The 144,179-nt window shown below is 41.9% G+C and overlaps 3 protein-coding genes and 1 non-coding gene across 8 annotated transcripts in view; 2 read left to right on the forward strand and 2 right to left on the reverse strand.

The window, feature by feature from the left end:
* Positions 1-2,231: 2,231 nt before the first annotated feature.
* On the reverse strand, positions 2,232-104,919 carry LOC110524243 (protein strawberry notch homolog 2). Of its 5 annotated transcripts, none has more exons than XM_021603710.2 (30): positions 104,516-104,919; positions 79,381-79,585; positions 76,895-76,983; positions 64,298-64,412; positions 22,183-22,344; positions 21,459-21,542; positions 20,723-20,822; positions 20,318-20,478; positions 19,688-19,821; positions 19,275-19,365; positions 19,012-19,155; positions 18,542-18,659; positions 18,180-18,285; positions 17,847-18,000; positions 15,806-15,982; positions 15,510-15,607; positions 14,799-14,881; positions 12,474-12,650; positions 12,225-12,346; positions 11,911-12,042; positions 11,514-11,649; positions 10,533-10,645; positions 9,668-9,739; positions 9,401-9,509; positions 9,104-9,319; positions 8,407-8,501; positions 7,797-7,889; positions 7,058-7,189; positions 6,478-6,745; positions 2,232-6,292 (listed from the first exon to the last, which is right to left on the reverse strand). In XM_021603710.2, the coding sequence occupies exons 2-30, from the start codon at positions 79,489-79,491 to the stop codon at positions 5,313-5,315; spliced, it is 4,572 nt and encodes a 1,523-aa protein (XP_021459385.2). In that variant the 5' UTR covers positions 79,492-79,585; positions 104,516-104,919; the 3' UTR covers positions 2,232-5,312. The 5 variants fall into 5 exon arrangements, with proteins under 5 accessions (XP_021459385.2, XP_021459388.1, XP_021459386.2 ...); XM_021603713.2 differs by lacking the exon at positions 104,516-104,919 and adding an exon at positions 77,272-77,320 and having other exon boundaries at positions 79,381-79,514; XM_021603711.2 differs by lacking the exon at positions 21,459-21,542.
* A 6,565-nt stretch (positions 104,920-111,484) lies between these two features.
* On the forward strand, positions 111,485-128,119 carry tm6sf2 (transmembrane 6 superfamily member 2). The gene is made up of 11 exons (XM_021603715.2): positions 111,485-111,850; positions 112,045-112,182; positions 114,278-114,381; positions 122,826-122,923; positions 123,396-123,499; positions 123,834-123,916; positions 124,409-124,533; positions 124,757-124,858; positions 125,551-125,643; positions 126,928-127,047; positions 127,831-128,119. The coding sequence occupies exons 2-11, from the start codon at positions 112,103-112,105 to the stop codon at positions 128,071-128,073; spliced, it is 1,152 nt and encodes a 383-aa protein (XP_021459390.2). The 5' UTR covers positions 111,485-111,850; positions 112,045-112,102; the 3' UTR covers positions 128,074-128,119.
* Positions 128,120-129,609: 1,490 nt separating this feature from the next.
* Positions 129,610-129,682, reverse strand: trnaa-agc. Its single transcript has one exon. It is a non-coding gene; the product is annotated as a tRNA-Ala (tRNA).
* A 445-nt stretch (positions 129,683-130,127) lies between these two features.
* The window catches only part of hapln4 (hyaluronan and proteoglycan link protein 4), an 18,452-nt gene continuing 4,400 nt past the window's right edge, over positions 130,128-144,179 (forward strand). Inside the window, exons 1-4 of the mRNA XM_036978014.1 lie at positions 130,128-130,353; positions 138,210-138,330; positions 139,602-139,964; positions 143,887-144,179. The exon at positions 143,887-144,179 is cut by the window's right edge and continues 10 nt beyond it. Of these exons, the coding sequence (XP_036833909.1) occupies positions 130,351-130,353; positions 138,210-138,330; positions 139,602-139,964; positions 143,887-144,179 (780 nt within the window). The 5' untranslated portion in view covers positions 130,128-130,350. The remainder of the gene's footprint in view (positions 130,354-138,209; positions 138,331-139,601; positions 139,965-143,886) is intronic.

Raw genomic sequence — 144,179 nt, forward strand, 5'->3', positions numbered from 1 at the left:
GACAAGAACATGTGGTAGCTAACTAGCTAGCTTGTCAATTGTTTACAAATAAGTTATTGAATGTGCTAGAAAGCTAAATAGCAAAGTTACCTAAAGTAGCTATTTGAACTCTGTGGCTCGTCAAAAATGACTCGTTTTGAAGGTTGGATTATGATATTTTCCTTTGAGGCTTTAAAAGTGTTCGTACACTATAATTTTGAACATTCAAAGCAATCGGGAAACGTCCATGGCATGCATTGTTGTCACCTTTGATTGCTACATAACTTTGAAGCACGAGCACCACCACCAGGGTAGACCTTGAAACTAACCCAAACATTTATTTTCGCAGCAAGAGGAGTTGCCATATTTAGCCTATAAACGCCTTCCCCGTTATTGACTGAATTAAGAAGAAATGTCGATTTAACTCCTAATGACCTAAGAAGCGAAATTGTGTTTTCAATCAAAATAATAATTATTGTGAGCTAATGTGACTAATAAAGGAATTTGTATATGTCTCAAGACAAATATACTTCACCCTTATTAAACGAAACAAATCGAATGTTAGGCTATTGTGTGTCAATTGTGGCGTTTTTACACAAACCGTTATAAATGGCCTATTTACGAGATTGACTTGTCATTTCAATAGACCGTGGCTAGGCCTACTGACTAAAATACAAGTAGCATATAGCACTTGATAGGCCTACATCTAATTTCAGATAGCCTACAGTAGCCTGGGCAAAATGAACGATTTAGCAGCTTGCTTAGTTCAAAATGGTAGACTAGTTTGTTTAACATGAAGTGAGGCAATTTCATGGTATAGGCTACTGAGGATGTTTCATCATCATTGAAAATAAGATTTTGTTCTTCACTGACTTGCCTAGTTAAATAAAGGTAAAAATAAAAATGAATTCCTATGGAGGACTGCACCTTCGGAGGAGTACCAAATTGGCACATCTCAGGAGTAGTCATTTATAGCTAATGCTAATAATTGGCCAATTAGAGGCTTTGAAACCACCGGCTGCCATGTGGGAGTGTCATAATACCCAGAAAACCTAGCGGTCAAACAGGGAAATGGTTCCAATCATTTTTCCCACAAGGGATTTTAGAAACACTTAAAATAAGGGCTGTGTTTCGTGTAGGTTTACCCTGGCGTGACGTTTTGGTAACCATGTAAATCTCAGATTCAAAAATGCAAATTAGCATAATGTAAAACTACAAATCCCTGGATGTCATATCTAGCAGATACATTTGCCATCAGGTTGTGTCAATTTAAAGGAATCTAACCTATTTATTCATTACTACATTTAGCGAACAGATAGATTCATACCTTTGCCTCAATTCAGCAGTCTCGTCCAGATTATCATGGCATTTGCAGTTCTTTATGATAGCCACATTAGCAGCTGATTCGTTTTATTTTGGAGGATAAATCCAGATGAATATATTGAAAAGTCACCTTTTCCTAGAGAGATTTACACGGTTATCAGAACCTCACCAGGATAAGCCTACACCAATCACAGCCCTTATTTGAAGTGTTTCTAAAATCCCCTATGGGAAAAAATGAATGGTGGAAAAATGATTGGAACCATTTCCCTGTTTGACCTCTAGGTTTTATGGGTATTATAAGTCATACTGTGGTATTCTATAGCAGGGTTTCACAAAGTCATCCTGGGGCCCTCCCTGGGTGGACATTGTTTTTTGCTTGAGCACTACACAGCTGATTAAAATAACCAACTCATCAAGCTTTGGGTATCTGAATCAGCTGTGTAGTGCTAGGGCAAAAAAACGACTTTGGGAAACCCAGCTCTATAGAATGTGGCTTCAAAGCCTCTAATTGGCCAATACACAGCATCAAATATCCAGGGTTTATATACACATAATTGGTACTGCCTCTATTTTGGGAAGAATTGGGAGTTAACCCAAGTTGTTCTAAAATCAGTCACATCACTCCAGTGATGTGAGGACTTGCAAGGACTCTGCATAGCAAAGTCTGTCACATGAAATAAAGGCCTTGGGCTGTATTTACACAGGCAGCCGATTCAGAACTTTTCCCACATATTGGTCTTTTGACAATAATTGGACAAAAGATCCGAATTGGGCCGTGTAAACGGAAAATATCAGAATTGTGTAAACGGAGCCGTAGTCAGAAGTATTAATCACCATCTGTTTAAGAAGTGTATGTGTTCATTTATGCACGTATAGGCCACAGCCGCTCCAGAAGGTCTTTATTCACAATAAAAAAAAGGTAAACACCATTTTTGCAATCTTCAGTTTTATTTGTTGTTGGTTTACAAAGTTAAGATTGCACTATGATATATTCCTTCCTTTTGTTATGAGTAGAAAACCTTTAAAGAATTAGTCGAAAGGCTTTTAATATATTTTTTTTACAATATATACATTTCGATCTAAATTATAAATATATAGAAAAACAAAAGCACAACCCAGAATAAAAGTGCTGAACACAGTTTACAGAAAAAATAACCTTTGTTTAAAAATACATACAATCAGTAGCATGTTTTTAGTTGTTTTTGTTAGCAATAAATTATTTTAATGTGATACTTCAAAAAAAACGTGTACTATTTTTTTTTTAAAGCTGAAGAAACAAGGATGGTTACAGTTATACAAAAATGCAATCCATCAAAAGGTCAGGAATACAACAAGCTTGCAACTCTCAATGTTAACAGACAACAGTAACTTGATTATGCCATTCTTAGTGCAAATTTCGGAAAATGAAAAAGACCTAGCTAAAAGATAAATTGCTGTTAATTTTTTCAAACCGTGTTTGTCCGTTTCCCCAGGTTTATAATGCATATTACTTCATGTGAGCGTTATACCACACAGTCCATTGGCCATAGGTGAAGCATGGGACACAAACTGTTAGATTGAGAAAATGTTTGGATTTATTGGAATGTGCCTGATGAGGAATTATATTTAGGACAATCTGAAGCACAAGAGAGAGAGAGAGAGAGAGGGCTATGAGATGGGTAACTACGAGAACACGGGCCTGAGCTATTGGATGTCTGGGTTATGTTTGAATCTGTCAGAAAGTGGGTAAAGAATCTGCACATACAAGTATATCCAAGTGCAAATCTGCTCAAAATCTTTGTCAGCATTAAAATGTATTAAAAAAAAGACGACAACAGATAATGTTCCATAAAAGAAACAGAATTTGATCTTTGCCCTAAGATAGCATAAACACTTAAAATCACCAACAATTCACAACACTTACCGACAAACAAACCCATCACAAGTCTCAAACATAAAAAAATACAGCAAGAGTCGCAGCACAGAATGAAGAAATAAAATAGTACTAAAATGTGTATTGGTTAGTTTCACCACTGTTGTTAGGGAAAACAATAACATTTCTCTTAACTCCCCGCCAATCAATACATGTCTAAGATTTCTTCCTGAGATTGCTATAATAGGTCAGATCTAGCCAGTAACTACAGGGGGGTGGAATACTTTGGTATCTCTTTGCATTCTAAAGTTCTGGCAGAAGCTGTAAAAGTTGGAACGATTCTACTTAAGTCACAAGCAGAATCAGATAAAAGAACTGAAAAGAAACAAACCAACCACCCTGTACAGCACAGTGCAATATTATTTGGTGGCAGGCTATAAACTTATTTTTTTGTTTTTATAATCTTGAAAACTAGAAACATCCCTGACCAAAAGTATCATCAGGAAAACAATCTAAAAACAACATGTCCCTTAAATATAAATAACAATTATAATTATCATAATAACAAGGATGACAAAAACATCAAGAGCACATTGCTTTTATCCCCATCACAATGTTTATACAAAGTTCATAAGTATTTCAGATGTCTTTAACTACAGACTACGAGTAGAACAGAAAGAAAGAGGAATACAATTCTTACCATGCACAGGTGAATCTATAACCTTCGGCTGTGGAGCATAAACAGTACTTAGACTTCTAAATGTCTTGTTTATTGCTTTTGATTGGTTGAACTTACCCAGGCTTCTCATGAACAAAATACAGTGCATCCATTTCACAAAGACAGACATATCTCACAGATTCTGAAATGTATAATATACGATATACATATAATATGGACTAAAACAAATTCATATTAATATTGGTCAGAAAGTTGAACAAAACAAAATAACAAATGCACTCGACACTTTCCTGAGAACTTCAAATGAAAAGCAAACCATGGGTCACATCGTTGGATGAATGTTGTGTAGACTTAAAAAGTTGGATATTTGACACCATTTTAAAACCATCCACCCAATTGCATTAAACCAGCAGTATCTATCCCATCTAACCCCTGTTCTCGGTTTATCACAAGGCCTGGGAAAGCAGGGTTCCAACACAGTCTGCCGATGGGCTGAAGAGACCGCTATAGTGTAGGGTCCACAGACAGGCATACACATACTGAGTTGTGGTGTGGGGGCTATCCCTGGCTCACCACCATCATAGATTCAACAGTGGGGTAAGTTAAATACAAATATAATAAATTAAGATGCCAATGCTTCGAGTATAAATCTATACATTAGGCCTATATGGGTTTCAAAGACTACATTTAAGTAGGTTTCCAAAGGCACTGTTACAATGGCAGACTTTTCTTTTCCCCCTCCCTTCTTTTTTTAAAAGCGAGACACAGGCGTGAGTGATGATAGAAACTGCAGGGAGAGGGGGACACAAGGGAGAGGAAGGGGCTAAAACTAAAACATTTCACCCCTATGAACCAATCTGCCCTGTGTTGATTTTTCCAGTTTGAAGTTTTTGAGTGGAGCCCTTGGTTTAATCAAACCAAGCGTTGCAAGATAGCCCAATTCAAGTCGATGCAATGGTGATGAGGCAACACAGAAAAGCAAACACACAACAGATGTGCATGAAAGGCAGTTGGAAGCCAGCAACGTTACCAATGATACCCAACATAACCAGAAGGGGAAGCTGTGGTTCTAGAAAAATATGTTTATACATTGTGATTTCCTCAACAAAGCAACACAATTCCAACTGTGATGGATCATTTAAAAAGCACATGCGCTTTTGATATTCTTAAAAACAAAATCAAACCCAGGTGGAATTGTGTTTCTTCAAATGAGTCAAGTCTCGGTGTAGAAACTGTGGTTTTGAGCCCCCCTACTCTCTCAATGAAGGGACCCGGCCAATTCCACCCGGGTCATTCGTTCACCATCTCCGAATGAGACCAAACCATTTGGTCTCGTGAACGTGCCCCTGGCCTGTGGATCCAGAGCCTGGAGAGGGATGGGGAAGAGAAGAGCACAGGACAGGCAGTGGTGTGACTAGGCCCTGAGGGGAGCGTTCCCGCTCAGCAGCTAGAGGACAGACAGCCACACTGAAGAGGTTGTTACGCAGAGTCCCATTCGTTCGGCTGGTACTGGATAACCGACTGGCGGTCCACACTGGTCCGCATCATGTTGTCCAGGACCTCGCGCGCGTTGATGAGTGTGTCCGTGCTGCAGTGGCTGTTGGCTAGAGGGAGGGGCTGCTGTTCTGAGGGGGCAAGGGCCGAGGAGGAGAAGTGAGAGGGGGTGGAGGGGGACGAGACATGAGCCACTGTGTTGGAGGAAGAGGAGGAGGTAGAAGAGGTCGAGGGGTTAGTAGCTGTCTGGCTGGACAGAGAGTAAGGCAGAGAGTCTGGATGGTCAAGGATATAGTAGTCCTGGTGGGCGCTGTTGATTAAAGGCTGATCTGACCACTGCTGTAGCTGTGGTTGTATCTGCTGTGGCGACTGTAGCTGCCGCTGTTTGATCAGCGGTGGCTGTAGAGGTTGCTGCAGAATGTGTGCTGTGTTCTGGGCGGCGAGTGCGTGCCGCGATATCAGTCTCTCCAGGTCAAAGTCGGAGCCCCCTGTCAGGCTGATCAGGCCCAGGACTCCCTCCGTGCTGTCTGGGGAGGGAGAGGAGCTCACCGTCAGGTCCAGGACCTCCTCCCCAACCCGGAAGGGCTTGGTGGTGGAGGTTGGAGCGGGCTGCATTGGGGGCAGGGAGGGGAAGTGGTGGGGGAAGTGGGAGAAGATGCTGGCCATGCTGGGGAGCTGGTTGATCGGGCTGGGCTGGGGTTTGGGCTGTAGTAGAGGCTTGACCTGTAAAGGCTTGGCCTGGATCAGGCTCTGGTAGAAGTTCTGAGTCCTGTGGCTCTGAGACTGGCTGTGGGGCTGGCTGTAGGGCTTGGCAAGCAGGTGTATGTCCTGAAGCTGCCGCTGCTCGGCTAGCCTCTGCTCCTGGGCATGCTGCTCCCTCTCCTTGCGCCTCCTCTTTACCTCCTCATCCATTTTGAGAAGCTCCACTCGCACACGGGCCACGCAGTTTTCTGGGATCTTGATACCTAGGAGAGAAAGAGAGGGTATTATGTTTACATTTGTTTATACAAGTCGATAATTTGGCTCAGTTGATAGCAGCATAGCCTGTTGTGCCGTTTGATTTTGGCCACTGAAAAAACACATTTGCCAAGACATTCAGTGATGGTGTGTGTGTGTGTGTGTGAATTGCATGAAGTTGTTGAGTACTCACCGACTTGCTTGTTACTATTTTTGGTTTTGAGGCGTACAATTTGCAGGATGCTGGAGCTGGTGATGTCAGAGACCACGTCAGCCACGCGCTTCCAGACACGCAGCAGCGCCCCGCACAGCATGTGGTACTGGCGCAGACGCATACCCTGCAGACACTCCTGTCCCTCCTCGATCTTCTTACACTTCCCGTTCCAGTTAGCATGGCTACATTTCCCAAAGGAGAAATTGAACTGGCTCTCCCAGCTGTCCTTGGCTTGGTCTGGGGTCACCTACGAGGGGAACCCCATGTTAAACACCTGTTTGTATGTATATTGGACCTTACATTACAGGATAGAAACAGGACTGTATTTCCTGTTTCACTACTTTGTTTATTCCACTAGAGGGAAGCATTCACTACAGAAAACCACAACAGAGACATTTCCTGCAAAACAACAGACAAATCTCTTTGCCGTGTTCTGAGTGGAAACCTGTGTGCATGTCAGTAAACCCGATAGCTGTTCCATCAGCCGACCAACAGACTTCTATCCGTGTGGGTGTGTCCCTGTGTGTGCACGGTGTGTGTGTGTCAGACTGAGCCCTACCTTGCGGTAGCGTTGCTGCAGGTTGTCCAGGCTCTCAGGGTGGGCCTGCTTGCCGATGTTGGGCTTGTAGACGATGAAGTTCCTCCCTCGGCCCTGCTCCGCCAGCAGCACACAAGGGTGGTTCCCCCGCAACTGAGGAACACATAGGAGACGGAAATTATTTGAAAGTTCTGTAAAATACTTTCATGTGTTTTCCTCTGGGCACTATTGAACTCCGTCTGTACAATTGTTTTAAACCACCAATAAATCAAATCAAGAAAGAAGCGGAAGATTTATAGTGCGTTTAACTGGGTGTGTGTGTGTTTGCATGGAGGGTAATTGTAGACTGAATAGTAATTTCTTTGTTGAATTGTAGTATGAACCAAGTGAATGTAACTACAGTATAATAAAAAAAACAGCATCAGGAAGGACGAGACAGTGTATATTGTTCACTCTTGCCACTACAATTAATACTGAATAAAATGATCCTTCTTTAGGTTCACAATTCCATTCTACTCCCTTGATGTGGGATGAAAGAGACCCACTCCAAAGAACAGAGAATTGAACAGAGGAAACTGGACCCATCTGAACTGTCATTCACCTCTGGGAAACAGCCAGTCTGGAAGCTGTTCCAGCGCTGATTGAGCCCTGAGGAGGTACAGGGACTCACAGTATCACAGGCTTCCTGGTACTGCATCAGTATGCGTGCTGGGACATGCAGAGCATCGCTCTCTGCTCTATGGTAGCCAGCTAGACTCACCTTGTAGGAGAGGTAGAAGCCTTCGTCAGGACTGTTGAGGTTCTGGGCCTTCTCGTAGGCCTCCTCCCAGGGCATCCCTCTATCCACGCTGATCTATAGGGGTGACAGGGCAGAGGGCAAAGGTTAGAGTAGCTGCCCTATGGGAAAGCAATACACAGAAAGTACCCACTATAGGCATGAGTCAATATTCTAACACACACAAAAATCAGTGCCCAAACCCACCCACCCCCCCCTCCCGCGCCTGCACGCACAGCTCCTGGTCCTGGTTGTGTTGGTTTGAAATGTCAACTCTAGGTTAGCCTGCAGCGAAGGCAAGGCAGGAAGCCGGAGACACTAGTAATTATCTCTTTGCCTCTTTGGTTGTGTATGTGGGAAACACTACTCTTTTGTTGTGTCGCGTCAATGATAGGAAGTGTTTTGTTTTTATTTCTAGGTTTAGTCTCAGATGTAATGTCTACTTTTCAGGCCAGAGAAGAGGCAACAGCACTGATTTAGTTACAAAACACAGATCAGCATGCAAATTTGGTATGAGGCATCACTGTAAAAATATAGATTGATAATCATATTGTACATGAATAATGTAGCAATGTACCATGGGAGTGATGCCTACCTTGTAGAGCACAACCTGTCCGTCCTGGGGGTTACCCACTGTCATGAAGGTTTCCTGTTTCTCCTCATAGATTTCATCGTTACCTGGGGCCAGATCTGAAAGACAGGACACAGTGTTCCAGTCAGGAGACATATCTATCATCTCTATACAGAGCCTCAGTACCATCACAAGCTATCAGCCTCATGCTTCTGTTCATGGAAGAATATTCTAGGAAGGCCAAATGCAGCACGGCGGATTTGTTTGAATGGTATGTGGAATGCTATTCATATGCAGCATATGGTTCTAAATGTGTATAGTTGGCCTTTACTATACAACCTAAGGGGCTCCAGAGTGGCACAGGGGTTTAAGGCACTGCATCTTAATGCTAGAGGCGTCACTACAGACCCTGGTTCGATTCCAGGCTGTATCACAACCGGCTGTGATTGAGAGTCCCATAGGGCGGCGCACAATTGGCCCAGCGTCGTCCGGGTTAGGGTTTGGCAAGGGGGAGGCCGTCACTGTAAATAAGAATGTGTTCCTAACCGATTTGCCTAGTTAAATAAATACAAATTAAATAAATATGGGAAAGTGCACCCTTTTATTGACTCGGGTTTTATGTGTAGACATAAAATATCCAAGCACCACTACCACCTCATGTTAAGAGTCTCCATACTGTAATGTAGAAATGCTGCCTAGTGTGAGTGTTGGAACTCTATACCTAAGATGCCCATGTCGTATTTGCCCTCCTTCTTGTCCTTTTCGATCAGGTAGTCAAAGTTGTCAGTGAAGTACTGGAACAGAGAGTTCTGCTTGTGGACCTCCAGGCCCAGGATCCTGTTGAGGAACTTGGTGATGCTGCAGTCTTTCTCAGTACTGAGACCAAAGCGAGGCTCCTTGCAGAAGATGCCCACGTCCATCATGCCATGCTTCATGTCTGAAACAGGGAATAAAGTCATTATTTCAATGTAGCTTTGGACAGGACTTGCATAATGTTTGGGACACGCACTCAACATACCTCTGAAGAACAGGGAATCGCCCCCGGGGTAGCCTTTGGGAGGGGACACCTTGCTCTCAATGTGACCCAGGATGGCTTTGGTGATCTTATCTAGAGCCTTGGTACCATACTACAGAGAATACAAATAGGGAAACAAGTCATTTAAGAGGTCAGGACACTGTCCATCCCCCCAGAATCTCCAACACAACGAATCACAGGTAATGCCAATTTGACTTCTATACAAGCGGAAGCATGATCACTGTTGGCGTAATTCAAGCCAGTGCATACCTTGTTTTCAAAGTTGTATTTGCTCAGGTCTCTGGACTCTGTGGCTCTCCTGTCACCGTGGGTCAATGCACCCTGGACATAGGAACACACTGTTAATACTAATAGTCTATATATATATATATATATATATATATCACATACTGAAACACCAGCTACAAACACATTTTTCTCAACTTCAGACACCTAAAGCATAGAGGCACTGAATTGACACCACTGCCAAAACATGTCAAATGCACAGATTGTGACTTAAGGTCCACTTGAAGCCAGCTGCTGAGTTAGCTGGTGCCCACAAAGGAATGTTCTGGGATGAAAACAAAGGGGTGTTTCTGCCAGATATGAGGTCACTGCTCATCTGGAGGCAGCCAAACATGTATTCAGCGGCTAGGAGAGAGGGGAAGAAGAGGCGCTGGGTCCTGGCATGGCATAACCCATTCTGAGGCGGGCAGAGACACCCCCCCCCCCCCTTCAGAGAGAGAAGGCAAATTAATGACTGGAGTAAAGACATTACAATATGGAAAACTGTCTCATAGGAATCTCATAATTACCCAGACCTGGGTGTGTTCCAAAGTCTGAAAATAACCTTATTATTCAGACCAAAGGAGGACCGGAGGCATTTCCTGGGTTTGAAATGTTGCGTGAAAGGTGTTTATGTGAACTCAGGTGACTATACAGAGCAGCTGGTCAATAGGACAGAGCAGTGCCCAGACTATGGTGTGATAGTGGGGGGGTGGGGGGAGAGATATACTGACTACGGGAAAAAAGGGTGGCCCCTGCTCCTAAGTTATTAGCTCAGCATACCAATCTTCACTCCAGTAAAACACAGACTTATGGGATGAGTAGTAGTTGAGGTAAGAGCCACACGTACCAGGCTCTCCAGTCTCTTGGCCACGATGGAGGCAAAGCGTCTCTCCCCGGCCAGCTCAGAGATGAGGAAGATGTACTCTGGAGCCGTCACCTGGTTGGAGCGATGGGTACGACCTGGTGAATCACACACACAGAGGAGGAAGACCAGTCAGAACAGACAGACTCAGATGGAACAAGTTGGTTAGGTTGATTTCAATGATGTATGAACAGAGGCTGATTTCCTGGTAAATCTGTCTCTGAATAGAGAAGTGTCTTACCAAGAGCCACCCAGCACATCTTTTCTATGGAACATATTTTTCCTGGAACACCTAGGCCACCTGACTGTTTGTGTGTGTGTGTGTATTGTTGTTAGTGTAAACAGTGTCTGTCAATCAGGCCCACACATGTCAACCCACGCAGTAAGTTGCTCCCCAAGGGAGCACGGCTGACGGGAAGTCAGTTAATTACTGCAAACAATTCATTCACAGACCGCAATGTGTGTGTGCGCACAGGCCTGCTTTTCCACTGTTGTTGGGTGCAAAATTGCTGTATATCTAGCAGACAGCACCGGATATTAAGGCTAATTATATTATTCTGATTTAGTTGAACACCTCTCTCCCTGCAGCCAGACAAAACTGCACCACCTCCAAATTAAGATTCTCAGCATTAATAAATGTGACTCATTCTAATCATTAGAATGTCTCGCCTCCTTAGGTCCAAAAAGACAAAACATTTTAATTTGATATACATCAAATGATGGAATCTGTCTTTAGGGGAGGCCATTTGAAGAGGCAGCAGATACTAATGAAATGACATTTTATCAGGCTAGGGTGAAACACATCTAGCAGTGGATTGTGTGAAGAGAGATTACAGGTTACACACACTGAGTGACAGTGTGTGTGTAACCTGCATTGAGGAGAGTCTAACCCTGACCCTAACCATGAACACGACCTAACCTAACCTATCTATCTGACCTTTAACCCCTGGTCCTCTCCAGACTCACCAAACTGCTGAATGGCTCTGTCTGCACTCCAGGGCAGCTCCAGCGTCATGTGGACCCTCCGACACTGGTTCTTCACCCGCTTGTCTGCCTGCAGGGAGATGCCCGAGCTGGCCGCCTCTGAGATGATGGCCACCAGCTGGGGAGAGGAGGAGAGAGGGGTGGAGGAGAGCGGGAAGGAGGTTAGCGGATAGAAAAAAACACTAACACTGCAAGACAGACCACAGAATAATGCTGTGGTATGCTGTCATAAGATATCACAGGATCGTGATTTTCTAAGCAAGAACAAACACATTCTGTGAGCGAGGCCCTTCGACTTGCAGAGCCACTTGTGATACATGTTGAATGTTTCTAGAGAGGTTGCCTGGTGCTCAAATAGCGGTCCAGTCCAGTGTCTCACCTTCTCTCCGCACATGAAGCGGTCCTTCTCCTTAAGGTTGATGTGGTCGATGGTATGGCTCTGCTCCGCACGCGACTCGTAGCGCACGCTCCCGTCAGGCCGTCGCACCACACGCCCCTTACGACCAGTCATCTACAAAAGAGGTTAGAAGGCATCAACAGAGAACTACAGCCCAGTTCGTATCCAATATTCATCTCACCCTTTTTCTGATGGAGCCCTCACATTACACTTACTTCATTCGAATGTCTCTCTTTCAGAGTACTCTTTTTCTATCAGGTGGAATGGACACGTCTCTGCAACATAGGGGTACGTACCTCCGAGACTTTCTCTGGACCTCCCAACTTGTCGATGAGTTCATCCAGAGTGTTCAGAGGTAGCTCCTTCCCCAGGTCAGCGATCTTGTTCAGGAGGTCCTGCTTCATCTCCTCTATCCTGGCTGTAGAGAACCCAACCAAACCCAGACAGAGAGGCATGTTAACAACTGTAACCAGAGTCACAGTCATAAAACCACCAAGGAGAGACCACAGGAAGATGCCCCCCAAATGTCTGCCAAGTGTTTTTACTGTCGACGAAGATGACGTCGTCGTCGTTGTTGTTGTCCAGCAGGGAGTCGGGTGAGGAGTTGGAGTCGGTGTCCATGCCGTCCGTGTCCGTGCTGCTGTCGTCACTGATGTTGATTACACCCCCCGGATCCACCATGGTGTGCTTTGGGAACTTGGGCTGCCGGCCCCTGGGCTTACCTAGTGGACAGAACGCACATGACTGAATTCAGACTGTGGCTCAGTGGCTTCACCTGAATAGTCCATGATGAGATTTTAACCGGATGTGATGAGGCAACACTTTGCAACATATAAAAATAAAATTGCTATTATCATTATATAATAGGTGTGTAACGGTTCACCACGTATTGTGGTTTTGGGGTCACACGGTTTGGTTTTGGTAAGACAGGAAAATTAAATGCCACCCATAATGTTCAGCATTTGCAATGGTCCTGGCATGGTCTGTTGTGACCGGATTGTTATGTTGGGCCTTTCAAGTTTCCACTCGGACGCTGTGAGGTGGGACCATGTAGAATGTGGAAATTTAACCGTTATGACGTTGTAAATAACAGTTGGATGCATTCATGTGATTTGAACTCGTTGAGAACTGCCGATTGGCTAAATGCTTCTAAACAAATTCTAGAGTTCAAAAACCACATTAATAGATGGCTTTTGATAAATAATTTTTTGTTGTTGCATTTAACTGCCCGGAAATACTGTTATAGAGGCCATTTCCTTAGTAGTTGACGTCAGAGGTCAGCATGTGGGAGAAGCGTGTGCTCAGGATGGATGAGTTTCCCACTAGTAATTACCAGTTTGAAGGGCCGTTCATGTGGTAAATTCCCACTTGGTTACAAACGCACCACAACACTGCCTCCATCAGATGCGGACACTCATAAAGGGGGTGTGTCTGTAGCACAGTACATCTCTCGCTTTGGGGTAATCTCCCGCTTTGGGGTAATCTCCCGCTTTGGGGTAATCTCCCGCTTTGGGGTAATCTCCCGCTTTGGGGTAATCTCCCGCTTTGGGGTAATCTCCCGCAAGAGGGAAGTTCATAACATGTCTCTAGCACTTTCACAAGGTGCTAAAACCCCCTATTCTCAACCACCGAGAATGGGCGCAGATCTGCGGTGTAAAAAATAAACATAGCCTACCTATTGCTCTTGTCATTTGTTTGGCCCAGGCAGAATCAGCTGCCAAGGGCTGATTGGATGTGGAGGGGAGACTGTCGTTGTTGTTGTTTCTGACACGCTGATCAGACCACCCGCCTTGCATGCGCATACATTCAATCATTTCATCCAAACTGCTCGCGAACGTCAACGGGCGTCTACATAGCCAGGCGCTATAATAGGACTTGGTTCTATTGTAAACGCTTGACGCAATGCAAGTCCCGCCTCTCCCATCTACTCATTGGGTGATTGAACGATGAACGAGGTCCATACTCTAGTCCAGTTGGTGGCGGTAATGCACCTTAAAGTTGCCAACCACCATATAAAATCCACAGAAGAAGAATGAACGAGACAAGATTAATCAAAGAAAAACGAACTAAAACGAACTAGGTTTCCCCTTTTATCTTTGGATAAAATGTCGGTGTAGAGAACACACAATGTTGTGTGACCATACTGTACGTATTTCAGGTAAAACAACAACCCAATGTTAATCTCACAGGACAAATCAGCTAGCAACAGTAAGCTAGCTATGTTTTGTGTATGTTTCGGCCTTAATATAGTTGGTTTTGGTATTTTAACCTGTGTGTCATGAACACGTCTGGTAGGGATAGACAAAATCAACATGCACCCGCGGAACTGGTTTGGTCATCATGTTAGCGTTTCCGTCTTGCTCTGGTATACAGGGATGACGTAAATGTGTCAACATATTTGAGGTGTTGGCAGCTGCATATTCTCATTGAGCGTGGCATCATACCGTTAATGTGTTATCCACAACTCTCTGTCCATCGTCGTTGGAATCTACCGGGAAGCCAAGATTTCGCAAACCACTCAACCTCGTACAGAACTAGTTCCCGTCTGCGCCTCACAAAAGGACAGTTTGAAATGTGCCAATTAAGATTTAAACTTTGATTACAATGTAGTTGTTTTAATAGAATTATCTTAGATTTACTCATGAGGCAGAGGCCTACAACGCAGCATACGCATATCCCATAGGCCTTGTGTTTTTTTAATGTATTAGTTTGAGTTGTGGACAAAAGCGAGGACCCCGTACCGTACGGTCTGTACTAATACCGTTACACCCGTTATATACGCAAACTCTTGACCTGACAACACAAATGCTAATTTAGACGAAGCACCTCACAGGGGGAGCGCAGAGCTTTTAGTATTTTAGTTGACGTACGTTTTCTCTTGTTTCCAGGCGCTTTCTCTCTCCTCGGCTTCTCAGAGGGAAAGTGTTTCTGTACCAGAGCTTTGAACACCCCCCTGAGGAGAAAAGACCAGACAGACAGACGGTTATCATCTGAATCTACCACTGTGGAAGGCTGACAGGATGTCAGGATAGTTCTGACAGGTTATAGAGATGTGAGTGACAAGCTCTGATTGACCTTATCATATACATTTCATGTTTCCCAGGGTCAGACGGTCCAGACAGACAGAGGAGGGTAATTTCCAGCCTGACACCAAGCTATGCTCCCAGGTAGAACATGACTGCAGGTAGAGATCTAGGATCAGCTTACCCTCCCCAAATCCTAGCCCTTAACCATTAGCTGGGAAAACAGATGAATTGAATTTGGATCAGTGTCTAGGGGAAGATTCATCCTACACCCTCAGGTAGTGGTGTTTGAGAAAAGTGACGGGTTCTGACTAAACCTTTGACTGAAGCTGGAGAGTGACAAATGGAATGTCTTTTAACTAGGAACCGGTAATGTACCCGCAACAGACAACTGATTCATGTGAAAACCACAGGCGTGTCAGACAGAAAAGTTCCGGTTACACTAGATGAAAGCTGTGGTGTTGTGTGTGAGGTTTGAGTCAGGGCTGAGACAAAGATCAATTTGCTCCAATATTGTACTTAACCAAGGCTTCAGAGAGCCAAGGACACAGGACTTACTCTGCTGCGGATACGAATCTGTCCAGGTGTCCATCATTCTCATCCAGGACCTCTCTGGTTCGGGCCTCTCCTGTAGACTGTAGACCAATCACAATGCACTGGGGAGGGGAGAAACAAGACACGAGCATGTGTCACACTTAAACATATCAACAAGAAAAAACATGGCTCTATTTTCCTTGCCCATTCAAATGCAGGGATAATTGTGATAACGCCTCTTGGCCAGAGAATCCCATCTAAATGACAATCATGGTTAAATAAAGGATTAATAAATTAATACATGTGCTGGTCAGCCTCACCTTGCCAGCCTCCAGCTCCTTATTGGCCAGCTCCACCAGGCAGCGGACCTTGGCGGCGATGCAGAGGTATTTGAAGAAGCGCTGGTGAGAAGACCAGAACTGACCCCACAGGGACTTCCTGCTGACCAAGCACAGCTCATCCGCTGCACGCATGAACACGGCCAGAGTCTCCGCCCACTGAGGACACACACATACAAGTCACATCTTTAGACATACTGTAACAGGGCAGTTACACACAGTTCACACATCACTACACACACACACACACACACCGGTAAATTTACTAGCAGTCACACAGTCTACACACAAACAAATGCAGTCACCGGTCACATTTCTCCACATAAAAACAAATCACACATTCTACCTACCTGCATGCACACTAGTGATGGGGGGGCGAAAAAAAATCTGAAGTTAAATATATTATTTTTGCGCTAGTTGGTGATACCCGAACCAAAACATCAGTATTGGTCCTTCATATCTTACTTCCAGCCATGAGCCCTGCGCGTGATTGGGAGCGCCATTTCTTGTTTCTCTTTTTCTATTGATGAAGCTTTTGTCCGGTTGAAATATGATTGATTATTTATGACAAAAACAACCTGAGGATTGATTTTAAACATCGTTTGACATGTTTCTACGAACTTTTATTGTACTTTGACTTTTCCTCTTGATGTTGAGAGTGTACATTGTGCCTTTGGATTTCTGAACTAAACGCACCAACAAAACGGAGGTTTTTGGACATAAAGGAGGGATATTATCGAACAAAACGAACATGTCTAACAAGGAGACCTGGGAGTGCCACCAGATGAAGATCATCAAAGGTAAGTGATTAATTTTAATGCTATTTCTAACTTTTGTGAGCCTTCTCCTTGGCTGTATGGTTTTAGTGGCTAGGCACTGACCTAACATAATCGCGTTGTGTGCTTTCGCCGTAAAGCCTTTTTGAAATCTGACACAGAGGTTGCATTAAGGAGAAGTTTATCTTTAAACGTATGTTAAACACTTGTATCTTTAATCAATGTTTATTTCTGTAATTTGATGTGGCTCTCTGCATTTTCACCGGATGTTTGTTTGAGACAATGATTACTGTACATAACGTGCCAATTTCAACTGAGGTTTTTGGACATAAAGATTAACTTTATCGAACAAAACACACATTTATTGTGTAACATGAAGTCCTTTGAGTGCCATCTGATGAAGATCAAAGGTTAGTGATTAATTGCTATTTCTGACTTTTGTGAGCCCTCTCCTTGGCTGGAAAATGGCTGTATAGTTTTCTGTGACTAGGCACTGACCTAACATAATCACATGGTGTGCTTTCTCCGTAAAGCCTTTTTGAACTTGGACACGGTGGTTGGATTTACAAGAAGTTATCTTTAAAATTGTGTATAATACTTGTATGTTGGAGGAATTTTAATTATGGCTTTTGTTGTATTGAATTTAGCGCCCTGCAATTTCACTGGTTGTTGTCGAGGTGGGACGCTAGCGTCCGGAATTCAATCCCATTGAGCATGTCTGGGACCTGTTGGATCGGAGGGTGAGGGCAAGGGCCATTCCCCCAGAAATATCAGGGAACTTGCAGGTGCCTTGGAAGAGTGGGGCAAGAACTGGCAAATCTGGTGCAGTCCATGAGGAGGAGATGCACCGCAGTACTTAATGCAGCTGGTGGACACACCAGATACTGACTGTTCATTTTGACCACCCCCCTTTGTTCAGGGACACATTATCCCATGTCTGCGGAACTTGTTCAGTTTGTCTCAGTTGTTGAATCTTATGATCATACAAATATTTACACGTTAAGTTTGCTTTAAATAAACGCAGTTGACAGTAAGAGGACTTTTTTGTTGTTGCCGAGTTTACATGCATACATATAGTGATCAATATGTTTGGAACATAAAATCACAGTATTGAATCGCAATACATATAGAATCGTAAGAATCTCATTACATATTGTATCGGCACCTAAGTATTGTGATATCGTACCGCGAGGTCCTCGGCAATTCCTGGACCTAACGCACGCATGCACACGTCTTCAGTCGCTCACCAGTTTGGCAGATTTGTTGTAGACCAGTTTGAAGTCATCGTCCAGGCTGATTTCTTCGATGCGGAAGGACACCCCTGAGAAGCTCAGCTGCCGGGCGATGTACATCCCACTCACCTTCATGTCCATTGCAACAATCTCCATGGCGCCCACACCCCTGTCAACCAAAAAGCCAAACCACACAGCCTGTCAGCTATGCTGTATTCTAAATACCAGGACTAGTCTGGTAGCCAAACCATTACAATATGTTATTCTCACAACATAGATAATCATATACATTTTAATTATAAGATGGTGATATAAATCAGGAAAAGGGCGTGTGGAATGAGGCCAGACCTCTTCTCGATGGCGTGCAGGAAATCATCAAAGGTCTTGAAAGGCGTGCCGTCGCCCCAGATCCCCAGGCGGCTCATATAAATCATGTTCTTTGGCTCAGAGGCACCTGAAGGGCGACAGAGAAGCAGGGGTGAGATATTGATACAGAGAGAGCGAGAGACAGAGAACAAGTATAACTAAGAGACCCAGAGGAATTGAAAGAAAGACCGGGAGGGAGAGGAAGACAAAAACAGGCTGAATGAGATAAAGCAGGAAATCAGACAGGAACAAGTAGACAAACAGTCCTAAAGTACAGGCATTGTGAGAAAGAGCGATTGTGAAAGAGAAGACAGAGGTCCAGGTACAGTGTGAGAACGGCCCACCTGTGGCACTGGCATAAACCACCCTGGCCAGGGGCAGCTTGTGCTGCAGGTCCAGCACGGCCTTGCCCATCTTGGTGGACGTGGCATTCTTGGCCTTGTGGCATTCGTCAAACACAATCTAGGAACATGGTCAAGGGGAAAACGCTGCTACAATGTGAACCTGCCCAGCGTAAACATGCTGATTGAGCTAAACTTATGTTCAAGGATAATTGGTAGTCACTGTACGAGATGGCCATGCTAGACGGGCAATTTCATCAGGACGTATTTGTTCTTATTTTAGGGCTCGCTTCAGTAATAGCGGTTAGAACATGCAGTAGTTCTAGGATGGCCAGTGCATTGACTGGATTGTCAATTTACAACAATTCTATACGTAGACAGAAATCCTGATAGAGCCACGGACCCGGACCATCTACAATCAGATATTATCAGGTTAATAGTGACCAAGGTGGTAGTGTAGTGTATAAGGATACGACGCCGTCAAAGCCGGGCTTGCACCAGTCCAGGATCTGCTTGAGTCTGGTGCGGCGCTGCCCTCCTGCTTGACTCTCACCAATCAGAGCAGAGTATGTCGCAAACAGGACTCCTTCTGAGGTAGCTGTGTCGCCATACTTTATCTACAGAAAGCGACACAAGCAGAGGTTAAACAAGACAGCATTTGTGCTTACAGACCCTCAGAAGACAACATACAGTAATTGTAATGGTTGTTTGACATATTCATTTCTCATTGTCTCACCTTGTTTAAGGCATGCACAGGAATAGTGGGAGCATTTATGTCTTTGAGATCTCTCTCTGCGTCGTATTTCAGGTCATTGGACACACTGAACCTGAGGGGTGGAAGAGGAGAATGAGTGCATCTTTACAAAACAAGCATGACGCACAAGTGAAACAGGTTTATTTCAGAGTTGGTAGTAATCAATGGCACTGACTTTCATTGATGGTTTCTAATGCAGGTCACAAAGGCCCCAGTCTGACGCAATATCCATTACAACTAACGTTTTACAATCGAAACCACTCAAACTTAAATCTATTAGGCAGGGAGACACCCACCTACGTAATGGTAGGATATAACTATAAGGTAGGGAGAAACAGAGCTAGGCTGGGTAATGTATTGAGTGTAGTAATAGTAGAAGGAATATAGTGTCTTACCATAGTGCTTTCTTCCTTCCTTTAAGGTAATTCTCCAGGATGATGCCGGCCACCGTACGGCCCTTCCCCACTCCGGCCCCGTCTCCTATCAGGAAGCCTGCTCTCTGGTTGTTCTGCAGGATCACCTCATGTTGCTGGGAACACACATGGCGCACAGTGTTCACATGTGTATACAGACATACACTATGACTAACGTATACATGTCATATTGAAGTCATTTAATAGACAACGTGACTTACAATACAAGCATTCAATTAAACAGCAGGATAATATATTGAACAAATACTGAACATAGAAACTCCACAGCTAAAGTAGGCAATACAGTAGAACGCGTTTAAAGACATTGTATAATATACCCTTTATTTATGAACCACACACTTTTCCAAGCACTTGAACTTGTTCCTGTACACACATTATCGGTAACTAACACTTCACATTGTAGTCATTTAGTCGACACTCTTATAAAAGACAGGCATTTAATAAAACCACCGCATACTATTGAACAACTTACACAGAGAGGTATCAAATGCACAGCTGAAGATAACACCAAATACAGTTTCTAAAACATACTTGAACTTGTTCCTGCCAGACCAGACGGGTGAGGTCAGAGGTGATAAAGGTGAGTGTTACCTGGCAGGCGTAGATGATGGCCTCGAGTTGCAGGGCAGAGAGCAGGCCACAGTTGATGGTGAGGTTAGGAATGGATAGAGTGTAGGTGATGTCAGGAGGAGGGACGCTGGACAGCGTGTTGGTCTCCACCACTATGTCTGGGTGGGAGATCCCTATGGTAGCTGAGGAAGGACAAAAGAGGGAGATCATTTAAATGTTGAACAGACAGGCAACATTTTACTAAATCCCTCACAGACTAACTATCCATATCAGATTATATTATTATTCCCTGTATGAGTAGTTGTGTACTAATGTCACTGAAAAATATGACTAATTGCAAAATTCAAATTCCTTCCACAAAGAAAAACACAAAAACAGCAACCAGGACAACATATTGTGTCTTGAGAGTAGTGTCAGGAAGCATACATTTGGATGGTTTGTAGTCGGCGTAAGTGTCTACGTGTCCCAGCTCCTCTGTCTCCTCCTCCTCCTCCTCCTCTTCTGCCGGAGTCTGGGTTCTCTGAACCTGCATAAGCAAAGGGATATGGGTAATGTAGTTCATATCATGTCTATTATTTGCCTCCTGTCCATCTACACTGATATGATAAAACTGGACAAGTGAAAGCAAAGGGCCCCTCTTTCCAGATCAGTGCAGGTGAGGAAGATAAGTAAAAATAACCTCAACAAACTGGACAAGACAGAAACAAGATAGATATGAGGTGAAATTAAAAAAAAGTTCTAAATCATAGTGAATGGTTACAGGTCAACGGGTTGACAGAGCTAATTAACTGATCATTAGCTGACCTGCAATTACTTGTCCTGATGCTCATTAATAAGGTCATTAAGAGCCTGAGTGGATAGGTTAGAGAAATAGACTATTGTTTGGAGGAGGGGCTCACTAAGAGTAACAGAGAAGTTAACTGTTTTACTCAATATATTTACACAAGATTTCAAAACCTGTTTTTGTAACGTCCGCAAAAAAGGCAGCAATAATTCATGTGGGTTTCAAGTTATGCTAAACTTATTTTTAAGTTAGTGTGGCATATTTAAAATGATGCAGTCTGTTTTGACTCCATCTCCACATTCTTGTGCTTTTCAAAATGGGCCTCAGTCAGTCACTTGACTAATTTAGGTCCGATTAAATTTGGAGGGTTGAGGCTACCTGGTATCCTCCCAAAGGTGGGGTGCTGATAATGGCAGAGATATCCTCCAAACTGCTCAAACCCTGAAACCTGTTGGCATTTAGCTGCAGGGAGAACAAACAAAAAACAAGCATTCAAACCAAATGAAAAGATGCAAGTCACACCCAAGTCGTGTGAGTCACGAATGTCAGAACTTCTGGAACAACAACATAAGTGACATGTCTGCTTGTTAGTGAAAGCCAGCGGCAACAAAGGGCACAGAAAGTGTGTAGAATACATAGATAAATAATGGAGAAAATAACAATAGAATCAATAGGAAAAACACAAAGACTCAAACAAATAACATTTTTCCCACTTCTGAGTCATATTCCCTAACATTCTCTCTTTCTGGAGATGGGTTGTAAACATATCTGACCCCGGATCAGTGGTTAGAGGCAACATTTACCTTCTGTACATGACGTGTATTTGAGAATTGCTGTCGAGTGTTAAGCACACAGACACTTGGTCTTGTTTTTAGAGTGAGCATGTATGTGTGAGTATGAACATAGTGGTGTTAGTTGGCAGAGAAATGTTTATCTAGGTAGTAGTGTGTGGTGATGCATGTATGTGCTGATGAATGTCTCATTGTTTTGTGTGAGAAAAAGAAAACAATGTGAGAGTGGGTGTGCTATATGAATAAAATAAATAAATAGTCAACATAAAAAGTAAGAGGGAGTCAGTCTGTGTGTAGTCGGGTCCCCTCACCTCCAGCTGGCTTTGTGCTGGTGTGTTTATGTCCCATAGTGTAGGCACGTGGGCCAGGTTGTCTGCGTGTATGAAGTCCTGGGCATCGGCGTACTCTGACAGAGAGTCGGCCGGAGAGGAGAACAGAGAGTTGTTGGAGAGGTCATCGATGCAGGACAGGTCCTGGAGACACAGAGATGGTGACAGACAAAACATGTTAGTAAGATCTCTTCTTTCTGGATCAACTAAGTGATGGACCCTTCTCATGTTGCAGCAAATTTAGTGGGGTATAATAAAAGGATACTTAAAATCTTTGTACTGTGAAATTATGACTTGGTTTATACAGTAGTACCCTTTAAAGCAATGTTATGATTAGAAAAAGAGATACAATGCCGAAAGAAAACCGTGTACAAAAACTAGTAAAACATGTGTTTGTGCGTGTGCCTGATACGTGATGTAAGACGTGCGCTTGTAAATGTATTTGTTTATGCATGTGTAAGTTCATGTACTGTACGTGAGTACATAAATACATGTGTCGGTAAGTATGTGTATAGTTTTCCCACAGTATGATTGGACGGTCGGTCATTGGGAGAGGCTCCCACACCCCCACACTTCTTTTAAGTGGAACCACCCAGAGGCCCAAGAATCAACTAGGCCCAGTTCTGCAGAACAAGAGCAGCAGCTCCAACCAAAGATGACCCAGCAGCCCAAGACTGATACAAACCATGGAATAAAAAAATAAAAAAAGACTGACCAGGGAGAGCATGTAGGATACACTGTCCAGCACAGTAGAAGGGTTGTTCCACCAAGTCGGTGACCAATTCGGTGATATTTTTTATTTTAACATTCTGCCATAAAGAGCACATGATTGACTTCATAAAAAATAAAAATAAAAAATATAAAAAGTTTTTCCCCATCCCAAGAGGTTAAATAAAATCATGACTATAGTAAGTGTCTAAGTACCAAATAAAGTAACAGCGTTGACCGTAACAGGGTAAAGATTTACATGTCAAATCAGAAATAAATCTTTGTGTTAGGGAGAATGTAAGCTGTGTGCAACAGGGTGGGGCAATTGAATGAAAGCTTTGCATTTCATTTTTTAAATGTATTGTTAAAACATTTCTACAATGTCTATCTACGCTTCCATCACGTGGACTGGGATATGTTCCGCACTGCGTCCAACAACAACATTGACGAATACGCTGATTCGGTGAGCAAGTTCATTAGAACGTGCATTGAAGATGTCGTTCCCATAGCAACGATTAAAACATTCCCAAACCAGAAACCGTGGATTGATGGCAGCATTCGCGTGAAACTGAAAGCGCGAACCACTGCTTTTAACCAGGGCAAGGTGACCGGGAAACATGACCGAATACAAACAGTGTAGCTATTCCCTCCGCAAGGCAATCAAACAAGCTAAGCGTCAGTATAGAGACAAAGTAGAGTCGCAATTCAACGGCTCAGACACAAGAGGTATGTGGCAGGGTGTACAGTCAATCACGGATTACAAAAAGAAAACCAGCCCAGTCACGGACCAGGATGTCTTGCTCCCAGGCAGACTAAATAACGTTTTTGCCCGCTTTGAGAACAATACAGTGCCACTGACACGGCCCGCAACCAAAACCTGCGGACTCTCAATCACTGCAGCCGACGTGAGTAAAACATTTAAACGTGTCAACCCTCACAAGGCTGCAGGCCCAAACGGCATCCCCAGCCACGCACTCAGAGCATGCGGAGACCAGCTGGCTGGTGTGTTTACGGACATATTCAATCAATCCTTAACGCAGCAGCGCCTCTTCAACCTCAGGAGGCTGAAGAAATTCAGCTTGTCACCAAAAGCACTCACAAACTTCTACAGATGCACAATCGAGAGCATCCTGTCGGGCTGTATCACCGCCTGGTACGGCAACTGCTCCGCCCAAACGTAAGGCTCTCCAGAGGGTAGTAAGGTCTGCACAACGCATCACCGGGGGCAAACTACCTGCCCTCCAGGACACCTACACCACCCGATGTCACAGGAAGGCCATAAAGATCATCAAGGACAACAACCACCCGAGCCAATGCCTGTTCACCCCGCTATCATCCAGAAGGCGAGGTCAGTATAGGTGCATCAAAGCAGGGACAGAGAGACTGAAAAACAGCTTCTATCTCAAGGCCATCAGACTGTTAAACAGCCACCACTAACATTGAGTGGCTGCTGCCAACACACTGACTCATCTCCAGCCACTTTAATAATGGGAATTGATGTAAATATATCACTAGCCACTTTAAACTATGCTACTTAATATACTATAATAATCTACTGCATTTTTATGTAATACATGTATCACTAGCCACTTTAAACTATGCCACTTTGTTTACATACTCATCTCATATGTATATACTGTACTCGATACCATCTACTGCATCTTGCCTATGCCGTTCTGTACCATCACTCATTCATATCTTTATGTACATATTCTTTATCCCTTTACACTTGTGTGTATAAGGTAGTAGTTTTGGAATTGATAGGTTAGTTTACTCGTTGGTTATTACTGCATTGTCGGAACTAGAAGCACAAGCATTTCGCTACACTCACATTAACATCTGCTAACCATGTGTATGTGACAAATACATTTGATTTGATTTTATGGGTAACAGGATTGACTTATTATGCTTGGCTGGCTCAGTTCTTCACCACAAAACATCAGGAAAACGGCAAAGAGTAGAACCAGATCACCTACTTTTACACTAGGATTTGACTATTAGATGTTCAATGTTTCTTTCTAAAAAATATATTTGAAAAGGAATAGTTTCAACATTAAAATGAGAGTTCAGTTCACGTAACAGGGTTGATCTTAAAATGAGGGACAGACGTAAATTAGTAACTAATGACGTGAAATCAATAATAATCTTCAGAAACTAACTCGGGCTTTAACAATGATCTTGAATCTTAGGAGACATTTTTGGATTAAGTGGGAAATCTTCCTAGAAGTGACACAGTTGCCATGTCAATTGGCTGAATTGTGCCACTTCGGCAAGCCTTTATTCATATTGAAAATCTGTTTGATTAAATTGTCCATGTGGTCTATATTAAAAGGGCACTTCATTTAATGTAACAGGCTTTTAAAATTCAATAATGAGGCCAAATGTATATTTAAAATCAAAGGGATGCAAAAGGCACCCATTTCGTGGAGCGACCCAGGAACATCCAGGACACATTCAAGAAAGTACAGTATTATATAGAGCCATTATTGCATGGAACTTCCATCTCATATTGCTCAAATGAACAGAAAAACAGCAAAAGCAACACCTCTCCCCTATTTTACCTAGATAATGTGTGTATGTACTGACATGTAGGCTGTGTGCCCTTTTCCACATTTTATTACGTTACAGCCTTATTCTAAAATTGATTTTCTCCTCAATCTACACACAATACCCCATAATTACAAAGCAAGAAAAGAGTTAAACAATTTTGCAAATTTATTACAAAACTTAAATATCACATTTATTTAAGCATTCAGACCCTTTACTAAGTACTTTGTTGAAGCACCTTTGGCAGCGATAACAGCATTGAGTCTTCTTGGGTATCTGTCAGGTTGGATTGGGAGAGTCACTGCACAGCTATTTTCAGGTCTCTCCAGAGATGTTCGATCAGGTTTAAGTCTCTGGCTAGGTCACTCAAGGACATCGAGACTCATCCTGAAGCCACTTCTGCGTTGTCTTGGCTGTGTGCTTTGGGTCTTTGTCCTGTTGAAAGGTGAGCCTTCAACCCCAGTCTGAGGTCCTGAATGCTCTGGAGCAGGTTTTCATCAAGGAGCTCTGTACTTTGCTCAGTTAATTTTTCCTCAATCCTGACTTGTCTCCCAGTCCTTGGGACATCCCCCACAGCATGATGCTGCCACCACCACCATGCTTCACCATAGAGATGGTGCCATGTTTCCTCCAGACGTGACGCTTGGCATTCAGGCCAGAGAGTTCAATCTTGGTTTCATTAGACCAGAGAATCTCGTTTCTCATGGTCAGAGTCCTTTAGGTGCCTTTTGACAAACTCTGTTACAGTTGAAGTCGGAAGTTTACATACGCTTAGGTTTTTCAAGCACTCCACAACTGTCATGGTAACAAACTACAGGTTTTGGCAAGTCGGTTAGGACATCGACTTTGTGCATGACACAAGTAATTTTTCCAACAATTGTTTACAGGCAGATTATTTCACTTAATCACGATTCCAGTGGGTCAGAAGTTTACATTCACTGAGTTGACTGTGCCTTTAAACAGGTTGGAAGATTCCAGAAAATTATGTCATGGCTTTAGAAACTTCTGAAATGCTAATTGACATAATTTGAGTCAATTGGAGGTGTACCTGCAGATGTATTTCAAGGCTTACCTTCAAACTCAGTGCCTCTTTGCTTGGGAAAATCAAAATAAATCAGCCCCTAAAATTAGACCACAAGTCTGGTTCATCCTTGGGAGCAATTTCCAAACACCTGATGGTACCATGTTCATCTGTACAAACAATAGTACACAAGTATAAACACTATGGGACCACATAGCCGTCATACCGCTCAGGAAGTTCTTTGGTGCAAAAAGTGAAAATCAATCCCAGAACAACAGCAAAGGACCATGTGAAGATGCTGGGGGAAACGGGTACAAAGCTATCTATATCCACAGTAAAACGAGTCCGACATCGACATAACCTGAAAGGCCGCTCAGCAAGGAAGAAGCCACTGCTCCAAAACCGCCATAAAAAAAAGCCAGACTATGGTTTGCAACTGCACATGGGGACAAAGATCATATATATATATATTTTTTTCAAGATATCAGTCGGGAAGTTAAAGCTTGGTCGCAAATTGGTCTTCCAAATGGACAATGACCCCAAGCATTCTTCCGAAGTTGTGGCAAAATGGCTTTAGGACAACAAAGTCAAGGTGTTGGAGTGGCCAGCACAAAGCCTTGACCTCAATCCCATAGAATATTTGTGGGCAGAACTGAAAAAGCGTGTGTGAGCAAGGAGGCCTACAAACCTGACTCAGTTACACCAGCTCTGTCAGGAGGAATGGGTCAAAATTCACCCAACTTATTGTGGGAAACTTGTGGAAGGCTACCCGAAACGTTTGACCCAAGTTCAACAATTTAAAGGCAATGATACCAAATACTAATTGAGTGTATGTAAACTTCTTACCCACTGGGAATGTGATGACGTAAAATACAAGCTGAAGTAAATCACTACTATTATTCTGACATTTCACATTCTTAAAATAAAGTAGTGATCCTAACTGACCTAAAACAGGGCATTTTTACTAGGATTAAATGTCAGAAATGGTGAAAAACTGAGTTGAAATGTATTTGGCTAAGGTGTATGTAAACTTCCGACTTCAACTGTATGTGCCTTTTACCGAGGAGTGCTGCACAGATGGGAGAACCTTACAGAAGGACAACCATCTCCACAGAGGAGCTCTGACAGAGTGACCATCGGGTTCTGGGTCACCTCCCTGAACAAGGCCCTTCTCCACCGATTGCTCAGTTTGGCCAGGCAGCCAGCTCTAGGAAGTGTCGTGCTGGTTACAAACTTCTTCCATTTAAGAATGATGAGGCTGCTGTGTTCTTGGGGACCTTCAATATTGCAGAACTGTTTTTGTCTATTAATTAATTAAATTAATATTAATGGTCTGTATTACGTAATGTTTCATGTTTTGTGTGAACCCCAGGAAGAGTAGCTGCTGCTTTCGTAACAGCTAATGGGATCCTAATAAAATACCAAAACATACAGCAGAGGATAACATACACTCATAACTAATGGAAAACAACTGCCCCTCGCATCTGCCAGTGAGTCTGTGTGTGTTTACACAAACGGGGTCAGAGGAGCAGGATGTGGTGATGCGCTTGTGTGTGTGGGGCCGCTGGGGTGGTAAAGAGTTCCTATAGAGCTTTTTCAAGGGCACAGCACTCAGCTAATCAGTGTTTACTGGTAGCTCTGTGATTACTCTCCTGGTTGTATCATTGTGTGTGTGTGTGTGTGTGTGTGTGTGTGTGTGTGTGTGTGTGTGAGCTCTGCTAGGGCAAGATCAGACTTAAGCTCTGAAATTAGCCTCTTGAAGTTGTGCCCTGTGGACAGCTAAGTGGAACGGCTGCAGTTTGGTGTGTATAGAAGAGAACGGGGGGAGAGAAGGAGAGATGATCCGTGGAAACTCCCCCCTCCATCCCTCCACCAATCACGCTCTCCCCTCACCCCACTATCATTCCAAGAAATGTGGCTGTTCCGGCAGATCGGTGATTAGTAAACAAGGAGGAACAAAACGTAACCAGAGGCCGCTCCGAAGAGACACCCATACTACACCCACCTTCGGCAACTGCTCAGCAGTTCCTACAGTGGGAAAACAAACTTAGTGATAAATTCCTTCCTCACACAAGGAACTCCCACATAGGAGGGCCTCATACTCTCTTACAATAAAAACTAGGCAACAAGACACTATGTAACATAACAACCCATCCTGCATTATTCTCCTAGATTTAGAGAGATTAGTCACATGCAAAGGGTTGCAGGGGTGGGAAGTACAAGAAAGGGATAGAGTTAGAATGTAGCTGACTAGGTGATGGCTATTCAGCAGTCTGATGGTAGAAGCTATTGGTCAGTCTTTCAGTATTTGCTATGATGCTCCTATATTGCCAGCGTCCGAGACATGGAAGCGGGGAGGACAGTCCATGGCTCGTGTGGCTGGGGTCCCTGATGACCTTCTTGGTCTTCCTGCAACACCTGGTGTTGTTGGTGTCCTGGAGGGCAGGCAGTGTGTACCCAATGGTGGGTTGGGCTGAGCATACCGCCCTCTGTAGCACCATGCAGTCAGCTTTGGTGGAGTTGTCGTACCAGACTGATGCAGCCCGAAACTATGTTCTTGATGGTGCTCCTGTATAACACGGAGGGCCATCGGAGACAGGACACATTTCTTCAGCCTCCTGAGATTGAAAAGTTGCTGTCATCCCTTCTTCACCACTGTGTCCGTGTGGTTTGACCATTTCAGCCCCTCTGAGATGTGTATGCCGAGAAACTTGAAGTTCGACTGTCTCACATGTTGGGCTTCATATGAGAATTGCACCATAGAGATGGGCTTCATATGAGAATTGCACCATAGAGATAGCCCTCTCAGAGAGCTGCCTCTTGTTGGACCATTCAAGGAGAGTTCGCTAAATGGATAAAAGGGCAGTAGCAGGAACAGTGGCATCTAGTGGGCAAAACCTGTTACTTGCACTTCATTTATGGGGAAAATGCAAGTCGTTTCAATGGCTAATTTCTCTGACCAAGGGGGAGAGAAACATACCAAATTCACTGAGAATACATTACATAATATGAATACACAATACTCCACATTGCAGCTTCATACAATTTGTCAAACACTGATAGTATATACTGGCCATTGGGGTGGGCTGTGTTTGACAATTTATTTAGATTCTTCACTTCTTTTGTAAATCGGAAGTTACTATATTTAATGAATATTATATTTCATTAAATTTGGGTGCAATCAATTAGCTTTCAAGATCAAAATCACATATTTCAATAAAATTATTTTATAGAAATGCTTATCGTATTGGTTTCCAACTACAGAAAAATGTCGGTCTGACATGGTGGGTGTCAAATTCCTCGTGCTTTTTGAGGTGGAACGACTGACATTTTGTTTATTGATTGACCAATTCATATTGTAATGTTTTCATAAATGGTCAGAGAGCAGAACTAATCATCTCATTCCCCCAACAGCTCCAGTGCTGACAGGATGAACCATTTAATTTCATCCCAGGGAAGATGATACCAACCTTTCCCTGTCAAGCCAGGATAAAAACTTGGATTAAGAAGAACAAATTGGGGTGTCACTTGACTGCCGAAAAAAAGATGGCAGCACTTTAGAGAGCTCCTAATACCCACATGTAAGTATTTAAATTCAACAGCATACAATTATCTTAATATATTGACTTGTAGTACAGTTTAATATAAAGATAATTTACATCTTGAAACAGCTTGCTAAAGTGGCGTTATTGGAATGTTGACACACACGAAAAATGTATTCAAGCTTAATGCAGTATTCACAGGCCAGACTAGCAAACAAACAAGTCATCGCGAATAATCACGTCAATCCAGATCAAATCGGTACATCTTTAGAATCTAATTGAGCAATTGGGAACCCAGCGCAGCTTAACCATGCCTGACAAGAGTGGGCGCTGAGAACGGTTCTCATCCACTTCCTACAATCTACAGCCCAGGACAAGATTTAAAGCCGCAAAATAAAAGGGTGGCAGCGTTCAATGGGAAGGCCACCGGCTGTCTTTTTCCCTGTACCTGTCCAAGGAAATGGCACTGAATAGGAAGAAGTTTGCAACGGCGAAGAAACTACACAAGAAGAACGTCAGGCATACACACTGGACAGGTCATAATGAATTTTGAGTTGAGACTGCAGGTTATCCTCTGCAGCATCGGTTCATTGAAAACTAGCATTCCTAGTTGCTTTGTTTTATTTTGGGATTGGTTTTCTGTGTTTAATTGTACACACAGTACAGTACCAGTCAAAAGTTTGGACACCTACTCATTCAACGTTGTTTCTTTATTTTACCATCTTCTACATTGTAGAATAATAGTGAAGACATCAAAACTATGAAATAACACATATGGAATCATGTAGTAACCAAAAAAAAGTGTTATATCAAAATATATTTTATATTTGAGATTCTTCAAAGTAGCCACCCTTTGCCTTGATGACAGCTTTGCGCACTCTTGGCATTCTCTCAACCAGCTTCACGAGATAGTCACCTGGAATGCAATTCAATTAACAGGTGTGCCTTGTTAGAAGTTAATTTGTGGAATTTCTTTCATTCTTAATGCATTTGAGCCAATCGGTTGTGCTGTGACAAGGTAGGGGTGGTATACAGAAGATAGCCCTATTTGGAAAAAGTCCTTATTATTGCAAGAACAGCTCAAATAAGCAAAGCAAAACGACAGTCCATCATTACTTTAAGACCTAAGTCAGTCAATGCAGAACATTTCAAGGACTTGAAAGTTTATTCGAGTGCAGTTGCAAACAACATCAAGCGCCATGATGAAACTGTCTCTCATGAGGACCGTCACAGGAAGACCCTGAGTTACCTCTGCTGCAGCGGATAAGTTAGAGTTAACTGCACCTCAGATTGCAGCCCAAATAAAAGTAACAGATACATCAACTATTCAGAGGAGGCTGCGTGAATCAGGCCTTCATGGTCAAATTGCTGCAAAGAAACCACTACTAAAAGGATATAATAGCACATGGGTCCAAAAAGGAGAGAGAAGGGGCTGAAGCAGTAAAAAGATTAAACCAATATTTTTTTATTTACCCTTTATTTGATTTTCTGTCACAGTCTTGCAGGGGAGAGGTTTGTTGAAACTTCCAACCCAATTTTGTTACACTCAAAAGATATGTGGAGAACAGTACACAAGATATGTGGAATTTCACATCTAAAAACAAGGCTACTCATTATGTCACAATCCCATGGCTACGGATAGGAAATAAGTGTACTGGAAACAATGGTAATGTAAGGAATTCATTCTACATGTGATCTGTACCATGAAGATGTTTTAAAGTCATACTCAGATTTGGTACAAAAATATGATGTGGGAGACAAGGGACATTTCTGTAAATATTTACAATTGAGGGAATGTTTGTTAACCGGCTACTAACAAAATCCAGGAAAGAACCCAATAGCGGAGTATTTGGAATTACCCAAACATAAAGCAGCCATTTTTTACTCAATATTTAGTCATCTGTAGAGTAGACTGTAAAAACGGCAGAACAATATGGCAAGCTGACGTTAAGTGTGAAATTGAGGATGGCACCTAGTTGAAAATCTTGTCCAAACATAAGGGAAGCCAGGGGGAAACCTACTCAATTTAAGATACTACATAGACCCCAACAAAGCTTCATAAAATGGGTCTGAACAACAATTCTCTGTGTTGGAAATGCCAGAAAGACAGGCATTTTTACAAGCAATATGGGAATGTACATTAGATCTACCTTTCTGGAAGGATGTTTGAAAATATCTGGAGAAATTATTGGGGTTAACAATTCCAGTTTCACCGAGAATGTGTCTCCTGGGCAATAGAACAGAGCTACCTAATGTAACAAAAGGAATTTGCACTGATCACTGTTGGTATGGTTACAGCAGCTAGAGTAATCCTTAGAATTTGGAAGGGTCATGCCACTCTTACTCTGAAACAGTAGATACAATCAATGTTGGAAGTAGCATCTTATGAACAAATGCTTGCTAGGATCCCTAGCAGAAACAACAATTCTAGAATCTGGACATTTTATTTGTCGTGTTTCTAGGACTTGCAGGTGATGACTTCTGCTTGTGAACCCATTTAGTTCTGTACTGTAGCTTGTGAGATACTATTTGACTGTGTATATGTGCTCTGTTGGATGATATGTCTGGATGTCACGCTGTGCAATGTTTTTATGCTGTACAATGTCCATTTTTGGTTTGTTTGTTTGGTTGTGTTTGTTGAAATAAGGAAAAAAATAAATAACTTCAATAACGAACAAAATAAGAACAGAAACGGTCTCTCGAAAATATCATGGCCAAGGCGGTTCTTCTCTAAATCACCAACCAATTGTACCCCCCAGCTCCACTAATCTCCACTCACATAGGGAGAGAGGAGAACCAGAGCAGACTGGAATGTATTTTTCTTAATAAATGTGAGGCATGCGTGACTGGTAAAGCACTATTTGTTCCTCCGGCGGTGCGGCCGGTGCTGCAGCTAAGATTATGTTCTGTTAGGCAGAGATAAAGCCTGAATACCAACTGCACTGATGGTAATCTGGCCTTCAACAGGCACAGCCTGGCTGGCTCCTAATCCTGCTTCCCTCTCTACCTCACAGGACAAAACATGGAAACGGCAGAGTGGGAGAGAGAAAGAGAAAGAAGAGAGAGAGAGAGAGAATGTTTTCAGAGGGAAAACATGGAGAAATCTGTGATTGGGCAAGAAGTTTATCGTGTGCGTGTGTGAGAGAGAGAGAACAGTAGCAGAGTGTGTATGGCCTTTGTGAGATAAAAGGTTTTCAGAGTGAGGACAAGGACAAGTTGCGCAAGTATTTATTTACGAAACTGCAGAGCTGCGCGTGTTGGTCAGAATTTTCCCAGTTTGTCTGTCAATCCTCATGTCTTCACACAAAGCCAGTCCTTCACATGTTCCACTTCTCCCGTTTAAGTGCTGAACCCAGCATTTTCTCCTTCCCATCATCCAAACCCACACGCAGAGGAAAACCACATTCATGCCCATATATAGGCCTCCTTTTCACAATCCTTCAGTGATATGATCTGAAACCTCAGACTACTTTCACACAAACACATTAAATACACACACCAGGGTTTCCATTAGCCAGTAACGGAGGAGTTTTGGCAGATAATTTTAAAAAAATGAAAAGCCCATAAATAAAACAGCAGCCGGATATTGCCCCCCCCCCCCCCCCAAAATGATTAATCATATTGCAAAGGTATGCTTTATAGCCTATTCATTGATGGTATTACATTTGAACGGCCATGCCTGGTCGGTCTATAGGTTTATCTGGATTATTTAGTGAAATTAAATTTGCAGCGTGGTGTATTTGTGTTAGCTGTTATGTTTATCACATGCTCAGAGCATACAGATAGAGACTACGAGCGGAAAATGTCATGCAGCGCGAGAGCTGCTGCTACAGCTTCTCTCAAACATCTAATTCATTACTGTTGAGATTAACGTGATTTCATTCTAAACACAACACACACACACACACCACTTTGCTGTAGGCAGTATGCATTTTGAAAACATACATAATTATCTGAAACCGGATCGTTTCACTTCATATGAGGCATGTCTTACACCTAGCTTCAAAGTCAAATCTGTCCATAGAAACGAAGGCAATTCTTTTATAGCCTATTTCTCTCATGTTCTATTGGTTTACAAATAAACTTTATTTCACTGTCCAGTAGCCAAAGGCACAAGCTGACCAATAGAATAGGTACATTTCTCTACTATAGTAGATTGACAGGCTAGTGATTTTGCGGTTCGTTACTCTGTCTTGTTGCCTGAGGAAAGGTAAATGGGGTAGTTATTCTAAGATTGTCAAAGTGAGCACTGGAATTCAGTAAGAAGGACACACACCTTTGCATCCTCAAGTTGCATGTTCTGTTAAGATGAATAACCATAATCTAAATTTGATTTCTGTCATTCTGAGCACCGTGGGTGGACGCCATAATCAGGTTACCCGCTGCATTTGGGCCCGGTAAATCTCTCAAATGTCTATTAAACTCAAATGCTGCCGGTCAAATGTCCGGTGCCACATTTTCCTAATGGAAACCCTGACGCTCGCACACGCATAAACACCAGTATATCCACAGCTCTGGCAGTAAAGTGTGTTTGAGAGCCTGTGATAATGGCAGTTGTCTGGCTGCATTGAGTAATGAAAACATTGAGGATGAGAAGGGGGGAAAAAAAGAGAAAAAAAATCACTGCAATGAGCACCCCTGTCAGAGAGCAACGCAAGGGGCTCACTCTTAGGGCTGTTACGTTGACCTTATTACAGCCACACACACACACACACGGCAGTCAAATTCCACAAGACAGTTTAGTCACAGTAATTAGGCTTCTGCAAGCTCTGATGCTGCTGATGGTCATTAGTAGCCTACCAAACTGGTACTTGGCACTATTGTCCCTCTAATCACTCTGACATCAATGCAAATGTCATCGACAATCTAATCAAACACCTCATGACAGCCCATGAGCTCATGTGGCGCAACATTTCTGTAGGTTATGCAATTGTGTGAGAAAACAAGAGTGATGGCAGCTTTCTACAGGCTAGGCCTACTATATTTATCAACTTCCCTAATATTAAGCACATTGCTTCTCTTTACAACAGGAGCATAGCCTACCTGGCTGGCATGAAAATGTACCACTGGGGGGGGTCCTCCATTCGCTATTTAAGTACATAGATGACAGGTATATTTTTTCCGGTGCTCCTGTTGAGACAGGTGCATGATAACGGTCCATCCTAAATCAAATCCAAACCAATTTCACACTTATTATTTAGTATATGTAAAGACAATATTAACTCAAGATTAGTGTGATGGTGACAATATTAGCCCATCACTTGTGAATGATGCCCAGCTTAAGCAAGAAACAGCGCATGCTTTTTTTCTCAAATCATAGGCACACACATCATGTAGCCTAGCCTATAGGCCTATATGTTTTGATAAGGTTCGTATCACAACAAAACTGGCCAAATAACTTCTTAAAAAGAAGCACATTAATCTGCTCTACAACAGGTGTAGAGCCTAACTGTCATACATATGCAGTGCGTGAGTTTCAAGGCTGGGGAAGAAAATTCACCATAAAACGCACCTTTAATATAAAAGCATTACATGCATATTCACATTTGTGGTCACTTGAGAATGGTGTTATCCTGCTAACGGAACATTCACGCTTATAGCATTGCTGCACATTGCTGCACTTAGAATTATAAGAAATAGCCTAACCGTTTTTCAACATTTTAAGCTAAAATATTCTCATCCGTTGCGTCAGGCTCATTGCTTAAAACAGGTTTTGTGAAGCTATCCCATCTCACAACTGCCCCACATTATGTTTGGAATATTAATTTCTTACACAGAATAGAAAGTCAACTTTTGTACGATGGGGTATAGTAGACTGACATAGGCTAGTGCTTTTGCTGTTCGTTCGGCCTACTCATCTTGTTGGCTGACTAAAAGTAAAAACGTGGACAGTTCTTCCAATACGCGCCTCGGAATTGGATAAGGACGCGCGCAGTTCTGTCCCCAATGTGTCGGTCTGACATGACGGAGAGCCGTGAGAGTGAGAGGTGCTTCGGCATGCAGCCGGGAGAGAAGGGAAATTCGAGGCAAATTGTGAATGAGAGATTGAAGTGCAAAAAACAAAGCAGAGCTTATGCCCATCATGCAACTTTGTTCAAATCATTAGGCGCATCATGCAGCCTTAGAATGTGTTAAAAACCAAAAACATATAGCCCAACATGCATAACAACTCAAGTTACATAAATAACTCTAAATTAAACATATAGGAGGACCTGTGTCTTTGTTAACTGCTCAACACAGAACAGCCGCATGTGCGCACTCCCTCAAATTATTTAGAGGAAATATTCTTTACATTTTATTCAGCTATGTTCAATTGTATTCTTCAAACTATAAAATAATGCCATGGAATTCTAAGCAAATCTTGCCTGCTAAACAAACTAGTGTAACCCACAGCCATTTGGCATAGCCTGATCAGGACCAAATACAAGGACAACTCAAGAGTATGCTATTCTATTTTTCTGAAAGTCAACATATTCTTCATATCACGCTTCTTTAGACCCGTCTAAAATAAATAATGGATTTATTGTGATGGTGCAGACTATATTACATGGATTTATTAGACATTCTAAAATGTAGATACAAAAGGTCTGTATCAGTGGCTTGTAGGCTATGCGCGGAAGCCAGGAGATACTAACTGTGTTCATGTTATTTAATTGGTCTGTGTGACTGTGCAATATCACTAAAACACCAACTGGGGCATCCAGGGAGAAGAGAAACAGCCTGTCCAAACCTAATTGAAATAACTATTATAGTAGCTTTAGAGACATGGAGGCTAGCCATTGTTCAACAACCATAGAAGGTATGGCTAGCCTCTATTCAGCAAGTTTATTTTTTCAAGAAGTCTAATGCTGAGTACAGGTGTTTCTCTCTGGCTCTAAAATCACATTTCCCATATCAGTGCTGAGCGATTAACCAACATTTGTATTTATTTTTCGGTGTTATTAAACAACTAATTGGCCGACGTCGGTTACTAGAAATCCATTTATTTGTATTTTTTGTGAGAGCCCAACGCGCCGTGTCTGTAGAGCGAAATCAAATCATTCAGAAATCAAGTCAAGAACTATGTGAGACGCCAGGCTGAAGGGAGTTGTAGTTTTCATTAAGCAAATATTCAACCTTAAGCACAGAAACAACAATGACCATAATCCATTGCACCGTTTTTTTAAAGCTCATATCAGAGAGGAGGCAAATCTGTCCAAAATAACACAATGCGTTTCTATGGGCTTATTTTGAACCGACACATCATGCCTGCCTTCCCACCTTTGGGACAATGACTCCCATTGTTAGGGCATAGACATGAGCATTAAATACAGATCTCTGTAGAGATCCACTTTTATGCCTGCTATTTTAGGTTAGGGTTACACACAGACCGCATGAGAGGAATGTACAGAACTACAAGAGAGAGACAGTTGGTTAAAGTATACCTCATCTACTTTGAAGTAGTAGTAAAATGATTGTCAGACAGCTCTGCAGCATACTAAATGTCTAAAAAAGACAGTACAGTATGGCGTGGCTGGCTGACTGCTACTGCCTGAGCAGAAATACAATGATTACTTTAAGGATTTAAAAATGATAAAAACTAAGTGATATACACAATTGAAATATTTGATTATTTCATCGTAATTTCTTATTTTTATATTGGTGTCTACCCAATGTGGAACTGATAGAGACATTGGAATATTTTCAATGTTTTGGCAATTGAATGTTCACTATTTTTGACTTGGAAATCACATTAAAACAGCTATAAAATGATGAAATGAATTATGAAATAACGACGTTAACATGTTAAAAAAAATTAGAGAAAATCGAAACAACCTCAAAACTGCGCTAATCGCTCAGCACTAGCGGAGGTCAGTTTGACATTTTATCCACTAATAGTAAAGGTAAGGCTTGTATTTGGTGGCGGGGGTGAGCTGATCCTAGGTCTGGATATCAGAATAACTTCTACCGCCTCCTCCTATCATTCAGCCAGAGGGAATAAGCAGAGACTTCCTGAAACCCTCACCACCACTCTTCCTCCTCCTCCAGAAAATCTGATGAGGGAGCCAGGGAACCACCCTCTACTCTGCCAGGCCAGCCTAGGTAGTGGAGAGTCAGTCATTCAGTCTATCTCAAGACAACAACCTTAACCCAACTCTTATTCTGGTGTTAGGTTTGTTTTTCTACCCAAAATGTGCCGTGGTAAGCATTTTTAGCAGAATCAGACCAAAAATTAGTATTTCTTTCCTTCGTTTATTTTTCTATACTGCTGTGTGGTTTATTAAAAAGAATAAATTGTACGGCCTTATCGTTTCATGGCCCTTTAAATCCCTTGGCGTTAGGAGCCAAGTGGTTCTATAATGTTCCAATATGCCACCCGGCTGACTCAAAGATAACATCACAGCACCTGATGCCAACACAGCTGGTTGAAACGCTCCCAATAGCAGTTGCTTGTGAAAACAACTTACCCTCCTCCAATCTTATCCTAGATATTGTGTGTTTTGAAGTGTGCCGTTTTAAAAATGTATGTAATTCTGTCCTTGAGCTTTTGTCTATTAATGTTCTGTATCATGTCATTTTCATGTTTTATGTAGACCCCAGGAAGAGTAACTAGTGCTTTCACAACAGCTAATGGGGATCCTAATCAATTACCAAAACACCTAACCTTATTATTCAAGGAAGGGGACGCAAAACTGACCTTCGATCAGTGTCTGGGACAGGGCCAGGAGGGACGGTGGGAGGAGGAAGCCCCACCGGTCTCCAGTGTGGGTCATGTTTATGGACCCTGTATGGAACCCTGTCCCTGCTGCTGTCACCAGAGCCTGACTGATAGCCTGGGAGGCCCAGGAGCCACGGAGCTGTCTGGATTATGTTATCCCAGGCAGTCTACGTTACCCACATCCTTTACATACAGTACAGTGTACTGCTCTGCCCTATAAACACACAGCCCATCCCATCCCAGCACAAGGACAGGGACACCCACAGAGGCCTTCACGTCCTGCCCAGCTACAGGAAAGAAGGGAAGCTGGCCTCTGGAACGTTCCAATGTTTCCTGACTCTTCTATAATAAAAGGATGTCATGTCAGGCTTTTTGGTTAATGATAAAGAAGAATACAGCTGGCGAAGAGGCCTGCTGAGATGGCTTTATCTGATTCGGGTTGGCAGAGAGAGACGGGGAGAATCTTTCAGGTGTTTTCCATTGAAAGTGGAGGGGTAGTAGGTCACACTCATAACAATCCCCTTAAGTCAACAACATCACCAGCATCAAATGCATTCAGTGGGGTACAACGTTAAGATGACATTTCTGTTATGTATAGAGCTAATCTGTTCTACACACCAGAGAATGTCTGGTTTACACAACACATTTCTATCTGAATGTTCTGTAACGCTCAGTTCTTCTCTGCAACAAGTATAAGCTCTCAGTCAACAGTCAGATATAATAAGAAATCGGAAAAAACACCATCGTTCGGGAAATGATAACAGAGCCAGTCATGCAAAAGGGAAGAGGGTTAGCCCAATAGGAGGGCAGCAGTCAGCGGCCCTGGTGATCTCTATGTCAGCATCTGTGGGGATCTGCCAAGAGGAAGTAGAAAAGGGCTTCGTGGAGAGGAGCTGGCACACACTGAGGGCATCTCTTGTTTAATTTAGATTCCTTTCCTTGTCTCGTTCAGTTCATGTGATTCTGCACCGATAAGAAAAAACTGGACTAGTGAAAGCAGATACCTGGCCTATGCTACTAATCTTTCTTTCTTGTGCATTCAGAGGTGTGGCATTGTGTGTGTGTGTGTGTGTGTGTGTGTGTGTGTGTGTGTGTGTGTGTGTGTGTGTGTGTGTATGGGGCAGGTGTGAGCCTGCATCCACAAGGGAAATGGATTCGGTGGGGATCTGACATCAGATAAGTTACTCAGTTCCCATCAGATAACTCAGTTCCAAAGAATTGCCAAGTAATTATTGCACAGGCTAAGATGGAAAATAAGGACAAACTAAATAGGCTAAAAGACATTAAATACTAAAATATTTTTAGTACTAAAAAAATTACAGTGACATGAAACATTCTTAATTCCAGTTCTCTTTACTTTTTTGATTTGGAATGGAATTGGCAGAAGAAAAAAGACCCTCAAATCCCAACCCACACACTCCAAAACCAAAAGCCCATGAACTCAGCTAACCTTTCAGTCTTTGTCAGTAAGTTCCACCTGTGGTCAGTTAGTGGGCTGGGGTTGTCAAGTTTTAACTCAGTGACTCACCCAGGACAGGAGGACACTACTCATAGTGATCCCAGTGCCAATGATTCTCCCTCCTCCATTCTCTCACTCCCTCTGCCACTTCCAGTAAGACACATGCCTTGCCGTCACTCTGGGCTTAAAATAGTGCTGACTCCCTGGCATCTGCCATGGAACTGGCAATCCACACACACACCCTCTGGACCGGAGAGGTCCGTGGAATTATTACTGGGGACAAGGTTTACTCTACACTCACTGGACGGACGTCAATGGAAAAAAAGAGCATGACGCTGACCACTGCATGACGCTCATATTCAGATAAATATGTCCGTAAAAAAATGGGCATTATGGCCAAAACACGGAAATTGTCGATAACATCAACTTGGCACACTCTTGGAGCCATATCATGTGATCAGATGAATGACCATGAATCATATAAACTACAGATGAATTCTGACCAAAAACCTTTTAGAGAATGTATAACTGTTTCCTGTCCTCTATACTTGGAATAGAGAGAGAAGGAGAGCGTAGATACACTTGTGCTGTATGGTGGTCGTGCACAACTACCAGGTTCTAGGACTTACTGGAAGGCTGCTGTACGGACAGCCGTTTGTCACATTAATTGTGACTGGCAGACACCAACAGGGACGAGCAGCCCATGAAGCTCAACGTGACACACAGCATTTCCAGCTCCCACTCTCCAAAACCACCAATATGCTTCATAATAACCATATTTCACATATAATATTTATTTTATAATAGCCTATAGGTAGTTTTCAATAAAACATCACAATATGGTGTAGCATGTTCGATTTGCCTGTTGAGGGTCAAGGAGACCCACAGCTTCGCTAAAACAACTGACAACTGCTTGTTGTTTTCAACGGATTGTTAAATAAAATGTTAACTATTTGGATGTAATAAACAAAGCAAAAAAATAAAACGTCCCTTTTTCAGAACCCTGTCTTTCAAAGATAACTCGTAAAAATCCAAATTTCTTCACAGATCTTCATTGTAAAGGGTTCAAACACTGTTTCCCATGCTTGTTCAATGAACCATTAACAATTAATGAACATGCGCCTGTGGAACGGTCGTTAAGACACTAACAGCTTACAGATGGTAGGCAATTAAGGTCACAGTTATGAAAACTTAGGACAATAAAAAGAGGCCTTTCTACTGACTCTGAAAAACACCAAAAGAAAGATACCCAGGATCCCTGCTCATCTGCGTGATCGTGCCTTAGGCTTGCTGCAAGGAGGCATGAGGACCGCAGATGTGGCCAGGGCAATAAATTGCCATGTCTGTCCTGCGAGATGCCTAAGACAGCGCTACAGGGAGACATGATGGACAGCTGATCGTCCTCGCAGCGGCAGACCACGTGGAACAACACCTTCACAGGATCGGTACATCCAAACATCACACCTGTGGGACAGGCACAGGATGGCAACAACAGTAACTGACTGTTACTTTTGATTTTGACAACCCCTTTGTTCAGGGACACATTATCCCATTTCTGTTAGTCACATGTCTGTGGAAGTTGTTCAGTTTGTCTCAAATTGTTGAATCTTATGTTCATACAAATATCTACACGTTAAGTTTGCTGAAAATAAACGCAGCTGACAGTGAGAGGACGTTTCTTCTTTCGCTGAGTTTACTATTAGGGCTGAAACCATTTAGTCGACCAAGATTTTTTAGTCGAGCAGTGGCAAATATTTAAGAAATGTTAACTGCACACGAGACACCCGTCTGATTCACGCCTGTCTGAGGGGACTAATCCATTGCGGAGGCCGCAGGGATGGCACACCAGGATCATTTACAGTTAATTACCATAACTTCTAATCTACAATGTTTGTTTTGTTACGGTAATTTATGTTAATGCATTCAATATATTATTATTATAGTCTTACTGTTGTCATTGACGGAGTGCACATGTTTTTTGCAGAGCACACAACCTAGGCTACACTTTGTGAGGAAAAAGTTCTGGTTTATTTCATGCCATTTACGAGTTGTCAATTTAAGCTCTCCTGTCAATCTTGAGTAAGGACACGCACATTTTTATATGATTACTCATAGAACTAGGCCTAGGCTACCTGGCCTGGGTGCAAATGTAGGCTTATAAAATGTTCCCATTTGGGGATCTGATACTATTTCTGATCGTCTTAACTCACCATCACTGTGGAGCTTCTCAAAGCAATCTTTTCTTTGCCTCAAAAAGCAAGTAAGCGGTCTGTTTTTACACCCATTTAGAATGACCATTGATCTTCAATGTAGCCTATTTGAAAAATATTTCCAGCTCCAGCTCTTTTGATAACTACTCAGCATGAAAGGGGACAAAATGTCAAGCTCTGATCTGGTGGAAATGTAATTAAAAAGGCCTACCTGATTACTTCATATCCCTTGCGCAAATAGCATACAGCTGTATGTCTGGACAGAGCTCACTGGCTTGGGAAAATGAGTGCCCATAATTTTTATACAATGTTGAATGTTTTCTAGCACCAGCTTCAGACCGGATCCAAGAAGACAGGGCATGCATAGCCAATGTGATTTATAGAATATTTATTTTGAAATCAGGATATTTTCTATCTTCGGGCTGCAATGTTTTTATTTGTTGGTTTTATGTAGGTTATTTTTATATATTGGCAATGGCAATATGTTACTTTTAGATGTGTATCATTTAGCTAGTTTTGATTAACCACATGACATTGATTTTGAAATATGAAGACCTTATTATAAATTAAATTAAACTGTTCCACGAAAATGTGCATATGAAAATCATAACTGGCAAGCAAATCACGCACGCCTCCAACTCCAACTCAATCATCAAGTTTGCGGACGACACAACAGTGGTAGGCTTGATTACCAACAACGACGAGACGGCCTACAGGGAGGAGGTGAGGGCCCTCGGAGTGTGGTGTCAGGAAAATAACCTCACACTCAACGTCAACAAAACTAAGGAGATGATTGTGGACTTCAGGAAACAGCAGAGGGAACACCCCCCTATCCACATCGATGGAACAGTAGTGGAGAGGGTAGCAAGTTTTAAGTTCCTCGGCATACACATCACAGACAAACTGAATTGGTCCACTCACACAGACAGCATTGTGAAGAAGGCGCAGCAGCGCCTCTTCAACCTCAGGAGGCTGAAGAAATTTGGCTTGTCACCAAAAGCACTCACAAACTTCTACAGATGCACAATCGAGAGCATCCTGGCGGGCTGTATCACCGCCTGGTACGGCAACTGCTCCGCCCTCAACCGTAAGGCTCTCCAGAGGGTGGTGAGGTCTGCACAACACATCACCGGGGTCAAACTACCTGCCCTCCAGGACACCTACACCACCCGATGTCACAGGAAGGCCATAAAGATCATCAAGGACATCAACCACCCGAGCCACTGCCTGTTCACCCCGCTATCATCCAGAAGGCGAGGTCAGTACAGGTGCATCAAAGCTGGGACCGAGAGACTGAAAAACAGCTTCTATCTCAAGGCCATCAGACTGTTAAACAGCCACCACTAACATTGAGTGGCTGCTGCCAACACACTGACACTGACTCAACTCCAGCCACTTTAATAATGGGAATTGATGGGAAATGATGTAAATATATCACTAGCCACTTTAAACAATGCTACCTTATATAATGTTACTTACCCTACATTATTCATCTCATATGCATACGTATATACTGTACTCTATATCATCGACTGTATCCTTATGTAATACATGTATCACTAGCCACTTTAAACTATGCCACTTTGTTTACATACTCATCTCATTTGTACATACTGTACTCGATACCATCTACTGTATCTTGCCTATGCTGCTCTGTACCATCACTCATTCATATATCCTTATGTACATATTCTTTATCCCCTTACACTGTGTACAAGACAGTAGTTTTGGAATCGTTAGTTAGATTACTTGTTGGTTATTACTGCATTGTCGGAACTAGAAGCACAAGCATTTCGCTACACTCGCATTAACATCTGCTAACCATGTGTATGTGACAAATAAAAATTTGATTTGATTTGATTTGATTTGAAATGGTACTCCAAATGGAAAAGGTTGCCGACCGCTGGTGTAGCCTATTGCCGGTAACTTCAGGAACATAATGGCAGAATCTGCTAAGGCCAGCAGCAGGAGGCGGTCGGGAACAGGTTTTTTCCCCTTCCGGTTAGGCTATATTGATCTCTGCCTCACTCTTTAGTCATTTTTGTGTCTTCCTTTTTAATTGTAGTGCTTAAAGCATTAGGCAAAGTAGCATACATATAGTTGATTTTACTCAAACATAGGGTGTTTCTAATAAATACGCTTTAAACATTTCCGATCAATCCATTGGTCGAAAGAACAGACGACTGTCGGTTGACAAAGATTTTTTTGGGGGCGGGGACAGCCCTAAATATTATCACCTCTTGAAGAGCATAGTCAGACCTACACATTTCTGATTATTGCATGTAAAACAATTGCACACATTTAGCCCTACCAGAGTTATTTGAGTGATGTAAAATAAAAAGTGAACTACACCTAACAAGGATGAGTGGTTTAGGTTAATTTTCCAACTTTTGTGGGCTCTGCATAAAATGTTTACTTTGCAAGCTACCGGTAGAAACTTTGTACAGTTGGCTAAACAGTGGTAAGTAGACCTAATGTACTTTTTTCTCCAACCAATGTAGGCCTACCTAGCGAAGTTAGCGAACGTGATCCCCTTTCCAACATTGTTTTTAAGAGTGTTTAATTACGATTGCTGCTGACCGACATGATATAGGCTACATTGATTGATGGACCATGTCAAATTAGCTAGCAAGCTAATAACAGATCATGTCAATATGGCTAGTTAACAAGCAAACTTTCAGCAGATAAACTAAGGTCTCAAATAGTTTGATTTATATTTATTATGGATCCCCATTAGCTGGGGATTGGGGCGGCAGGTAACCTAGAGGTTAGTGTTGGGCCAGTAACCTAAAGGTTGCTAGATCGAATCCCCGAGCTGACAGAGTAAAAAAAAAATTGTTCTGCCGCTGAACAAGGCAGTTAACCCAGTGTTCCTAGGCCGTCATTGTAAATAATAATTTGTTCTTAACTGACTTCCCTAGTTAAGTAAAGGTTAAATAATGTTTTTTTGTGTTGTTTTTAAAAGCTGCTGCCACAGGGTCTGGACACATTAAGGCACATCACAAAATAAACAAAAACAAATAAAAAACAGTACATCATGATTTGAGAGCAGTCTACACTGATGACTGAAGTCTAATGGTCAACTTCACCAGGACGAGGTCTTGCCGATGTCAAGCTCTTTCCAATTGCCTAATCCCTGATGAAGTAAGCAAAATTGTTTGTTTAGCTAGCTACATGCCAAATGGATAGGTACCTTCACATATCTCAAATGACATGATCATTGGTGTTTACAGATCCAGAAAAGCATGCAGTTACTAGTTGTATAACTCTGATGATAGAGCCAAATGTGCGCAATTGTTTCGCATGGACTAACCAGAAATGTGTAGTTTTGACTATGCTCAATAGGTGATGATATTAAAAGCAAATAGTTATAACATTTGTTTAACAATCCCTTGAAAACGGCACGTAGATGTCAATGGTTTTAGCGGAGCTAGGGGCCTCCTTGCCCCCCAGCAGCCAAATCGAACGTATGACGTTTTATTGAAAATGACATTGACTATAAAGCCGTCCAATGGTCTAAGAGTAACGTGTGAAGAAGCGAATGAGCACCAGAACATATTTCAGCAATTGCTTATTGATAAGAGCAGTGCCTATACATTTCTGAAATGGCAACACCTGGGCCCTACGGTGCATTTTTTTTATTTAGCAACATGCACGTGTGCGCCTAAGTTGAAAAATGTTGGCGCACAAAGAAATTTAGGAGCACAATTAAATATACTTGAGATATTAAAGACAGAATCATAACTTTTTCTAGGCGCAGTGGTGCTCCTATTTAGGCGCATAAACAGAGTTAAATGTGTGCACTGTTGAGCCCTGAACACCTTTAGCAAATCGTCAGCGTCTGATGAAAACCACATCTCTAAAACAGAAAAGATTTAGGGGAAAAACAAAAAACTGCCACATTCACATTAACAAATACACAATTATTAAACCTCAGAAGCTATTTTGAATATCTCTTCTTGGTCCTAGAGTCATGAAATGTTCAGAGCACATTGAAGGGAGTTACTGTTTTCAATACAGGTAAAAAAATGAAAAATACATTTAAAAAATGAAGATTAGGTTTTTAGACAAAATTCAGATGAGGTCAGATGAGGCCATGATGCAAGCTAGGCAGAAAATAGTTGCGTCATAGGTGTACTGAAGATTTCTATTTTATCAAGGAGGTGTAAGGAGTAAGGAGAATGAAGCATCCTTTTTAATAACCCATTCAATAAAATAAATTACAACCACACTGAAAACAGCATTGGTAAATGCAATAGATAACACCTAATCTACATATTCTCGATCACCTATACACGACAATCAGTGTCTCAAACATTTGATTACGAAAAGAAACAATCAAATTAAAACATATACACATTTGTGTTAACCCCAGACACCAAGCTCTCTGCTTTACACACTTCAACATAAATAACAGCAGTACCTTGGGAAGTGGTCGTCCCAACTGTGAATAGAGTTTAGTCCAAAACGGCAGGATAGAAGACATGAGTCCAAAAGCTCTGGGGTGAAATACCACACTCTCCTAATTCACCTTTCCCTTAAGACAGATCCTTCCATGTGCTGGAGCAGTGGAAACACCTCACATCTGGAATGTTTCCCAAGAGCAGACGGCCCTACCAGTTCCTTCCAGAAGACACAGAAATGGACAACACACACTACAGGTAGGCTCTGGGAAGAAAACAATGCCCTAAAAACATACACTTTCTACTATGGCTGGATTGACAGGTATTTACATAGAGGTTTAAACATATTGATTGTGGTCTATTTCCTCAATGCTCTAAGGTGCTGGGGAGAGAGCAGAGGGGAGGGGGAGGGGAACAGAGGGAGGAGGGGAGGAGCTTTCAGGAAATGATGCTTCTGTTGGTAAGTGACTAGAGTTACTGGCAGTCAAGCCCATTTTACTGTACATGGTGTAACTCAACCGCATTTGTAGTTTAAACAGTCCTGCGCAAATGGGTCCTTGCTAGCGGCTCTCACGCCATTGCATACGGCCATGTTCAATGTCTTGGATCAGTATTTAATGATTATTATATTTAGAGGTTGGCTGGCTAGCAGGTTTATTTTCAGACACTGACTTTTGTCTGCCTGACAGATTAGGCTCTGTTGCAAGGCTGTGCTGCTGCTAGAAGTTAAAATTATCTGGACTTTTAATGATTGAGTTTTGCTGAGATGTCAAACTAATTAAAGAGCTAATGGAATGGGTAGTCACTCATCAGAATTGAGCTACAGTATATGAAATTGTCATTTCAAGCTGTCAAAGCACCAGACACACTGACATCTAGCTACATGATTCATAAATACGGGGAAGGATTTGATGTCTCAATCTTTAACTGTTCTGTCCACAGAGACAATCCAAAGGCTGACAATGAGTGAGTGTATATCTGATAGTTATTACTTCAAAAATCTTAGGTGTATAGCATAGGTGTATATGTAATACAGACAAACAGATAAATGCTAGGTCTACCTAAAAAAAAAAAATACATCAAGAGATTACAATGATTTAGACATATGACGGAAGGCCTCTCAACAGCTGATGTCTTCTCTATCTGCCCATCCAGAGACCTGCACAGACACACTCCATCTCCGCTTACGGGAAACAAGGCTATGATATGATTGTCAAAACATCTGGGGGAAATGCTACTGATATATTTGAATATATATATATATATATATATATATATATATATATATATATATATATATTTTTTTTTTTTCTTTTTTTTTTCTTTTTTGTATTTTATTTTTATTTTAAGGCTAGTACTAAAAAGAGAGCTACAAAATGTATTTATTTTATAGATATAAAAATCATGATTCATGTGAAACAAATCACATCCTCCTTCCTGGTAGAGGGACAGTGCATGGCCACTGCCCCCTGCTAACAGGAACAGATGGGGCATCAGGTCTACTGTGGCAACTTGTTGCCCACCTCCACTGGGCTGGTCTACGGGGGGAGACAGACTGAGTGCACCCTCTGGGTGGTGTCATGAGTGAGATTGTGGGAATCCTCTGGTCTGTAAAGGTCACTCAGAGGCTATTGGGACATTGGCAAGGATGTGTCACTGATGAGCTGCATCTTTCAAGCATTCAGTATCATCTCTCCCCTCTGTCACAGCCCAGACAATACAAACACTGTGGCAGGGTGGGCTGCTGCTGTTGTAGTTTTCAACATGTTCAATCTCTGTTGATGAGACAGAACTAAATCCATAAGAGTGTGAAACATTAAAAGCAACATTTCCCACAAATTGCAAAGTTAGTTGTTTGCCTCAACTGGGAGGACTGCCTGTAGCAAACCTTTGTTTGTTTACTGCCTGGTATAAAAGTAGGCCATCCAACAGGCAATTTGTGACACGTGTTAGAAGAGAAATGAAACTGACTTTGCAAAACAAGCCCGGAATAAGACCTGCATCTCATAATTTAACTATTAACTATTAAATCTCCAAGGCATTCTACTGCAATAAAACAAGCAGGGACAATAAAACAAGTCATTGAGCTTGATTCAGTTACAATGAAACAGAACACATGGCACCTTTCTCTTGGTACAGAACCTGACATTGTTAAGTCAACGGACATTATCCAAAATCTCTTATTGAGCCATTCCTTTGCAGTCCAGTGCTTAAGAGAGATTTACTACGGAGTTGAACATGCCTTTATTAAAGCCTCTCATATGGTCTCTCCTTGGAGGATATGAGCAGGTGGGGAGGCAGAACGGGCCAGCTCAAACACACCAATGTGACATAACAGAAGATAACCTGACATATGCACATATACAGAGGTGTGGGACACGCAGGAAGTAGCAAAGAGTATGTGCAATGTGTGTGTGTGTGTGTGTGTGTTTTAAAGCGTTGAGTGCTGAATGTGTATAGCCGTGGACGTAGAGCTCTGTTCACTCGTCACTCTAGACTGTGGCTTAGAGGAGAGATGTATGGTTCGTAAAAGTGCTCCCCTACTATTCTTCTTCCAGTAAGCACTAAGCAGGGCAGTATTTTTCTTATTTTCCCTGAATCATGACATACAGCAAATCAGATGGTCTGTGCGGAGAGTTCAGACCTCAGAGCTCGTGACCCAGGCCACAAGCCGTCTGACTCTAAAATCAGTGACAACATGCTAGCATCATGCCACAGAAAGTACTCTCTCTAGCAAGAATGCTAGCCATGTGTTTACATGCATTCTGATTTCAGGTAAACACACATGTAGGCGAGCATGAACACAGAGCGCCAAAAACTCTCCACCGCTCCTTACACATCCTCACCTACTAAGTGCAGCACTGTTTTTAAATGATTTTTTTTATTTTTAATGATTTTGTTGGAGGAACAAAAAAAGCCGATACCGATTATTCAGCCGATTTTTAAAATGTATTTGTAATAATGACAATTACAACAATACTGAATAAACACTTATTTTGACTAAATATAATACATCAATAAAATCAATTTAGCCTTAAATAAATAATGAAACATTTTCAATTTGTTTAAATAATGCAAAAACAAAATGTTGGAGAAGAAAGTAAAAGTGCAATATGTGCCATGTAAAAAAGCTAACGTTTAAGTTCCTTGCTCAGTACATGAGAACATAATGAAAGCTGGTGGTTCCTTTTAACATGAGTCTTCAATATTCCCAGGTGTGTTTTACATTGTAAACTGCTCAAAAAAATAAAGGGAACACTAAAATAACACATTCTAGATCTGAATGAAATCTTCTTATTAAATACTTTTTTCTTTACATAGTTGAATGTGCTGACAACAAAATCATATAAAAATTATGGAAATCAAATGTATCAACCCATGGAGGTCTGGATTTGGAGTCACACTCAAAATTAATGTGGAAAACCACACTACAGGCTGATCCAACTTTGAAGTAATGTCCTTAAAACAAGTCAAAATGAGGCTCAGTCGTGTGTCTGGCCTCCACGTGCCTGTATGACCTCCCTACAACGCCTGGGCATGCTCCTGATGAGGTGGCGGATGGTCTCCTGAGGGATCTCCTCCCAGACCTGGACTAAAGCATCCGCCAACTCCTGGACAGTCTGTGGTGCAACGTGGCGTTGGTGGATGGAGCGAGACATGATGTCCCAGATGTGCTCAATTGGATTCAGGTCTGGGGAACGGGCGGGCCAGTCCATAGCATCAATGCCTTCCTCTTGCAGGAACTGCTGACACACTCCAGCCACATGAGGTCTAGCATTGTCTTGCATTAGGAGGAACCCAGGGCCAACCGCACTAGCATATGGTCTCACAAGGGGTCTGAGGATCTCATCTCGGTACCTAATGACAGTCAGGCTACCTCTGGCGAGCACATGGAGGGCTGTGAGGCCCACCAAAGAAATGCCACCCCACACCATGACTGACCCACCGCCAAACCGGTCATGCTGGAGGATGTTGCAGGCAGCAGAACGTTCTCCACGGTGTCTCCAGACTCTGTCACGTCTGTCACATGTACTCAGTGCGAACCTGCTTTCATCTGTGAAGAGCACAGGGCGCCAGTGGTGAATTTGCCAATCTAGGTGTTCTCTGGCAAATGCCAAACATCCTGCAGGGTGTTGGGCTGTAAGCACAACCCCCACCTGTGGACGTCGGGCCCTCATACCACCCTCATGGAGTCTGTTTCTGACCGTTTGAGCAGACACATGCACATTTGTGGCCTGCTGGAGGTCATTTTGCAGGGCTCTGGCAGTGCTCCTCCTGCTCCTCCTTGCACAAAGGCGGAGGTAGCGGTCCTGCTGCTGGGTTGTTGGCCTCCTACGTCCTCCTCCACTGGCCTGTCTCCTGGTAGCGCCTCCATGCTCTGGACACTACGCTGACAGACACAGCAAACCTTTTTGCCACAGCTCGCATTGATGTGCCATCCTGGATGAGCTGCACTACCTGAGCCACTTGTGTGAGTTGTAGACTCCGTCTCATGCTACCACTAGAGTGATAGCACCGCCAGCATTCAAAAGTGACCAAAACATCAGCCAGGAAGCATAGGAACTGAGAAGTGGTCTGTGGTCACCACCTGCGAAACTACTCCTTAATTGGGGGTGTCTTGCTAATTGCCTATAAATTTCCACCTGTTGTCTATTCCATTTGCACAACAGCATGTGAAATTTATTGTCAATCAGTGTTGCTTCCTAAGTGGACAGTTTGATTTCACAGAAGTGTGATTGACTTGGAGTTACATTATGTTGTTTAAGTGTTCCCTTTATTTTTTTGAGCAGTGTATTTAAAGGACTATTTCTCTCTATTCCAAAAAACAAAACGTTTATTCTTTCAGTGAAATACGGAACTGTTCCGTATTTTATCTAACGGATGGCATCAATAAGTCTAAATATTGATGTTATATTGCACAACCTTCAATGTTGTCATAATTACGTAAAATTCTGGCAAATTAGTTCGCAATGAGCCAGGCGGCCCAAACTGTTGCATATACCCTGACTCTGCGTGCAATGAACGCAAGAGACGTGACAATTTCACCTGGTTAATATTGCCTGCTAACCTGGATTTCTTTTAGCTAAATATGCAGGTTTAAAAATATATAAAAATATATACTTCTGTGTATTGATTTTAAGAAAGGCATTGATGTTTATGGTTAGGTACAGTCGTGCAACGATTGTGCTTTTTTCGCAAATGCGCTTTTGTTAAATCATCCCCCGTTTGGCGGATTTGGCTGTCTTTATTAGGAAGAAATCATCTTCACACAGTTCGCAACGAGCCAGGCGGCCCAAACTCCTGCACATACCTTGACTGTTGCAAGAAAAGTGACACAATTTACCTAGTTAAAAGAAATTAATGTTAGCAGGCAATATTAACTAAATATGCAGGTTTAAAAATATATACTTGTGTATTGATTTTAAGAAAGGCATTGATGTTTATGGTTGGGTACACAACAGTCCTTTTTCGCGAATGCGCACCGCATCGTTTACACGCAACGCAGGACACGCTAGATAAACTAGTAATATCAACCACGTTTGCTAGTGATTATGATTGATTGATTGTTTTTATAAGATCATTTTAAATGCTAGCTAGCAACTTTCCTTGGCTTCTTACTGCATTCACGTAACAGGCAGGCTCCTCGTGGAGTGCAATGTAAAGCAGGTGTTAGAGCGTTGGACTAGTTAACTGTAAGGTTGCAAGATTGAATCCCCGAGCTGAGAAGGTAAAAATCTGTCGTTCTGCCCCTGAACAAGGAAGTTAACCCACCGTTCCTAGGCCGTCATTGAAAATAAGAATGTGTTCTTTACTGACTTGCCTAGTTAAATAAAGGTGTAAAAATAAATATATATATTTTTTTTTAAAGGCCAAATCGGTGTCCAAAAATACCTATTTCCGAATGTTATGAAAACTTGAACTCGGCCCTAATTAAATCGGCCATTCCGATTAAATCGGTCGACCTCTACTACAGAGGCCCAAGGCACTTGCCACATACACACCGCAAGCATACACACTCCTATTACTTCTCCCCTCACAGAGCCAATCAGTTTCTGCCGAGTATCAGAAGGGACCTCCTTACCAGCCATTTTAATCAGAAAGCACTCAGGGCAGCTGATGTTAGGAGACCAACAATAATTACATTCAAGAGCACAATGGAAATGTCTCCATTCTCCATGGTAACCAGGGTCAGGTTCTTGAGTCCAGAGTTCACAGTATAGCCTTCATATGGATAGATAGGCCTAATGAATAAATCAGTGATGCACTCAATGATCATTCATAGATTACATGGTAGAGTAATATTTCTCAGACTCAAAATATGGTTAATCTCCATTCCCCAGATGAACATTTAGTGCACAGCAGTGCATTTCTAAACAATAAGGATATCCTGATTGAGCTCTACACCAGAGAAACGACAAACTAGCCCTATCGGATGCCGTGTCTATTAAAGGCTGCACCTCTGATTGGATTTCACTCGGAGGGGACATTCATAAAATATAATTTATTGAGTAACAGTTGGACCTGCGTAACTTCAGAGCTAGCATACAGTACTCTACCAGCCGGTTGAAGCATAATATAATTGTGTCACTCAGGCAGTTTATCAGGAGCACAATTACGACATACATCCTCCACACACTATACATAGGCCTAGTGTTACCATGCTGTAATATTGAAAGGAGTGAGTGGCATGGAGGGAGAGTGGGGGAAGGGGCAGAGAGAGATGGTGCTCATGGTTGAGTGTTTCAGGATTACTCATGACCCCGTGACTTACATTTTCTCTGCCTGCCTTGTGCTGAAGCCCCTTTTCACACGCACACATGGATGCAGTGTGGTCAGACTGAACAACCAGCACTCAGACAGCTCCACTGCTTTTTACAAGCCAGGAAGCTACTGGGGCTGTTCAGAGGTGAAGGATTTTTTTGAAACCGTTAAACATTGTGCTCAAACGTAACATAGTCTAGGAGGGTGAGTCTAAATTTCAAGGATGACAGTCATCTACTGGCCCAGACATGGTGTATTTTTTAAACGCATTGGGGTCATGCAGGGCCTATAGGTTGGCATGCTTTCTCTATATTCAACTATTAATGTGAAACTTTTTATTATTAAGTATTAAAAAGCTATGTAATATAATTTAGCAATATAAATTATGCTATTATTTAGAACAAAAAAAATAATCGCATTCATTTTTGTTTCTAAAGAATGTCATTTTTGACATTTTTTGACATCCCAAAATAGGACATTGGCTCTTCAAAACAACTGCGTTCCAAATGAGATAGACCTGGCTATATTAGGCTAGCCAGGATGACTGATAGGTGTCTTTTTATAGCTTTTTGCCAGCTTTAAACAGTAGCCAGCATATTGCTAGTATGTTCAGGACATCAACCACCCGAGCCACTGCCTGTTCACCCCGCTATCATCCAGAAGGCGAGGTCAGTACAGGTGCATCAAAGCTGGGACCGAGAGACTGAAAAACAGCTTCTATCTCAAGGCCATCAGACTGTTAAACAGCCACCACTAACACTGAGTGGCTGCTGCCAACACACTGACACTGACTCAACTCCAGCCACTTTAATAATGGGAATTGATGGGAAATGATGTAAATATATCACTAGCCACTTTAAACAATGCTACCTTATATAAATGTTACTTACCCTACATTATTCATCTCATATGCATACGTATATACTGTACTCTATATCATCGACGGTATCCTTATGTAATACATGTATCACTAGCCACTTTATACTATACTATGCCACTTTGTTTACATACTCATCTCATTTGTACATGCTGTACCCGATACCATCTACTGTATCTTGCCTATGCTGCTCTGTACCATCACTCATTCATATATCCTTATGTACATATTCTTTATCCCCTTACACTGTGTACAAGACAGTAGTTTTGGAATTGTTAGTTAGATTACTTGTTATTACTGCATTGTCGGAACTAGAAGCACAAGCATTTCGCTACACTCGCATTAACATCTGCTAACCATGTGTATGTGACAAATAAAATTTGATTTGATTTGATTTCACTATTGAAGGTTTAATTTGTACATCCCCCCCCCCCAACGCAATAAAATAAATAACCTCAGCAAGTAGATTGATGGGAGCTTCTTTTTGCTATTGACAGCTTAAAATGTGCTGTGTGAAGGCATCAACTCGTACTGATGGAGTGCTCAAGAAGTTGTGACTGGTAGAGTGGTGGGGCTTGAATGAACTGCCAATCATATTGTGTATATGAAATATGATTTTTCCATGTGTAGTCTTCAATGGTAGACTGACAGAGCAGTTAAACGTTTAACTGGAATGCAAAAATGTGCTGAAAAGTTACCGGCCCAACATGGTTTTACTGGCCCTAGGCCAGCGAGACATCGTTAAGGTTGTGACACTGCTTGTCCCCTGGCACTTCAACAAGAACAAAGCAACATTGAGACCTACTAGGGAAATCCCACGAGTCACATGAAATACAACAAGGAATATACATGAAGTAAAATTGTTCTTATATGGCAAAGGCAGGCTGCTATTTTTGTTTTCCTAAAAACCCCATCTTGAATATCATATGGTAATCAAATTGAAATCAAGGGCTCATTGAGCCTCATGTGTTTCCAAAGCAAAACAGACATTTTGGAGGTAAGGTTATGTCATATGATGCCAGGGCAATAGTCTTCCCCTGGTGTTTCTTGTTATGCATTATTGAGGTTAGGATTGAAGGGCGAGGTGTTTGTCAGAGTGTGAGAGTCTGGTAGTGTATGTGTGTACTGTATGTACACTACCAAAAATGTGTGTAGTGCCTGTTCTGCTCGAAATAGTTGCTCGTAGAACATCTCATTTTAAGATCATGGGCATTAATAAGGAGTTGGTCCCCCCTTTGCTGCTATAACAGCCTCCACTCTTCTGGGAAGGCTTTCCACTAGATTTTGTAAAATTGCTGCAATGACTTGCCCCCATTCAGCCTAGGGCTGGGCAATATGGTCTAAAACTCATATCTAACATTTTTCACATTTATGGGCGATCCACAACATATCTTGATTTAAAAAAAATGTTCTCTAAATAAGCTTTGCTGTACAATTAAAGGTCAAATAAACTGCATTTAAAACAGTCAGAACAGTCAGAAATACATAATGAATTCAGAGCTTGTGTACCAAGACTGAATATGCCTTCCACAAGCACTTTTGTTTAATCAAAAGTTGTACCTGCTTTTTTTTGCAATAATCACTGACCTGGCATTTGTTTTTATAAACATGCCCTTTTTGTAACAAATTTAACCAGAACGATGCACAATCACTGATGTAGCAGGCATTACAGAAAATTTAAACCAGTCTCAAACAATCTCTCAAGCACAAGCCCATGTGCTAGTGAGTCGCCAGGTAATATTTATATTTCAAGTTTAGCCAACTTGGATGTAGGTATAATTTCACCAGCTCGGAATTCAGCTAACAAGGTAAAACAGTTGAATTGTTATTGAGTGCAACCTTATGTCCGTCTCCAAATGTTTGAACAGCATGCTAGCCTGTCCACTTTGTTCAGATGTTGAAATCAAGTGCCCTACCTTATTTCTCAGGAAGAGTTGCCAATTCCTTTTATAAATTGTTTAATGCTTATTGCACATTTCTAAAAACAGACTAAACAGCTAATATAAACAATCACAACAATTCTGCTAGCATTACGTGCTACCGTAATGCGCACGCGACAAACTGCGCATTCATTTTCCAGAATTAATGCTCATCTGTTTAGTAGTGCCTGTTCTGCTCGAAATTTGATGAGTTGAAAGGTTAACTTCTCTATTAAAGTCGAATGTTAATTTGTGTCCATATGACCGAGTCGGTGGGACCAACCCTCAAATGCAAATAGCGAATTGAAACCGTCAGAGAGGAAGAAGTGCTCTCATCTTTGTTGTTGTGAGTGGTAGGGGGAGGGGCTTTTGAGAAAGAGGCAAAGCGAGAGGTTTCACTCACCCAATGCATTTATTTTGAATCAAAGCCTTCCTGCCTTTAGGACAACGACTCCCAGTATTAGGGATGAGACATGAGCATCCCGTCATTATGTGACTGTTTCAGGAAAATAGGCGAATGTCGCAAGACTTAAGGAGAGCCATTTAAACTTTTTTTGGCAGAAATGTCTACTGGAACACGTGAACTTTCATGCCATCTGTAAATATGAATAAAATTGTTAAAATTAAGAGTTTGGAGGGTTAAGCCACAGAAACAGCAACCTTCCCACTAGCCATGATTGGCTGAGATAATGAGTGGGCTGGACATGTCGAGAGGGGAGTTCGGATCTGTCTGCCATTTGGACGTCTATTTGAGCTGGTCAGTCTGTTGGTAATCCTGTCGAACGCATCTGTTTTTAATGTATTGTGTAGTGGAGCTGCATAAGTGTTGCTCTCCACTTTCTGGAGGATCAAGTTTTGAAATCAGAGTATGATAGCTAAAGAGATGGCGAAAACACCTGTTTCAGGATTACAGGGCAACCGTGGCGTGGCATCCATGCATGACTATGCGTGTACGGGTAAGAGTCTAGCTAGCTACATTCAGATATTACATGTTTCTAATTTTGACAGAAAGTGGTTTCATTTCAAGCTAAAGTGTACTGTTAGCTAGCTAACGTTAGCTGGCTGGCTCCCTAGTTAGCGTCATGTGTATAAAGTTATTATTCATATCCCAGAACTGTTTGCTTTTCTAGTTAGAACCTAATGTTAGCTAGCTAATATTGAACCTGGGTGGTTATTCATGGAGGGTAGTAACATGATTTGGCACTATGATAGCTAACGTTAGGTGTGTGATCTTAGACGTTTACCTTGGCAGGTTCATTGTTTACCTAGCTAGATAACTTAATGTCTTAAGCTCAAGTGTCCAATACCCGTTGAATATGGTTGGTGACAGTAAAAGTCTGCAAAAAAGAGTGATGAAATTGTTGCCAGCAGAGCTGGTTAGGCTGTTTTCATGTTAAATCATCAGCCAGAAACGAGATGTGTTGAGCTAAAGCTTAAGAGGGTGTGAACGATGCTGAATGGGTGTAGACAAAAAGCTCTTCACTAGAAACCAAAACATTACAAGGCTATTTTCTCAAAAGTGAGTTTACAAGTTTAATAACTTAAAGCATAATTACTTTCCCATTGTTCCTCAAAAATGCAGTGTATGATACCATTTTGTAGCTGAGGCTCTACTTTTATCCAATGTAAAAATAAAAAAATATTTTTTTTTCTACATAAGACCAAATCCAGATGGTGAGCCACATCTGGTGTAAATGGGAAGGTGCACAGCAAAAAAGGAGGTAACGAGAAGACACCAAAAAGACATAAGAACAAGCGGAAATAAAATGCGATTAAAAACAGAAAATAAAATAACTTGATTCTGCGATAAAGGCATTTGGAATATAGTGTAAAAACATACATTTGAATGAATTTGATATAGCCCAGGCTTAATTCAGCAAAACAATAGCATTAGTGTGAGGTTGACATTGTAACATTAAGATTTCCCTTCACTGGAACTAAGGGGCCTAGCACGAACCATGAAGAAACAGCCCCAGACCATTATTCCTCTTCCACCAAATGTTAGTTGGCACTATGCATACAGGCATGTAGCATTCTACTGGCTTCTGCCAAACCCAGAATTGTTTGTCAGACTGCCAGCAGGTGAAGAGTGATTCATCACTCCAAAGAAGGCATTTCCACGGCTCCAAAGTCCAATGGCGGAGAGCTTTACACAGATCCAGTCGACTTTTGGCATTGCGCTCTTAGGCTTGTGTGAGGCTGCTTGGCCCTGGAAACCCATTTCATAAAGCTCCGAACTAACAGTTAGTGTGCCGAAGTTGCTTCCAGAGGCAGAGCAACCGAGCAAAGACGATTTTTATGTGCTACACGCTTCAGCACAATCTATGAAGATTGCATGGCTGTGTGCTCAATTTTATACACCGGTCAGCAACAGGTATGGCTGAAATAGCTGAAACCACTAATTTGAAGGGGTATCCACATACGTTTGTTTGTTTATGCATGTACAGTTGAAGTCGAAAGTTTACATACACTTAGGTTAGAGTCATTAAACTCGTTTTCAACCACTCCACTAATTTATTGTTAACAAACTATAGTTTTGGCAAGTCGGTTAGAACATCTACTTTGTGCATGACACAAGTCATTTTTCCAACAACACAGATGTACCTGTGGATGCATTTCAAGGCCTACCTTCAAACTCAGTGCCTCAATGCTTGACATCATAGGAAAATCAAAAGAAATCAGCCAAGACCTTAGAAAATAAAATTGTAGACCTCCACAAGTCTGGTTCATCCTTGGGAGCAATTTCCAAATGCCTGAAGGTACCACGTTCATCTGTACAAATAATAGTACGCAAATATAAACACCATGGGACCACGCAGCCGTCATACCGCTCAGAAAGGAGACGCGTTCTGTCTCCTAGAGATGAACGTACTTTGGTGCGAAAAGTGCAAATCAATCCCAGAACATCAGCAAAGGACCTTGAAGATGCTGGAGTTAACGGGTACAAAATATCTATATCCACAGTAAAGCGAGTCTACCTGGTTAAATAACGGTGAAATAAATAAATAAAACAGTAAAGCGAGTCCTATATCGACATAACCTGAAACGCCACTCAGCAAGGAAGAAGCCACTGCTCCAAAACCGCCATAAAAAAGCCTGACTATGGTTTACAACTGCACATCAAATGAAAGTGTATTTGTCACATGCGCTGAATACAACAGGTACATTCACCTTACAGTGAAATGCTTATTTACAGGCTCTAACCGATAGTGTGAGAAAAAAAGTGTGTGTGTAGGTAAGTAAAGAAATAAAACAGTAAAAACATTTGAAAAAAAGAGTAGCAAGGCTATATACAGATACCAGTTAGTCAGGCTTATTGAGGTAGTATGTACATGTAGGTATCGTTAAAGTGACTATGCATATATGATGAACAGAGAGTAGCAGATGCGTAAAAAGAGGGGTTGGCGGGTGGTGGGACACAATGCAGATAGCCAGGTTAGCCAATGTGCGGGAGCACTGGTTGGTCGAGCCAATTGTGGTAGTATGTACATGAATATATAGTTAAAGTGACTATGCATATATGATAAACAGAGAGTAGCAGCAGCGTAAAAGAGGGGTTGGGGGGCACACAATGCAAATAGTCTGGGTAACCATTAGGCTACCTGTTCAAGAGTCTTGTGGCTTGGGAGTAAAAACTGTTGAGAAGGGGACTTCCCAAAATAGATTGCATCAGGAGGCAGGAAAATTATGTGGATATATTGAAGCAACATTTCAAGACGTTAGTCAGGAAGTTAAAGCTTGGTCGCAAATGGGTCTTCCAATTGGACAATGACCCAAAGCATACTTCCAAAGTTGTGGCAAAATGGCTTTAGGACAACAAAGTCAAAGTATTGGAGTGGCCATCACAAAGCCAAGTTAAACAATGTTAAGGCAATGCTACCAAATACTAATTGAGTGTTTGTAAACTTCTGACCCACTAGGAATGGTATGAAAGAAATAAAATCACTAATATTATTCTGACATTTCACATTCTTAAAATAAAATGGTGATCCTAACTGACCTAAAAACAGGGAATATTTACTAGGATTAAATGTCAGGAATTGTGAAAAACTGAGTTTAAATGTATTTGGATAAGATGCATGTAAACTTCCGACTTCAACTGTATGTATGTATGCATCTACGTACACTATTGTTCCAAATTTTGGGGTCACTTAGAAATGTCCTTGTTTTGGAAAGAAAAGCAATTTTTTTGTCCATTAACTTCTTCGATATAGGGGGCGCTCTTTTCATTTTTGGATAAAAAAACGTTCCCGTTTTAAACAAGATATTTTGTCACGAAAAGATGCTCGACTATGCATATAATTGACAGCTTTGGAAAGAAAACACTGACGTTTCCAAAACTGCAAAGATATTATATGTGAGTGCCACAGAACTGATGCTACAGGCGAAACCAAGATGATATTTCAAACAGGAAATGCACCAGATTTTGAAGGCGCTGTGTTCCAATGTCTCCTTATATGGCTGTGAATGCGCAAGGAATGAGCCTACACTTTCTGTAATTTCCCCAAGGTGTCTGCAGCATTGTGACGTATTTGTAGGCATATCATTGGAAGATTGGCCATAAGAGACTACATTTACCAGGTGCTCGCTTGGTGTCCTCCGTTGCAATTATTGCGTAATCTCCAGCTGCGTGCATTTTTCCATTTGCTTCAGAGGAGAAACCCAACTGCCACGAATGACTTATCATCGAATAGATATGTGAAAAACACCTTGAGGATTGATTCTAAACAATGTTTGCCATGTTTGTCGATATTATGGAGTTAATTTGGAAAAAAGTTTGGCGTTGTAATGACTGAATTATCGTTTTTTTTTTTTTTTGCCAAACGTGATGAACAAAACAGAGCGATTTCTCCTACACAAATAATATTTTTGGAAAAACTGAACATTTGCTATCTAACTGAGAGTCTCCTCATTGAAAACATCCGAAGTTCTTCAAAGGTAAATTATTTTTATTTGAATGCTTTTCTTGTTTTTGTGAAAATGTTGCCTGCTGAATGCTAGGCTTAATGCTATGCTAGCTATCAATACTCTTACACAAATGCTTGTGTAGCTATGGTTGAAAAGCATATTTTGAAAATCTGGAGATGACAGTGTTGTTAACAAAAGGCTAAGCTTGTGAGCCAATATATTTATTTCATTTGCGATTTTCATGAATAGTTAACGTTGCGTTATGCTAATGAGCTTGAGGCTATGATTACGCTCCTGGATATGGGATTGCTCGACGCAAGAAGTTAAAGTAACATCAAATTGATCAGAATTACAGTGTAGACATTGTTAATGTTGCAAATGACTATTGTAGCTGGAAACAGCTGATTTATAATGGAATATCTACATAGGCGTACAGAGGACCATTATCAGCAACCATCAACCCTTTGTTCCAATAGCACATTGTGTTAGCTAATCCAAATTTATTATTTTAAAAAGGGCTAATTGATCATTAGAAAACCCTTTTGCAATTATGTTAGCAGAGTTGAAAACTGATTTACTGATTAAAGAAGCAATAAATCTGTCCATCTTTAGACTAGTTGAGGTTCTGGAGCATCAGCATTTGTGGGTTCGATTACAGGCTCAAAATGGCCAGAAACAAGGCACTTTCTTCTGGACTCGTTAGTCTTTTTTTTTGTTCTCAGAAATGAAAGCTATTCCATGTGCGATATTGCCAAGAACCTGAAGATCTCTTGCAAGGCGGTGTACTACTCCCTTCACAGAACAGCGCAAACTGGCTCTAACCAGAATAGAAAGAGAAGTGGGAGGGCCTGGAGCACAACTAAGCAAGAGGACAATTACATTAGTGTCTAGGTTGAGAACTGGCAGCTTCATTAAATTAAAATCCTCAACTGGTAGCTTCATTAAATAGTACCCTCATTAAATGGTACCCTTTTCGATTGCATTGCAAAGAAGGGTACCTATTGGCAGATTAGTAAAAAAATAAATAAAAGCAGACATTGAATATCCCTTTGAGCATGGTGAAATTATCAATTACACTTCGGATGCTATATCAATGCACCCAGTTACTACAACAATACAGACGCCTTCCTAACTCAATTGCCAGAAAGGAAGAACACCGCTCAGGGATTTCACCATGAGGTCAATGTAGACTTTAATGGCTGTGATAGGATACAACTGAGGATGGATCAACAACGTTGTAGTTACTCAACGATACTAACCTAATTGAGAGTGAAAAGGACGCCTGTACAGAATAAAAATATTCCAAAACATGCACCCTGTTCGCAACAGGGCACTAAAGTAACACTCCTAAAAAATTGGCAAAGCAATTCACTTTTTCCCCTGAATACAAAGCGTTACGTTTGGGGCAAATCCAATACATCACGAGTATCATTCTCCATATTTTCAAGCATAGTGCTTGTAATCGGACTGGGGAGTTGGTCAAGATAAAAAAGAAGCGGCATGGAGGTAAGCACAGGCAAAATATTAGAGGAAAACCTGGTTCAGTCTGCTTTCCACCAGACACTGGGAGATTAATTTGCTTTGTAGCAGGACAATAATCTAAAACAAAAGGCCAAATCTACACTGGAGTTGCTTACCAAGAATACAGTGAACATTCCAGTTTTGACTTAAATCTATGGCAAGACCTGAAAATGGTTGTATAGCAATGATCAACAACCAATTTGACAGAGCTTGAAGAATTTTGAAAAGAATAGGCACATTTCGGAAAGCTTTTAACTTACCCAGAAAGGCGTCTACAAAGTATAGACACAGGAGTGTGAATACTTAAGTATATCAGATATTTCTGTACTTCATTTTCAATACATTTGCTAACCTTTTTAAAACATGTTTTCACTTTGTCATTATGGGGTATTGTGCATTTATGGGTGAGAAAAAAAATCTATAAAATACATTTTGAATTCAGGCTGCAACCAAATGTGTAATAAGTCAAAGGATATGAATACTTTCTGAAGGGTATATGAGTAAGGAGTTTGGTACAGCGTGTGCAGCACCCGTCTACACCACACAGCTGGGCAGTACCAGGGAGCTGCAGGGCCTTCACTCCGAGGCCTTTGTGTGCACTTGGCAGGTGGCACACTGGGGTCAGAGGCTCTTCATTAAGTACATAGGCCCAGCCCAGCCGCTGTTAAACCGTCATTACTCTGATACAGGACAGGACGGACGTAAGAGGCATAGTGACTGGCTCTTTAGTAACACATCACTGCTCTCCTATACCACACACAGCTACTGGCGCTCTGCGAGGAGATTCCCCAACATTCAACCCCATACAAATAAGCCAAGATGAGATGTGAAGTCACTCGCCTGTGTTGTTAGGGCTTCTCAGTCAGCGGAGGGGAGAGATTACTTTTCCATATGGGAATTAAGAACTGCCTGGCCTGACAAAGTGTGCATAATTGGAAAATGCAAATGAAGAGGTTACAGCCTAGTAAGGATGCTAAATATAAAACGGAGGGGGGGGTCTCTTACTCTGTCATTTACACATTTCCAAGTCAGAATAAGCCTGTCCCGAATGTCTCCAGGGTGATTGATGGTGCACAACCTCCGCAAGAAAATATGAGGAAAGCAAGAGATTAAATTCCTCCATGCAAAAACACCACGCTTTTAAATGTTCCTCAAAAGTGCAATGAGAGCAGCCATATTCCTCAGAGTGACAGAATAGAACCCGATGGCCAACAACCAACGCCCTGTTAAATTACAGCGGCTTATTAATAACAAGCCTTCACAGGAAAAGGAGCAGGTAGCTTCTTAACACTGTCTAGACAGTGTCAGACACAGCGTTTAATCACAGTTTCTGCAGGCAGGAATAACCGACCGTGCAACATTTAAGGTAGGATGAAAGGAGTAAGTGGAAGCCGCAGCTCCTCCCTTTCAGAGAGTGACAGCGAGGCAGAAAGAGAGAGAGAGACAGAGGCGAAAGATAAGACTGCTCAAACAAGATAGAGAGAAGGATAGACAGAGAGAGTGTGATATAGAGAGGTCTTACCTGAGGGAAGCCTCCGTTTCTGGGGAGGTTGAGGCAGGGGAAATCGTCATGGAACCCAGAATGGCTGAACATGTCGATGTGCATATCCGGCATGGTGTCATTCAAGTGGTATTGCCTGAAAAGGGTCAGAAGTAAGGCAGCTTAATTAGATGTACTGGGAAGGGGAGAGCAGAGGGAACTAGCTAGTCATTGGGTGGGAACTTGTGCTTTTCTCTGTATGGCCAAAGGGGTTTGGTTTTTATTTATACAAAGGAAACGAGGACACAGGGTGGTTGGAAAACAACAGTCTCAAACTAGCCCAACAAATACATAATTAAGAGCAATGATGGTTAGAGGATAAAGAAATAAAGTCAACAAAGAACACATGAACCCCGCAAACTGTGGAGTCATAACACAAGCAATAATTATCTTAATACGAATTAATAACTGATCTTGTGATGTTCTATCAGCAGTTTACACACCATAACACCTAAATTGTATTACTTCAAGTGAACACTAAAGCCTTTGGCCTGCCTCACAGCTGAACCACTAGAACGGAGAGTGAGTCATGCCTGACGCTGCCACAGAGCACAACAAGGACTGTGACAATACCAGTATAGCAATATTTATTCCATGGCAAAAATTAAAACAAAAAGCAGGCTAAACTTTTTGGTCCTTTAAAAACCTGTAGTATGTAAAAATATTTTGCGATTTAGCTTGGAAAATAACTAAATGCAACTCTGGATGACAACATGTTTGCTTCAACATTAGGGCTGTTTTCATAAAGAAGTTAAAGCCATTCGTTTCCTTGTCACAATAAAAACGAGTATCACAATAGTGGTATCATCAAGACCCTAATAACAACCAACTATGACGGTAAAAAAAATCAGAGGGGAGCGAGAGATAGAGAGAAAGAACCTACCAGTCATCGGGTTCCATGATCCACGGAGGCCACGCTGACTGTACACTGACCATACTGCCTTCCTCCAGAGTAAGACTCGCACAGAAACCCACAGGCATCAACACAAACACACAGGAGCTGTACCGCGTCGACTTGCAACACACACACACACCAACAGAAAGACACTGGAGTGGCACACAGCTGTGTCGAGTCACAGCTCTCTGAGCTCAGGGCTTCATGTGACTCCCCTCTGCACTTCAGGGAACGGAGAGGCACTCCACTCTTTCACTCGCTCTTCCTGGAATCACAACCTAGTTCAGTGGAAAAACACCCACTGACGGCTTTCTCAGGAACCTCTGCTGCCTGTGATATTTTCACTTTCTCACTGAGTCACAGCAGGCAGGGCAAGACGGTGCCCAAATGCACAGAAAGAAAGTAAAAGTAACAACCGCACAGCTCCCAGGCTCAAATCCTGTGAGCTGATCTCTACATGAGGAATTGAGGGATGAAACTGTTCTCCAACACAGGACACAGATCAGCTGGAGGATAATTGAGGTTGTTATTTAAAGAACGGGCTCACATAGGAATGGAGATAAGCCACGGGGAGAGCTGCTGGTGGTTTTGTATAGCTAGAGCAATGTTTGGTGTGAGGGTGTTTTAACAAGGAGATTTGATCTGCACACAATAGTCAGTGTGGTAAATCCCTAAAAAGTATTGCAGATTTCCTCGGATCAGAATGAAGGGTTTCTTGATCAGTGTGGATAAAAAAAACACCTGTACAGAAGGTGTTTATTAACGTGTTTATCTATTTTGAAGGGTCACCATCAGCCACCTAGCAAGGGTAACAGTGCAGCATCCTAAAGCTTCAAATAAAAAGTGGAAATCCTGAGCCTAACCCTGTAGCCTCTCCTGATACATCAGTGATATTGCTGCCTAGGCAGAATGTGTCAGTACTAGCAGCATTCCAATAACACAAAGCCAGTCGGCCCCGTGCCACACTGACTGCAAGCCTTTCCCGGAATATTTGCAACCCAGTTATGCAGCATCAAAAATCCATTTCTAATCTCTTATATTTCTGTAACTAAAAGGCTATTTTATTAAATCTATTGGACTGGTTCAAGCTGGTGTTACACAATCTAGTGTATGTAGGGCAGGCAGGCCAAAACAGAAAGTAACCTGTCACTAATCACCTCTCACTTGATGCATAACTGTTATTGCAGTCTGGGGAGATAAAGCCAGTTAAGGTGACCACCGAGCTTATAACTTTGGTCAGGACAGTAGGACATGATAAACTAAAGTGTAATGCAATAACATTCAGAGAGAGATCAAACCTGTATTGCTAGTCTAGAATAACAGGCTAGTTCGGACAACTATTGAATAAAAAGAACCGGATGGAGCGTGTGTTTGATCATCAAACAGCAGGGAAATCAGCTCTAGGCAAATTCACATTCCCAAGAACTTATAAAGAATACAAGCACAAAGGAAGGGCACTATTAGGGTTGCACATTTGGGGGAATATTCAGAGGTGGGAATTCCGTGGGAATTAATGGGAAAATATGCAAATGAATATTAATACAATTTAAACGTAGATATTTTTGCATTGATATAATTTACCATATATGGAGACAAACAGAAACCTTATAAGCAGACAATTGCAAATTATTAAATCCTTCCAATACAAAAAAAAACAATTTAGTTACGAATTGAACTTTAAAATTAGTTGACTCTTCGCATGGGATGATTTCACTGAACAACAAAAGGGAAAATTGAATGATCCCCAATGATCCATCGCATCTCCCCAAAAACGTTTTCAACATAAATCTGTAAAATGATAGTCTAGAAACTAAAGCTTTGGTTGTCTCCTCTCAGGCGTCCATGTCTTCTCCCTATACAGTGCCTTGCGAAAGTATTCGGCCCCCTTGAACTTTGCGACCTTTTGCCACATTTCAGGCTTCAAACATAAAGATATAAAACTGTATTTTTTTGTGAAGAATCAACAACAAGTGGGACACAATCATGAAGTGGAACGACATTTGTTGGATATTTCAAACTTTTTTAACAAATCAAAATCTGAAAAATTGGGCGTGCAAAATTATTCAGCCCCTTTACTTTCAGTGCAGCAAACTCTCTCCAGAAGTTCAGTGAGGATCTCTGAATGATCCAATGTTGACCTAAATGACTAATGATGATAAATACAATCCACCTGTGTGTAATCAAGTCTCCGTATAAATGCACCTGCACTGTGATAGTCTCAGAGGTCCGTTAAAAGCGCAGAGAGCATCATGAAGAACAAGGAACACACCAGGCAGGTCCGAGATACTGTTGTGAAGAAGTTTAAAGCCGGATTTGGATACAAAAAGATTTCCCAAGCTTTAAACATCCCAAACTAAAATTAGTATAAAAAAAAATAATACGATTCCATGTACAGATAAATAGTTAAGCAGTTAGATTAAACAACTCCTATGTAAGATACATGTTTTAAAATGAAACAGGTCTGGAAACAGGTGAATCAATACTCAGCAGGCTCAAGCAAGCTAAACCTCACATGGTAGCAAAAACTAACTAGCAGAAATTGTTCATAAGTTAGAAATTATTTAAACACACTTTGCTGTAGGCTACTATTTACTAGTTAACAAAAAATCATGTATGTCATAAAATATATTCACCCCACCCAGTCCTGTAATCAAAACTTACCAGAAAGCATGTAGTCCTTGGCTCAGACAGTGTAGTAGTGTGGGCTCAATAGCATCTCATTTGTGTGCAAGATCTTTAGAATCAGCTGTACATGTGATGGAAGAATGCACTGTGCATGCAGAGGGTTGCAATTCCATTGAATTGGGGATAGTTTAACCAAAACACCTAGTGTATCCTACAAAAAAGGTTCACTGTTATAAGGTAACTTTTTTTTCTTTTTTTTAAGCAAAATTCACCGGAAAGTTTCCGACCCTTTGCAACACTAGGCACTATAAAACACGTGTGTGTGTGTGTGTTTGTGTGTTGCTACATCAGGACATTTCATTTAGACTTCCAGACAAACCTGCCCTTCATTTACCACCAAACTACCAGATAGGATCAGGACACTGTGTGGCTATGTCAGATTACCAGGCCGTGACAATCTATCAATTCAGCATCTCAATAACGTCCATAAATATTCACAAAGAATTTCCTCCATCCAAGACTACTGACTCAGTGTGTGTTTTTGGTTCTACAACCAATGTGGGAACCATTAGTCCTCACAAGGATAGCAAAACAATGAAAATTAGGACAAGTGGGGACATTTCACTGGTCACCACAAGGAAATACTATTTTAGGCTTAGGGGTTAGGTTTAGGGGTCAAATTTAGGATTGTTAAAGCAGGCAGGCCCGTTGCCCTAGTTAGTATATTTAGCTAGCAACCTCCATGGAAATTCGCTATTACTTGTAATAATTTTGTTAGCACTCTGGTAATAGACACCCAATGGGCTTTTTTGTGTTTTTTTTTTTGGCACCCACTTGTGTACTTAGCCAGTAATACCGTAAATCCAAAGATGAGGAGGACAGTATGAAAATTGATGCTGCTCAACCCTATTTTGTATTGTTACTGTGCTGTTGGAGCTAGAAACATTACTATTTCGCTTGCACCTGCAATTGCAACTGCAAAATATGTGTATGCGTCCAAAAATATTCGATTTTGACTACGTTTGGGCTGTATACCGTATCCCGGGGTTTTGGGAGAAAGTCACGGAATGGTATTTCACCATTTTTTCTAATACGTTTTAGTATTTGTAGCTACTTTTTAAATACCTGTAGTCAATATGTTAGGAAATTTAACATTGCGTTCTTCATTTCACCTGTCACGTTATTATGAAGCTTACGGCAGTCCCCAGTCACGATGTCTGTTTACAACCACACAATGACGAGAGACCGGAACCTTGTGAGTCACTCACTATTGTGACGCATGGCACCAGGTGATCTAGTTATTAGGGATGCACCGATATGACATTTTTGACCGATATTCAATATTTTTATTGCCAAAAATAGTTACCGATATTTAAGATTTTAGCAGCTTTTTAAGCATTCTAGTGCCGTTAAATAGTTGAAACGCGCACACACTGACCCAAAATGTACTTTATTGGCATTTAAGATTGTCCCCATTACCATTAAATCAAAACATATTTCTTTCACTTACTTGCTGTGCTGTTTCATTTGTTCAGTCTCAACCAGGAATTCATCATACATGTCACGCAGTGAAGTTTCAGCTCTATCTGTCCGTGGCCTCTCTTCCTCGGTGCACACGGTCACTGTGTCCGTTTCCTTCTTGTCCAGCTGTGTAAACCCTGTTTCTTGTCTGCATCGAAGTAGCGGTCCTTGTACCTAGCATCGAGCATGGTGGTAACACAGTATAGGCTCAGAGAGAATGTCACCGCATCGCTTGTTCACAGCCTCTAGTAGAGTACTTTTCCAAGTTAACCCGACGGTCTGTTGGCATTTTTGTTGAGCAGGCATTTCAATACCATGACAGAGGGTATTATTTCTGCTGCAGACACAGTTGATGAGCTTATTTCTTGAGTCAGTTATTCGAATGGAGCTAGGGGTGTGTTCCTGTTTCTTTCAAACATATTCTCAAATGCCATTGAAATGGCAGCAGCGGTATGAGAACCAGCACATTCTTGAGCATGCAATACAGCTTTCCTCAGTATGAAATCCTCGTCGACCCATTGTGCTGTCAGACTCATAATGCTCATGGGGCTGACATCGCTGGTTCAAATGTCAGTCGTGAAGCTAATAGCGGTGACGCCCATAGCAAGTAGCTCAGGGATGTCCGTTTCAACAGTACTGTGACACTACTACTTGGTAGTGTGTATCGGCGCTCGACCAGTCTGCGAAAGCCAACATCATCCACAACAGAGCACGGTTGATTGTCAAGGGCAATGAATTCCATTATCTTGGTGTTAATGGATTTCACCTTTGTGTTGTCTCGCTGAAATTCTTACACTTTCAAATGACTGCTCGACTTGACTGCTAGGTCCACACAGCAGACATTGTGGGCTAGGTTAGGAATGCTGTGTTGCACGTGTAGCACTATTTTCCGTGGTGTCATCTACCTACGTTATATTAGGTATACACGTCAGCTTTGACATCGGTTTTGCACATTGACGTTAAGCTAGACATCGGGCCGATGCTGGCATTTTTAGCTAGTAGGGGTACGTACATTTCCAGAGGGAGTGCCTTGGGAAGTCCAAAGAGTTGATCTGATTGACATATGGTTAGATCTTTTTTTTTTTTTACGGTAACTAAAATGGAGTTGCTTCCACACAGTTGATTTGAGTCCTTTGGGACAGCGGGAGAGTCTTGGTTGAATTAGCCTCAGCCTCCCCCTCACATTTCTGTTCAGAGCAATTCACCTAGGTGAATGGGTCGGTCTTAGCGTTCTGTTAACTCGCCACATGCACACTTTTTTTTTATCCTTGGGGTGACCAAACAATTGATTCCTATTAAAAAAAAAATTTAAATCCCTTTAAAACTTCTTAGGGATAGCGCCCTTTTTTTCAATTTTCGCCTAAAATGACATACCCAAATCTACCTGCCTGTAGCTCAATTCCTGAAGCAAGGATATCCATATTATTGGTACCACTTGAAAGGAAACACTGAAGTATGTGGAAATGTGAATTGAATGTAGGAGAATATAACACAATAGATCTGGTAGAAGAAAATACAAAGGAAAAAACTTTTTTTTTTTCTACCACCATCTTTGAAATGCAACAGAAAGGTCCCACATCACTCTGGTTGAAATTCCGATGGTGTCCAAAAGATGGCAGCAGTGTATGTGCAAAGTTTCAGCAAACTACATGACATTGTGTGAATTCACCCAGGTACATTTTGGAAAATCGTGGAGTTTCACATTACATTTCTCTGCAAAAATACCATCAAATCTGTATACTTGGACTTTGATTTCGTTTTTCCAGTATTAGTAGCCATATTCTAAGTTCAACATTAGCAAAAAAACAGTTCATATAACTTCATAACTCTCCATATTTGTATAATTTTTGTCCAAAAGAAAAATACTTGTCGCACAATGTTAGCAGGTGCATTTTGCGTAAAGCCCCAATTTACAGATACTCCTGTAAAGCCCAGCTAATTGACCACCTAGCTAGCTTTGTTTGACCCCGATTGGTGCTTATTTGACAAAGTTACGTTTGATCAAGTGAAGACCGCCCGCGTCATCGGCGTGCCATGAAGGCGTCGCTCTGACCACATTTGGTGTCCTATAGGATATACTACACCCCTAATGATATAGTGAAGTTTGGTTACGTTCTAGGATCTCTGAGGATCAAATACAAATGTGATTTGACTGGTTGAAACAACGTTTAGGGTAAGATTTTCACAGATTCCTTTCTTTGCAATTTGAACGAAAAATTTATTGTGCATGCTATATGGACCTTTTTTAGGATATGAAAAAGGATTTTATCTAACAAAAAGACACTTAATGTTATCTCTGGGACCCTTTTGGATGATACATTCTGAAATCTTGCTCTGATTTAAGTACACATTTCCCCTTCAGAGGTGAATTTACCAAACCGGTCGCGGTGAAAAAAGTGTTTTGTTGTTATCTCTCCTCAAACAATAGCATGGCATTTTTTCGAAGTAATAGCTACTGTAAATTGGACAGTGCAGTTATATTAACAAGAATTTAAGCTTTTTTCAGCCGATATAAGACACTTATATGTACCAACATTTGTTGTTTCTCAAAAATCTGTGATCGTTACACAAGGTACTGCATGATTTACAACTGAAACATCTTGATGCTTTTCGTAAAAGTAGATCTAAAATGCTTCTTACTGTATTTTCTTCTCGACATCAGACTCATTTTGTGCTTCAGTTGCACTTCACTCAGATGAGAATTCACAGGTGGGCATTCTATCAGAATGCGTTTTGACAACTGATGGGTTGTTACTTTTCTTCTGTACTTTACTTGGTGTAGCCAGCCTACTTTTCTCCAATAAAATGCCAGATTAACTAAGAAAAACATTAGGAAATGTAGCTGGCTACATTCTATATTAAACATAAATATGATGGCCATGTATAGTTTTTGCAAAAAAAGACCTTGGTTTTTCATGTGTGGCTGCCAGCCAAATAGTGTTGCACTTCTGTTGTCATCTGATGAAAATGAAGCCATTTTCTGCCGAACGTGTCGCACTAATGCGTTTTCTGTTTAGGAAAATTATAGTTGCCTGTCCCTGATCATTCTAAAACTTTACTGACATTTTCAACCTCTCCCCGACAGTCTGTAAAGCCTACATGTTTCAAGCAGACCACCATAATACCTGTGCACAGGAACGCAAAGGTAACCTGTCTAAATGACTATCGCCCCATAGCGAAAGGCTGGCCATGGCTCACAAACACCATCATCCCAGGCACACTACAAGTCACATACTACACCAACAGATCCACAATCTGGCCATAAAGGCCATGTACTCATAATCTCCACCTGGCACAGCCAGAAGAGGACTGGCCACCCCTCAGAGCCGGGTTCCTAGACACCGTGCTTCTACATCTGCATTGCTTGCTGTTTGAGCTTTTAGGCTGTGTATAACCACTTTGTGACATCTGCTAATGTAAAAAGGGCTTCATAAATACATTTTATTTCATAGATGACGCAATCTCTATTGCACTCCACGCTGTACTCTCCCACCTGGACAAGAGGAACACCTATGTGAGAATGCTATTCATCGACTATAGCTCAGCTTTCAACACCATAGTGATGAGCTTGGATGGGACTAAGTTCAGGACCCTGGCACTGAACGATCTTGGACTTGCTTAGTCCCCTCCTGTACTCCCGGTTCATCCACGACTGACGGTGGTGGTCCTGGGAGCTGACGATGATGAGAGCCTATAGGGAGAAGGTCAGTGACCTGGCAGTGAGGTGCCCGGACAACCACCTCTCCCTCAACGTCAGCAAGACAAAGGATCTGATCGTGGACTACAGGAAACTGGGCTGAGCACGCCCCCATCCACATCTTGGCCGCAGAGCAATCTGGGATGATGTATAGCAAATTGTGTTTGGAGTGAATAGTGGAGCGAGTAGTTAAACTCATGTGAGCTATTCTATTATATATTTTATTTGAGTGTATTGACCGATGGCCTGTACAGGTCCAGACTGATGCACTCATCTTTTTGTATGCTTTTTTACCCTTTTTTTTTTTAGCTCTTCACGGAACACACCGCCTTACTGGACTTTTTAAACGTTAAGCTAGTGCTGCTAGCTGTGGCTAGCCTGCTTTGTTTTTGGCAATATGCCAACCGTCGGCTTTCCAATGGATATCAACAGCAACCATTGACTGTCCAATGCTACCACTGAAATGTTCACTAACCAGAGGGACAGAGTAGAAGTCGGAACAGTGTTATGTCTGTAAAAAGTGCCTTTGGTCTGACTGGCTGATTTAAGATATCGGGCGGCTGCAGGACGTTCGCCGGTGAGCTGAAGCAGAGCCTCAATGAGTTCATCAATGTAGCTAAAGCCCAGGCTAAAGATATTTAGAAGCTGAACATCTCTCGCCCAGGGTGGTGGAGAGTTGTGCGATGTCACTCTCCCTCACTTCTTGAAGCAGGTGGCTTGTTCAACTAAAGACTGGGCAGAGGTGGTTAGGTGAAAGGGCCCAAAGGTGCTGCAACCGGGCAGTCCATTCCTGCCTTGGAGGATCCACTCTGCCTGGCAAACTTTGCACCACTAGAAGTTGACTGTCCACCCCCAGGAATCCGCTCTGGTCCTAGAGACCCCGATGCCAGACCCCGATGCCAGGCAAACAACAGGGCGACAACAGTCCCTTTACTCATGTCCACTCATCTAGCCCTCTATGCCTCCTTCGAGACAGACCAAATGGCACAGTTCTAAGCAATTTTGTATGTATACCATTTCAAGCAAACCCCGTGGCTATTTCATATAGAGGCTTACCTACTGATCATAGCACGTTTGTGTTCGAGACTCCCTCTGATCTGAAATCCCGCAGCTGGGACCTTCAAGCTAGATTTTTTGAAAATTGATCTTACAGTAATTCAGGCTTCTCAAACTACCATGGACATTTAGATAATTACTGAGACTTGGTTAAGTGTGCTAGACTGATGTGTCTCTGAATGGATATAATGTTTATAAGTCTGACAAAGGTGGGGGTGTTGCCATATTCATAAAGAACAACTTGAATGTTGCTGTGTGTATTACCACCTCTGTCCCCAATGCACAACTGATGTCAGTGGGAGTTTATCACTGTCCCTCAGCCTTCCCAATTGCTCTTAAATTGTCTGACTTGCTGTCTAAATATGCAAAATCTGAATTATTAATATTTGGTGATCTTAACTTGGATTGGTTGATGCCAGTATCAGATAGTACAAATATATTTGTCTGATCTAAATTTAACTCAACCAACCCACCCCAAGTTAAAACACCATTAAAAACCTACTATTTTGGATATCCTGACAAACGCCCCTCATAAGTATAAAGCATATGGAATCTTTACTAACGAGCTCAGTGGACATTATCTCATTGCCTATATTAGAGATACTAAGCTACCTAAATTGTGTCCACGCATTATTACTATGATACATTTTAGAACTTTCAATGAGCAACCTTTCTAACGATGATTCAGATCAGGCCTTTAAATATTTTACCTCTCTGTTTCACACTGTTGCAGATAAGAATGCCCCATATAAAGAGATTAAGGCTTAAGGACAGATCTAACCCATGGTTCACATATGAATGGTCTGAAGGAAACTTAGTTTGGGCTAAGGCTAGATGAACTGATTCTACCTCTGACTGGCAGTCCTTCAGACATTTGAGAAATACGTCTTACCCTGGATAGAAAAGCAAAGTCTAAATACTTCTTGAATTGTGTATCTGAGAGTGGTAGCTATCCAGACAAATTTCAGAAAATTGTCAATTCTTTAGAAGAAAAAAAAAACACAGCCACTTCACTGCCCCAGCAGGTTTGACAGCCTCTGGTTCCTTAACAGACAATGATTTCTGAAAATGCATAAAGTTCCACTAGAGTTCTTGATTCACCTCTAAACAGATAGACACCAGGCACTCACTTTTTATTTTCTTAATTTGAACAAATGTATGTAAATTAGGTATTAATTGCCTTGTAAAAAAACAGGAGTCGATTTGCTTGATCCCTTTCTACTGCAGCTTTCTGCCCGCATCATTGTAGAACCTTTGATCCACATGCTTTATTAAACAATTGCTTCTGGTGCTATCCTAAGATCTGGAAGGTGGCGCATATGTCCTCACCCTTCACAAATGTGGAAATCCTTCTGACTTAGTTAATTAGCACCCAATTTCTGAACTATCTTGCCTTGCAAAAAATGTTAGAATCACTGGCAAACTCTGCTAATAATATTTTTTGCTTCAAATTATATTCTTAAATTTGTACCAGTCTGATTGTAGACCTTAACATAGCACCGTTTCAGCAGCTACACTTGGCTTAAATTATACATTCAATTGCTTAAAACATAGGTATATAAATATGGCAGCACAGTGATTCTTATCTGAGAAATAATGTCTCAATGTGTGTGTGTCCATATGACCGTTCTGTTGGACCAAACCTCAAATGCAAATAACGAGTTGAAACTGCTTGTTGTCAGAGGAAGAAGTGATCTTTCATCTTTGTTGTGAGTGGCAGGGGCTTAGTATACGATTGGGAAGGTGAAAACAGCACAGAAGCAGCAAAGTCGACGAGATAGAGGCATGTGGAATTTTGCTCTAAAACATACATTCTAATTAATCCAATTATTTCAATATATCACCCAGCCCTATTGTAGCTTACTTGAATAAAGAACCTGTGGGGGAAAAATGCAGCAAAGATTAGATTGAAGAAGCTTGAGACCACTACCAGTGAACTGAATGCTGACTAAACTGCAAACGTCATTTGTGGAATGCTTTCAAGGAAAAATCACCCAAAGAGCAAGTAGTAGTGAAAGCAATTGATTACATACGGAGACTCTTCGCCATGTGCAATGGGGGCAAACTGAATGGAGAAAATGCTGTAGAAGCACTGAACTCATTAACCTTACCCTGTTTAACCAGGGGAATCATCTCTGTGTACAGAACGGGTCAAGCCAAGGCCTTTTAGGGGACACAATTGCCAGTGTGCGCACAATGGAGGTTTGGGGTTAGGTGCTTGTGTGTGTGTTTGTCTGAGAGGTGGGGGTTAGGTAGCAGTGTGAGGCCAGGGAAGGGCCCGCTGCCAGATGTAGAGATAACCTCCATCCTCCGCAGCGAGGGCGACGCCAGCCAGCCAGTCAGGCAGCCCTCCACAGGAAATTAAGGAGATTTAATAAAAGGAACTAAAGGCCACCCCCAGATTTTAAGATAGTCAAATGCAAAACAGGACAAGCTGCTAAATATTACACTCAATACACATTGGTACTTTGACTGGGACTTTATTGTTAGGGGCACTTTTGAATAATGTATTTGACAGCTGCCTTGTTAATTTGGGTTTAATAAGTCCTGTGTAACAGGGTAAACGGTATCCCTTACTACTACAAAAACAAAGTGCACATATGGAGTTCTACGTCAGACACAGTGATGGCCAAGTAGAGGTATTATTAACCATTGCTAAGAGATTACATGCATTGAGACACTCATGTGATCTCACATGTGTCAGTGTGTGACAGAAAGGGTTACACACATCACATGTAAAACAGCAGAGGGGAGGGTAAGGTACGAGAGGTGATTGGTTACTTACTGGTTTCCAGATTGCATAGGGCAGTGTGCGCTGTAGCCTCCAGACTGCTGTGAGAATGATCCCCAGGAAGCAGAAGGATACATAGAACTCTGAAACAGAGAAGATAAAAAGGTTCATTAGTTAACTATGCCTAAGAAGACTCAAACACTATATGCGACTAGATATCATAGGGTCATAAATGCTTTGCATATATATTGTCAAATTACTTCGTCAGGAATCATAAAGGTCTCTGCATTCATTAAGTTTAAACCTCTGTGACACGGTGTACCATTTTCCCACAAATTACATTACTGAATATAGCACTTTTATTTTCACCAGTGCATTTCACAGAGTGCCATCGGGAAAACAACCAGAGTGCTATTGGGCAAACCATTTACCATGTCTTTGTTCCTCTGGGTCTGAGAAAATAGATCATGCCAGCATCTCCTGAAGAGAGACAGATGATGCCTTGCACTAGTTAATACCTGAACCTGTATCAGGCCCTGCATCAGTCGAGATAACTGTCACCACAAAGACGTCACTGTACCAACCAAAATAGCAAACGGTCTAACACATGACAGCCATTTCTTGTGTTCCAGGTTCAGGTTATGTTAACGTGTCCTAAACCATCATGACAATATTTTGTATTTTGTTAGTATCCCCATTAGCTGTTGCGAAAGCAGCAGCTACTCGTCCTGGGGTCCCCACAAAACATGAAAACATTACATAATACTACATTCATTGACAAGAAAAGCACAAGGGCGGAACATAATTGTAAAAACGGCACAAATAACCTACATATCAATATCTAGGCCAAATAGGGGAGGAGCGTTGTGAGGTGCTGCTTTATCGGTTTCTCGAAACCAGGTTGTTGTTCATTTGAGCAATATCAGATGGGAGTTCCACGTAATAACGTCTCTATATAATACTGTACCCTTTCTTGAATTTGTTCTGGATTTGGGGACTGTGAAAAGTCCCCTGGTGGCATGTCTGGTGTGTGTCAGAGCTGTGTGTAAGTTGACTATGCAAACAATTTGGAATTTAACACATTAATGTTACTTGTAAAAAATAAGTGATGCAGTGAAGTCTCTCCAACTCGTAGCCAAGAGAGACTGACGTGCATAGTATTTACAGTGCATTTTGAAAGTATTCAGACCACTAGACTATTTCCACATTTTGTTACATTTCAGCCTTATTCTGAAGGTTTTTAGAACATCCAGGCTCTGGCTGGGCCACTCAAGGACATTGAGACTTGTCCCGAAGTCACTCCTGCATTTTCTTGGCTATGTGCTTAGGGTCGTTGTCCTGTTGGAAGGTGAACCTTTGCCCCAGTCTGAGGTCCTGAGCAGGTTTTCACCAAGGATCTCTGTACTTTACTCCGTTCATCTTTCCCCTCGATCTTGACTAGTCTCCCAGTCCCTGCCGCTGAAAAAACATCCCCACAGCAAAATGCTGCCACCACCATACTTCACTGTAGGGATGGTAAAAGGTTTCCTCCAGACATGACGCTTGGCATTCAGGCCAAATAGTTCAATCTTGGTTTCATCAGACACGAGAACCTTGTTCAGGTGTCTTTTGGCAAACTCCAAGCAGGCTGTCATGTGCCTTTTACTGAAAAGTGGCTACCCTCTGGGCACTCTACCATAAAAGGCCTGATTGGTGGAGTGCTGCACAGATGGTTGTCCCATTTCCACAGAGGAACTCTGGAGCTGTCAGAGTGACCATCGGGTTCTTGGTCACCTCACTGACCAAATACCTTCTCACCCGATTGCTCAGTTTGGCCAGCTCTAGGAGAAGTCTTGGTGGTTCTAAACTTCTTCAATTTAAGAATGATGGAGGCCACTGTGGTCTTGGGGACCTTCAATGCTGCAGAATTAATTTTGTACCATTCCCCAGATCGGTGACTCGACACAGCCCTGTCTCGGAGCTCTACAGACAATTCCATGGCTTGGTTTTTGCTCTGACAACTGTGTGACCTTTTATAGACAGATGTGTGCCTTTCCAAATCATATCCAATCAATTTAATTTACCACAGGTGGACTCCAATCAAGTTGTAGAAACATCAAGGATGATCAATGGAAACAGGATGCACCTGAGCTCAATTCCGAGTCTCATAGCAAAGGGTCTGAATACTTATGTAAATGTGTTTGTTTCTTTAATATAAATTGGGGAAAAATTCTGAAAATCTGTTTTCACTTTGTAATCATGGGGTATTGTGTGTTTTTATTTTAATCAATTCTAGAATAAAGCTGCAACATAACAAAATGTGGAAAAAGGGGTGAGGTCTGAATACATTGTATATTAAGCCCTCTGATATTGTATATTAAGCCCTCCTATATTAAGCCTATATTATGGAGCCACATTTGCTGGAATAATATTGGCACACTGTGCAGCCATTTATTATTAGCATATTATGTTGCCACATTTTCCTGGAACTTTTGAGATTACCAAATAGGTGGATGTGTATACGTGTTGTGTGTGTGTGTGCGTGCATGCATACGACGTACCTCCATATTGGAAGAGGCCACTTCGAACATGCTGCTGTTCAGCTGCGGCCCCTCTGGGTGCAGGTAGTTCTCCCCGTCCATGGCCAGTGAGGGTGACGGGAGTGTGGGCATCAGGCTGCAGGCTGACACATGACCCCTGACCTTCGCTTACGTATGCTGGCTGTGTCCTACAGCGCTCCTACTAATGCCCAGCACATTCCATCACCTGGAGAGAGCGAGACATGGGGTTCAAGTCAAATTATTCATATTCTAATGGAAGTTTCTACACAGAAGCATGTCAACGTGTTTTTCTCACAGTAGTGTGGTCAGAAACTGTATAATTGCCTAAAACCTCTATTGCAGTTTTGAATCAACAGCATACACCAGGTTTTTGCAACTTTGAAAGGGTGGAGGCCACAAAAGACCTGAACTCATCACAGGTGTCACAGTGGCTTGAGGGTCTGCGTACCCACATCCATACCCACACATGCAGTAAGAGACTGGCTCTAGCCTTTTGGGGGCCCTAAGTGAAATTCCAAGCTCTAGTTTGTATTTTCCTGCAATACCACACATTTGGAATGGGACGGAGAGAAATGTTTGTAGTTTTTAATACGATATCTGACAGACTACCAAAATCCATGGGGACCCACTGGTCGGTAATTTGACCATGATTATGACAAATTTAGATAGTATTATTTAGTATTTTATTGGGATCCCCAATTAGCTGTTGCCAAGGCAGTGACTACTCTTCCTGGGGTCTAAACTGGTAACAAAACAAATAAATAACACTACATAATATCCTGCCTCACGCTTCAGAAATAGGTAATGACTCCTGCAATATGAGCCGTTCCAAGGCGGGCGAATGGCCACCCACTTACATAGCACAATGCTGCGCAAATTACAATACAAAAATATATATAAATAATGGCTGCCTCTTCACAGTCCCAGTTGTGCCATAGTGTCATTTTATTTGAATCTGTTTTTATTGTTGGCTTGAGTTAACTGGGGTGGCAGAGTATACTATGTAGCCATGGCTCTGTTTAACTTCTTGGTGACGGGGCAGTATTTTCACGTCTGGATGTATTGCATGCCCAAACTCAACTGCCTGCTACTCATCCCCAGAAGATATGCATATTATTAGTAGAAAACACTCTGAAGTTTCTAAAACTGTTGGAATCATGTCTGTGAGTATAAAATAACTTATTTAGCAGGCAAAACCCCCGAGGACAAACCTTTCAGATTTTTGTTTTGTGGTCACTCTTTTCAATGGGAATCCAGATTTCTAAAGGACCTTCTTGCAGTTCTTATCGCTTCCACTGGATGTCAACCGTCTTTATAAATTGATTGAGGTTTTTACTTTGTGTAATGAAGAACGGCCATCTTGAACGAGGGTCACTTGAAGTGTACTGTTAGATAGAGGCGCGTGACCAGAAAGCATGCAACAGTTTGTTTTACTCCTGGATTGAACACAGATCATTCCGTCTTCAATTTAGCAGGCGAAACCAAGAGGACAAACCTTTCAGAATGTTTTGGAAGGTATAGAAATACATTTGTTTTTCTTTAACTTGCAAATAAGTGATTGTCATTGCTTTGTGATATTGGCTCAGTTGGAAAAACTGAAGATATTAATATTTACAGACTGGCTTTGGATTGGGAATTGCTGTATCCCAATTTGCCCAGGCTAACAATACAGATAGTTCTGCACATATGCAGGATTTTGTTTTACGTAGCCGAGTGCCTACATTGCTGCTGTGCTGAGTGTTCCGCTGCCATGACTCTGTAAGCATAATCACAATTTCATGTTATTGGCAGAGAAGTGTGGATGAACTCTCCCATTGTCAGACTTTTTAATCGGTCCAGATACACGCATGGCTGCCTATAGCTTTCAGCTGCCCAATGGTGGAACACAGCAAGACAAACATGCAGTCTAATTAGACATTGAATGTTTGGTTTTTTTCATCATCAATGCAAACATTGGCTTAGCTGCCCTGTAGGCAGACAGGCAGTCAAGTAGTGTTCATTTTTCAGGAACTACAATATGGCAGCAACTATGAATATTAGCCTACATCACCACACAAAACGCTGATTGTCTTGTGTAGGGACTGCGTCCAGCTTGTGCAACTGCAATATCCGAGACAACAGACAGAGGGTTGTAGCCTTCATAATATTTATGTTTTGGAATGTTGTCATTACTGCAAAAAACTCCCTGCCACACACACAGAGCGCGAGAGCGCGAGAGCGCGAGAGCGCGAGAGCGCGAGAGAGCGAGAGAGACTTGCCACGTCACTCAAGGAGAGCAGTCGTTGTTGCTTCACCGCGGAGTCACAAGCATTTGTTGTGCCATTCACTTCTTCTGTATGGTCAGATGTAATAAGATGTTCGTGACATCGATTTCCACTTTGCTTCTTAATATAAATCCACAAGCGTTCTACACTGAACAAAAATATAAACGCAACATGCAAATTGTTGGTACCATGACGCACAAAACTTTTGTTCACAAATTTGATAACATCCTGTTGGTGAGCATTTCTCCTTTTGCAAGATAATTCATCCACCTGACAGGTGTGGCATATCAAGAAGCTGATTAAACAGCATGATCAAAACACAGGTACACCTTGTGCTGGGGACAATAAAAGGCCACTAAAATGTGCAGTTGTATCACACAACACAATGTCACAGATGTCTCCAGTTGAGGGTGCATGCAATTGGCATGCTGACTGAAAGAATGTCCACCAGAGCTGTTGCCAGATAATCAAATCTTAATTTCTTTACCATAAGCCACCTCCAAAGTCATTTTTAAAGAATTTGGCAGTATGTCCAACCTCACAACCACGCCAACACAGGACCTCCACATCCGGCTTCTTCACCTGCACAATCTGAGACCAGCCACACAGACAGCTGATGAAACTGAGGAGTATTTCTGTAATAAAATCCCTTTTGCGGGGAAAAACAAATTCTGGTTGGCTGTGAATACACCGCCTGAAATTTCAGCCTGTTTTGGTGGAAGGAAGTTTGGGCCTTCCATAGTGACATCACCATGCACTGAATTAGTTAATAGGCCAATAAGAAAGTTCCAAACCACTCTGCCAATAACAGCAAAATGTAAGTTTTCCCCTCCCCACTCAAACCCCTCGCAGACAGTCCTAGTGAAAATTCTTGCTTGTAAAATGTATTTTTGGCCATTTTATTTGAAAACAAATCACAGTAAGGTACTTAATGTTACCCAGAATTGCTTTGATATAGAGATAAAAAAAATAGGTGGATTGGACCTTTAAAAAAAATGTGTTCATATTGGACCAGGAAATCGTGTGGAGACACAACAAACTTTGATCAGATAGTGATAGGATCATATTGATTAGATCACTAAGCGCAAGGTACAAGGCATATGTTACAGCAGAATCGGACTCAACCACACGAATGACCGGCTGTCCCATCTTCAGTCTGCTTTTTCGTCCACACACAACAAAACTGTCTGTTATACGGTAATTGTGCCAGCCCTATTAACAGTTACACAGTAATGCTAAAATCCTGACCTTTGTATTAAGTGGTTTAAAGCCTAGTGTAGAGTTGGGGGGGAAAGGGGGGGTATATTTCAAAACACAGTCACAGGAGTGAGTAATCTCTTAATTGCTTCAGAGGTTGGTGACTGGTTGGGCCAGCGTCCCCCCCCCCCCCCCCCCCCCTCCCCTCCCCCTCAGCCTTCCTCTTGGGTGGCCTGGCATGTTATAAAACGAAGAGGTGAGGTGCAGATTATTTAATGTCCCATCATCTTAAAAATCAAGCCTTGATGAAAGACCTCACAAGACCTTTAAGAGGGCCGGAGCTATCAAGAGGAATTACAAGTTAGGCCTATATTACGTCATATTTCAAATAGTGAATATGAACAACCTGTTAACATCCCAGTTTCCCCATGTTGCTGTGAGCGCCAGCCAGCCTGCCAGGCAGGCAGGGGTTAAGGCCAGGCCGTCTCTCATTCTGACAAGTCACTCAGGGCCTGCCAGCTGCAGGACATGGAAGTCATCCAGGAAAGTGTGACTCCCTTAATCTGCTAAATCACAGCTAAGGGCTCATGAGGACCACCATCCTTCTAGACAGAAGGGGAACAAGAGCCTCTTCCCTCTGTGGGGGTGCTATCCCCAGGCCTAGGTCAGGGGCCAGGGCAGGGCTGAGTCCACAGCCAGGTCTAGGATGGGTATAGAGGGTTACCATCTGGGCCTTTTCCCATCTCAAATGGGTTAGGGATGTGCACATTTATTCAAATATTCAAAAGCGAATTTGAATACTTGTGTGAGTATACATTTCAGACAAAACCAAAGTATAAAACCAAAGTATAGGCCTATTTTAACACTAAAGGCTTTTTCAAAAATATCCATGAAACAGAAAAGGGGGTAAAAGTATAATATAAACACAGACTACCGTTCAAAGGTTTGGGGTCACTTAAAAATGTCCTTGTTTTTGAAAGAACATTTTTAAAAATTGTCGCAGGAAGGCCATAAAGATCATCAAGGACAACAACCACCCAAGCCACAGCCTGTTCACCCCGCTATCATCGAGAAGGCGAGGTCAGTACAGGTGCATCAAAGCAGGGACCGAGAGACTGAAAAACAGCTTCTCTCTAGGCAATCAGACTGTTAAACAGCCACCACTAACATTGAGTGGCTGCTGCCAACATACCGACTCAACTTGATGTAATAATGGAAGTTGATGGAAATAAATGGAAAAAATTCATCACTAGCCACTTTAAACAATGCCACTTATGTTTACATACCCTACATTACTCATCTCATATGTATATACTGTATCGATACCATCTACTGCATCTTGCCTATGCCGTTCTGTACCATCACTCATTCATATATCTTTATGTACATATTCTGTATCCCTTGTGTGTATAAGGTAGTAGTTGTGGAATTGTTAGGTTAGATTACTTGTTGGTTATTACTGCATTTCGCTACACTCGCATTAACATCTGCTAACCATGTGTGTGACAAATAACAGCAACCATCATTAACAGCAACCATCACTCCTGTGTTCCAATGGCACGTTGTGTTAGCAAATCCAAATGTATCACTTTAAAAAAGACTAATTGATCATTAGAAAACCCTTTTGCAATTATGTTAGCATAGCTGAAAACTGTTGTACTAATTTATTAAAGAAGCAATAAAACTGGCCGCCTTTACACTAGTTGAGAATCTGGAACATCAGTATTTGTGGGTTCGATTCCAGAAACAAAGAACTTTCTTCTGAAACTCGTCAGTCGATTCTTGTTCTGAGAAATGAAGGCTATTCCATGCGAGAAATTGCCAATAAACTGAAGATCTCGTACAACGCTGTGTCCTACTCCCGTCACAGAACAGCGCAAACTGTCTCTAACCAGAAGAGAAAGACTGGTGCTCCTTTTGTCCAGGTGGGAAAGGGCAGTGTGGAGAGCAATAGAGATTGCATCATCTTTGGATCTGTTAGGGCGGTATGCAAACTGGAGTGGGTCTAGGGTTTCTGGGATAATGGTGTTGTGAGCCATTACCAACCTTTCAAAACACGGACGTGAGTACTACGGGTCTGTAGTCATTTAGGGAGGTTACCTTAGTGTTCTTGGGCACAGGGACTATGGTGATCTGCTTGAAACATGTTGGTATTACAGACTCAATCAGGGACATGTTGAAAATGTCAGAGAAGACACTTTTCAGTTGGTCAGCACATGCCCGGAGTACACATCCTGGTAAACCGTCTGGCCCCGCGGCCTTGTGAACATTGACCTGTTTAAAGGTCTTACTCACGTCGGCTACGGAGAGCGTAATCACACAGACATCCGGGACAGCTCTCATGCATGCCTCAGTGTTGCTTGCCTCGAAAGCGAGCGTGGAACTGATTTAGCTCATCTGGTAGGCTCGTGTCACTGGGCAGCTCGAGGCTGTGCTTCCCTTTGTTGTCTGTAATAGTTTGCAAGCCCTGCCACATAAGACGAGCGTCGGTGTAGGACGATTCGAATTTAGCCCTGTATTGACGCGTTGCCTGTTTGATGGTTCGGAGGGCATAGCAGGATTTTTTACAGGCCTCCGGGTTAGAGTACCGCTCATTGAAAGCGGCAGCTCTACCCTTTAGCTCAGTGCGAATGTTGCCTGTAATCCATGGCTTATGTACGTAGTCACTGTGGTGGTAAATAAAACAGCCACGATAAGTTTAGATAAACTATTGGCAAATAGTGTGGTCTGCAATTTATCATAAGATGCTCTACTTCAGGAGAGCAACATCTAGACTTCCTTAGATTTCGTGCACCAGCTGTTGTTTACCAACATGCAGACCCCCCCAAATCTTAACGGAGTGTGTTGTTCTATCTAGCCGGTCCTGCCAGCTGAATATCCATGACATCATTCGGCCACGATTCCGTGAAACATAAGATGTTACAGTTTTTGGTCCCGTTGGTAGGATATTCTTGATCGTACCACGTCCAATTTATAGTCCAATGATTATACGTTGGCGAGTAATATTGACGTAACGGCAGCTTTCCCACTTGACTTCTCCGGATTCTTATGAGGCACCCCGCTCTGTGTCCTCTGTACCTGCTTCTCTTTCTCTTGCTAATAAATGGGGATGTCGGCCTTGTCGGGTGTTCGCAGTATGTCCTGTGCTTCCTGCTTGTAGAAGAAAAAATCTTTGTCAAATCTGAGGTGAGTGATCGCTGTCCTGATATCCAGAAGCTCTTTTGTTGCCATAAGATAGTGGCAGAAACATTACATACAAAATAAGTTACAAATGAAGTGGGGAAAAACCCCACATAATAGCACAATTGGGTAGGCGTCCGTAAAACTGCTGCCATTTCTTTCGCCACCATTTTAGTGCTTGGCTCCCTATTCCATCTGTGGTAAGGGAACAATGGAAAAAAACGGTCCTTGGGACGTCCCAACTCTAACATCACCCCATTAAAACCTCTTATGGATAGGGGAGACACTAGCGTCTCAACTGGCCAATTGCCAGGGGAAATGCAGAGCGCCAGATTCAAATAAAATGCTATAAAATTCAAACTTTCATTAAATCACACATGTAAGATACTCAATTAAAGCTACACTCGTTGTGAATCCAGCCAACATGTCAGATTTTAAAAATGCTTTTCGGCGAAAGCATAAGAAGCTATTATCTGATAGCCTGCACCCATCTGCACCAGCAGTAAACAAAGGAGCTAGCGTAGCAGGCGCTACACGAAACGCTGAAATAAAATATAAAATATGCATTACCTTTGACAAGCTTCTTTTATTGGCACTCCAATATGTCCCATAAACATCACAATTGGTTCTTTTGTTCGATTAATTCCGTCCATATATCAAAAAAGTCAATTTATAAAAGCGCGTTTGATCCAGAAAAAAACAGCTTACAAAAACACAACGTCACTACAAAATATTTCAAAAGTTGCCTATAAACTTTGCCAAAATATTTCAAACTATATTTATATTTAATATTTTTAAACGTTAATAATCAATCAAATTGTAGACGGGGCAATCTGTATTCAATACATGAACGAAAAGAAACCAGCTCTGCTTTTCATATCTTGCGCAACTCACAAAAGTGTCCCCAGTTCCGAGTTGGCCTACTTCTTCAATGCACAAAGGAATAACCTCAACCATATTCCAAAGACTGGCGACATCGTGTGGAAGCGGTAGGAACTGAAAATTGGTTCCTATTAAATATCCAATGGCAAAGACAATATAGTGAACAGAGATGGGGAAAAAAATATAAAAAATCTGAACAGTTAGTCCTCGGGGTTTTGCCTGCTACATAAGTTCTGTTATACTCACAGACATGATTCAAACAGTTTTAGAAACTTCAGAGTGTTTTCTATCCAAATCTATGAATAATATGCATATCTTATATTCTTGGCATGAGTAGCAGGAAGTTGAAATTGGGCACGCTATTTATCCAAAAGTGAAAATTCTGCCCCCTAGCTTTAAAAGGTTATTAACGTTTAAATTGAAAACAGTTAGATAACGGTTAAGGATTAAGGTTAGGGTTTAGGGGAGGGACATCCCAAGGAACCCGGATAGAAGCTAAACATGTGAACATGCCTCAGTATTAGCCTGCCATCTCTACCAGCCTGTTGACAGGCCTCCACCCCTCCCATGTGATCCCTCAATCTTTAAAAACACTTGTTTCGTCTTCCCTCGCTCACAGGCCTGGCATTAATCCTGCTTAAGGCACACCGAGTAAATCCTTTAATGAACAGCCCGCTTCATCTTCATTAACAACGCTCTAAAGATCAGGGCATCATGACAGACACAGTGACACACACACACACACACACACTTACAAGACTGAACAGACCAAACCTTTTACATCAGTTCCTGTTGCGCCAAGTTACCATCTCAGACCTCACCATTGATGAAACTTCTTCCAACCTACATCAAAGTCACTCACTGCAAATTTCTGCCCATAAAAATGTCTTCCCATTTTAATCGAATTACAAAGCAACGCTACATTATATTAAACCAGTATGTATGTTGGTGGTTATGATGGCCTGGCTTGCTGTGCTGGATTAATTATCCAAGTGATGAAAAATTCATAAAAGGAACAAGTTACTTCCCTGGGAAACTCAGCAGTCATTCAAAACAGTGTGAATTATTTATCAGGCTCTTTTCAACTCACGCCATTTCCATGGAGCGGCACGGACGCACAGAGAGGATCTGCGGGTGGCTCGGTACGGGAGAAAAAGACAAAGAAAAATTAATCAACTGACTGAGTAACCAAATCTGCAGCGCTATCAAAGCGGAGGGATATAGAAACAAATGGTGTTTTATGAGCCTGTATTGTTAGAGTTTCTGCAGCCATTCAAATATTAATCATGCTACACAGTCAGATGTTCCATCATTCCTGCAGAATTTAACATAATTAGAAACACCATTACAATTACCCTGACTCAAGATAGGATGGGTACATTATTTTTGAACCATTTCGTCTAGAGTCTAGGCCTGGGGGGGGGGGGGGGGGGGGGGGGAATTGACTCAAGGTTAACTAATCTACATTCAAGTGACATCCGTGCCAGAAAATTTGAGCTCTTCAGTGGCCAACAGCCTTACTTTGAGCCAATCAGAGCCCGAACCACCCCCCCCATGGAGCCACATTTTTATTAAAGATTTTAAGCAGGGAACCAGTCACACTTTATATGCAATGTAGGCTATGGGATGGTAGTTAGCTAAGTCCACAAGCTAGCTAACCACTGTAGCTACTATTGACATACACAATGTATTATCTAGTTTAATAATGAGTTTAATTGTTTTTCGTCATCTTGCTAGGTAGTCATCAAGTTGTGGCCATCTTGCTACTATCAACAAGGGCTTTCTAGAAAAAAGCAACAGTAACGCAGATAGAAATCCAGGTCATAAGCCACACTCACGGCTATGCATTGCCAAACACTACTGCCACCTTCTGGTTTGGAGTATTTTAACAAGGCTGGGTGGCTGACGACTTCCAAGCTTTTTGAAGACAAACAAGATAGCACCTCTGAACAGAGTGTCAGCATTCAAAGTACTGTCGGCAGGCAAACTTTGAAAGTCCTACCGGTGTGTCTGAGCTTTAAGAACTGTAAGCTATGGGCTCTCCAACCCTGTTCCTGGAGAGCTACCCTCCTGTAGGTTCACTCCAACCCCAGTTGTAACTAAACGGATTCAACTTATCAACCAACTAATTATTAGAGTCTGGTGCACTGGATTATGGATGGAGTGAAAAACCTGAAGGATGGTAGCTCTTCAGGAACAGGGTTGGAGAGCCTTGTATTAGAGGGACAATAGAGTGTTGAGTACCCCGCCATTAGCGGCTAGCCATGAGAAAGTTTGGTAGGCTACTTATGACCACCAGCGGCATCAGAGCACAGTTTAGGAGATGTCTAGTTTCCGTGACTCAGCACTCACACGGAATTTGACTGTGGTCATGACTCGACTGCCCGTGTGGTGGTAATACAGTCACCTTAACAACCCTCGTTAAGACTGGAGAGGGAGTGTGTGTAATGGCTGGGTAAACAGGCTTGTGGACCCCTATCTCCCAGGGCTGGAACACCACCTCATTAGAAAAGGAAAGCATTGTCTCTCAGCTAACCCAGAGAACCCAGCCTCCTTCCAGGCTACAACTCCTCCCTCCACACCCCCTACCTCGGATTATAACTGGTGTTTTTCTTTAATGATCATCATATAACAGTTCTCTCGCAATCACATTAGATTTAAAGGATGCTTTACAGCGAAAGCATACCTTAGCATACAACATCGCCCAGCAGACAAATCATTAAACAGTTACCAGCCAAGTGGAAGAGTCACACAAGTTAGAAATAGAGATAAAATTAATCACTAACACCTTTGATGATCTTCATATGGTTGCACTCAGAAGACATTAATTTATTCAATGAATGTTCCTTTTGTTCAATAAAGTATCTCTTTATATCCAAAAACCTCTTTTGTCTGCGCGTTTTCTTCAGTAATCCACAGGCACAAACGCAGTCACAACAGGCAGACGAAAAATCCAAATTGTATCCGTAAAGTTCATAGAAACATGTCAAACGATGTTTATATTCAATTCTCAGGTTGTTTTTAGCCTAAATAATCGATGATATTTCAACCGGACAATAAAGTCGTCAATATAAAAAGGTAAACAAGAAAGGCACTCTAGGTCGTGCGCATGAAAAAGCTCTGTGACACGGCAGGGTCCACTCATTCAGACTGCGCTTACTCCCTCATTTTTCAGAATACAAGCCTGAAACAATTTCTAAAGACTAGTGGATTCTAGTGGAAGGCATAGATACTGCAATTTGAGTTCTAAGTCAATGGATACTGTAATGGCAATGAATAGAAAACTACACATAAAAAAATCCTACTTACTGGATTTTTCTCAGGTTTTCGCCTGCCAAATCAGTTCTGTTATACTCAGACATTATTTTAACAGTTTTGGGAACTTTAGTATTTTCTATCCAAATCTACTATTTATATCCACATCCTATCTTCTGGGCCTGAGTAGAAGGCAGTTTAATTTGGGCATGCTTTTCATCCAAATTCCAAATGCTGTCGACTACCCTAGAGAAGTTAAGAACACATTCTTATTTTCAATGACGGCCTAGGAACGGTGGGTTCAGGGGCAGAACGACAGATTTTTACCTGGTCAGCTCGGGGATTCAATCTTGCAACCTTACGGTTAACTAGTCCAACGCTCTAACCACCTGCCTCACAAGGAGCCTACCTGTTACGCGAATGCAGATAGAAGCCAAGGTAAATTGCTAGCTAGCATTAACCTCATAAAAAAAAACATCAAAATCACTAGTTATAACTACACATGGTTGATGATATTACTAGTTTATCTAGTGTATCCTGCGTTGCATATAATCGATGCGGTGCGCATTCGCGAAAGAGGACCGGCGCTGCTCCAAAGTGTACCTAACCATAAACATGAATCATTAATGCCTTTCTTAAAATCAATACACAGAAGTATACATTTTTAAACCTGCATATTTAGCTAAAAGAAATCCAGGTTAGCAGGCAATATTAACCAGGTGAAATTGTGTCACTTGCGTTCATTGCACGTAGAATATATGCAACAGTTTGGGCAGCCTGGCTCTTTGCGAACTAATTTGCCAGAATTTTACGTAATTATGACATAACATTGAAGGTTGTGCAATATAACAGGAATATTTAGACTTATTGATGCCACCCGTTAGATAAAATACGTAATGGTTCCGTATTTCACTGAAAGAATAAACTATTTGTTTCCGAGATGATAGTTTCCGGATTCGACCATATTAATGACCCAAGGCTCGTATTTCTGTGTTTTATTATGTTATAATTAAGTCTATGATTTCATAGAGCAGTCTGACTGACCGATGGTAGGCACCAGCAGACTCGTAAGCATTCATTCAAACAGCACTTTAGTGCGTTTAGCCAGCAGCTCTTCCCTGTGCTTCAAGCATTGCGCAGTTTATGATTTCAAGTCTATCAACTTCCGAGATTAGGCTGGTGTAACTGATGTGAAATGGCTAACTAGTTAATAGCGTTTCAAACATCACTCGCTCTGGGACTTGGAGTGGTTGTTCCCCTTGCTCTGCATGGGTAACGCTGCTTCGAGGGTGGCTGTTGTCGATGTGTTCCTGGTTTGAGCCCAAGTAGGAGCGAGGAGAGGGATGGAAACTATACTGTTACACTGGCAATACTAAAGTGCCTTTAAGAACATCCAATAGTCAAAAGGTATATGAAATACAAATCATATAGAGAGAAATAGTCCTATAATAACTACAACCTAAAACTTCTTACCTGGGAATATTGAAGACTCATGTTAAAAGGAACCACCAGCTTTCATATGCTCTCATGTTCTGAGCAAGGAACTTAAACGTTAGCTTTTTTACATGGCACATACTTCACTTTTACTTTCTTCTCCAACCCTTTGTTTTTTCATTATTTCAATCAAATTGAACATGTTTTATTATTTATTTGAGACTAAATTGATGTATTATATTAAGTTAAAATAAGTGTTCAGGCCTCCCGGGTGGCGCAGTGGTTGCTGTACTGCAGCGCCAGCTGTGCCATCAGAATCCCTGGGTTCGCGCCCAGGCTCTGTCGTAACCGGCCGCGACCCTCCCGGTCGTGGGGCGACGCACAATTGGCCTAGCGTCGTCCGGGTTAGGGAGGGCTTGGTCGGTAGGGATGTCCTTGTCTCATCGCGCACCAGCGACTCCTGTGGCGGGCCGGGCGTAGTGCGCGCTAACCAAGGTTGCCAGGTGCACGGTGTAGCCTCCGATACATTGGTTGGTGTTAAGAAGCAGTGTTGCGGCTGGTTGGGTTGTGTATCGGAGGACGCATGACTTTCAACCTTCGTCTCTCCCGAGCCCGTACAGGAGTTGTAGCGATGAGACAAGATAGTAGCTACTACAACAATTGGATACCACGAAATTGGGGAGAAAAAGGGGTAAAAATTCAACAACAACAAAAAAAGTGTTCATTCAGTATTGTTGTAATTTTCATTATTACAAAAACACATAAAATAAAATTGTATTTAAAAAAAAAAAAAAAAAAAAAAAAGGCAGATTATTTGGTATCGGCTTTTTTTGGCCCTCCAATAAATAGGTCTTGTTATCGGCGTTGAACAATCATAATCGACCTCTAATTACAACAGTCAAAGGCCATGTAAACAAACACTTTACACCAACCAATGAGAGCTTGTTATAACAAGCACGCGCTAGCTGTTCATTACGACAATGTTTTCTTACTGAAACAATCATGTAAATTACACTGTTATTCAATACAAAATGTATTGGCTATATGTTTCAACTGCAACTATACAAATTATGTTTGTATAGAAGGAACCAAAAACTAAGCATTTGTTTGTGGAAATCAGCCATCTTAACAGTACGTTTTCCAGCTGCATAAGGGCCCCGCTAAAGGACACTTAAGCCACCAAATGTATTGAAAATAAGATTTTGGTATTGTAAACGAAAAGCTGTTTGGGTCCTTAAAAGTATCAAACAAATCTTTAAGAATAGGTTAAAAGTTGTGAAGTCCAACACATGACTGCCATCACACACTAAGATTTATTTTTTCACTTTGTGAGGTTTATTTTTCCATATAAAGTTGGTGTCTAATCTAATTGGACACTGTCAAAACAAGAGAACAAATACAGTGCATTCAGAAAGTATTCAGACACCTTGAGATTATCCACATTTTGTTATTACAGCCTTATTATAAAAATCCTCATCTACTCACAATACCCCATAATGACAAAGTGATCAGGTTTATAGAAATATTTTCCAAATATATAAAAGCCTTAACAGAAATACCCTATTTACCTAAGTATTCAAACCCTTTGCTATGAGACCTTAAATTGAGCTCAGGTGCATCCTATTTCCATTGATCCTCCTTAATATGTTTCTACAACTTAGAGTCTACCTGCGGTAAATTCAATTGATTGGACATGATTTGGAAAGGCACACCTTTCTACAGTTGAAGGCGGAAGTTTACATACACTTAGGCTGGTGTCATTAAAACTCGTTTTTCAACCACTCCACAAATGTCTTGTTAACAAACTATAGTTTTGGCAAGTCTGTTAGCACATCTACTTTGTGCATGACACAAAGTGGATTTTTCCAACAATTGTTTACAGACAGATTATTTCACTGTATCACAATTCCAGTGGGTCAGAAGTTTACATACACTAAGCTGACTGTGCCTTTAAACAGCTTGGAAAATTCCAGAAAATGGTGTCATGGCTTTAGAAGCTTCTGATAACCTAATTGACATAATTTGAGTGAATTGGAGGTGTACCTGTGGATGTATTTCATAGCCTACCTTCAAACCCAGTGCCTCTTCGCTTGACATCATGGGAAAATCTAAATAAATCAGCCAAGACCTCAGATAAAAAAAAAATTGTAGACCTCCACAAGTCTGGTTCATCCTTGGGAGCAATTTCCAAATGTCTGAAGATACCACATTCATCTGTACAAACAATAATACGCAAGTATAAACACCATTCGACTACGCAGCCGTCATACCGCTCAGGAAGGAGACGTGTTGTCTCTTAGAGATGAACGTACTTTGGTGCAAAAAGTGCAAATACAAAAGCATCTATATCCACAGTAAAACGAGTTCTATATCGACATAACCTGAAAGGCCGCTCGGCAAGGAAGAAGCCACTGCTCCAAAACCACCATAAAAAAACTAGACTACGGTTTGCAACTGTACATGGGGACAAAGACCGTACTTTTTGGAGAAATGCCCTCTGGTCTGACGAAACAAAAATAGAACTGTTTGGCCATAATGACCATCGTTATGTTGAGGAAAAAGGGGGATGCTTGCAAACCAAAGAACACCATCCCAACCGTGAAGCACGGGGGTGGCAGCATCATGTTGTGGGGGTGTTTTGCTGCAGGAGGGACTGGTGCACTTCACAAAATAGATGGCATCATGAGGCTGGAAAATTATGGGGATATATTGAGGAAGGAAATGGTTCTTCCAAATGGACATTGACCCCAAGCATACTTCCAAAGTTGTGGCAAAATGGCTTAAGGACAACAAAGTCAAGGTATTGGAGTGGCCATCACAAAGCCCTGACCTGAATCCTATCGAACATTTGTGGGCAGAACTGAAAAATCGTGTGCAAGCAAGGAGGCCTACAAACCTGACTCAATTACACCAGCTGTCAGGAGGAATGGGCAAAAATTCACCCAACTTATTGTGGGAAGCTTGTGTAAGGCTACCCGAAACATTTTACCTAAGTTAAACAATTTAAAGGCAATGCTACCAAATACTACTTGAGTGTATGTAAACTTCAGACCCACTGGGAATGTGATGAAAGAAATAAAAGCTGAAATAAATCACTCTGTACTTTTATTGACATTTCACATTCTTAAAATGAAGTGGTGATCCTAACTGACCTAAAAACAGGGAATTTTTACTAGGATTAAATGTCAGGAATTGTGAAAAACTGAGTTTAAATGTATTTGGCTAAGGTATGTAACCTTCCGGCTTCAACTGTATATAACGTCCCACAGTTGACAGTGCATGTCAGAGCAAAAACCAAGCCATGAGGTTGAAGGAATTGTCCATGGAGCTCTGAGACAGGATTGTGTCGAGGCACAGATCTGGGGAAGGGTACCAAAACATTTCTGCAGCATTGCGGGTTCCCAAGAACACAGTGGCCTCCATCATTCTTAAAAGGAAGAAGTTTAGAACTACCAAGACTCTTCCTAGAGCTGGCCGCTTTGTCATTATGGCCTATTGTGTGTAGATAGCTGAGGATTTTCTGGGGTTACTTAATCCATTTTAGAATAAGGTCGCATTTGTTAATTTTAGGCCATGATGCCTACTCTCTCTCAAGTCTTGACTTAAGACAATGATGAGCAGCTCGTAGACCGCCCTCTTCAGGCAACCATTGAAAAATATAAATAGATGACTGCAAATGACGAATCTGTTCATTCTAATATTGGTGCCTTATCTGTGGAATAAAGACAGATTCACAGAAATATTTGTAAGGCTCATATCTAATAAAGCTACTGATTTGTATTGACGCTTGACAGGGCAAGGCAAGAGTTTAGAGGAATTGGTCACCACCTATGACATTTGGAGTGCTCTGGGGACATGGCTTGGCTGTAGACAGAGGCTGAGGAAGAGTGGCTGGAACAACTAACTACTGAAAGAGATGGGAAAGCTGGGGGTGGAATAAAAGCTACACAATATGTTATTCATCTTGGCTGCAAGGCCAATCTTCAAGCCCCCAGACCACTCCCCGCATTCTATCTGTACTCCATTGTAAATTATTTTGTTTGGTTTAGACTAGCTAGCATGTGTAGATTTTGCAAGCAGCAACACCTACAAGTCTCTCTATCCATCACATTCTACACCCAATTCCAAAACACACAACTATCACAATGTTAAGCTCAGCACATCCGGTGGCAGTCTGACTGGGTATTTTTGCTTTCAAGATAGCCGCTTCCTACAGTGGACAGGTGTTATGGGGACTCATCTGGTTTCTGTTCCGCTCCCGTTGAAGCCTCAGCCAGAGCCTGATCTATGACAACATTGCACAGAGCAATCCCTTCCCGGACACACAGAAAAGCATCTACAGACATGACAGCATTTCAGGATTTCTTGGTGTATTATCTTCCAAGAGGTCCACTCTAAAATGTTTTCCTCTGCGAATGGAATTCATCCTCTTAAAAGGGATTGTTGAAGCTGTCACCACAAGAGACTAAATACACTATACAAAAGAATGTAGACACCCCTTCAAATTAGTGGATTCTGCTATTTCAGCCACACACGTTGCTGACAGGTGTATAAAATCAAGCAAACAGCCATGCAATCTCCATTGACAAACTTAGGCAGCAGAACACCACCTTTCCAACAAGTTAGTTACTCAAATTTCTGCCCTGTTAAGCCGCCCCAGCCCACTGTAAGTGCTGTTATTGTGAAGTGGAGACACAGAGGAGCAACAACGGCTCAGAAGCAAAGTGGTAGGCCACACAAGCTCACAGAACGGGACCACCGAGTGCTGAAGCACGTAAAAATGGTCTGAGAGTTCCAAACTGCCTCTGGAAGCAACGTCAGCACAAATACTGTTCGCCGGGTGCATCATGAAATGGGTTTCTATGGCTGAGCAGCCACACACAAGTTCACAATTAGCAATGCAAAGCATCGGGTGAAGTGGTGTAAAGCTCGACGCCATAGGATTCTGGAGCAGCGGAAACACGTTCTCTGGAGTTATGAATCGCGCTTCACCATCTGGCAGTCCGACAGACGAATGTAGGTTTGGCGGTAAACGCTACCTGCCCAAATGCATAGTGCAACTGTAAAGTTTGGTGGAGGAATAACAGCTGTTTGGGGCTGTTTTTCGTGGTTCAGGCTCAGCCCCTTAGTTCTAGTGAAGGGAAAATGAACTCTACAGCATACAATGATATTCTAGACGATTATGTGCTTCCAACTATGTGGCAAAAGTTTGGGGAAGGCCCTTTCCTATTTCAGCAGGACAATACCCCCGTGCACAAAGTGAGGTCCATACAGAAATTGTTTGTCAAGATCGGTGAGGAATAACTTGACTTGCCTGCACAGAGCCCTGACCTCAACCCCATCGAACACCTTTGGGATTAATTGGAACACCGACTGCGAGCCAGGCCTAACCCGCCAACATCAGGGCCTGACCTCACTAATGCTGTTGTGACTGAATGGAAGAAGGTCCCTGCAGCAATGTTCCAACAACTAGTGGAAAGCCTCCCAGAAGAGTGGTGGCTGTTATAGCAAAGGTGGACCAACTCCATATTAATGCCCATGATTTTGGAATGAGATGTCCGACGAGCAGGTGTCCACATACTTTTGGTCATGCAGTGTATTACATTTTCTCCTACATAGGTGAGCTCAACCCGAGGTGGGGTTAAAAGTGAGTTGGAGATAATCTTCAAGTCAAACAAGATAATCTCCTGAGAATGTTTACTCCAAATGGCCCCAGGCAGTGGTGTAAAGTACTTAAGTAGTACTTTAAAGTATTTTTACTTTAGTTTAGGTATCTGTACTTTAATATTTATATTTTTGACAAAATACTAAACACAAATGCTTTGGTTGTAAATTATGTCTGAGTATTGGGAGTTTGCCGTCTGAGTTGCTTAATATAAGGAAGTTAAATTATTTATACTTTTACTTTTGATACTTAAGTACATTTTAGCAATTCCATTTACTTTTGATACTTAAATATACTTAAAACCAAATACTTTAACTTAAGTAGTATTTTACTGGGTGACTTTTACTTAAGTCATTTTCTATTAAGGCATCTTTACTTTTACTCAAGTATGACAATTAAGTACTTTTTCCACCACTGCCACAAGGAATCCATCACCAGGGAGAGGAGTAAGAGTTAAGCTCCTTTTTCACCAGGTCACAGAAAAGAGTGCTTATGTCACATACAGTAGCATTACATTAGCCTGGTTCCAGATCTGTATGTGATTAAGACAATTCCCCCAGTGTCTGTCATCACGCAGACAAGTATGCTAAAGTACATATGCAGATCTGAGCGAGTTGACAAACCATCCACACAATAATTACAATCCTCTGCACCAGCAGTACTACACTAATCGTTCTCCATAAATTAACTACTAATGAAAACAGCCCCTTCGCTCTGCAGTTTTTACACACATCATTGATGAGAGAGAATGAGAAATGGCAGCTAATTTGCAATCATCTATTTCTGTAGGCACTCATGGGAATGCTCTGCGTAGATGCAAAACTACAAGGCATGTTTTGTTATTTATGAATGCAAATACTCCTCATGCTATGGCTACATTTCCAGGTACTTCATAAATACCTTATTTGTTGTTGCGTATGTGTTAAAATAGACATCTTAAAATGTCACTGCCCACAATCTAGGCTAGCTTGGACAATGACACATATGTTATTCATCTTCATCCATCAATGTGGTTGTTAATACTTCCCTCATATTTCCTTCCTGGATCAGTCCCATGGTGAAATTCTAATGTTTGCTTTTCAGAGAAGGATGTTGACATACTCCTCAGCTTTCCACAACCTACTGCAAGGCACCACATTGAGCACGCTCTCCAGCATTTTAATCATCTTCAGAATGGCTCATGTGGCCGACACACACATAGGACATAACCAACCAGAAAAGGCTCGGTGTCTTGACTCTGTAGTAGGAACAGTATACCCCTTTTAGCTCCAAAAGCCATGGCTTTGCCGGATCAAGTTCATGTTTAATACATGGACCATTACCTAATGAAGGCCAGATTCCAGGAACGGCTGGAACAGTCAAACCCATTACACAACCCCGACTCCTCCCTCCTCAACTCTACATTTTTCCCTCTTGCTCGAATCAGCCCAGAGGTCATAAATGAAATTGATCACTAGCTCCGGCTGGAGTGGAGAAGCACAAAAAGTCCATGTCGGGCTGTTTGGGTGCATTAAATCACAGCAATGTTCTCCGTCCCTGCTCTCCGTCCCTTCTGCTACTCCTGCCTGCGCTCGACAACAACAGAGCCTTGTGCCCTTCGGAGCCCACTCTGGGGCAGTGACCGGGAGCAAGACTGTGGCTCGACTCACTCATCCTAGCAACAAGGCATCAACAACCATTAAGATTTCGGTTATAGCACATTTATAAACATCCTCCGGAAGACTTAGCCTAAATGTTCGCATCTTCAATACAAAGTCAACATTTTGCATTTATTCTTCATGCAAGATCCATTTCATCAACACCGCTGTTTCACAGGACATGCCAAAAGAGGAACAATGGAGTATAATTTTTTTACAATGAAGAGAACCGGTGTCTATTGATCGAGCTCTGGGGTACACTGCCGCCCTAGAGAAGAGAGGGCGGAAGCTTGTGGTTTTCACTCAGTAAGCCTATTCCTGCATTACACTCCAATAGTTAAACAGCTTGTCTGCTGCCATTAAGATCCAGTGGCCGTGGGGAAAGAGAGCGAGGTGGTTAGACATTCACAACAGCAAGGCCAGTGACCATGTCACTGGATAGTCAGGAAGCTCAGCAACACAGCATATCATTCACTTCACAATCAGTAAATAGCATCCCTCACAAGGGGAAACAAATTAATTGGAAAAGTAGCCATGGCAACCTGTGTCAAGGTTAGCATTTTCCCTGACTATCCTGCAGGCAGCAAAGTAACTGTGGCAATTGTACTCTGCTGGGGGGATAAAACTGTGTTAAGTGGCTACAGATTTGTGAGAGAATGGTCATTTGAGTTCTTCATGGGCAATTACCCTTACTTGTACCTCCAAGGAATCCAGAGAAAGGGTAAGAGGGTCTATCTCAACTGCCAGCCAGAACTACCAAACAAGCTAAAAGCCCTTTATGCTTGTGTCGAGGAATATAACAGTGGCTTGCGTGAAAGACCCTGTTTTGGACTGGATGACTGTGTGATCTCACTCTCCATGGCCAATGTAAGCAAAACATTTAAACAGATTAACAATCACAAGGCCTCCGTGCCAGCGGAAATACTAGGGTGCGTTCTCAAAGCATTAACAGACCAGCTGGCAAGTGACTTCACAGACCTTTTCAATCTCTCCTTGTCCCAGTCTGTAATCCCAACATGTTTCAAACTGGCCACCATTATCACTGTTCCCAAGAGCTCCAAGGTACCCTGCCAAAATGACTATCGCCCTGTAGTACTCACATTTGTAAGTATGAAGTGCTTTGAAACGCTGGTCATGACACACATCAACACCATCATCCCATACCCGCAATTTCAATTGCACTTCACACTGCCCTCTACCACCTGGACAAGAGAGGAAATAACTATGTGAGAATGCTGTTCATAGACGAAAGCTCAGCAATCAAAAGCATAGTCCCCTCCAAGCTCATCACCAAGCTAGGGACCCTGGGACTGAACCACTCCCTCTGGAACACGATCCTGGACTTCCTGACGGGCTGGCCCCAGGTGGTGAGGGTAGGTAACGACACCTGTTTGGTGACTAACATTTTAAAAGTTGGAAGCAGTGTGTGTTTGTGGGGGAGAGAGAGGTGTGCGCATGTTGATGAGAGTGAGGGAGACGGAGTGTGTGTGAAGGGATGGAGAGAATGTGTTAACTGAAGAGTAATTAAGGTTTCATGCAGTGTTTTTCCTTTGACACGACATGCAGATCCTTTTGCATGTACAGTACCAGTTTAAAGTTTGGACACATAGGGCCTCCTGAGTGGCTCAGTGGTCTAAGGCACTGCATCGCAGTGCTCGCTGTGCCACTAGAGATCCTGGTACGACCGGGAGACCAATGAGGCGGCACACAATTGGCCCAGCGTCGTCCTGGTTAGGGGAAGGTTAGGCCGGCAGGGATGTTCTTGCCCCATTGGGCACTAGCGACTCCTATGGTAGGCTGGGCGCAATGCACGCTGACAGTCGCCAGATGTACAGTGTTTCCGCCGACACATTGGTGCGGCTGGCTTCCGGGTTAAGCGGGCTGTGTGTCAAGAAGCAGTGCGGCTTGGCGGTGTTGTGTTTCGGAGGACGCCCGACTCTCGACCTTCGCCTCTCGAGTCCACACGAAGGTTCCAGCGTGGGACAAGACTACCAATCGGATACCACAAAATTGGGGAGAAAAGAGGGTAAAATAATATATTTTAAAAATACAAAAAAGTTCAGACAGACCTATTCGTTGAGTGCAAAACTGTCAAGGAAAATGGTGGTTACTTTGAAGAATCTCAAATATAAAATACATTGATTTGTTTAATCTTTTTTTGGTTACTACATGATTCCATGTGCCATTTCATAGTTTTAATGTCTTCACTATTATTCTACAATGTAGAAAATAGTCAAAATAAAGAAACCCTTGAATGAGCAGGTGTGTCCAAACTTTTGACTGGTACTGAATATCACATGAGGTTGTTGGTGGCACCTTAACTGGGGAGGACAGACTCGTGGTAATAGCTGGAGCGCTGGTGTATATTCCTTCCTCCCATTCCTCCAGCCACATCACAGGTAGGACTTAGCAAATCAGCCATTCTATGCATTATTCTATTATACACTGAAAAGTGTGAAGTTAAATTCAACATGTTGTACTGAGTAGAAGTGTGAATTTCAGTGACAGGTTTTTGTAGAACATTTAGAAAATGTGAACAAGCACCTGGGGGACGGGGCAAACAGGATGCTAGGCCACATCTTTTTCCCCACGGTGGTATCGCGATTAGAGGTCGACCGATTATGATTTTTCAACGGCGATACCGATTATTGGCGGACCAAAAAAAGCTGATACCGATTTAAAATCGGACGATTTTTATTTATTTATTTGTAATAATGACAATTACAACAATACTGAATTAACACTTATTTTAACTTAATATGATACATCAATAAAATCAATTTAGCCTCAAATAAATAATGAAACATGTTCAACTCGATTGAAATAATGCAAAAACAAAGTGTTGGAGAAGAAAGTAAAAGTGCAATATGTGCCATGTAAGAAAGCTAACGTTTAAGTTCCTTGCTCAGAACATGAGAACATATGAAAGCTGGTGGTTCCTTTTAACATGAGTCTTCAATATTCCCAGGTAAGAAGTTTTAGGTTGTAGTTATTATAGGAATTATAGGACTATTTCTCTCTATACCCATTTGTATTTCATTAACCTTTGACTATTGGATGTTCTTATAGGCACTTTATTGCCAGTGTAACAGTATATAGCTTCCGTCCCTCTCCTCGCTCCTGCCTGGGCTCGAACCAGGAACACAAGGGGAACAACCACTCCAAGTATCAGAGCGAATGACATTTGAAACGCTATTAGCGCGCACCCCGCTAACTAGCTAGCCATTTCACATCGGTTACACCAGCCTAATCTCAGGAGTTGATAGGCTTTAAGTCATAAACAGCTGCTGGCAAATGCAGGAAAGTGCTGTTTGAATGAATGCTTACGAGCCTGCTGCTACCTACCACCGCTCAGTCAGACTGCTCTATCAAATATCAAATCATAGACTTAATTATAATATAATAACACACAGAAATACAAGCCTTAGGCCATTAATATGGTCGAATCCGGAAACTATCATCTCGGAAACAAGACGTTTATTCTTTCAGTGAAATACGAAACCTTTCCGTATTTTATCTAACGGGTGGCATCCATAAGTCTAAATATTTCTGTTACATTGCACAACCTACAATGTTATGACATAATTACGTAAGATTCTGGCAAATTAGGCGGCCCAAACTGCTGCATATACATTGACTCTGCGTGCAATGAACGCAAGAGAAGTGACAATTTCACCTGGTTAATATTGCCTGCTAACCTGGATTTCTTTTAGCTAAATATGCAGGTTTAAAAATATATACTTCTGTGTATTGATTTTAAGAAAGGCATTGATGTTTATGGTTAGGTACACATTGGAGCAACGATACGCACCGCATCGATTATATGCAACGCAGGACACGCTAGAATCTTATTTGTAAAATGTTGGTATCTTGACAAGCCTACTCTCAATAGAGAAACAATGAAAATTGACCTTCTTGGCACATGTCAATGCTTAAATCACATCAGAAGACAATTTGTAATTCTCTTTTAATTGCGCATTAAGCAAGAGATGAATGTCTCAGTCAGTTTCTTCTGTTGGGTCTACTGCTGCAGCTCGTCATGGCAGAATTTGGAAAACAATGGCACCCAATTGATACAAATAATCATGATATCTTTGTCTTTTAAGCCTACTTTGCACTTAACATTTAATTGAGAAGGTTTTGGGGTAAAGTCTTTCTGTCTAACCACAAGACCGTTAATCAATAGAGTGAAACATCAATAGAGTGAAACAAATGTGCGCACCAAACAGACATAGGCAATATTGCTGGAAATTAACTGGCAGATTGTGTTACGTTTGGCTTTTTAAGCCAATAGTGTCTGAGTAGGATAATGTAAATGTAGCTTTGATTGGATAGTAGCTTGGAGCTTTATGTTTATGACAGTATGCGATGGAACACATGATAAAAATGTATGTACTTTTAAAATTCATTGGTGATCTACATGTCAGAGACTCCAACATTTTTTGGGGCCGGGGGCTCCCGAGTGGTGCAGCATCTCGGTGCTAGAAGCTTCACTACAGACCCTGGTTCGCTTCCAGGCTGTATCACAACCGGCAGTGATTGGGAGTCCCATAGGGCGGCGCACAATTGGCGTCATCCGGGATAGGGTTTGGTCAAAATTTGTTCTTAACTGACTTGCCCAGTTAAATAAAGGTTAAATAAAATTCACACACATACCGACAACAAACATCACACAGGCCAACAGACCACACAATTTGCTGCTGATACACTGTTCTTTATTTTACTCTTATTACCATTTATCCTGGTGCCTAGTCACTTTACCCTTCCTACAAGAAGATACAATATCTACCTCAAATACCTCTGCACACTGATCTGGTACTCCCTGTATATAACTGATAACTAGTTCCATTCTTATGTATTTTATTCCTCGCTATTTTTAAACTCTATTGTTGCGAAGGTCTCATAAGCAAGCGAGCATTTCACGCTACACAAGCCGACAAATACAATTTGATATATTTAAAAAAATAAGTAGTATCAATGGCAGGCAGACTCAATAGCTAACATTTCTACGGTTAGGGCTATAAAGTTCCACTAGTTTTACACATACTCAGATAAGCAAGACTAACTCTTAGGAGGTCAATGCCTCCTCACAGCTGTCCGTGATCTACAATCCAGGCAAGCTAGTGACACATATACCCCCTCCAGCTATTCCCCCTACTCCACTCTCTAGGTTAGCTAACTAAGAAGTGCAAATGCAGAGATAGCTTGCTAGCTACCACTAGCCAGGCCAAGGTGTTAGCTAAGCTAGTTAGTACCGCAAAGCTTTAGCAAAACTAGCTGGGTAAGAGATAACGATAGCAAAACGAAAATGTAGAACTTTGCGAACCTCAACCTGGACAAACAAAAATATGGACATTTGACATTTCAGCAGCATTAACTATGAAACAATTGAACTTATACATGCACCAATGTTACTTAGCTAAACAAATTGGTGCTAGAAAAGTGCGACGACTTAAACTAGCCTGACTACCAAGTTACGTAAAATCAAGCTGCTTGACAAGAAGGCTCGAGCCGCTGGAGTTTGGAATTGATAGCTAACAGTAGCTAGCTAGCTAACATTAGCTGCCGATGTGTCGCTCGCACCGTGTTTTATCTGAATGAAACGCTTAAATTAAACTTACCACGAATGTGTTACTTATTCTAAATCCCAGCTCAGATCGCACGTATGTTTTCAATCGAATTCCTGAGTTAAATTAACCGAAACAAGGAATTTGATCCAACTTATTATTTTCAGTTGTTTCTTCACTTCCTGATAGACGCTGCCATTTTGAATTGAAAGCAGATAGTTCCGCTGCTGTCGTCACACTGTAGGCTACTCTGATTGTGGCGTGAGGTTCGTGGATAACAAACAGCATACTTTATCTGCCGAAGTAACTTTGACAATTAAAAACGAAAAGGAAAATTTCAGTTCAGAAAACACTACAATAAATATTCTTAACACAATTTAGCCAATTCAAACACTACAGTCTATTGCATACATTGCCTATTCTCAGCTGTTTTGAAAAGGCCCTTAAAATCAAAGATCATCAACAACAGTGTTTACAACGCCTGCTGCTGGTTATATTGAGCAATTCGAAAATCATCTTCATACACACCCTATTAGATTCGTGGTGATGTGGAGAGTAAGAAAATACCCTCCCTCTGGCTAGATACTCGTTGCAGGTTTTGAAAATAACAGTTTCTTACTTTTAATCAAATCAAATTTTATAAGGCACATGCGCCGAATTCAACAGTGAAATGCTTACTTACGAGCCCCTAACCAACAATGCGTTTAAAAAAATATATAGATATATACATAAAAGAATACAAATAAAAAAACTGATAAGAATAAGAAATACAAGTAACAAGTAATTAAAGAGCAGCAGTAAAATAACAATAGCGAGACTATATCTGGTTAGTATAGGTAAAATGTACATGTGGGTAGAGTTATTAAAGTGACTGTTCATTGATGATAACAAAAGAGAGTAGCAGCGGTGTAAAAGAAGGAAGGGGGGCAATTCAAATAGTCCTGGTAGCCATTTCAGTTCAGTGGTCTTATGGCTTGGGGGTAGAAGCTTTTTTGAAGCCTCTTGGACCAAGACTTGTCACTCCGGTACCGCTTGCCTTGCGGTAGCAGAGAGAACAGTCTATGACTAGGGTGGCTAGAGTCTTTGACAATTTTTAGGGCCTTCCTCTGACACAGCCTGGTATAGAGGTCCTGGATGGCAGGAAGCTTGGCCAATCGCACTACCCTCTGTAGTGCCTTGCGGTCGGAGGCCGAGCAGTTGATATACCAGGCAGTGATACAACCAGTCAGGATGCACTTGATGGTGCAGCTGTAGAACCTTTTGAGGATTTTTGTTGTGCCCTCTTCACCACAGTCTTGGTGTGCTTGAACCATGTTAGTTTGTTGGTGATGTGGACACCAAGGTAACTCATCTCCTTTGTCTTGATCACACTGAGGGAGAGGTTGTTGTCCTTGCACCACACGGCCAGGTCTCTGACCTCCTCCCTATAGGCTGTCTCGTTGTTGTCGGTGATCAGGCCTACCACTGTTGTGTCATCGGCAAAATTAATGATGGTGTTGGAGTTGAGCCTGGCCGTGCAGTCATGAGTGAACAGGGAGTACAGGAGGGGACTGAGCATGCACCCCTGATGGGGTCCCTGTGTTGAGGATCAGTGTGGCGAATGTGTTGTCACCTATCCTTACCACCTGGGGGCGGCCCATCAGGAAGTCCAGGATCCAGTTGCAAAGGGAGGTGTTTAGTCCAAGGGTACTTAGCTTATTGATGAGCTTTGAGGGCTCTATGGTGTTGAACGCTGAGCTGTAGTCAATGACTAGCATTCTCACATAGGTGTCCCTTTAGTCCAGGTGAGAAAGGGCAGTGTGTGCAATAGAGATTGCATCATCTGTGGATTTGTTGGGGCGGTATGCAAATTGGAGTGGGTCTAGGGTCTGCTTAAAACATGTTGGTATAGGGCCTCTCGGGTGGCGCAGTGGTTAAGGGTGCTGTACTGCAGCGCTAGCTGTGCCACCAGAGACTCTGGGTCCGCGCCCAGGCTCTGTCGTAATCGGACGCGACCGGGGGGTCCGTGGGGCGACGCACAATTGGCCTAGGATATCACGATAACTGGGGAGAAAAAGGGGTAAAAAATGATTTCAAAAAATAATAATAATAAAACATGTTGGTATTACAGACTCAGACAGGGAGAGGTTGAAAATGTCAGAGAAGGTAATCCTGGTAATCCATCTGGCCCTGCGGCCTTGTGAATGTTGACCTGTTTAAAGGTCTTACTCACATCAGCTGCACATCTTCTGGAACAGCTGGTGCTCTAATGCATGTTTCAGTGCCATTTGCCTTGAAGTGAGCATAGAAGTAGTTTAGCCCGTCTGGTAGGCTCGTGTCACTGGGCAGCTCTCGGCTGTGCTTCCCTTTCTAGTCTGTAATGGTTTGCAAGTCATGCCACATCCGACAAGCGTCAGAGCAGGTGTAGTACGATTCGATCTTAGTCCTGTATTGACGCTATGCCCTCCGATGGTTCATAGCGGGATTTCTTATAAGCTTCCGGGTTAGAGTCCCGCTCCTTGAAAGCGGCAGCTCTAGCCTTTAGCTCAGTGGGGATCAATAAGTGCATCGAGGGATGTATGTACGTACGTTCCCTGTGGGGACGACGTCCTCGATGCACTTATTGATGAAGCCAATGACTTTAAAAAAATATGTATATATATTTTTTTCACCTTTATTTGAGAACAAGTTCTCATTTACAACTGCGACCTGGCCAAGATAAAGCAAAGCAGTGCGCCAAAAACTACAACACTGTGTTACATATGGGATAAACAAACGTTCAATCAATAACACAATAGAAAAATCTGTATACAGTGTGTGCAATTGTAGTAAGATTAGGGAGGTTAGGCAATAAATAGGCCATAGAGGTGAAATAATTACAATTTAGCAATTAAACACGGGAGTGATAGATGTGCAGATGATGAATGTGCAAGTAGAGATACTGGGGTATAAAGGAGCAAAAAAATAAATAACAATTTGGGGATGAGGTAGTTGGGTGGGCTATTTACAGATGGGCTGTGTACAGGTGCAATGATCGGTAAGCTTCTCTGACAGCTGATGCTTAAAGTTAGTGAGGGAGATATAAGACTCCAGCTTCAGTGAATTTTGCAATTTGTTTCAGTCATTGGCAGCAGAGAACTGGAAGGAAAGGCGGACAAAAGAGGAGTTGGCTTTGGGGATGACCCGTGAAATATACCTGCTGGAGTGTGTGCTACAGGTGGGTGCTGCTATGGTGACCAGTGAGCTGAGATAAGGCGGGGCTTTACGTAGCAAAGACTTATAGATGACCTGGAGCCAGTGGATTTGGCAACGAATATGAAGCGAGGGCCAGCCAATGAGAGCATACAGGTCGCAGTGATGGGTAGTGTATGGGGCTTTGGTGACAAAACGGATGGTACTGTGGTAGACTGCATCCAATTTGCTGTGTAGAGTGTTGGAGGCTATTTTGTAAATGATATCGCCGAAGTCAAGGATCGGTAGGATAGTCAGTTTTACGAGAGTATGTTTGGCAGCATGATTTGTAGGGGTCCAGATTTTGCAGCTCTTTCAGAATATCAGCTATCTGTATTTGGGTGAAGGAGAAATGGGTGAGGCTTGGGCAAGTTGCTGTGGGGGGTGCAGAATTGTTGATCGGGGTAGGGGTAGCCAGGTGGAAAGCATGGCCAGCCGTAGAAAAATGCTTATTGAAATTCTCGATTATCGTAGATTTATCTGTGGTGACAGTGTTTCCTAGCCTCAGTGCAGTGGACAGCTGGGAGGAGGTGCTATTATTCTCCATGGACTTTACAGTGTCCAAAAACTTTTGGAGTTTGTGTTATAGGATACAAATTTCTGTTTGAAAAAGCTAGCCTTTGCTTTCCTAACTGCCTGTGTATATTGGTTCCTAACTTCCCTGAAAAGTTGCATATTGCGGGGTCTATTCGATGCTAATGCAATAAAGAGGTGTGTTTAGAGTGATGCGGTGTACTCCTCAATGCCATCAGAGGAATCCTGGAACATATTCCAGTCTGTGCTAGCATAACAATCCTGTAGCTTAGCCTCTGCTTCATCTGACCACTTTTTTATTGATCTAGTCAATGGTGCTTCCTGCTTGAATTTTTGCTTGTAAGAAGGAATCAGGAGGATAGAATTATGGTCAGAATTGCCGAATGGAGGGCGAGGGAGAGCTTTGTGTTATTTACAAAAATACATAGCCCGCCATCCCTTGTCTTACCAGACGCCACTTTTCTATCCTACAAGTACAGCGTATAACCAGCCAGCTGTATGTTGATAGTGTCGTCGTTCAGCCACCACTCCGTGAAGCATAAGATATTACAGTTTTGAATGTTATGTTGGTAGTTTAATCTTGTGCGTAGGTCATCTATTTTATTCTCCAAAGATTGCACATTTGCTAGCAGAATGGAAGGAAGTGGAGGTTTATTTGATCGCCTATGAATTCTCAGAAGGCAGCACTCCCTTTGGCCCCTTTTTCTCCGCCTCCTCACCTGGGACTGTTCCAGAGAAAGCAGTATATCATTCTCGTCGGGCTCGTCAGACTAGTTAAAGGGAAAAAAATATTCTGCCAGTCCGTGGTGAGTAATCACAGTCCTGATGTCCAAAAGTTATTTTCGGTCATAAGAGACGGTAGCGGCAACATTATGTACAAAATAAGAAATGAAGTTACAAAAAACGCAAATAAACAAATAAAAAAACAATCTGTTTTGGGGACACGTCTGCCTTCTTCTCCGGCGGCATTATTACATTTGTGGGAACAATACTGTTGGAAAAGCATTCCAGGGGATGTTGGTTGAGAGAATGCCATGAGTGTGCAAAGCTGTCATCAAGGCAAAGGCTAGCTACTCAAATATAATGTTTAAATATTTGTTTAAATATTTGTTTAACACTTTTTTGGTTACTATATGATTCCTTTTGTGTTATTTCATAGTTTTGATGTCTTCGCTATTTTTCAACAATGTAGAAAATGTAGAAAATAGTCAAAATAAAGAAAAACCCTTGAATGAGTAGGTGTGTCCAAACTTTTGTCGGGTACTGTATAAAACTACATCCATACTTCCATTCATTTTTTTAAACTGGTACCAGTTTACCTTCAGAGGCTCCAGTTAGCTAGTTTGTAGCTCAAACCATTCAGACGCTACATACGTTTTCGTAGATAGCTCTATTTTCACATATGTAGACACTAGTATGGTGCTGGAGATAATGAATATGAAGTTGGAAAGTGTTGGAATTGAGTACTAAGAAAAGTTCCAAACCTCCCTGCCAATAACAGATCGTTTTCAGTTTTCCCCTCCCCAGATCCCAGACAGTCCTAGCAAAATTCTTGCTTATGAAATTGCTCTTTGCTAAGAAGCTATTCTTGTTTATTTTTGACCATTTTCATTGAAAATGATCAAAGTAAGTTACTTAATTGCTACCCAGATATTATTTGTTATTGAGGTAAAAACAGCTGCATTGGACCTTTAATGCATCATGAATACAGAATTGGAAACCATAATTATCCCACAGTAATAATAACCATTGAGGTCATCTAATAAGCGTATTTCGGTGTGTATAGTTTCTTGATTGCTGTCATTTTGGCATCCATCCTTCCCTGCTGAGTTATTAAATGATGCAACTAGAAGAGGTTAAATTGTTTCCAGTAAACACAGCCACTGACTTCCTGGTACAGCAGTCCCCTTTTCCAACAAACGGGGCATTATGAAGCACAGGGTGAGGTTCATTCGGACAAAAAGGGAAATACAAGGTGGTGCTTTGCTTTGTCTGCACAGAAGTGTATCACCTCTTAGGTTTGTATTTGCCTCAGAAATTCAGCAATTCTAATAATGTGGCCCTGGAGTGGGACATAAAGGAGGTGCCAGTAAGTATTTTACAAACAAAACAAATTATCATCCCGAACTGATGACAAAAGAATGGAACAGGGGCATTTTGTGAATCAAATTTGATCTGGCTCACTTCTGGGAATGGTGTTGGAATAGTGTTTTTATAGATTAGCAATGCATGTCTCCATCTCAAGAGTGAATAGTTATTGAGTAGTTATAGAGACCTTTTTCCACGTTCAATGTTATTTCCTGAAGATCACAATCCAAATTTCATTGTTATGCTTTTGACTGCTCTGCCATAGAGAATGATAGAGGCCTCTACTGGCCAAAAGGCCTTATTAGCATGTGCAGCGCCATTGAGGGCTTCCACCATTTTAATGTAGTCAACTGGTTGGGACTTCCAATTTTATTCGCTGATCCCTCCTGATTCCTCCACAATTGTGAATTAGAAAATTAAATACTTCAAAATGGAGATTGCCTCAATGGCACTGTCCATGTTGTCACAGATGCTATTATGGCAAAGATACAAAGATGAGTCCTCTATCTATCTCTATGAGCTCTCCTCATTTCCGTGTAAATTTATTGTATGTGTTTATTTGCCTCTTCTTCTTCACAGCTGCCAAAGTTCCCTTGCTGCTGTGATTTCCTTATTACCATATTGGATTAGCTTGTTATTCGTCGTGCCCACACATTACCTGCCTTGCGTTATTTTAGCATTGCCCATAAACTTCTCTGAAAATTCCAGCTTGATGTATATATAATATAATTTTGAATTTGGCGCCCTCTGCTGGAAGAAACACAAAAGGACATACAATGCCCAGTTAGGTATGTTAGGCAAGCAATTGGCACTGGCACAGTCAATCATTTATTTAACATATGCACATTCTTGTTACAAAAAACACATAATTTGGATGTGGTTTAATTATTTACTGCAGTGGGCTAAATCAGGGTCACACAGAGTGTTTCTTGGTAGTCATAAACAAATTTACTTTGAAACAAAAGTATACACCTTCACACACATGGTTATGGTCTTAATAAAAAAAAACTGTACCATGTCAGAAATAGAGTTGAAATGTAGAACATTTTGAGTTTGGATCTCAACATGAAACTTTATATACATCACAGAAGACTGAAATATAACAAAACAGTTTGACATAGAAACCTGCTTTTCTGAGTACATTTTTTTTTTTTGGGGGGGGGGGGGGGGGGGGGGAGATTAATTATGAAAAATAGATGGCGATTTGGTCATTCGACTGCAGGAAAGGATTTTAATGTGTTCATCTCAAATGAGTTCAAACTAAATAGAGAGTAGGCCTAATGTAGTAGACCTAGTACAATGTATAACCCATAAACCCACACATTTGCTTAACACACACGAATGTGACTTAACCACACATTGCTTAACACACATGAATGTGAGTTAAGAGGCACGTGAATTACCCCATCTAATGCGATTTATATAAATCTCTGACGAACCCGAATTGCATAACTTGCCCCAAAAGCTCCTAGTTCATTATTTCCCTGTAAATATGCTGTGTCTGCCCGAGGCCAACCATCATTTCAACAATCCACAGGCCAAAACAGTGGCCAGACGGTAAGAATTAATTGATAACATTTGTATTGAGATTTTGTCTATTTTGTGAAAACTTTTAAAAGTATTGCGTGGATATGTCTTTGGCAAGTGGTTCAATTTTTCATGTGATTTTTCTCAAGACACAGGTAGTTATTAGGTCATAGCAGATAATTGGTCAAATGGCAGTTGTATTCCACTTTTGTTTTTCTTTACAGTGGTCGGTGCTAGTGATTCTCCAGGGACCCTTTGGCTGTTTCCTCTGCAGTTGAAGAGATGGAGAGATTAGTTTTCTTGTTTTCTCTGACTGCCCTTGTTGTCCTTCACTGCATGAACACCACTCCAGAGTTCCAAGAGTAAGTCAATGATGTCATGTCCTATTGTCTACCTATAGAATTGGGTTCCTTTAAATGTGTTCACACAGTTATACAAAATTTTTTTGGTTAGGCTGGTAGACTTCAATTAATCAATAGCTTTAAACGTTGTTTTGGTTCATTTATGAACAAATGAGATTTGAATCAAAGGTCAGTCTTGCCAAATGTGTTTTGGAACCTAAATAAAAATGTTATATTAAGTCAAATCATATTTTGCAAGTTGTAGTGTATGTGGAACTATGACATAATATTTTGCCGTCTAGGCCAGTAGAGTCTTTAGATGATTGAGAAGTAATACATTCGAATTTAGGCTTCATATTCAAAGATCCAGTTGAGTGGTGCAAGTATGCTCAATACTCTTTGTTACCGCTTGAGGGCACTAGCAGCTCATATGAATAGGCCCCACTGACATTGTTGAGTTTTACGCATAGATTTCTGACCCATAAATCCTTGACAAATCTTTAGTCATGTGGAAACAAGTAATACACTGGCATGTGTAAAACCCATGTAATGATTACATTCACATTATATGGTGATGGGTGAAAAATAATTAGTTAAAGGGGAAATCAAAAAAGGCTTGTGAAATCAGATAGAACATGTCTTTGACATCTGAAACAATGACTGTCTCTAACCTCTCTGGATGATAAAACATCTATTTTTCTATTTTCTACATTTTGTCAATCCCCAGTCTACCTGTGTTGTCAGACAATTGGGTTAAGATATGCTCTCTCCAGTGTTTAGTTAAGCAGGCTGCCACAGCAGGCCTAATTACATTAAAGTTCCAGAAGGATAGGGGTGACTGTCTGCATCACTCCTCCCGAGCAATTCTTCCATTCCTTAGCGGACATTTCTCATTTCAAGCAGACTGCCATACTCCTCCGTAGCGGATATCCCTAGAACTCGTTCAATGTGGACTTTGGCAATCAATAGGCCTACATGCCGCGAGAGGAGTTTGATAAATTGCTGCTGACATGTGTTCTTCCACTTTGCAAACAAACAGTATTGTGTGCATAACTCTTCCAGCGCTGGTGCATTCAGATGCAGCCAGGAAGCTTCCCTTTGACTTCACAGCATTTGTTTGGCTTCTGTGTACACATTGTACATTTGAGATGGAAGTCATTTTGTTTACATGGAGATGCCCCATAGCACATTAATCTTTTCTGAACACAGTACCTGTTAACTCTGACTGCCAATCATGGTGATGAGTGGTGATCTCACATGCCCCATCGTTTTGGCCTCCTACAGCTAAAGACCATGATTGATTGAGTCATTGTGGTGATGACCTCTGTTGTTGCTGGGAAACCATTGGAGATCTACATGAAACATGCTTCTTGTACTAGTGATCTGCCATCCCATGGCGTTATGGATCAGCAAGTCAAAGTAGCTCTGTTGAAACAAGACCCAGAGGCTGAAGCATCAAAGCAGGCTTTAGCAGTTGACCTCACAGCTTGGGTCAACACAACAGTTGAAATAGACCTGGTGATGTGGGCTACTAATGGATGGAGATCAAACCAGCAAGCCAGCCGTTTGTCCTCACTGAATGCTGCAAACTTTGACACTATCAGTCCAATGCGGCCCCATGTAGCAGTTGACATTAGCACATATTCTCTAATTCTCACAGGCAGCTAGCATCCCGCTGTTCTCCTATCTCCAAGGCTTTAGCGTGATTAGAACCCAAACAGAGCGTGCAGCAATTCCCCCAGTCTCCAGGCCCTCGCTAGAGCAGCAGCAGTCCCGTCTGCCTAGCCCACCTTCCCTCCGTGAGCCCCATATGTCTGTCTGTCTGTGTGTATCCTCTATCTATCATGTGGTCTCCCATCTCTGCATCATTTCGCCTGGTGCTCTGAGTGTTGGCATAATTATCGCTCCCTCTGTCTGCCCATTCATCACTGCTCACTAATTTAGCACTGCAGAGCAGACTCACCAACTAATTAGAAAAGAGAATGAGGCAGAACAGCGGAGGGAGATTGCTCTTTAAAAAGTATAGTGCAGGTAAGTTAAGACTTTGCACTATGAATTTGAAAAATATCATGATTTGTCCGCTAGCTAACATTGTGTTGTTATTTCTTACCTGCAGGCCTGTTGTGATACTGCAGATTGGTATTGCAGTGTTGGTGGTGGTGTGGTTCTTCTACTTCCTTATCACCCGACGCAGCCCTCCCAAAGACACCCTTTTCTATGGTATGGTATTAATCATTCTTTCAAGATGACGATGATGATGATGATGATGGCAGATCAAAGGGAAATTAGCTGTTTTATTTGGGTGAAAACTAGTTTAACATTGATGATTTTATTTCCTTAACAAAGCACCAATACCTTTAAACAGATCCCCTCTGTGTTACATAGTTAAGAAAGAGCATGAATGACCACTACATACATAAGGCCAACCCCAGTGAACAGACTTCCAGAACCTTCTTATCGTCATGAATTGTTTTCATTGTTTCATTCATTTATACACAAAGCTGCTTATACTGATCAGGATCAGCGTAAAGCTGAAACCCAGACTGACAGACTTGTTAGGCTTGTTCTTACAACACCACAGTAGTAGGAGAGCTGGAAAGACCTGGAACATGAGCCTAAGGGCATGTGAAGTCACATGCCGTGCACACACACAGTATATAGCTTACTACTTACCGAACTTACTGATCGTGGATGACTGTCCCATGTGGGATGCAGGGGAGTAATGTTGAAGCATCATTACCAAATAAGAAGACAAAAACACACACACACACACACACACACACACACACACACACACACACACACACACACACACACACACACACACACACACACGGTAGCCTAGTGGGCGGCAGGGTAGCCTAGTGGTTAGAGCTTTGTAACTAGTAACCGGAAGGTTGCAAGTTCAAACCCCCGAGCTGACAAGGTACAAATCTGTCATTCTGCCCCTGAGCAGACAGTTAACCCACTGTTCCTAGGCCGTCATTGAAAATAAGAATTTGTTCTTAACGGACTTAAATAAAAAATACATACATACATAGCAGAAAACACCAGTGACTCGGTCTCTATAAAAAAGTGGTCAGTTGAAGCAGATGCTAAACTACAGGACTGTTTTGCTAGCACAGACTATGTTCCGAGATTCCGGGAGACTATGTTCCGGGATTCTTCCGATGGCATTGAGGAGTACACCACATCAGTCACTGGCTTTATCAATAAGTGCATCGAGGACATTGTCCCCTTAGTGACTGTACGTACATACCCCAACCAGAAGCCATGGATTACAGGCAACATTCGCACTGAGTAGAGCTGCCGCTTTCAAGGTGCGGGACTCTAACCCAGAAGCTTATAAGAAATCCTGCTATGCCCTCCGACAAACCATCAAACAGGCAAATCGTCAATACAGGACTAAGATCAAATCGTACTACACCGGCGCAGACGGTCGTCGAATGTGGCAGGGCTTGTAAGCTATTCCAGACTACAAAGGGAAGCACAGCCGAGAGCTGCCCAGTGACACGAGCCTACCAGACGAGCTAAATTACTTCTATGCTCGCTTCGAGGCAAGTCACACTGAAACATAAATGAGAGCACCAACTGTTCCGGATGACTGTGTGATTATGCTCTCTGCAGCCGATGTAAGTAAGACCTTTAAACATGTCAACATTCACAAGGCCGCTGGGCCCGACGGATTACCAGGACGTGTACTCCGAGCATGCGCTGACCAACTGGCAAGTGTCTTCACTGACATTTTCAACCTCTCCCTGTCGGAGTCTGTAATACCAACATGTTTCAAGTAGACCACCATAACACTAAGGTAACCTGCCTAAATAACTACCGACCTGTAGCACTCACGTCTGTAGCCATGAAAGGCTGGTCATGGCTCACATTAACACCATTATCCAAGAAACCCTAGTGGTCAACAACCTTTTCTGATTCAAGATCACTTTCTGAGTCAAAATGTATGCCGAGATATACCATTCTGATTTTTTTTTTATTAACATGACTTAAAAAATGTCATGCAACATTAACCAATTAAAAACAGTACTGTAGCAATGAAGTTTGTGTAGTAAGCTATAGGCCCAATACATTATCACCGCATACTGGCTTTGAGTGAATTTACCTGCATTGTTGTTCAGACCATTTACAAAAATACATATTTCAAAATTTGAGGTATATTATATTTGTATTTATTATGGTTCCCCATTAACTGCTGCCAAAGCAGCAGCTACTCTTCCTGGGGTCTGGCAAAATTAAGGCAGTTTATACAATTTTAAAACATTACAATACATTCACAGATTTCACAACACACTGTATGATCACAGTTGAGTGAGAATACATTTAAATCATTAGCTATTTATTTTACTTGGCTGATGGTGCCTGCATCTGATGGTCAGTCTCGGAGGGAGAGAAGCAGACTGAGGGTCTGTCTCTCAACATTCCTCCACTGACACTGACCAAAAAAGGACACCATCTTCCAGCTGATGGCAAAACTCGAGTCGCAGCGCATTATGTCTGCCTCGTGCACAAATTCATGTTACTCTTATGAACAGAGAATGTGAAATATTCTTTGATATTAAAAATGACCCAAGCCGCTAATAATGACAACGCAAGCCTATAGATACATTTTCCTACTCATTCATTACTGCTGCGCTGCTTGTTGTAGCGCTGAGTGGAAATAGGAAGAACGCGCATTTTATGGCTTATAAGAAGTGTTGACAGTGCTGAGTAAGAACGTAAACATGAACTCACTCACAAAAACAGCAGCTCTTTGCCATATTTGTTGACAGTCTCTCTCTAGTCATGGTTTTAAACGTTTTGAAATCTCAATATACATTTTGCCGCAGCTTTCTTTCATGCCTGCTACGTTACTGCAGACTCCGTAATCTGAGCAATCTGATTGGCCAGCAGTAGCATAGTGCACTTGATTTCCTCTCCAGGCCCACCGGGAAGGCAGAGTTTGTACTTTCAGACACATTAAATGGCAACAGTTTGCCTGGGCAGCTGAATTGGCTGCACCTAACACCAACAGCCCGAGACTAATTTAAAAAATAGAAACACAAGGTGTTATCGTTGTGTTTTTTTACAGAAATGTTTGGTGATCGACTAGAAATGCCTTGGAGATCGACAAGTCGATTGCGACCGACCGGTTGGTGACCACTGCCCTAGACCCACTCCAATTTGCATTCTGCACCAACAGATCCACAGATGATGCAGTCTCTATTGCACATCAAACTGCTCTTTCCCACCTGGACAAAAGGAACACCTATGTGAGAATTCTATTAATTGACTACAGCTCAGTGTTCAACACCATAGTGCCCTCAAAGCTCATCACAAAGCTAAGGACCCTGGGACTCAACAGTTCCCTCTGCAATTGGATCCAAGACTTCCCGATGGGCCGCCCCCAGGTGGTAAGGGTAGGTAACAACACATCCGCCACGCTGATCCTCAATACAGGGGGCCCCTCAGGGGTGTATGCTCAGTCCCCTCCTGTACTCCCTGTTCACTCATGACTGCACGGCCAGGGACGACTCCAACACCATCTTTAAGTTTGCTGATGACAGCCTATAGGGAGAAGGTCAGAGACCTGACCATGTGGTGCAAGGACAACAACCTCTCCCTCAACGTGATCAAGACAAAGGAGATGATTGTGGACTACAGGAAAAAGAGGACCGAGCACGCACCCATTCTCATTGACAGGGCTGTAGTGGAGCAGGTTGAGAGCTTCAAGTTCCTTGGCGTCCATATCAACAACAACCTAACATGGCCCAAGCACACAAAGACAGTCGTGAAGAGGGCACGACAAAACCTATTCCCCCTCAGGAGACTGAAAAGATTTGGCATGGGTCCTGAGATCCTCAAAATATTTTTTACAGCTGCACCATTGAGAGCATCCTGACGGGTTGCATCACTGCCTGGTATGGCAACTGCTCGGCCTCCGACCGCAAGGCACTACAGAGGGTAGTGCGTACGGTCCAGTACATCACTGGGCCAAGCTTCCTGCCATCCAGGACCTCTATACCAGGCGGTGTCAGAGGAAGGCCCTAAAAATCATCAAAGATTCCAGCCACTCTAGTCATAGACTGTTTTCTTTGCTACCGCACGGCAAGAGGTACCGGAGCACCATGTCTAGGTCCAAGAGGCTTCTAAACAGCTTCCACTATTTGCACTGCTGCAACTCTCTGTTATTATCTATGCATAGCCACTTTAACAGCCCTACCTGCATGTACACAATTGTCTCAATACCTCGACACCGGTGCCCCCGCACATTGACACATTGACTCTGTACCGGTACCCCCTGTACATAGCCCCGCTATTATTATTTACTGCTGCTCTTTAATTGTTTGTTTTTCTTATCTCTTACTTTTTTAACTTTTTAATTTTTGGGGTATTTTCTTAACTGCATCGTCAGTTAAGGGCTTGCAAGTAAGCATTTCACTGTAAGGTCTACTACACCTGTTGTATTCAGCGCATGTGACAAATCAAATTTGATTTGACTTGCGATTGATACATTGGCTTCCAGGCTGGCATTATAAGGGATGTCATGTCAGTCACCTATATCCTGCAATAGGTTAATTCCTAACCACCTGTTACCAGAGGGCACCCTGCTGGCCACGTTTGATGTGGAGAGCTTGTACCCTAACATCCCACACACTGGAGGCTTGCAGGCTTCCTTCAGCAGAGAGACTCTACCCTTGCTCCATCCAATGATTGCATCTTACAACTTACTGAACTGGTATTATCCAATAACTACTTCGTCTTTGAGTCAGACTTTTTCCTTCAAATTCGGGGGGTGTAGCCACGGACTCCCCCTTTCCCCCCAACTATGCAAACCTGTATGTGGGACAATTTGAGGAAGCACTCCTTTACAAAACAGAGACACACCCCTTACTTTCTAAAATCCTCCTATGGAAGACATACATAGATGATGTCTTTGTGCTCTGGGAAGGAAGTCATTTGGAACTAAATTAATTCCAAACTCTGCTAAACGAGAGCTCTGAATACCTCAAATTCACCACGCAGACTGATGAGAGAAGAATAAACTACCTGGACGTATGGATCATCAAAGAGAATGATGCATTACACACAGACTTATACACAAAGCCGCCCACAGATCGCAATATCTTGCTATCCCACAAGAATGGTCTGCCATATAGCCAGCTAAGCAGGGTTAAACGAATCTGTGGCCACCAGACAGATTTTGACAGCAATGCTAAAAGAATGACAGATCAATTCAAAATGAGAAGCTACAAGGACAAATCTCTTGATGCTGCAATGATGAAAATATCTCATAAACCAAGAGAGGAATTACTAAAAACTCAACCAAAGAAGAAAAACAACGCAACCATCTTTTGCACTAAGTACTACTAAGTACACCAAGGGTTTGGAGAGAAAATGAAAGCAATCCTGAAAAAGCACTGGCATATTCTGCAGTCAGACAAAAAAATTGCACACCTCTTCAAGGAAACCCCACTGGTGGTCTATAAGTGTGGTCGCAATATTGGAGATAGCTCGGTGAGATCTGACCTGCCCCCTGAGCCCACTCAGACACTCTAGACACCCATTCCAAATGAGAACTACAAATGTGGCTCATGTGCACAGTGCAATAGCACTATAAAAACATCCTTCTTCAGACACCCACAAACAGATCGAAAAATCCCTGTTAGGGGTATCATCTCATGCAAGACCAAGGGAGTCATCTCTCTCACCACCTGTTCATGTGGAAAAGCTTACGTAGGACAAACGAAAGACAATTAAAACAAAGCATAGCTGAACACCGCAGCTCAATTAGGTGTAAGAACATTGACTATCCAGTAGCAGCTCACTTTGTTGAAGCTAACCATTCAATCTCCTCCCTCAAATACACAGGCATTGAGCATGTTGCTCTACCAAGGAGAGGAGGTAACATTGAGATCCTGCTACTACAAAGGGATGCTTACTGAATATCCTTCTAAGAATGTTGACCCCTAGTGGTCTGAATATTGATCTCAGGCCCTTCTTATGAACAATTCTTTGTTTTATGAACAAGTCTTAAAAATTGCTATATTCTTTCTACAGCTTATTAGTGTACACCTAATATGTTCCCCCTGTTGATGATGCTTACTATGCATTATGGTTGAACCAAAATATTACATGGAACAAATATGAAATTAAATACAAAACACTTAAATATGTGAAATTGAATTAAACAATAATATATGTTGATGCTAATATTATGTACAATATTCAAATATGTTTCCATATGATAACAATAGCCTAATATATTCAATATGCCATACACTATTGTTCTTTTTTATTTTATTTATTTTTACATTTAAACAAATTCATTCTAATTAACTTAATCATCATGACACACACCTCACTATTGTCATTGGTTACACTAATTGCACTGTTTGTCTACGTAATCTGGTTCAAGTATTCATGACATTACCCTGCAGAAGGCACAGTGATACCGAAACATTGGTAAATACCCAATAAATGACTGGGAGACAATATATATGGAGTCTGCGACTCTCTTTATTTTTGATAGTTAATAGTCCCCTATATCCTGCCATAGGCTTACACACAGGTGGTTAGGAATGAGCCTATCTCCCAGATGCCCTGTGGCCATGCCATAACGTTGCGCCTCATCAGGTGATTCTGAGGAAGGAGAAACAGCCCAGAGCTGAGAATGGTTTCCTGCTGTGATAGAGAAGGATAATCCTCCTATCTTACCTGATAGACAGCTTAGATAAACCAGACCCTCCAGAGGATTAGAAGGCCACAGGTACCTGGAGAGAGACAGAGTGTGTGTCTCTATCGGTGTGTTTATCAGGAGACAGCAGCAGCAACGTCAGGGAGATAGTGAGGGATGCAGGACGGCTGTCTGAGCCGTTACACACAGGTGCCGTTACAAGGACATTTGATGATGTACGGGACAGCCAAGCCTTGTATTAAAGCTAATACATGGATTGGGCACCCTATTCCATTTCAAGGAAACATGAGTTCACAGAACTCTATACACACTGGGTATCAAATATTTACCACATTGGATTTCTTCAGATTTTTTAAAATGTTTGATTTTTTAATGTCAAGATTAATGAAAAATAAAACCCTAATATACTTTGATTAGATAAGTATTAATCTCCCTGAGTCAATACATGTTAGAATCACCTTTGGCAGCGATTACAGCTGTGAGTCTTTCTGGGTAAGTCTCTAAGTGCAGTATTTGTCCATTATTAATTTCAAAATTGTTCAAGCTCTGTTGAGGTGTTGTTAACCGTAGCTAAACCGCAATTATCAAGTCTTGCCATAGATTTTCAAGCAGATTTAAGTCAAAACTGTAACTTGGCCACTCAGGAACACTCACTGTCTTCTTGGTAAGCAACTCCACTGTAGATTTGGCATTGCGTTGAAGGTTATTGTCCTGCTGAAAGGTGAATTCCTCTCCCAGTGTCTGGTGTAAAGCCGACTGAAGCAGGTTTTCCTTTAGGATTTTGCCTGTGCTTAGCTCTATCCTGTTTATTTTTATCCTGGAAAAGCTCCCCAGTCTTTCCTGATGTCAAGCATACCTTGAGGACATTATTACTGATTAATGTGTTTGTTTTTTGTGATCGTGGTTTTCATATTTTTATTTTGATGTGTGTATTTTCTGTCATTTCTGTAAATCAGGGCTTATTTGGAAAAGAGACCTTGGTGTCAGTATGACTTCCTGATGAAATAAAGGTTAAATAAAATATTCATACCATGATGCAGCAACCAACATGCTTCGGCATTTCAACGTCTATTTTTGGTTTACGTTTGGTTGTCATATAACGTGAATTCAATGTGAAATCAACAAAAAAAATGGTAGTACTGCTGGCTGACTGGGCAGTTCCTAAAGAGTGTGGATATTGAGGTGGAGAACCAATATGTCTATTTGCTTCACATTACCAACCACTTGAACTGGGCTTCTGTCCTTGCCTATCTCCAGTCCTCTTGATCCCCTGCCGCTCATTATGTGTTTCCCAGACCCATATGGGGTTCCAGCCAGGCTCTGACTTGGAGAGATGAGAAGTGCCCTCTCAGCGCCGCTCTGCTCTTAACCCGAGGAAAACTCAACCCACAGCTCCCAATATAAATCTCCCCTCACCCAGCCTACAGCTATAGCAGTATCACCCTCTATAGCCCAGGAAATCAATAACTGGTTGGTTGGAGGGAAATATTTTAAACACAGAAAAATCCAGTCTTGTTCAATGCATCTTTATAGGCAGTAATAGGGTTCTGACAGTTTTATAAAGAGTTTCAAAGAGGCAGACAAAGCATATTGGGTAATAAAGATCGGAGGAAAGAGATTTCTCTTTATCATAATGAGAATAATGAGAATTGTTCTTACAGCAGAGCTGCTTGAAATCTAGCTGCTACAGGTTTCTACTGAGCTGAATTCTGCAACGAATTGAATGAGGGCCTTTCTGACAGAGCTGAAAAACGCTCAGAAATACAATCGGTGTATGCTAATCGCACCAAAGAGAGTTGAGCAGAACAACAGCCACACATTAATCCAAGTTATTTTCTGTTGTGTAATTGAGGCACTTAACGTGAAATAACCCCTGTGACGTGTATTCTATAGTACTGCATTGCCTCCCGCTTATTATTGTCCACTTTCACAAATCCGTCTGCCACAGTACTGAATGTTTGCATTGTCTTTACAGTGTTTGCTGAGTTTTCCTTCACTTGTGTCATTGACCTTGTGAGTGCTATGGAACATGATGGTTTTATTTCCGGGTTTATGGAATTCTACCAGAAAACGGTTAGTCTCTAGATTCTCCATCTCATGACTTAACATCATGCTAGGTCAAATGGAACACTAGTCACTTTAATAATTGCCACAATAAGAATGTTTACATATCTCACATTACTTATCTCACATGTATATACTGTATACTGTACACTACACTATCTATTATTTACTATCTATTGCATGACTACCTGCTCTGTCATTGCTCATCCATATATTTTATATTTATATATTCTTATCCCATTCTTTTACTAGATTGTGTTTATTAGGTTTTGTTGTGGAATTGTTAGATATAACCTGTTAGAGACTGCTGCACTGTCAGATCTAGAAGCACAAAGCATTTCGCTACACTCGCAATAGCATCTGCTAACCATGTGTATGTGACCAATAAAATTTGATTGGCTAATAATATATATTTTTTAGCTTTAGAATCTGTCTGTTGTTTCAACAGTTTTAGGTTAACGGTTGTATTTGTGTGTTGCAGGGAGAGCCCTATCTGGGTACAGCCTATGCCATCATGATGTGCTACTGGGATGGAATAGTGCATTTCATCATGTACCTCATGATGATACAGCGCTTATGGAACAGGTGTGTGTTGTTCGCTGTGTCACCTTGGTCTTGTAATGATGATCTACACACCACACATATACTAGGATTCTGAAACACTCCATTCATACCTGGACCAATAACTGGACCAATGAAGCAAGAATTGTATTGCATTGTACCTCCCCTTCACCAGGAGAGCCGAGACTTACCTCAGAATCGGCCCCAAGCAAGATCCTAGTGTGACCACATTTACGTCCACACATCATCTCATCGTCTCACTGCTGGGTCATTGATTTGAAGCTTTGTAAGACATGGTGTCACTAGTTTTCAGTGATGGGAGCAAACATCTATTGACCATTTTCTTTCCGTCTCTCAGCAAGTCTTACCGCACCCTGGGTCTCTTCTGGGCTGGATCGTTGTTTGCCAACATGAGTGTCTTTGTGACAGGAATTGTTGTAGGTGAGTCTCTCCTTCCCCCCTCTCCTGTAACCCACAATGGCAGAGTTAATCAACGGTACATCTGTACAGCCTTGTAGAATCAGTGTCATAGTGTAGGTTGCCAACGTAACACATGTGCTTCCCTTTAGAATTTACAGAACAAAGCTAAACTAGGCTCAAAGCATCTGTTCTTTGAGTTTCAAACAGCATAGGGAGGTATTAGAGGATCAAACTAAACTGTGGCTGTGTTCACATCATTTTGTATTTTAGTTGTGTATTCGTTCAATGATGCCCTAATGAGGATTTTTTTAGAATATCATTGGAGTTAATTACAAGGTGTGTATAAATAGAAAAGAGGCTGAACGTTATGGTAATGTGGTCTCACCTATCTTTCATGGAAATGTGTCAACTTTAACAAGGTTAAAAGTAGACTGCTCTACTCTACTTCAGATGTACCCAGTTCCTCCTCCTAGTTCTAGCGGATGAAATGCTCTCTGTTTCCCTCTCTGGCAGGTAAATTTGGATCAGATATCCGTCCCGCCTTCTGGCTCAACATGCCCTTCCTAATGCTTCCAATATGGGGTGCAATCAAGCTGTTCAACCAGCCCAAGAATGGGCCAACCCTCGGTGGATACAGGGTATGATGGAGCAGGGCACAGCTGATTGGCCTGGTGGAATGCGTAGGGCCAGGAGTTTTCCCTGACCGTGTGACTTGACCAGACAAACTAGGACACAAAAATAGAGCCTTAGTTATGATATATTACAACAAGATCCTTGCTGAAGTGTGTATTTATTACTATGTTATAGTGCATCTGAACTGTCTAAAGAAGCTTCTCCTCCCCTGGTGTTGGTGTCTCCTAGGCCCACTATGATCAGAGTTTTAATCTCATCTGGCGCCCTACAGACCTTCTCCTGGTGCTGCTGCTACTGGGGGCCATGGCCTTCACTCTCTTCAGGGGCTTGGTGAGCCAGCAGGGCCTGAATACACACTTAGAAATAAACACTAAAAAATATTGAAAATAAAATAAAAATACCTTATTATATTAGGATTGGTCCAGCCCACCAATGTTAGCACAGCCAAAAGAGTCAATGCATATTGAGTTGATTCCCTCATGCTAGATGTCTTTGTACAGCAGTCAAGGATTTGTTTATGATGCATAGATTATGTGCAACACCTGCTGCGCTGATTCAATCATGTGATATGGGTGGTCTCATCTGACACGTCCCTGGCAATTAGAACATTCAAGATGGTCTGATTTGTGGAAATATGCACATACTTATTTAACTTGCATAGTTTTTTTACTGTGATTTTCATCCAGTACCTCCGCGATGCGTTGTACCTAAGAACAGCCCTTAGCCGTGGTATATTATACCACACCTCCTTGTGCCTTATTGCTTAAATAAACCATGTCTGGTCCATGGGGAATGTGAAAGGGAACAAGTAGATACTTGATGAAAATCATAGTAAAAACACATGTTTTGTATTACCCGGGGTATACGGTCTGATATAACACGGCTGTCAGCCAATCAGCATTTAGGGCTCGAACCACCCAGTTTATAAATTACAATAACTGATCCTACAGACAAGTAGTTTATACAGTGCTCTTGTCAAGAAGATGATCATGTTGTAACCTTCCTCCTATGTGTGCATTCAGGTAGCTCTTGACTCCCCTCTAGAGGCCTGTACCATCTACCTCCGCCAGTACGAGCCCTATCTGAAGGACCCGGTGGGCTACCCCAAGGTTATGGTGGGTACTTTAAGAGACAGAGCATGCCTCTCTGCAGTGCCAGTGGCATTCTTTAATAGTCTCTTGTTTTAAATAACAACTCCATTCAGAAATAACAACTCCATTCAGAAATCACTTGGAGCTGCCTTGAAGCCTGCCCTATCTCTCTCCTCTCTAGCTGTGTATCTCACAGAAGAGATCACAGAGCCATTTTTCATCATTATGCCACAATGAGAGGGGTGAGAGGCCAGGCTGGTTCATTCTCTCTCATTTGTTAGGCAAGAGAATGTGGTTGTGTCTGGTCTGGTCTCAACGCCTGAGCTTTCTCCGTCTGCTGGGGGATGTTTATTTGGTTTTGTTAGGGTTCTTAGCCGAGTCAATAGGTTATCCAAAGACCTTGTTGTGGCTCCAGTCCAGGCACAATGGCGAAGCATCGATCAGGCAGGGAACTGCATGCTGAGAACTTGATAAGATAATCCTCCTTCCCCTAAGCCCCCCCATCAGCAACACACCGGGTGGGAGGTGTGTGTGTGTGTGTGTGTGTGTGTGTGTGTGTGTGTGTGTGTGTGTGTGTGTGTGTGTGTGCGCGCGCGAGTGTGTGTGTGCGCATGTGCTTACATGTTGGTGTGCTCAAGCTATCATGTGTGTTTAAATCCCTGTGTGTGTCAAAGCATGTGTGTGTCAATACGGGTGTGTGTGTTGAGTGTGTGGAGTTGGGGTGTTGCGCTGATCTTACACTGACCTTTTTAATCATTGATGGTGATAAACCACGGCATACAGATGACCGGGGCGAGGAAAACAAAGACACTCCTCCAAGGACTGAAGGGCAACGTGTGATTGGTTCTCAGCCTCTGGGCTCAATTCATTAGGATTCATCAGCACCACAGCGCCAGAACAAAAGCCACTGTTCAAAGGCATAATTTGATGCCATTACTTTAACAGCTACCTGACTTTCATGCTCCAAATATTCTGCAAGTGCTTGTGAGTGTCGATGTAATGACCTCTGTATCTGGACAATACAATTTGGACCTGAGTGTGCGGTGTGAAAGCACTTCAAATGTGTGTGTTTGTGTACGTGCATGCGTGAGAGTGTGTTGTCTATGCATCCAGCACGCAGCAGCGTTCTCTGTATTCTGTGCGAGTACTTGGACTGCTGTAATGTGTTAGCGCCCTAGAGAGGATGAAGATCTACTGTATTAATTGACCATTGGAGTGTCAGCGTTGTGTGTTAGGGCGGGTCGGCTGAAGTCACCACTGTGATGTAATCCTTTGATGTTATACCTGTTGTACATCTACATTTTTTAGATGTTGCACTTCCTGTTCTACATGCTGCCTATGCTGGGTGCCTTCATCTACGGACTCGTAGTGCCTGGCTGCACCTGGATGCCCGACTGGACTGTATTTGTTGCTGGAGGCGTCGCCCAGGTAGATATGGGGGGGATATATTTATGTTATTATTTGTTAATAGCATAGACTACAGCTCCCAGAATGTAATGTTCTCTATGTACAGAGCTTCTACATACTGCTATTACAAGTCATACTAGTGATAACTTGAACAGATGAAGAGGTGGAATCACTTTGCAGTGACTGGGGCCTTGAAAGTTCAAAATGTAAACATTACGCTTGGAGTCAGTGACAGTATAGCTCCCAGTACTACTTCTCATTGAAATATTTGATTATAGCCAACCTTAATAAGACCTCTTCATGGAGTCCGTGTTCACAATAATAACCAATCAGCCCCATCCTGCAGAGGCCTGCTTCCTGTAATCAAGTTCCTTCCCGTACAGGACTAATGGAGGCAAACATCAAACAAGAGACAGTGATCAAAGGCCAGTCCTGTATAGACTTGTCTGCAGCCCCTAGTATCCCTCCCAACACAGGGGAATGCCTGCCTCCGCGATTCAGCTATTCTAATAAAAATAATCCTGTAAAACGGAGCTTGGCTAGCTGCATCTTCTCTCTGAGGTCGGCTGTTATACTGCACATCGCTGGCTGTAGATACTAATGACTGTTGCAGAGGCTCAAAGTGAAGCAACATATTAGGTTTAAAACTATTCAGTCAAGGCCTTTGTGGGGGGAAGAACAACTACCGGTAACCCTAAAAACGTGAAAATCTAATTACTGGTCAGCTGTGAATATACTGTACAAGTTGCCCTCCTGTTTGGAATAACCCTAAACTTGACCTACTCCTTCCTCTCTCCTCCACAGTGTCAGTGGGCCCACATTGGGGCATCCCTCCACCCACGTACAGTGGCCCCATTCCGGATCCCAGACGAGGCTTTCCTGGCTGTCCTGGCAGCCAACCTGCTGTACGCTGTGATCCCCTCACTCATCGCCATGCGCTGCACCAGTAACACCAACTTCTTCTTGACCGTCACTAAACTTCCTGGGATGGAGGGGATGCCCTGGGTTCCTGATGCTGACACCCTAGTCGAGAAGAAACACAATTAAAGTTTACATACTAATAAAGTTACCAATAAAGATATGCAAATAAGTGTACAGAATTGACTTATAATCTATGCATTTGTTTCTGTATTAGTTTCTGTAACAAGTCCCATAGGGATGCAGAGAAGCAAGTAAGTGTATCACACAAGACATCATGTTCTCTTAGACCGGGACCCTCCATTGAACTACACTGCAGAGTCAGAGTGAGACACAGACTCCACTTTCCCCACAGCCTTTAGTTCAGGGCTCTCCCAACACTCTTCCTGGAGAGCTTCGACCCTAATCAAGCACATCAATTAGCTGGTTGATAAGCCGAATCAGGTTATTTTACAACTGGGGTGGGAGCAAAAACCTACAGGAGGGTAATTGTCCATGAACAGGGTTGGTGAGCCCTGCTTTAGTTTATACAAACACAGAGGTGTTGACAACCAAATAATTTTTTCCACTTTTCATTAGAAACGAATGCGGCAGCCAGGTACTGGTACTGAGAAATCCCTCCAAAATAACTCACTCCAGTCAAGACATCTTTAGATGCATTTAATTTCAGTCGGACAAGATCAAATTCAAGCACCAGGGAGTGAGAAAGAAGGGGAGGGCTTTCCCAAACATTAATGTAATCATATTTACATACTGTATGCATTCATAGTGGATGATAACATGAAACCATATAGAAAAAGCCATGTTCTCTCAAAACACAAACTCCTTTTTTGAGAGCATAATAAAAAATAATGGATACCTTCTCGGTTACATTAGATGAATGTTCCCTTGCTACAGAGAGGGTGTGCAGCATTAATATTCAACACAGTGAAAATGTGTTATAAGAAAAGGTCTGGAAACACACTCTTCACCACTGTCTCTTCAGTAACTAACTGGCCTTTTATCTGAGTGACACACACACACCACACCAACACACCAACACACCAACACACACACACACACACACACACACACACACACACACACACACACACACACAATATCTAATTCATTCTCCCTCAGCAGCTTTTACATGCTGATGTATGGCAATGAAAAACAAACGACCTGCTTGCACTCTGTGTGACAGACCTAAATCAAATCCGGCCCCTATCACAACAGCTCCATCTATTCAGAGGAGCTACTGGGAATATGTGCAGATGTCTGCTCAGCTGTGCAGTCTGAGACCCCAGGAGACTTGCGGTCTGCCTTTACCTTGATGGTAGAGAGAGAGAGAGAGAGAGAGACTGAACACTGCAACATAGCAATTCACACTTTGCTGGGTCTGTATCAATATTAGTAGGTATGAAGAGGACAGAGGCCATGCTGGTCAGATTATTTAAACTGGACTCTATATTGTCTCCAACAGACACCTGCCAGAAATAAAATGTTTCATGACAATCAAAAGCAATTCCTATAATGTAATTTGGGATGATCCTGACTCCAGAAATGTCGTTCTCATTCTCAAAAATGCTTTTATAGTTAAAAGGAGCACCATCGTAACAGTATAATTTATGTCCTCCTTTCTAAAATACTCTCTTGAAACATATAGGCCAATAAAAAAAATATTGGAGAATGCGGGCATCGATCCCGCTACCTCTCGCATGCTAAGCGAGCGCTCTACCATTTGAGCTAATTCCCCAGTGCGCTTAGATAGCTCCGGTTAAATATATATAGTATATAGTGTCTTTTACGCCCTACCAGCATTCAGTGTTTGGTAGCCTACTCGTACTGTTGTAAATTATAGGCTATAATAACTACGTGTACACAAACCCACACTCTGAAATTAGTGTGTCTTGTGTTTAGTGTACGGTTGAATATGCTATTAACATTAGACTACATTTAGCCTAGCTACATTACAACATGCACAATGTTTTCTTTCGTGGATAGCAAGCATTGATACTAACGTTATTAGTTTAATGAGGTTTAACGTTACTGCTTCTACTGAAACATTTTAGCCTTCCTACTGGCACAACGTATCATCATGCACTAACAGCAAATGCAACAATATAGCAGTTCAGTTGTTCCCTGTTACTTTCGCTGATTTACATATTCTGGTGCGCTCTTATAGTGATTCACATTGTGCTGAAAATGTGTGAACTGCGGAACAGCCCAACTAGCCCAGTCCTGCACAGAGTAAGCAGTTCCCTTGCACTGCCAAAATCAAACAGCAATACGACAGGACACGGCAGGCTAACTGCAGGATAGAGGGTTATGAGTCAAGTATTGCACCATATCCATAACAGCCCAACTGGAACAAACGACATACGGTCTATCTAACTTCAGACAGACAGTATTCTTGAAGATATAATGGTAAGTCCTCTAATGTGGCGGGATGGGTTGGCTCTGTGTCTGGGCATCATGCAGTCTTTTTTCTTACTGCATGGGAGATTTCTGTAGCACAACCTTAAAGATGTGCTACAGTAGCCTAGTGCAGTACATTGCAGATTATGAGTGGATCAAGGATTGTGGTCAGGTTATTTGTTTACAATGTGGTCAGCAGCATATGTCCATGTTCCTATTATAGGCAATTAAAATTTATAATATTGCAGGGGTGTCTGTAAATGAACTTGCTGCAATAACAACCCTTTATTACATGAATGCTATTAGTGTTAACATATATATATATATATTTACATCTAAACATATGGGGGCGGGGCTCTGACATTCCCACTGGGCAAAACCTTGGGAAAACGGATTGGATTTCATTAAAGTCATATAAGATAATTTCGGTTTTTTTTTCAATCAACTTTTAACCTAAATCCAATTACAGGATGACATATTGGTTGAATTCACTCACGTTAGTTAACAACGCAACCAAACGTAAATCAAAACTAAATGCTAAACTGACATCTGTGCTTAGTGGGTTGTCTCCATACAGGTGTAGACTACAGTTGCACTTTAATCCAACATACACCCCTCCTGTGTGATACCATTTCTGAAGAACTTTATTGAGCAGCTACAGTGCCTCACCCTTTCCCATGGAATTCTAACATAGGCTGGTGCCAAGGGAGCAAACATTACAGGCCCCTTTCCCTCGTTGCTATCACACGACAAACTGCACTCTCCTGCCACTGCATGATGTAGCAGCTGATGTCATAGTAATGACATTTACAATAAACTCTTATCCAGAGTGACCTTCAGTAGTGAGTGTATACATTTTTGTACTGGTCCCCCATGGGAATCAATCCCACAATCCTGGTGTTACAAGCTCAATGCACTACCAACTGAGCCACACACAACTGAGCCACACATTGCTAAACAACATGCAACATGCAGAGTGGTGTAAGTGTAACCGATGTGAAATGGCTAGCTAGTTAGCGGTGGTGCACGCTAGTGGCGTTTCAGTCGGTGACGTCACTTGCTGAGACCTTGAAGTAGTGGTTCCCCTTGCTCTGCAAGGGCCGTAGCTTTTGTGGAGCGATGGGTAACGATGCTTCGAGGGTGACTGTTGAAGTGTGCAGAGTGTCCCTGGTTCGCGCCCAGGTCGGGGCGAGGGGACGGGTGTAAAGTCTATACTGTTACACAAGGAAAATAACTTCACCCTCAACTTCAACAAAACAAAGAAGCTGATGGTGGACTACAGGTGACAGCAGATAGAGCACAGCCATCATCCACATCAACGGGGCCGCAGTGGAAAGGGTCAAAAGCTTCAAGTTCCTCGGCGTGCACATTACTTAGGACCTGAAATGGTCCCTGGACTCCCTTAACACCGACAGCGTGGTGGAGAAGGCGCAACAGCGCCTCAGGAGGCTGAATAAATTAATTTTCAACCCTAAGACCCTCACAAACTTCTACAGATGTACCATTGAGAGCATTCTGTCGGGCTGTATGATCGCCTGGTATGGAAACTTCACAGCCCGCAACTGCAGGGCTCTCCAGAGGATGGTGCGATCAGCCCAACTCATCATTGGGGGCACACTGCCTGCCCTCCAGGACACCTAGAGCACCCAGTGTCACAGAAAGGCCAAGAAGATCATCAACGACAGCCACGGCCTGTTCACACCGCTACCATCTAGAAGGCGGAGACGGTACAGGTGCATCAAAGCTGGGGCCGAGAGACTGATAAACAGCTTCTATATCCAGGTCATCAGACTGTTAAACAGTCATCCCTAGCCGGCATCTGCCCTGAACCTTAGACACTGTCACTAGCCGGCTTCCACCCGGTACTCTACCCTGCACCTTCTTCAGGCTAGTGTCCTTTTTTCTCAATATCCGCCTGACTGACGTGCCCAGTCAACTGCCTGTTACTTAGGCCCAGAAGCTAGGATATGCATACAATTGGTACCATTGGATAGAAAACACGTTGAAGTTTGTAGAAATGTTAAAATAATGTATGAGACTATAAGACAATTGATATGGTAGGAGATAATCCAAAGAAAAAACAAACAGAATAGTTTTTTTTGAGAGCTCATGCTCTTACAATGGAAAGCATAGGGGCATGTGCAATTCCAGCTCCCAGATTGCAATTCCTATGGTTCCCACTAGATGTCAACATTCTTTGTTCAAGGTTTCAGGCTTGTAACTTGAATAATGAATAAGAAATATGAGTTTTAGTATGACGACACCAGTTTGGAAATCCGTGTTTGAGTGTACGACTCCGGTAAATTTGCTTTCCTATTGAACATACTTCTTTCCTTAAGAAATAGTATAGTTTAATTACATTTTAGGGTGCTTGAGGAATAAATAGAAATGTATTTTGACTTGTTGAAGCAAAGTTTAGGTGTAGTTTTTAGGATTACTCAAATCGATGGCGCCAACTGTACATGTAAATGTACTTTTTGGGATATAAAGAAGGATTTTATCTAACAAAACGACACTAAATGTTGTAGCTGGGAGCCTTTGGATTGCAAATCAGAGGAAGATTTTCAAAAAGTAAGTGAATATTTAATCGCTATTTGTGAATTTATGAAACCTGTGCTGTTTGAAAAATATTTTGATGTGAGGCGCATTCCTCATACAATCGCATGGCATGCATTCGCTGTGAAGCCTATTGTAAATCGGACAATACAGTTAGATTAACAAGAATGTAAGCTTTTAACCGATATAAGACACTTGTATGTACCTAATTGTTTAATTAGTATCCATAATGTATGATTATTTATTTGAATTGCGGTCCTCCAATTTTACCGGATGTTGTCGACAGGGGTCCCGCTTGCGGGACGCCTAACGCTAAGACTAGAGACTAGAGACTAGAGACAAATATTGTATTTGGTGGAGAAATGTCTTCTTGTCTGATAAAATTAATTGAGTGTATATAAACTTCTGACCCACTGGGAATGTGATGAAAGAAATAAAACCTGAAATAAATCATTTTCTTTACTATTATACTGACATTTCACATTCTTAAAATAAAGTGGTGACTGAGCTAACTGAGCTAAAATAGGGAATTGTACCATGGATTAATTGTCAGGAATTGTGAAAAACTGAGTTTAAATTTATTTGGCTAAGGTTTATGTTAACTTCCGACTTCAACTGTATTCTAGTCATGACTCATCCTATATAACTACTGCTGTACACACCTTTTCTATTCACATACTGTCTATTAATATACACATATTTACACTGAACAAAAATATAAAAGCAACATGTTTCATGAGCTGAAATAAACACTCTGAAATGTTCCATATGCACAAAAATATTATTTCTGTAAAATGTTGTGCACATTCTGCTTTGCCCCCCCAAAAATTATTTGACCTTTATTTAACTAGGCAAGTCAGTTAAGAACAAATTCTTATTTTCAATGATGGCCTAGGAACATTAGAACAACAGATTTTTACCTTGTCAGCTCAGGGATTCGATCTTGCAACCTTTCGGTTACTAGTCCAACACTCTAAATGCTAGGCTACCTAGTGGACAAGTGTGGCATATCAAGAAGCTGATTAAACAGCATGATCATTACACAGGTGCACCTTGTACTGGGGACAATAAAGGCCACTCTAAAAGGGGCAGTTTTGTCACACAACACAACTCTACAGATGTCTCAAGTTTTGAGGGAGCGTGCAAATGGCATGCTGACTGCAGGATTGTCCACCTGAGCTGTTGCCAGAGAATTTAATGTTAAAGAATGTACATCAGCAATAAGTCCAACTGGCGGTTTGCTATTGTCAATGATGTGAACAGAGTGTCCCGTGGTGGTGGGTCTATTCCATGGGCAGGCATAAGCTACGGACAATGAACACAATTGCATTTTATTGATGGCAATTTGAATGCACAGAGACACCGTGACGAGATCCTGAGGCCCATTGTTGTGCCATTCATCTGCCGCCATCACCTCATGTTTCAGCATGATAATGCATGGCCCCATGTTGCATGGATCTGTACACAATTCCTGGAAGCTGAAAATGTCCCAGTTCTGCATACTCACCAGACATGTCAAAACCAATTGAGCATGTTTGGGATGCACTGGATTGAAGTGTACGACAACGTGTACCGACTGGTTCTGATCCACGCCCCTACTTTTTTTTAAGGTATCTGTGACCAAAAGATGTATATCTGTATTACCAGTCATGTGAAATCCATAGATTAGTGCCTAATGCATTTACTTCAATTGACTGATTATGAACTGTAACTGAGTAGAATCTTGTTCCATTTATATTTTTGTTCAGTGTAGAAATAGATCATGCCTCTCCCTAAACAGTAGGATGCAGATTGTACGGTCAATTTCCCTACCAGTTCTTGACTATGGTGATATTGTTTATTGGAATGCAGCAACCACTACTCTTAAATACTTGAATGCTGTTATCCATGGCTGTAAATATTTTAGACTGTCATGTTTTTTTTTTTACTGTGTATTTAAATACTGTATTCTAATATTTCTACTAATGTACATTGCATTTTACTTACATACACTTTTTATACAGCACTTATTTATATACTGAAATAATGACATAACTCACTCTAATACACTGCTGTACATATCATTTTTAGTATACAGTGCCTTTGGAAAGTATTGTAGTGGAAATTTCCTGTATTTACCAAATCATGAGCAAACCACACACAAGGCAGAGTTATCATAAAGTCCATCTTTAATTATATGAGCTCCATCACAACCCTGTGACTCTCAGATCAATTCAGTGTCTATCAATTAATTCTCTGAGAGTCCTTACACGTTGCAACTGAGATCCTTTATAGCAAAGACACACATAGCCAGACAGCATTGGCTATAAATTATCGTTCAGCTTTGTCTCCTAAACTATGTTCTTATCTCGCTCTCAGGACCTATAAAACAAAACCTATATCAACAGGCATATATCAAATACACCCCTCCTGGACAAGATCACAGAGACACAGTGACTGGCACACAGACATTGTGGAGCCAAGAGATAATTGGTTTAAAAGATATGTTTACATATGAAGACAATCTTGACCCCTCCCCTCTCTGCGGCCCAAGTAAATTACCCCATGTCAGAGAACAGATAACTGCAACCGGCCAACAGTATTATCCAAAAATAGACATTCTGATGAGAAGTAACTCACGAGCATATAATGAAAATAAAACATCTTATCTATGTTACCCAACTAATTCTGATTATTCCCCCACAGTATTCAGACCCCTTGACCTTTTCCACATTTTGTTACGTTACAGCCGTATTCAAAATTGTATTAAATAGTTTCCCCCCTCATCAATCTACACACAATAACCCATAATGATTTAGAAATTGTTGCGAATTTATTAAAAAGAAAAAACTGAAATATTACGTATACATAAGTATTCAGACCTTTTACTGAGTACTTTGTTGAAGCACCTTTGGCAGCAATTACAGCCTTGAGTCTTCTTGGGTATGACGCTACAAGCTTGGCACACCTGTATTTGGGGAGTTTCTCCCATTCTTCTCTGCAGATCCTCTCAAGCTCTGTCAGGTTGGATGGAGTGCGTTGCTGCACAGCTATTTTCAGGTCTCTCCAGAGATGTTTGATCGGGTTCAAGTTTAGGCTCTGGCTGGGCCACACAAGGACATTCAGAGACTTGTCCTGAAGCCACTCAACTGTGCTTAGGGCCATTGTCCTGTTGGATGGTGAACCTTTGCCACAGTCTGAGGTCCTGAGCGCTCTGGAGCAGGTTTTCATCAAGGATCTCTATAATTTGCTCCCTTCATCTTTGCCTCGATCCTGACTAGTCTCCCAGTCCCTGCCACTGAAAAACATCCCCACAGCATGCTACCACCACCATGCGTCACCGTAGGGATGATGCCAGGTTTTCTCCAGACGTGAAACTTGGCATTCAGGCCAAAGAGTTCAATCTTGGTTTCATCAGACCAGAGAATCTTGTTTCTTATGGTCTGAGAGTCTTTAGGTGCCTTTTGGCAAAACTCCAAGCGGGCTGTCATGATTGGCTGGGCGGCCAGCTCTAGGAAGATTCTTAGTGGTTCCGAACTTCTTCTATTTAAGAATTAAATCAAAGTTTGTCACGTGCGCCGAATACAACAGGTGTAGTAGACCTTACAGTGAAATGCTTACTTACAGGCTCTAACCAATAGTGCAAAATAGGTATTGGGTGAACAATAGGTAAGTTAGAATGAATATCGGACCAAGGCGCAGTGGATGTCGAGTTACACATAATTTAATGAATAAAGTGAAATTTAACAAAGACAAAAACAAATAAACAATAAACTAACAACGAACCGTGACTACAGCGATGCTACGTGCACTAACTCAAAACAATATCCCATAAAACACAGGTGGAAAAAAATGCTACTTAAATATCCCCAATTAGAGACAACGATAGCCAGCTGCCTCTAATTGGGAATCATACTAAACACCAACATAGAAAAACTAAACTAGAACCCCACATAGAAAATAATAACTAGAAAACCCCACGCCCTGACCTACTCCAACATAGAAAATAAGGACTCTCTAATGGTCAGGATGTGACAAAATAAAACAACAGTTAAAAGACAGGCTATATACAGTAGCAAGGCTATAAAAGTAGCGAGGCTACATACAGACACCGGTTAGTCAGGCTGATTGAAGTAGTATGTACCTGTAGATATGGTTAAAGTGACTATGCATATATGATGAACAGAGAGTAGCAGTAGCGTAAAAGAAGGGTTGGCGGGTGGTGGGTGGCGGGACACAATGCAGATAACCTGGTTAGCCAATGTGCGGGAGCACTGCTTGGTCGGGCCAATTGAGGTACTATGTACATGAATGTATAGTTAAAGTGACTATGCATAAATGATAAACAGAGAGTAGCAGCAGCGTAAAAGAGGGGTTGGGGGGCACACAATGCAAATAGTCCGGGTAGCCATTTGATTACCTGTTCAGGAGTCTTATGGCTTGGAGGTAAAAACTGTTGAGAAGCCCTTTTGTCCTAGATTTGGCACTCCGGTACCACTTGCCATGCATTAGTAGAGAGAACAGTCTATGACTGGGGTGACTGGGGTCTTTGACAATTTTTAGGGCCTTCCTCTGACACCGCCTGGAGGCCATCGTGTTCTTGGGGATCTTCAATGCTGCAGCACATTTTTTGGTACCCTTCTCCAGATCTCAGCCTGGACACAATCCTGTCTTGGACCTCTACAGACAATTCCTTCGACCTCATGGCTTGGTTTTTTAGCTCTGACATGCACTGTCAACTGTGGGACCTTATATAGACAGGTGTATGCCTTTCGAAATCCTGCCCAATCAATTGAATTTACCATAATTGGTGGAACATCTCAAGGATAATCTATGGAAACAGGATGCACCTGAGATCAATTTCGAGTCTCAGAGCAAAGGGTCTTTTTTCACTTTGCCATTATGGGGTATTGTGTGTAGATTGCTCAGGAATTTGTTTAATTGAATCCATTTTAGAATAAGGCTGTAATGTAACAAAACGTGGAAAAAGTCAAGGGGTCTGAATAGTTTCCGAAGGCACCGTATCTTGTGTAAATCCATCCGATGTATGTATAGATTTCATTTGGATTATTGTTACATTGCTATTTGGGTTGTTAATTAGTTTAGTTCCGACATTTCTTGATTGACATTATACTCCATTGTTAGGCGCCAGTAACGTAAGCATTTCACTGCACCTGCTCTAACATTGGTAAACTGTGTACGTAACCAATAAACTTTAATTTGATTTGTTTATAGGCTAGCCATATTAGAGCTTAGGAATGGCTAGCAGCACCATTGGATATTCAATAACTGGAACTTCACTGATTGGTCCTTCCCTGCCTCCCTTGCAGCTCTGCTCACAGCCCCTGTCCTTGGGGACAGTGACCTGCTTGGTCCTAATCTTTGGCCTCTATGCGACCTCCCTCTCTACCGATGCCGAGAAGGGAAGGAGGAAAGTTGTTCATGTACTCGGTAAGATCTCTCCTTCTTTCTATCCCCATCCCACACATGTTGCATCATTGTAATGAGAATGTTTTTTTTTTACATTCCAAGGGGAGAATAAAAGAGCAGCTGTCTGGGTTTCAAAATATGTGAGTCGCCAAACTTTATCTCTCCTCCAGGATTATTGGCAGTCAACTGTAGAAACTTGAGTTTCTGTTGCATGTAGAATGAGGTATGAGTCATATTATCAGTAAAATGTTGCTAAATTCCATCCACTTCATAGTCAAGCAGATGTTGTTGATTTGGACTCTTAGAAGAAGTCTCTATCAACGCTGCGAAGAAGCTGTGTTCAGCCTGATTGGAAACTTGCTGATGCTGTACTGGCAACCAGCTACAATATCATCTTGTTATCATCACCTGTCCTTAATTATAATGTTATTATTATGTTATAAACAGTATGCCTCCACCTGGATACATCTCTATTCACGCCTGAAATCCCAAACTAGATTTATGTTTGAATGTATTCTGCAAACAGGTCTCAAAGCTCAGCGGTCGGTTACAAAAATGTCAGAGTGCAGAGTTCCCAGCTCACAGTCATTATAACCAGCTGTCATGGCTAATTGTAGGCTTTGTGATCTGTTCACAATAAGCAGACTCTTAGAATGAGAATCAGTCAGCTGTGTTGCTCAGAAACCCTCAGAGAAGAGCACTGTCACAAAGCCTAGGAGATGGCCTGACTGCCAATGACGCAAACCAGAGCTGCTTGTACATTCCATTTCAAATAAAGTTGTCTCCTACCCACTCTCATTCACCACCCCTCACAAATCTGAGACAACTGGGTAGGTGTAAGTTATAGCTCCCCATACTCGTCATATTGATTTCCAGTCCTATTAGATTTGCGAAGTGGAGTGAACACGGGTGTAGATGTGGGGAGTCAAACACTTTCCGGAATGAAACACAGCTTAGGCCTTGGGGATTCAGCTGGCCTCAAAATAACTATGATGTAATAGGCAGTGCCAGTGACACAGAACAAGGCATGCTGGGACCTGGTGCTGATGATGAAACACACGTCTCTCAGGTGACACTTTCACCATCATAACCTTCTAACTAAAGTTTGGTTGGTTCCCATAACTTTAACAATAATAATGTCCCTATATACTGTAGATCATCACACTATGAGAAAATCCTCCTTTTAAAAGTAAAGTACTGATGCAACAGATCATTGATAAACATACTGTAAGTCCCCCACAACCTTGCTTGTCCTGACCATTCCTGTTCCTCTATTCCCTCTCTGCGTCCAGAGGATGACACCGGGGCAGTGATCGTTCAGACCGCCCCCGGTAAAGTGATCACCCACCGGGGAGGCTCCATCACCCTGCCCTGCCGCTACCACCACGAACCCGAGAGCTCCGACCCCAACCGCATCCGCATCAAGTGGACCAAGGTGACGGACGCGCTGGTGTTTGAGGATGTGTTCGTTGCACTGGGCCTCCAGCAGAGGTTGTTTGGGTCGTATCGGGGTCGTGTGTCCCTGGAGAAAAACGGACCGGGGGACGCCTCGGTCATCATCCACAATGTCACCTTGGAGGACTACGGACGCTACGAGTGTGAGGTTACCAACGACATGGAGGACGATACGGGATTCGTCAACCTCGATCTTGAAGGTCAGAGGTTAAGGTTGAAGGGTTAGATGGGTTCAGAGCCATGTATTTAGAGAGTTGGTCCAACTTTTAGAATGTTAAATATTGTTCTAATTCTAGACATACAGTTACATAGCATTATTTACCAGGTTTCCGAACACCCCAGCCATGAGCTGCTCACTTCCTTACCAACAGGCTCAGAGACAGTTTCTATCTACACTGGACTGACCAGAGAATGTTAGCACACACACACATACTCATTCTAAACATTATATATTCCCATGTAATGTTAATCCTTAAGAGTCTATTGATTAGGGGTCGACCGATTATGATTTTTCGATACCGATACTGATTATTGGAGGACCAAAAAAAGCAGATACCGATTAATCGGCCAATGTTTATATATAAACATTATACATATATATATATATACATATATATATATATATATATATATATATATATATATATATATATATATATATATATATATATATATATTTGTAATAATGACAATTACAGCAATACTGAATGAACACTTTTATTTTAACTTCATATAATATAATCAATAAAATCAATTTAGCCTCAAATAAATAATGAAACACGTTTAATTTGGTTTAAATAATGCAAAAACAAAGTGTTGGAGAAGAAAGTAAAAGTGCAATATTTGCCATGTAAAAAAGCTAACGTTTAAGTTCTTTGCTCAGAACATGAGAACATATGAAAGCTGGTGGTTCCTTTTAACATGAGTTTTCAATTTTCCCAGGTAAGAAGTTTTAGGTTGTAGTTATTATAGGAATTATAGGACTATTTCTCTCCATACCATTTGTATTTCATATACCTTTGACTATTGGATGTTCTTATAGGCACTATACTGCCAGCCTAATCTCGGGAGTTGATAGGCTTGAAGTCATAAACAGCTCAATGCTTGAAGCACAGCAAAGAGCTGCTGGCAAATGCAGGAAAGAGCTGTTTGAATGAATGTGTACGAGCCTGCTGCTGCCTACCACTTCTCTGTCAGACTGCTCTATCAAATATCGAATGAGAGACTTAATTATAATATAATAACACACAGAAATACCAGCCTTAGGTCATTAATATGGTCAAATCCGGAAACTATAAATTAACGTTTATTCTTTCAGTGAAATATGGAACCGCTCCGTATTTTATCTAATGCGTGGCATCCCTAAGAGTAAATATTGCTGTTACATTGCACAACCTTTAATGTTATGTCATAATTATGTACAGTTCTGGCAAATTATTTACTGTCTTTGTTATGAAGAAATTACCTTCACACAGTTCGCAACGAGCCAGGCAGCCCAAACTGCAGCATATACCCTGATACTGCTTGCACAGAATGCAAGAGAAGTGACAATTTCCCTAGTTAAAATAAATTAATGTTAATTCCAAAAATACCTGAAATCGGCCCTAATTAATCAGCCATTCCGATAAATCGGTCGACCTCTACTATTGATGCACCCATCCGTCAACCTAAGTAATATAATCAAAATCCATCGGTTTAAGCTAGAGACATGCGTCTCAATCCACTGAATCCACCTACACTACCGTTCAAAAGTTTGGGGTCACTTAGAAATCTCCTTGTTTTCCATGAAAACATACACGAAATGAGAAGCAAAATGAATAGAATATATAGTCAAGACATTGGCAAGGTTATAAATAATGATTTCTAATTGAAATAATAATTGTGTCCTTCAAACTTTGCTTTTGTCAAAGAATCCTCCATTTGCAGCAATTACAGCCTTGTGGACCTTTGAAATTCTAGTTGAGGTAATCTGTTGCTATTCTGAAGAGATTTCACACCATGCAAGTTGGATTGGCTTGATGGGCACTACGTACCATACGGTCAAGCTGCTCTCACAACAGCTCAATAGGGTTGAGATCCGGTGACTCTGCTGGCCACTCCATTATAGACAGAATACCAGCTGACTGCTTCTTCCGTAAATAGTTATTGCATAGTTTGGAGCTGTGCTTTGGGTCATTGTCCTGTTGTAGGAGGAAATTGGCTCCAATTAAACGCAGTCCACAGGGTATGGCATGGCGTTGCAAAATGGAGTGATAGCTGTTACGTCCGTTGTTAGAAGGAGACCAAGGTGCAGCGTGGTAGGCGTACATTATAGTTTTATTTTAAATGACACCAAAAAACACCAAAATGCAAAATGAACGTAACGCTACATACAGTGCAGAAAGCAACTACACACAAACAAGATCCCACAACTGAAGGTGAGAAAAAGTGCTGCCTAAGTATGATCCCAAATCAGAGACAACGATAGACAGCTGCCTCTGATTGGGAACCATACCCGGCCAACAAAGAAATAGACAAATTAGAATGCCCACCCAAATCACACCCTGACCTAACCAAATAGAGAAGTAAAAAGGCTCTAAGGTCAGCGCGTGACAATAGCCTTCCTTCTTCGAGATCCCTTTTACCCTGTATAAATCTCCCACTTTTCCACCACCAAAGCACCCCCAGACCATCACATTGCCTCCACCATGCTTGACAGATGGTGTCAAGCACTCAAGCATCTTTTCATTTTTTCTGAGTATCACAATTTTTTTTATTTTTGATCCGAACACCTCAAACTTAGATTTGTCTTTCCATAACACCTTTTCCAAATCTTCCTCTGTCCAGTGTCTGTGTTCTTTTGCCCATCTTAATATTTTATTTTTATTGGCCAGTCTGAGATATGGCTTTTTCTTTGCAACTCTGCCTGGAAGGCCAGCATCACGGAGTCGCCTCTTCACTGTTGACGTTGAGACTGGTGTTTTGTGGGTACTATTTAATGAAGCTGTCAGTTGAGGACTTGTGAGTCATCTGTTTCCCAAACTAGACACTCTAATGTACTTGTCCTCTTGCTCAGTTGTGCACCAGGGCCTCCCACCCCTCTATTCTGGTTAGAGCCAGTTTGCGCAGTTCTGTGAAGGGAGTAGTAAAAAGTGTTGTACGAGATCTTCAGTTTTTTAGCAATTTCTCGCATGGAATAGATTTCATTTCTCAGAAGAAGAATAGACTGACGAGTTTCAGAAGAAAGTTCTTTGTTTCTGGCCATTTTGAGGCTGTAATCGAACCCACACATGCTGATGCTGCAGATACTCAACTGGTCTAAAGAAGGCCAGATGTATTGCTTCTTGACAACTGAAAAACAGTTGCAACATAATTGCAAGAGGGTTTTCTAATGATCAATTAGCCTTTGAAAATTAAATATTTGGATTAGCTAACACAAAGTGCCATTGGAACACAGGAGCGATGGTTGCTGATAATGGGCCTCTGTACGCCTACGTAGATATTCTATCAAATCTGCCTTTTCTTTCTGCCGTTTTCTTTCAAAAACAAGGACATTTCTAAGTGACCCCAAACATTTGAATGGTAGTGTATGTCGGCTTTCTGCATCTACGGTGGAAGGTGGCCGAGCTACACCAGTGTTTTTCAGACCACGAGACATTTCGAAATTGGGTTTTCTCACAAAAAGTCTGTAGCATCCAAATCGTTTGGCTTACAAACGAATATGACCACTCTGTGGTAGTCATACTCTCGTTTGAAGATCACGGTACTCGTGTGAAGGTAAGCCAAACAAATGAATGAAAGTATGTAGGCAGTTTTGTGCCAGGCAAAAATAAGGGGTTAAATATGTGTCAAAATAAACTAAAATATATCCTATATCTCCTAGATATAGGACAGACACTTCAAAACCTAATTCCCTATGTCTTTTTTTGCATTAATGAATGTGTTATTCAATGTGTTTCTATGGGCTATAGTAGTAAAGGGAAAATTCAATATTCTATCAAATAATATATATTTTTATACCTAAAGGGGTCCAGAAATTCAAAATAAAATAGATAAATAATCCATGTTATGACCATCTTTAAAAAAATCAAAATGTTAGCTTGCACTCCTAGTTCAGTTTCTCTCTCTCTCTCTTTCCTCCAGGTGTGGTGTTCCCCTACTATCCCCGGGTGGGGCGCTACAAGCTCAACTACCACCAGGCTGAGGACGTGTGTAAGGAGCAGGATGCCATCCTGGCCTCCCATGCCCAGCTCCACAAGGCCTGGTTGGAAGGACTGGACTGGTGCAACGCTGGCTGGCTGGAGGACGGCTCCGTCCAGTACCCCATCTCCCACCCCCGGGACCAGTGTGGCCGCAAGGACACCGCCGCAGGGGTACGCAACTACGGCTACAGACACAAAGAGGATGAGCGCTATGATGCCTTCTGTTTTACCTCC

This window comes from Oncorhynchus mykiss, chromosome 5, assembly GCF_013265735.2.
Source record: "Oncorhynchus mykiss isolate Arlee chromosome 5, USDA_OmykA_1.1, whole genome shotgun sequence".
NCBI lineage: Eukaryota > Metazoa > Chordata > Actinopteri > Salmoniformes > Salmonidae > Oncorhynchus > Oncorhynchus mykiss.

Coding starts and splice junctions, on each gene's coding strand:
- LOC110524243 (XM_021603710.2), bottom strand. CDS start 79,491: ATGCCCACACTCCCGTCACCCTCACTGGCCATGGACGGGGAGAACTAC. Junction 64,413..76,894: donor CCTATGCAATCTGGAAACCA/GTAAGTAACCAA, acceptor GACCCTTTTCAG/GCAATACCACTTGAATGACA. Junction 7,890..8,406: donor GACAGGTTGTGCTCTACAAG/GTAGGCATCACT, acceptor TCACCCCTATAG/ATCAGCGTGGATAGAGGGAT.
- tm6sf2 (XM_021603715.2), top strand. CDS start 112,103: ATGGAGAGATTAGTTTTCTTGTTTTCTCTGACTGCCCTTGTTGTCCTT. Junction 112,183..114,277: donor ACCACTCCAGAGTTCCAAGA/GTAAGTCAATGA, acceptor TCTTACCTGCAG/GCCTGTTGTGATACTGCAGA. Junction 114,382..122,825: donor CAAAGACACCCTTTTCTATG/GTATGGTATTAA, acceptor TTGTCTTTACAG/TGTTTGCTGAGTTTTCCTTC.